Raw genomic sequence first — 144,179 nt, forward strand, 5'->3', positions numbered from 1 at the left:
CTTCATTTGAAGCTGGGTAGTCTTGTCCAAAAGGGATGACAATATTGCTTTTGTTTCTCCGATCCTAGAATCTCCCACAGATCCTTAAGTGGACATTCCAGCGCCTCTTCAACCCACTCCTAGCTACTTCAGCCCAGGCTCTCAGGAATCCAACACTGCCACCTTTAAGGCCTCGCTCACAGTTCTGACACCTGCATCCTGGCCCCTATAGAAACTCTTTCCCTCTTCTCAATGTATGTGATGTTGAGAAAACCGCAGGATGAATGGGGAAGGCATAATCATAATGTTAATGGGACTTTAGACATGCAAATGTATGTTCTGAGCATGGGTGCACTGAACAAAGTGGATGTGAGAGGCAGGAATGGACAAGTGCCATCAGAGCCCCAGATGTGCGACGCTGGGAAGAGAGGGCCGAGAAATGATGAAAGGAAACATAAAGGGTTATTTAGAAAAATGGGGCATTTGAAGGACTCAATGAGAGGTGTGTAAATGGACAGACAGCATGAGAAAGTAACAGAAAGAAGTCTGAGTGTCTGCAAGGAACACAGATCAGAGAATTCTTGAAAGCCAGAGAGCAGGAGAGGAGGAGTCTGGGTAGGAAACTGCCTGAGGCTGGGGGCTTTGTGCTTAAAGGGCTCCAGGACAGAGGAACATGGGAGCCTTTCTGATCAGGCTGCCAGGTAGATTTAGAGCCGTTTCAACCTGGGACCAAAGGACCCACCTTGGAATGAGCCTGAAAGGATCTTGCTTTCCCCTGATGAGTTAAGCTAGCCAGTAAATCTGGACTTTTCTTATCTTCGTATCCTTTGGGCCTTGCATTTCTTCCCACTGTAATAATGCATTTCCAACGGCTACCTAAAACTCCTGGCAAAGAGGATCGGAAGAGACTGAAAGAACACAGGGAGGGCCCGGTCTTGCGTCCAGCTGACATCTGTATCCGTGCCCCGGTAAACTGGTCTTCTCTAAACAGTGTTTTTCAGACTATCCTCTTAGAGAATACTGTGTCCTATGGAAAACAAAGAAGCAAACAAAACAGCATTCTGTCACTAAAAATGAAGTGAAGTGAAGTGAAGTGAAGTGAAGTGAAATGATGGTCCCTTCTCCCAAAGTTTTCAAAGAAATACAGTAAGTCAGTGGATAGAGTGTGATTGCATAAATTATGCTGACATCCTACTCCCATGTGCTTAAACTGGAATATAAAAGTTAACATCTGAGTTCTCATGGAATTACAGAGAGAGAAATTTTATGCTTTGCATATGAATATTGCATGATATTGCCCAACGAGCTCTGTGACTTCCAGTGCTGTGTCACTGAAGCAGGTTTAAAAGCTCTGGAATCCAAGATCGGGAGCGTAATCTTTGGCCTGCGTGATGATTTTCTCCCTTTCATTTTTGCTTGTTCCAATCCATTCCCCACTCAGTGGCAACAATGACCTATTTCACATTGTTAACCAGATCATGTCACTTCCCAGCTTTGACCCCTTTTCATGGCTTCGCATCGCCCTTAGACTAAAACACCAACCTCATCTTGCCCCACTGTCCCCCTTGCTTGCAGTGTCCCAGCTGCACTGGCCTTTTCCGTTCCTCAAATATGCCAAGCTGAAGCTCATCTCACTGCACTTGTTTACTCTGTTCCCTCTGCGTGGAACGTCCTTTCTGTCTGTGGTAGGCAGAATTTTGGCCTCCATGACCTTCACCCCCTGGTGTCACACCCATTGTTATGTAACATTACATGGCAAAAGGAGTTGTTCACGTGTGATTATGATTACTGATAAGCTGATCTTAAGGTTGAAAGGTTATCCTGGATAACCCACTGTGTTCATGTGAGCCCTTAAAGGCAGAGAGATGCAGAAAAGGAAGTCCGAGAGATTGGTAAAATGAGAAGGACTCAAGTGACCCTTGCTGGCCTGAAGATGGAGGGGGCCATGTGGAAAGCACGAAAAGGAGAAGAGCTCAAAAGTGGATTCTTTCCCAGAGTCACCGCTAAGGAACACAGTGCAGCCCACACCTTGATTTTGGCCTTGGAAGAGCCCGAGCAGAGAACCTAGCTGAGCCACACTGTGCCTGGAGTACTGACCCATGGAAACTGTGAAACAATAAATCACTGTTGCTTCCGTTACCTAAGTTTCTTATGACAGCGATAAAGTACTAATACATCATCCTTCCCTTTCCATGGTTGTCTCCTCTCCATCTCTTGGGTCCCAGCTTCAATGCCACCATGTCCAAGGGTCCTATGCTGACCGTCCTACTCAAAAGGAATCTCCTCTCCCCTTTCCCATTATTCTCCTTCTCGGCCCCTGTTGTTTCCTTCCTTCATGGTGCTTATCATCTTTTTAGCTATTTTACTTGTTTGACCTCTTGACATAAACCCCACGAGAACAAAGACTTTTGTTCAGTGCTATCGTTCTGGAACATAGAAGACGGAATGGCACGGAGCAAGCATTCAATAAATATTTGTGGAATGAATAAATAAATATCTAGTAAGCAGCTTCTTTGTGCCCAGCACTACGTTCTGTGCTCGACCTACCTTGTTTCACTGCAACCTCACAAGACCAACTCCAGTTAAGCACATTATTTTTCCTATTTTACGGAAAGATGATGCTCAGAGTGGTTACATGCATCGTTCAAGATCACACAGCTATTAAGTGGTATAGCCAGAATTCAAAGCCAGGTCCTTCTGGAGTCTAAAGCCTATTCCTTTCTCTGTGCCACACTGACTCTCAACTATTAACACAAAGGACTTACATTCTAGCCTAAAAAAGAGCTCCACAATGGGTAAATTAAAAACACGCACATATGCACAGGCACACTAAATTTTGCATACAATTGCAGGGAACCCAGGGGCGCCTGGGTGGCTCAGTCCATTGAGTGTCCGACTTCCACTCAGGTCATGATCTCACCGTTCATGGGTACGAGCTCCACCATTGCGCTCTCTGTTATTAGCACAGATCCTGCTTCGGATCCTTTGTCTCCCAATCTCTCTCCCGTCCCCTGCTCTCTCTCTCAAAAATAAACATTGAAAAATGTTTTCAGTAAAATACATAAGATAAAAATTAAAAAATAAAATAAGGTAAAATAAAATAAAATAAAAATTGCAGGGAGTTCAGAGAACCCATAAGCCTCAGCTTAATATATATACTACTTGCATCAAAGAGTATTCACACTTTAATAGAGATGAGCTGGGTTGGATCAGATGCACCTCAGACGCCCTTCTAGCTTTTAGATGGGCATTCCTGAAGATGGGGAAAGAACTCCAAGGCTCAAAAACTTTGTGCCAACAGTCACATGACCAGTATGGTGGCAGCTGGTATTTTAGGGACAAGGCTCTGTGTAACATTCCCTATGATTGAAAAACCATGTAAACGCCCTACCGGTAAGACCTAGAGGGACTATAGCCGTTCCTCTGGTGGAACCTAATGTTCCAAGGATTTGTGAAGTCACCAGAGATTTGAGAACAGCCTAAAGCAAAGCAAGTGACAAAAACTTAGAGCAGACTTACGAACGTTGAGGTAGGTCAGATCCCTAACCACCCTGCTCCTGTGGTTCAAGGTCTGGGAGCTGTAACAGTTTCCCTTTCTTCAAAAGCTCCCACCCGGCCCTGCCTCTGAGGAGTTTTCCAATCCCCCTCTGAGCACTATTTCATCGAACCCAAGTAGTATTTATGTTCCCTCTCAGCTTTGTGTAACACTCGAAATTCCTTCCAGATAAACACCAGGATCGTGGCCAAGAAGGAGCCAAGAAAGAAGTGAGAGATAAGACTTCGAGGCTTGATTTATGACGTTGAGTTTCTTGAAAGTGGCTCCTATCCCTCAGTGGCCAGAAGGCAGCTGACAGATTTGTCTCTTCCAGCTTCGTTGCCACTGTCCCAGTGCTCACTGAGGCTCTTCTTGTGCCCACCGCCTGGGAATGCTAGTCTCCCTCTCCCTTTTCTCCCATCTCCTTCCTCACAGTGAGTCATGACCGCCATAGACTCCCAGGCCGGGCTCCCTGCGTGCAGCTGAAAGTGTTCTGGGACGGACGGCAAGGAGAGCAGAAGTGCAACCAGTTGACATGCAGGAGCTGACTCATTCTCCACAGACACAGGCCACCCCAAAACTCGTGCTCTCTGAAGAGTCTGGACACTCTCCAGCTAACCCCCCCCCTTCACTTTTCTAAATGGCCTCCTCGCTCTCCATAGGCTTCCCTGGGGCTTCAGCTTCTAATTTGCAAGGGCATAACATAGTGGTTAAGACTCCAGGCTCTGGAGCCACAGTGTCTAGGTTCATATCCAGCTCTGCTACTGAATTGTGTGGCCTGTAGCCAGTTTCCCAACCTCTCTGGGCCTCTTTCCTCCTCAGTAGATGGGCGATCGTAATGATAGCCCTGAATGCTGGGTTTTATAAAGATTCGACAAGTTAGCACAAGTAAAACCCTTAGAACTTGGCCTGGTTCATAGTTAGCACTCAGTGAACACTAGCTATTATCCTTCACCTATTCTGGGAGGCAAGGGATTCTCTTGCGTATCCACAGCACAAGTGGATACCTGAACTGCTGCTTTCAATGCCATTACTATGCACCACATAGAGTGATGTATGGTGGTCTTAACTAGGGACTAGGTAATGCCCCACTATGATAATAATAACAGATATGACTTATTAAGCACTTACTATGTTTCAGGATCTTCCCTGTTAAACACTTATTTTTTTTAATGTTTATTTATTTATTTTGAGAGAGAGAGAGAGAGAGAGAGAGAGAGAGAGAGAGAATCCCAAGCATGCTCTACACTGTCAGTGCAAAGCTCGACGTAGGGCTTAAACTCATGAACTGCGAGATCCTGACCTGAGTCGAATCATGAGTCGGACGCCTAACCGACTGAGCCACCTGGGCGCCCCTAAATACTTTCAAAATGCTCTATTTTATTTAAGACTTATGAGAAACCTAAGAGGTGGATGCCGCTGTTTTCTTCACCCACGCCGTCAAGGCACAGAGAGATTAGCTATGTAATGAAAAATCAAAGTGAGCTTTGCATAAGGGGTAATTATCATGGGCTGGGGCAATAAAGAAATGCTCTATGGAGGAAATGGAAATTTGCTTTTTAATCACATACTGGAATTTGGCTAAGCAGAAGGGAAGGGGAGGGAGAAATGCAAGCAGAGGAAATCATGGAAATAGAAGGTGAAAAGGGACCCTAGTGTGTGTGGAGTAAAATAAAAACAGACAGACTGTCCTGACTGTTCCAGGAGTCAATGACAGAGAAAGGTAGGAGGAACTCAGGGTGATAGCATCCTTCTTCCCACATCATGGATTGAACAACTGAGCCTTGTCACTAGAAGAGCACCAGCTGGCACTCAGATCCAGCAGCAACCTTTTGCTCTGCTTCCCTATTCTGTCCACTTTGGATCATCATGTCTTCTAGACCACCCTCTGGGCTCCCCCACAAATGGCCATGTGATATACCCTCGGTTTCCAAGGCCACAATCTCTCCTTCTCAGAACTCCACTGAGATTTGGCAAGGTACGTAGGCTGGGTTATGAGAGTGAGGCTTGTGAGGTCTGAGCTGAAGTTGATCCGTTCCCTACCTTAGGATCCCAAAGCAATTCACATCCAAGCCAGAACCTTGCCAACCTCCCCCCAACCCCCCACCCAGATCTGTCCGTATTTAAATTTCTTGTTTCACTGCTGACCCTGACTGTTGGGTTTTGCTCCAGGTGGGGAGAGCCCTCTAGGAAAAAAAAAAACATTTATTTTTGCTACAAAAGTTTGTGAATCTCTCAGCCATGTCAGACCATTGGTGGCATCCTATTGCAGCACATGAAATCAGGAGAGAAGAGTTAAGGAGAGCTGGATCTGCAAGGAAAGACATATAACTAGAACAATTTTTTCCAGGCTAGAAAGGGTTACTGCCAGCAAAGCGTTTTGTTGCAAGCAAAATTCCAATGGAAAAAAAGCCTCTCCCCTCCCTCGCTTCCTTCTTCCCTCCCTCCCTCTCTCCCTCCCTTCTTCCCTTCCCCCCCTTCCCTTCCTCCCTTCCTTCTCCCCTCCCTCCTTTTTCCTTCCTTCTTTCCTTCCTTCCTTCCTTCTTCCTTCTTGCCTTCCTTCCTCCCCTCCCTCCCTTCACTTCCAAAAATGAGAACATTGCAAACAGTACAAAAAGAATGTCCACCTTACCATCACCCTCTTCCTGCACCCCACCACACACACACACACACACACACACACACACACACTTGAGAGTTGGAGGTCTAGGCTCTTTGCGTGATGAATCCCATCTTGACAGGAATGAGAGGCCAGGCAGTATGTGAGAATTCTATCTTCTCCCTTGAGCCTGAAATGCATGCCCAGATGTTGCCATGGCAACTCACTAGTAATCAGGCTCCAATCCACACAAGCATGATGCTTCTCTAGTGACCACCCAGTTCTATAGCTTTTATGTTTATTTCCCCTTTTCTGGACATCAATAACATGCTGGAGTCTTAGCAGATCACAGACTAGTCTGAGAAGCAATTATACCACCAGTAAATACAAAAGGAAGAAGAGTAGGCTAAAACTGGTCTGTAAGGTGGAAGACGGTTTATTTGTGGGTCTCCATCAGGGGGCTATCCAACTTAGATGCTTTAACTCTCATGACCTCATACTCCCTTTCTGGTATGTAAGAGGGGTGGACGCGCTGATTTCCAAAGGCTTTCTCTCCCCAAAATGATTCTGTGCGTATCTTTCACATGCACAGAAATGTCAGTGGTAATTGTTTCTAGAGCACCAACTGGGATCCTGAGAATTGAAAAAAGAAGCTATTTAATGAAAAGCCCATGAAGGGAGCGAGGAAAGGGGAAAAACTGGGATTTGGCGGTGGCTGGGAGTAGGAGACAAGCTGTAACTTCATACCCTCCAGTTTGGTGGAAAACCACTCAGGGTCAAATATAAGCGGGAAATGAAGCCACCTTTCACCCTCACGGCGTTTGTACCTTTTGGGCAGATTGGCATCCCTCACTGTACTCGGTCTCCTAAATTTCTAAATTGTAGGTGCTCATTCTCACCTTCTTGCCTCTATGAGACCACTTTCCCCATCTAATCCCTCTATCAGCTCTACCAACCAAATCCAACATGAGTGTAGGGTCTAGTGTAAGTCCCGTCACCCCCATGCAAGCTTTCGGTAGCTCTCCAGGCTACACGGATCACTCATGATACTGAACACATAGCTCTCGGGATGTGCACCTCCTAATTCTTATCATAGACTGTTCTCCTGTTTTATCTATTTTTTTGTTTTAAATGCATTTCTTTTCAAAACTTAGTTACTTTCATATCAATTTTAAATATGGAGATACAGAGGTGCCTGGGTGGCTCAGTTGGTTAAGCAACCTGACTTTTGATTTCAGCTCAGGTCATGATCCCATGGTTTATGAGTGCATTGACTCTGATTCTCTCTCTCCCTCTCTCTCTCTGCTCTTCCCATGTTCCCATGCTCTCCCTCTGTCAAAATAAATAAATAAACCCTAAAAAAATAAAAATAAATATGGAGAGATACAAAGAAGGAAACAAATGAGCAATAATTTTCCCCCTCCTAACTCTATTGGCACTATATATATATATATATATATATATATAGACACATATAAAGTTAGATAATTCAAACTGTGGAAAGGTACCAAATGAAAATCAAAAGTCTTTCCCTGCCATCCCTAGTCCCTTTCTCAAAGATCACTCTAAAATATTTCATGTAGTATCATCCAGAAAAGAAAAGAAGGTAACATATATTGGCATACATATGTGTATCTATACTACAGGGCATAATTCTTATCCTAAACCCTTGAGGGCAGAAATATGCTGGAATTCAACATTTTTAAGATTTTTACATGGTGATATAGTGCCTTTGACATTTAGTATGTCACTCCCTCAGCAGGGTTTGGGACAACAGAGACATAAACTAGATATGTTCAGTATTAATCAAGCACATTACAATTGATGGAGCAAAGTGAAAATTCACACTACTTGTTATAAATGGAGACCACACACATGTCAGTTACCATCACGTTTCCCCCACCAAATGAATCTAGGCCAAATTTGGGAGAAAAATGTTGTTTTCAGAGCTTTGGGGATTAAGGAAAAGTAGATAAGGGATTATTCTCTCTCTCTCTCTCTCTCTCTCTCTCTCACACACACACACACACACACACACACACACACATAAAGGGGATACTATACCTACTGCTCTACTCTTCCTCCCCTTTCCCCTGAAACACATAGAGATATTTTTGTTATCGGCCCCAAAAGTTCTACCTTATTCCTTCCAATGTTATCCCCCAACATTTCAATGTATGGCTGTACCAATATTTATTTGCTTATTTATTTACTGAGTCCCCTACTGGTGAGCCTTTGGGTAATTCCCAGGTTTTTTGTTGTGGAGTTTGTTAGCTGTGTGTGCGTGTGGCTTGGTTTGTTTTCCTGTTACAAAGTTGCACGAAATGTCTTCCTTCATACTTCCTGGTGAACTTTAGCAAGTCTACTCGTAGGTTAAGTTCTTACCAATAGAATTTGGTAACATCTCATGTGTTTGGGTCTTGTCTTTTTGGATAGACAGCAAGCTCCAAAGAACGTACTGTGTATCTTTAAATTCTTTGTATCCACCTCAGGGATTTGGCATACAGTAAGTGGTAGTGAATGTTTGTTAAATGACTACAAATAATGAAGATTATGAAAAATGTGAAGGTAATGAGTACGCTCGTGAAGATCCTCATAAAGAGCTTAAAATAAGTAGCACAAATTTCGTCAATTTTGTAGACACAAATAGGCAGCAAGAACTTAGAAATATCTTACCATTTGACCCTGTAGTTCCACTGCTAGAACTTCTGTAAATTAGGCCTACAGAAATCATTTTAAATGTAGAGATTTAGGAATAAAAATATCAGCTGGGCTCCGCCCAATTGCCGCGATGCCGCCATCATGGACACCAGCCGTATGCAGCCCATCAATCTGGCCAGGGTCACCAAGGTGCTGGTGGACAGTGGACAGAGTTCATGGACTACATGAGCCGCAATGTGAAACGCCCCGTGTGCGAGGGCAGCGTGCTCACCTTTTTGGAGTCACAGCGAGAAGCTCTGGGGATGCGTTGACCTTATGGCTGGGTCCTGGGTTTCTGGGTGGACCACTGGCCTCACAGGGATGATCTGAGATTATTAATAAAGCGTTTACACTGTATGCAAATATATACATAGATATAGATATATAGATATGTATATACATACGACAAATAGTAGTGCTTTTACACTAATAGCAAAACCTTTGAGAATGCCCAAATGCTCCACAATGCTGGGGTGTAGTGTGCATGTTTGCAAAACTTTTTCACGATATGGAGAAAAGTTTAAGATCAAGTGTGGTGGGGAGTAAGCTAAAAATAATGTATACAATTCTCAACTATGTAGAGGTGTTTTAAAGGCAGTGGAAGAAAAGTGGAACAAAACATGAGCAGAGGCTGCATCTAGGTGGAGGAAAAATAAGGAAGGGGGGTTACCCAGGCGGCTCAGTCGGTTAAACATCCGACTTCAGCTCAGGTCATGATCTCAAGGTTCGTGGGCTTAAGCCCCACATCAGGCTCTGTGCTGACAGCTCAGAGCCTGGAGCCTGCTTCGGACTCCGTGTCTTGCTCCCTTTCTGCCCCGCCCCCAGTCCCGCTCTGTCTCTCTTTTTCTCTCAAAAATAAATAAACATTAAAAAAAACAAGGAATGCTTTTATGGGCTTTTTTACACTTTACTATACTGTGCTTATTGCATTTCCACTCTAGCTTGTATTGTTTTGATAAATGGGACCAAGATTTTTTTTTAAGTTAGCTAGAAGGAAAGTGTCATAATCTATTTGAGCTGCTGTCACAAAATGCTGTAGTCTGGGTGGCTGATAAACAACAGAAATCTATTTCTCGCAGTTCCGGAGGCTGGGAAGTCCCAGACTAAGGCACCAGTGGATTCAATGTCTGCTGAGGGCCAACTTCCCAGTTCATAGACAGTGCCTTCTCTCTGTGTCCTCACATAATGGAAGGGACGAGGGGTCTCTCTGGGGCATCTTTTATAAGTCCCTAATCCTATTCATGAAGGCCCCACCCTCATGACCTCATCACCTCACAAAGGCTTCACCTCCTAATACCATCACATTGGGGGTTAGGATTTCAACATATGAATGGCGGGGAGGTTCAATCTATAGCAGAAAAGAGTCTTATTTCCATCTCCACATAGAGGTGAGGGGACATCTTTTGGTGCTTGCTCATACCTTCCCCCACCCGGTACCCTAGTGGATTCTGATAAGGTCCCCAGGATGCATTGCTGACCATAAGGTGTGTGTTCTGTCACGTACCCATTTCATAAACTCCAGTCCAGGTTCAACTACGCCTTCCTCTGAAAGCTTTTTTCTTCCCACCCCCAGCTCTACACACAACTACCCCTTGGACCCATTCTAATTCAGGTTGGCTGCTTGATCATTTTAACAACTTTTTCATTCTTGGTATTGTCTCCATAAGAGTTGGCTGGTTTCTCTTTCAGATGCTTGCCTACTTGGAGTCCCTAAGACCTGCAGAATAGTCAGACCATTTATCAGAAGGTGGCAATCCAAAGAGGTTAACAAGAGCGTCTGCCTGCTATGGGTCACTGTTTGCCACCGTGAATGGCGCATTTGTGACCATTCGTGGTGCAGGCTCAACTTTGTCATCTTTTCTTATTTTTCGAGAGAGGAGAGAAGTCCAGATTTTTTTATGTGAACTTTCCTGATTTTTTTTTATGGTGGCAAACACAGCTCAGGTCAAATAAATCATGCCTGCCAACTACCCGTTTACAACTCCTTCTCTGTGGCTTCTAACATGCAAGGAGTCAATTCAAGCTGTAATTCAGAGCCCCAGATCGCACCTTTCTTCTGCCTGATTGGTTTCCGATGGGTGTCTTTTTCTGAGTTCTTTATTCTTGCCTTGTTTTGGGGACGTCTGTAGAGGGTGGAGCTTGCTTATAAAGCCAGATCCATGTCGTATCCTACCTCTATCCAAGCAAAATCGTGTCAAGCCAGTCTTGTCTTTATCATAGCCATCATCATATTTTCCCAGCTCACATGCATGATCGCATGTCCTAACTGGGAGAATGGACCCTCTGATCCACCTGCCACCTACCATGTTAAACATATGGGTTCTCTAGGTCAAGAGTTGGCCAACCACAGCCTAGCAGTCAAATCTGCTCAAGCGGCCTATTTCTGCATGGCCCGTGAGCTAACGATGTTGGTGCTTTTTATACGTTTTAATGTTTAAAAAAATGAAAAAAACTAATATTTCATGACCATGAAAATTACACGAAATTCCAACTTTAGAATTCATATATCAAGTTTTACGCCAATCCCGTTAGTTTATAAATGTGTCTGTGTCCGCGTTTGCGCGACGATGGCAGAGTTGAGTCGTTGATACAGAGACTGCATGGCCCACAGAGCTCAAATTATTTACCATCTGTCCCTTTGCAGAAAATGTTTGCCAACTCCTGCTCTCGTGCATGCTCCTCTATGAATTGCTAGTGTGTTCCCAAAGTCCTGTGCTTGGAAAATGCCAGGCTATTGGCAGAAATGAGTGAAGCAGCCCAGATACAAATCAGTAGGGAAGGACGTGGCAAACTAAACAGGCAAGGAGTCACTTCAGGCTGTAAGTCAGAGCCCCACGTTGCACCTCCTCTGTAAACCAAGGGCGCAAAGAGCAGTTAAGCTCCCTATGAAAGTTTGTTCTACTGTAGGTGCCACAGTGCTGGGGGGTAAGGAAGGACTGGAAGCGAAAATGAGGAGAGAAGTCCGTCCATTTCTTCTGCCGCTTTATCTATGTGACTTCTCTGGCGGCTTTTCACTCTCTTGAAACTCTCCACATGCTGGGATTGTCTCTTCCCTCTCTAGACAGGTTTACTCTTTCTCTGGCACCTCTCCCGCTCTCATCTATTTTCTCTCTTTGATTACACTAGGGTTCTACACCTCCTATCGCCACTCTTTCAGGCACCGGCGTGGACAAGGGGTCACAGAATTTGCCCTTGGCTCTGTTGTTCTTGCAGCTCCCTCCAGATTTACCCAGAGAATGATAGGTTCTAGAAGGAGCTGGAAGCCCTACTTAGGCCCATGACCCAAGCTATGTATGCAAACCTAGCATTCCTGGAGAGCCATGCAATGAATTTTCAGATTTTCTATTAAGTGATACTTTGTCTCCCATTTGCCTACTGTTCTCTGCAAATCTTTCCCTGGGAAATCCCAAGAGGGGAAAACCCTGACTGGCTGTGAAGGATTTGAACGTGCCCAAGTACTATGGACAAATGCTATCTAAACACTACCAAATTTCACCCCAATTCCCAGCAAAAAAACTTTCCTCTTTGTTCTCTTCTTTCCTCTCTGGCTGTTCCATCCCAGGCTCTATTACTAACCCCTCTTTTTGTGCCCAACCCTTAAATGCTGCTTTGACCCAGGGTTATTTCCCTGCCCCTTTTCTTTTTGCGCTCTGTACACTCTTCCTACATAATCTCAACCGAGCCTGTGGTCTTAAACACAACACTGATGATTCTAAAATCTTTATCTTCAGTCTACATCTCTCTCAGATTCAGACACATTTATCCATCTGCCTACTGGTTATCTCATCCGGGCATCCCAAAGGCACCTCAAACTCAACACGTCCGCAACTAAATCAATTATCTCTACTCCCCCACCCTCGAACCTTCTCTTCCTGTGCACTTTTAGTGCATTGCCCCACTATTCCCCAAGACACTCAGGCCAGAAACCTGGGAGTCATCTTACACTCCTCTCTCTACCCTCCCCTAGCACATTCAATCACTCACTATGTCCTATGAATGCCACCTCTTAATTCTCTCTGACATCCATCCTTCCTCTCCATTCTCACTGCTGCTAGTTGCACTCATTCAGGCATTAATTATTACTTATTGGGGGAAAAAAAAAGAAACAACTACAGGAACTTCCTGTCTCAAGTGTGTCCCTTTCAATCCATCCACGAGGGTGCTGCCAGAGTGATGTTTTTCCAAAATGCAAAGTTGGTCATGCCCCTTTCCTCCTTGAAACCTTCTATAACTCTGCAAAAGGTCAAGTCTAAATCCTTGTGTGTGGCATGTAAGACTGTATGATGTGACTTCTGCTCTGAACACTCGTCTTCAAATATGGCTTGCCCGGTTGTCTTGAGAATGTTGCATTCCTCAACTCCAAACAACCCATGCTATTTCTGACCTTCATGCCTTTGCCCTGAATACCCTTCTCCATACCACCACCATCCTTTACAAATCCGATAGCACAGGCTATCAGAGCTCTGTTGGGTGACAAGCTGGCTAACATCTGATAGACACTCATCCTGAAATGGCTGGTGGCTACTTCTTGTCAAAGAATAACGCTGGTCATAGCCAATACTTATACAGTGCTCACCATGTGACAGGCAATTTTCCAAGTATTTTCTTCTATTAATCCCTTTAATCTTCATCACGGCTCTAGGAGATAGGTACCACTATCCTCCTCATTTGATAAATGAAAACAATGATTCCGAGTCACAACAGCTTGAACGTTGTCCAGCAAATTTAAACCCAGGCATTCTGACTCCAGAATGTATGCTTTAAACTCCAGATCTCTCGCTGTCATATTGCGTTGACTGCATCACCACTTCTTTGATTCTCAGCTTCTTCTTCCTAAAATGAAGATAGTTGTTATAAAGGTTAAATGATAAAGCAATATATGTGAAACGCTTGGTACAGTACCTGATGCTTATTAAGACTTTAATGACGTTACCATCATTGACTGTTAACAGTGAATGAAAACAATGACTCCCTAATGGTGGAGATTCAGATATCAAAGGGAAGGAAATATAGAAAAGTGGTTAAGAAAAGGACTTTGACCCTTAGCTCTGTTGCTTGATGACTGAGTGACCTTAGGCAAGTTACTTAAGCACTCTGTGTCTCAGTTTCTTCATCTATAAAATGGGATAATAATAGAACTAATTTCTTAGGATTATTGTGATGATGAAATGAATTCATAGATGTAAAACACTTAGAAAAGTGCCTGGTTCCTAGATAGTACCATGTAACTGTTGGGTTATGACAGCAAATATATTTCTCTGAGCCTCTTGCCTCTTTTGCCCGTGCGCATGGTCCACTCTACACACAACTTTGTGTTTGCGACATTTGTGCCAGACAGCTAACTACTTCTTTGCTTAATCACTAATGTCCTTAAAGGCAGATACGTGACTTCTTCACTATATCTCTAAAGCCAGCACAGCATCTAGACCATTGTTTGATGAACGAACGAACGAATGAACGAATGGGTAGGAATCAAAACATGAATAAATAAACAATAGAATTGAAACTCCCTTCCTGCCCACTTTGGGGACTTATTAAATAATTGATAAATGGCACTTAAATGGCAATATGCAAATGACATATTCCCATTCCCTTTGGCTCAATGGGCTACTCCATAGTTCTTCACTGGAAAGCAAGCACGACGGGTTATTCTTTTGCCTTACATATCAAACACCAGCATGAAATAATTGCCTTTTTCCAAACCATGGCAGCCTAAGGGTCTGGAACAGATCTAGCTGAGGAAAGCCGAGGTTGGCTCTTATCCAGTTATGTCCACCTCTTAATTGTGGAGACCCTCTAAAGGCAAGGGTTTTCAATCCTGACTGTGCATCGCGGTAACTCGGGAGTTTGTTAAATATGCAGATACCCAGGTCTCATAACCGCCTACCAAATTAGATCCTCTGGGAACGGACTCCAGGACCCTGTATTTTTAGAAATCTGCCCAAATGGCTCTAAAGTGGTGCCTTACAGATAGTCAAGATTGGCCAGTAGATGTCACTGAATCCTTCCCAGCCTACATCACCCACCTGTCCTTCGCTCTAACCTTTACACACTTACTGAGAGAACTGTCCACAGCAAGAAGCTCTGACCATATCCCAAAGGCATCCATAGCTCAGGTCACACAGACCATGAGAGAGAACAAGGGCCCTGTCATACATAGCATCTGGGAACCAAATATTTTCCTGGGCATCTTGGTGAAGGAAGCTTGGTGAGGCCTGTGCACGAAGCAGTCCTCAGCCTGTGGGTTTTCGTTCCATCTCGATGCATTCACTGCTAAGGTGACGCAGTCTGAAGGAGCGACTGCTCCTTTGGGGGCCTGGAAATAAATAGATATGCTAAATGGAGCGTCGAATCAGAAGCAGCAATACTTAAAAAAAAAAAAAGAAAGAAAGAAAAAGAAAACTATTTTGTTTAATTTCTAAATAGACTTCAATTTTTAATTTACTTCTAGTTCTAGAGAAACAGGAAAGAAACATTGCAGAAGAAGGCACAGAAATAATCCCATCTGCTACAGAATGCTGCTACAGAACCTGACCGCTAAAAAAAGAAACAGACTGTTCCTTGCTTCAGCAACTCAGCTTCTCATGATCCAATCAAGCCAGCCTTACTACAGAAGGTTTCAGCCATTTGCTGGGAAATGTGGCTTTAGTTTAAAACGCAAATGACCCCCTGCTGGCAAACAGTGGTTGATTGCACAAACCTAACACTGACTTTCAGTGATCCTTGTCTGAGAATACAGGCACCGCTCATTCACACCATACACCACTGCTCCCCATGTTTAGGGGCCTCAAATCAGGGTGGAGTTTCTGTTCCTCTTGATTTGTAGCCTCTTCCTCCACTGCTTCTGTGTGCAAGTCTGCGTGAGCCCCAAATGTGAAGAGAAGTGTCTTAGTCAGCTTGGGCTGCCATGACAAATACTGCAAACTGGCTGGCTTAAACAACAGATACTTATTTTCTCACGTTCTGGAGCCTGGGAAGTCCAAGATCAAGGTCTGGCAGGGTTTGGCTTCTGGTGAGAGCTCTCATCTTGGATTGCAGACAACCACCTTCTTGCTGCGTGTTCACATGGCCTTTCCTCCTTGCTCGTTCGAGGAGAGTGCGAGACATCTCTCTTCCTCTTCTTATAAATCCACAAGTCCCATCAGATTAGGACTCCTCCCTTATGAATTCACTCTGCTCTAATTGCTTCCTTTTAGCCCAGTCTCGAAATACAGTCACATTGGGGGTTAGGGCTTCAGCATATGAATTTGGGGAGGGGGTAGTCACGATTCAGTCAATAGAAAGAAGGCAGCTTAGGAAGACTGAAAGCAGATACATAGTCCAGCTTGCTAGCAGGTTCTGGAAAGACCCGAGCTTCTGGAAAGAGAAAGAAGCACACTGCAGACAAAGGAGCTAACCACCAAAAGGCCGGTGAGTCTGCCCTCCTTAACTCCCATCCTCCACCCCCACCCCCACCCTGTTGCCATCTCCTATAGTTGGATGCGTATGGTTTGCCAAGGAGTGTCTGCTTTAACTCACTTCTCAACAGGCACCCCAGATAGTAGACTTATGCTCCCAACGGCTCATTTTTGCCTCCCTCCAAGGAGAAAGAGTAGGGGAAGTTGGATAAATCGTGTATCAATTACCAACACGACAAGTCCTAAAAACAAATATTAGCGAAGGACGAAAAGAGCAGAGACATGAAATACTCGTACAGCAATGATTACAATTGCATTTGTAGAGCATGGCTTACTTTGGGTACATTCTAGTACATTACCCCATTTGGGCCTCAAAGTAAACCAGGAGTTATTGTTCCCATTCGACGAGTGAGGATGTAGATATAAAGGAGCTTCGGCAGTGCCCAAGATCACGAGCCAAATTACTGTTAGAGTCAATACTGGCGTCTTCAGGAATGTTAGCAGTCATCAATAAAGTAATGGGGACACACTGTTTTACATACCAGAGGTACTATTATGTAGAAAGCACCACACATTTAGTCTTGAAGTCCTTTCCTATTATTTCATATACATTTATTTGGTCTCCTTAGATTGTGAGTTTCTCAAAATCAGGGACCTAGGTTTTTTAGATTATCGAATTGCCCCTAACGTGTAGCATAGAGTTGGTCCAAGAGGATGAACTCACTAAAAATACTTAAATGTTGATCTAGTGCTTCACAGCTTGCAAAGCGCTTTCACATATATTATTTTATTCCATGTTTTTTTTTATGGCAACCACCGGGATATCATTTCAGGAAAGGTCATTTTGTTTTGTCATCCTCGTGATGCCTATTTTAATTCGACTATAACGCACTCGTTTTATGAAACAGTAACTGAGAACTTACCATTACTCTTTTCATTGAACACTGGCACTGATTGAGCACCTACTAGGTAGCAGGCATTGAAGCAGGGACTGCGCCAGATGCTGAGAAGCCAAAAATAAATCCTGTGCGTCCCTACCCTGAAGGAGTCTTGTGAATAACTGTGCAGTTTGATGAATGTCTGTTAAGCGATCATTTGGCCTCTGGACTGGACTGCTCCAATGATGAGTATCTAATCATCCTCTAAGCAGTCATTCCATTTTCAGATAGTTCTGATAGAAACTCTTCCTCACCTTGCATAAATCTTCCTCACTTCTGCTGCCACCACCCACTCCTAGCCCTAGCCCCAGCCCTAGCCCCGGGGGCACAGAATGTAAATCTTCCTTTTCACCTGACAACCCTTCAGAATATCCCGAGGCAACTATCATCATCGGCCACCCCCTCTTCAGCTCCCGTGTCTCTGCCTCTGCCTGCTTCAGCTCCCCACCCACAGTCTGGCCTGCTGACCTACCCCCAAGGACTGGGCCCAGCCCCAGTTTCCAGAGCAACTGAAGCTTGAGGTAGGAAGTCCTCAAGTGGCCGCCCTCAGCCTCTTCCATTCCAAATTGCAATCACTGTCCACCCTCTCCCCGCCGCATACATTAGGGCACTCTCCTTGTTTGGTTAGTTCCTGAAGCCCAGCTTCTTCCCCACCTGTGCCCTAGTTTGTACAACGAGAGCCACCTGCAACTTGAGTGCATTCATTAGATAGGGATGAGGAACAGGGAAGGAGAGGAGAAGTTGCAGATAAGAGAAAGAGGGGATTTCATGGGCGGATCAAAGTGCATGAGATTAGGGTGAAGTCCAGAGCAAAGGTGGAGATGATGGGGTTGATCTTGATCTGGAAGAAGCATGCTTTATCCACAGAGCCTGGAGGGGGAAAAAAGATGAGTGCAGGCTGTGTGAGAAGAGTGCTATCTGTGAGATACTTTCTGAAGAGAACAACAAACTGGCCAAGGGCAAATACCACTGAAATTGGAGCCTCTGAATATGTAGTGGCACCAATTTACTCACCTTTCTCCAGAAACCACAATAAGTCAGGTACAGGAGTGGAGAATGTTATTGGCTGGATTGAAAAAAAAAACAAGTTAGTGAGCACCTACTTTTTAATCAGCCACTCTATTCTAGGCTCTAAGGATATAATAATGAGCAAAAGTAGAGTCATTTACAATATCAAAGTGGTGCATAAAAGCCTTTTCTCTTTCGTTCCCTGGGAAATCATGCAAAATAGAGTGAAGAAGCCCGGAAGGCTACTCGGGCCCCTTTTCCATAGCTAGAATCTTCTGCAAATAACTGAGACCAGATAATCCAAATCATTCAAGGGTGGGTAATAAAGAAGGAACTGACACAGGATTGATGAAAGCATACTATCTTTGAAAAAGTGGAAAAGCATAACAAAAACAAAGCACCATAAAAAAATTATACCAAGTAGATGAAAATTGTATGCAAACGTTCCTCCATAAAATTAAAAAAACAGTGAGGTAACCAACCCTTTGACAAATACAAAGTAGACATGAAGAAACTCTGGAAGAGATGGTGATACAACAAAGGAAGGTTGAACTAGCAGAACTCAGTGGAATGATCAGATTCTGGATATAGTTCGAAGGTGGCGCCGATGAGATTTGCTGATGGATTGGACGCGGGAGATGAATGGCATGGGCCCGTTCCAATGTCATGGCAGGGGCTCTGCTGTGATCATTGTCTTTACGTGCCAACTTCACTACGCCATGGTGCCCAGTTGTGCGCTCAAATACTATGAAGATATTTTTAGATGTGATTAACATTTAAATCATTAGACTTCGTATAAAGCAGATCACCCTTCATAACAGGGCGGGCTCCATTAGTTGAATGCTTTAATAGCAAACACTAGGTTTCACAGAGTGAAAGCAGTTCTGCCTCAATGTTTGGGGCTTGACAGTTTCTCTCTGTCTCCCTCTCTACGTACACACATACATCTACATATACATATATACATACATATACATACATACACACATATGGATATACATACATACATGTACAGGTGTTGTTTCTCAGGAGAACCCTAATATACCTCTTTCCACTCTGATTTCCTTCCATTACATTCTCTCTCATCTTTGAGATCTAACAAAGGGGAAGTTCATTGGAGATATACTTAGTTTGTGTTTAGTGACATATATTTATGTGGTTTGCTGTCAGTCCTGTGTACAGATAGATTGTTGCAAAACCATCCTGGTAAAAGAATGGCTTCTAGAAATACCCCTATTGCTCACTCTGCTGACTTATCCAGCATGGTAATACAAAGGTGCAAAGCCAGTCTTATCACTATATGAATGTGTCTTATGGTACTCGACGCGGAAAGTATGTGGATTGAAGTAAGGTTTGAAATGTATGGGTCCAGAAGCGGATCTGTGGAAAATGCCTTTCATTACCTGACTTGCAAAGTGGATGCACAGTATCCAATTCTCACTAATGCATAAAGACAGAGGCAGTTTTCTTCTGTTAGGAATATACTAGGGGTGCCTGGGTGGCTCAGTCAGTTAAGTATCCGACTTTGGCTTAGGTCATGATCTCATGGTTTATGAGTTCAAGCCCCACATCAGGCTCTGTGCTGACAGCTCAGAGCCTGGAGCCTGCTTCGGATTCTGTGTCTCCCTCTCTCTCTGTCCCTCCCCACTCACGTTCTCTCTGTCTCTCAAAAATAAACATTAAGGGGCGCCTGGGTGGCGCAGTCGGTTAAGCGTCCGACTTCAGCCAGGTCACGATCTCGCGGTCCGGGAGTTCGAGCCCCGCGTCAGGCTCTGGGCTGATGGCTCAGAGCCTGGAGCCTGTTTCCGATTCTGTGTCTCCCTCTCTCTCTGCCCCTCCCCCGTTCATGCTCTGTCTCTCTCTGTCCCAAAAATAAATAAACGTTGAAAAAAAAAATTTAAAAAAAAAATAAATAAAATAAACATTAAAAAATTACGAAATATTAATGTGTTGCTATTAACTCACACCTGTTAGAATGACTAAAATCCACAACACAAGAAACAACAGGTGTTGGCAAGGATGTGGAGTAAGGGGAAACCCTCTTGTACCATTGGTGGGCATGCAAACTGGTGCAGCCACTCTGGAAAAGAGTATGGAGTTTCCTCAAATAGTTAAAAATAGAACTACCCTATGATCCAGGAATTGTACTACTAGGTATTTACCCAAGGAATACAAAATACTAACTCAGAGGGATACATGCACCCTGATGTTTATGGCAGCATTGTCTACAATAGCCAAATTATGGAAATAGCCCTAATGTCCAAATGGATAAAGAAGAAATAGTGTAAAATAGTACAGTGTAATATATATATAATATATATATCATATATATATTATATATATATATATAATGGAATATTACTCAACTGTAAAAAAGAATGAAATCTTGCCATTTGCAACGACATGGATGGAGCTGGAGACTATTACGCTAATCAAAGTAAGTCAGTCAGAGGAAGACAAATACCGTATGATTTCACTCATATATGGACTTTAAAACCAAAACAAATGGTCATAAGGGAAAAAAAGAGAGAGGGAAACCAAGAAACAGCCTCTTAACTATAGAGAACAAGCCGATAGTTACCAGAGGGGAGGTGGGTGGGGGGATGGGTGAAATAGGTGATGGGGATCAAGGAGGGCACTTGTGATAAGCACCGGGTATTGTACGGAAGTGTTGGATCACTAAGTCCTACACCTGAGACCAATATTACACTGTATGTGAAGTAGCTGGAATTTAAATAAAAACTTAAAAAATATTAATAATGTGTTGTCTTTCTTATTCATTATCATGCTTGTGACGTTTGTCAGCTTTTAAAAATTATAATGAGTTGTGATTTCTCATTCTAATTAAATACTTTAATATCTAGTGTATGCATAATTATTTAAGATCCTTTTTTATTAAGAGGACCCTCGGGGCGCCTGGGTGGCGCAGTCGGTTAAGCGTCCGACTTCAGCCGGGTCACGATCTCGCGGTCCGTGAGTTCGAGCCCCGCGTCAGGCTCTGGGCTGATGGCTCGGAGCCTGGAGCCTGTTTCCGATTCTGTGTCTCCCTCTCTCTCTGCCCCTCCCCTGTTCATGCTCTGTCTCTCTCTGTCCCAAAAATAAATAAACGTTGAAAAAAAAAAAATTAAAAAAAAAAAAAAAAAAAGAGGACCCTCCAAATTGTTTTAAGTTTCAAGAATCACAAGATGTGGATCTCCCTCTGGGCGTGAGAGAAAGAAAAGAGTTTCAAAAGACACACTCATTTTATGTTTTGGATCTTTTCACTTTGGTTGTCGGGAAGAATACATATTTTATGTATTTGTCCTACAACTAGTCTCTAACACCTAGCAGGTTACAAAAAAGTTATTTCCCTTTCCCTTTTCCTAGCTCCACTTATTAGTCCCATGGGTATCATGGCGGTTCAGCAACTGTCATCCTTCTCTTGGCCATCAACTGTGACATGACATATGCCTTGATTATTTCCCTTCTACCCTCCCTTTTTTGTGCCACTCAGGCCCCTACAACTGAATAAATGCAAATTATTAAAAGAAGTGTAAAACTATCCTGCTTTCTTTCTGTTTCGACCTCAGTTTTTCCTGGGAAATTTATTCTTGCGGATATGTCTTCTTTGGAAAATGACAGGCCTCGTTGGAGAATGGAGTAGGTCTAGTCAAGACAGAATAAAATGTCAAGCATGGGCACGGCCAGTGGGGGGGTAAAACTGAAGCCTGATGAATAAATCTTAGGCCGGTAGAATATTTTCAGTATAGGGGCGCCTGGGTGGCTCAGTCAGTTAAGCGGCCGACTTCAGCTCAGGTCATGATCTCGCGGTCTGTGAGTTCGAGCCCTGCGTCAGGCTCTGTGCTGACAGCTCAGAACCTGGAGCCTGTTTCGGATTCTGTGTCTCCCTCTCTCTCTGACCCTCCCCCGTTCATGCTCTGTCTCTCTCTGTCTCAAAAATAAATAAACGTTAAAAAAAGTTAAGAATATTTTCAGTATATTCAGATTTTAAAACGTCTTTTATCTGTGCCGCATGGCCAATTCTGGATCCATGTGAAAGAATTTATGACCTCAGAGGTAGTATTTAGTCTCATGGAATCAAGGAATGTAAGAGCCAGAAGGGACATTAGAGATCATAATCCTGTGACCTCATATTACAGAACGGTCACTGGGGCTAAATGAGCTGGCCAAGATCATAAATACGGTTGTGGTTGTTTCAAAGACTATAAACCATGTAAACCAATTACAAAAGTAACCAACAACGTGTCTTGTTTGATCAGAGCAGTAAATCCACCCACTTAAGAGTCGTATCTGGGGAAAAGAGACAGCCATTTCCCCATCAGTAGTAAGGGTGAATGAAGAAAATAAAATGGCTGCCTATTGAAGTAAGGGTGTGTGTGATAGCTGATGTCCAACCCGGACTTACTCATTTCACTATGTGCAGTTGGGAGTCTATTATGTAGCAGGGGGACTGAAGACGGGAAGGGAAGTAAGATAAATGCCAGGAAATTCTCGGCCAGTGTTTGTCCAGGTATGTAGTGTCGGGACAAGCTACATCAAAATCTCCCAGGAAGCTTGTTACAATGCACATTCTTGGGTCTAACCCTAGAACTAAAGGATAAACTTCTCTGGGGACAAGACCAGGGGGTGTGCACTGAATAAATGCTTGAGGTGATTCCAGTACACATGATTTGAAGATGACTTCAAGAAATACTGTTCTGGGGGCACCTGGGTAGCTCAGTTGGTTGAGCATCTGACTCCTAATTTCAGCTCAGGTCATGATCCCAAGGTCATGGGATCAAGCCCTACATTGGGCTCTGTGCTGAGTGTGGAGCCTGCTTAAGATTCTCTCTCTCTCTCTCTCTCTCTCTCTCTCTCTCTTTTCTTCCCTCCCTCCCCACCCCGCTCCCACCACATGCACTCTCTCTCCTTCTCTCTCTAAAATAACTAAATAAAAAGACCCTTCAAAAAAAGAAGCACCGTTCAAGGTTAACATCAGAGAAAATAATGACGCCACAGCAGTAGAGTCCTGTAAGCATTAAGAAAAGAAGATACTCAGAACAAAGCATGATGATGATAATGCAGCTGGAATAAGAGTCCAAGATATCTGGGTTTTAGTTTTGAATCCATCAACCGTAAAACTTTAGGTTTGTTGTTTTACCTCCTGCAATGGGTAGCTTTCAAAAGATTTTAAGTAGGGGAATGACATGATATGAAGTATATTTGTTGCTGAATCCATATAAATACAAATACAGGTATAAATATAAATATTTGTTGCTGAATCAATATAATAGCAGCAGCACTAGTGGGGTCGACATGGCAAATAAGTCAATATGCTACTGAAATAGTCTAGGTGAAAGATAATGGTAGATTAAAATGAGCTGTTGACTATAGATGGAAAGCAGTGAATGGATTTTGTTTGTTTTGTTAAGATCAATAACGGATTGGCTATCAGCTACGAGGAAGAGGGAGGTGTCAACTCTGACACATGAGGTTCTGGCTTGCAACGAATGGTTGAGATCTTAAGGAGTATGTATGAATTGAGGGTTCAGGTGATTGAGCACAAAGTCCAGACTAAGTAGGTCGGGGCTAAAAGCCTGGGAGGAAATGGGGGCATCAGGGGACTTCAGGTGTCTTGGAAGTCAAAGGGCAGATAGAGTCAGATTAGGAGAACCGGGGCGATGGGAGACTGTGGCCAGAGAGTGAGGTGCTGGTGTATGTGATTTCCACGGTGGGTCAGTTCTACGTGGTGACCAAGTCTGGGTTAGCGGTGAGCACAGCAGACTGAAGTGGAGTGGTCATGGAGGTCAGCGGAGTTGGAAAGGACAGTGAGCTGCTGATTGGGTCTTTTGGGCCCGGAGAGGACAACTGTGACTCAGGGGCCAAAATCATCAGTGAGCTTGGGAGTGTGGCCAATTCGGCGGACCATGATAAATAAGAAACAGGTGGATGACAGGGACTTTAAAGAAGCTGGACCTTTTTATATGAGTGGAGGAGAAATAATAGCTTAGAACATGCACTGGGGAGACTTTAAAGAAACTACATTCCTCTTTGATATTCAGATTGTGGGAGAATGAACCCTCCTATTTTTGAGAAAGCAGGTTTTGGGTTAAGGCGGGAGTTGTGAGATCAAAGAAGTTTTGTTTTTTTTTTTTTTTAAGTTTATTTATTTATTTTGAGGGAGAGTCAGTGAGCAAGCAGGGGAGGGTCAGAGAGCGAGGGAGAGAGAGGATCCCAAGTAGGCTCTGTAATGTCAGCGCAGAGCCCGACGCGGGGCTTGAACTCACAAATGGTGAGATCATGACCTCTGAGATCATAACCTGAGCTGAAACCAACAGTCAGATGCTTAACCAACTGAGCCACACCCGCACCCCTAACAAACAAAGAAGCTTTGTAAGTAGCAAAGCACAAATGTACTATCGTCTCGTTTGGTTATATATATCTTGGTTCCAGGAGTAGCACTTTATACTTTTCATCATTAAAAAGTTCATGTCTAGGCATACTGAAATATTTACGGATGAAATGCTATGATGTCTGGGATGCGCTTCAAAATAATACAGGGGTGATGGGCAGGGGTGATAAACGAAGCGAAATTTACCATGCAGTGACAATGCCGCAGCCCAGTAATGTACACAGAGAGGTGCCTTGTACTATTCTGTTTTGTGTAGGTCTGAGTTTTTCTTTAATAAAACGTTACAGAAACTTCATCTTTATAGATTCAGCCCATTATTTTTGACTGGCATCTGTTTAATATTCTCATTTTATGAAGCTCTCGCCCCCCTCTCCACAAGCCGCACAAGGATAGATACATACCTCCATTTTACTGACCTCTCTGATCCCGTTAAGGGACTTCTCCAAAGGTAAACATCTGTTTAGCTGCAGATTTAGGACTAGAATTCCCATGGTATTTTGACTTCTGGACCAGTACATTCGATCACCTAATTGAGCGAGTTTGTAAGTTTCCATTAAGAGGTGTTAAAATTCAGAGTAGCTCTCTAGGGCTTTGATCTTGGAAACAGTGGTCTTCATTTGATTGCAGTTCCAGCAAAGTGACATTGCCTTTGCACATGCTATTCCTTCTGCATGGAATGTTCATCCCCATCCCCTAGTTCACCCCGGTTAATACCTGTACATCCTTCAAAACTCAACTTCGTCTTCCCCAGCCCCCACACACATGCTCTGTGCCGTCTCAACAATCATTCCGTCCTTGGCATTAGTTCTGAATCTTGGTCAAACTTTTTTCATTTCATACGCCACAATGAATTGTGAATGTGTGTATGTGTAGTTTTCTGTAGTAAATTAGAACCATGGACTATTTTTATTTTAACTTTGGGGCCTTTAGATAATGGCAACATCTAATATGTAGTTACTCAGCAACTCATACATGCCTGAAACCATTAGTAGAGGCGATCAGCAAATGAAAATACATGGGAGCCTAAATAAATACCCTGGGTTTGGCCAGTTTGGACGTCTGAGGAAAGAGTACTTGTGACGTGTTGTTTTCGTTTTGGTAACCAAGTCCTATCACTCAGGGGGTCTTCACTCAAGTATCAGGGTGATTGCCACCCCGTGTAAAACATATTCGGAAACTAAATCGCTTACACTTTTTCCTCCAATAAAAACCTTCCTGCAAGATAAGATGGTGGTAGAGGTGGGAAGCAGAAGATGTTTTTTTTATTCTGCAAATGTGTAACTCATATAGACTGTGAATAGCTTATCACAGTAGGGGATGCCCACAGGAGGGGAGGTTAAGTACCACACGGATAATCGGATCAGTTATAATACTGGAGAATATCTACAGATGCTCCCACAAGGCAATCTTCGTCACTTTTGAGGGAACACTTGTTTTTTCTCCCCACGAATGACGGCTCACTAAGAACTGGGCACAACGTACTTCTGAAAGAAATGCCTCGCAAACCTTTGTACGAAGGTGCAGTTGACTGAATACCATATTCTTCGTCCCAAAAAAGAGGAGTGGATTTTCACGCACAGTTTTCAATGCACTTGTCATAAATATGGAGGGAATATGGGGCGCCTGGGTGGCTCAGTCGGTTGGGCGTCCGACTTGGGCTCAGGTCATGATCTCGCAGTCCATGAGTTCAAGCCCCGCGTCGTCGGGCTCTGTGCTGACAGCTCGGTCCCTGGAGCCTGCTTCGGATTCTGTGTCTCCCTCTCTCTCTGCCCCTCCCTCACTCATGCTCTCTCTCTCTCTCTCTCTCTCTCTCTGTCAAAAATAAGTAAACATTAAAAAAGTTTTTTTTTAAATATGGAAGGAATATGTCTCCCAACTTAATTAAAAAATATCAAATTTCGAGTTTAATGAATTCTATACCCTCCTCCCATCCATGTTGCAACACCCATCAAGCCAATTTCGCTGTAAAAAGTGTCAACTCAAAGCCCGTGTCCCCTCCCCAGTCAGGGTGGGACACAGTGGTAAACAGGAGGTGCAGGGAGGGCAGTGTAAAGGCAGCCTGAACATTTTCAGTCCAAAAAAGCCGGCTTGTTCGCGGTTTTGATTTGCTTTTAATAACAAGCTCCCTCAACCAAAACTGATGAATTGGCATAAGAACAAGGGTACAAAAGAAACATCAAGGGGCCTTCCAAATTGTTAACTAAAGGATGAATTCTCTGCTTTGGGTGGCCATCATTTTAGCCCTCAGAAACAGGGAGATAAAAAGATGCAAAGCTTTTAATATATGCTGCCTGAATATATAAAGGAAGCGATTAGAGCCTGTGGCCCGTAGTGTTGTCTTAATACTTTATAATCACATTCCGTACTTTAAGCAAATGCAAATTCTGTCCAATGCTGCCCTTGAAAGGCAATTTCAGTGCATAGTAAATTGAAACTAATCACTGATACAGGGTAAATACAGCCTCTGTTGGGTAAACACCAAAGCATTTTCCACACAGTACTGCATTTTAAAATAGCTAACTTTATTGTCAGTGAAAAGATAGGCACAAAGTGGATTCAAACCTGCTTAACTTTATTGGAACTAGCTCAGTCGATTACAGAATGGGGTCGCAATCAACAAGGGGCCACATACATTTTACACCGAAGGCGATTCTTCTCTAGCCATCTGCCAACCCCAGCTATCCATTTTATTAACACATGCCATTAATCACAAGGGAGGCCAGAAAGGAGGTTTGATGATTCCATGTAACCCACCGCTGCTACTGGAAAAAAATAAACAAGCTCTGACACTTGTCCTACTGATGATGAATGACACTCGGGAGATATATTTCCAAGGATCGTGGCGGGCTGAAATTGATGGCAATTAGCCCATCCTGATGCCTTCCTTTGAAAACATGTTCCGTAAGAATGCACACATTTTAAGTAACACATTCCATATGTGAAGGAGCAACTGAGATAACAGGAGATTGTACGGCTAACAGACATGAGAATATAATTTATAAAAGTTAGTCCATATGTATATACTTTAAGCTGCCGCGTTATGAGTGTTTAGGCTCTGCATAAAAAGTAGTTTGCACAATCAGTTTGCTCATTTTCCAATCGTTGTGCCCACCCAACCGCGTAACAAGAGAACACTTGGTATGTTTTCTGTGGCAGATGATGGCAGATATTTCAGGCTCTTGCTCTCCCTGTCACCCTGAAGCTCGAAAGCAACATCGAAAATAAATCCTTCATGAAAACAACAATCGAGATACATGATTTTAAGAGAATGTGCAAGCTACTTTTCGTTAATGAAAAATGGTTAATGGGAGTTTTCCATCAAGTACAATTCATTCTAATGAAGTTTTTCTGTGCATGGGGCATCAGGGTACAACTGACTTAAATAGGTCCCCAGAGATCACCAGGCAGTACGCGTTAAGACAAGGTCACCTTTCTGTCCTGAGGTGCCAGTAAAATGCATAGATAAGTGGGAGTCCAGAAAGATCCCCCAAGTGTTATACCCTGACAATTGTGAAAAAGGTGATTGACTTGACATTTCTCCCATAAACCTGAATCTTTAGAAGGACACCTATTAGAAATTTTCTGAAAAGGCTGAATCTACCTTCTTTGTAAACACAGTATATGCCATGGACTCCTTCCATCTCTTAGATGTACGATATTACTTGAGCAAATCACCTGGGATTAAAAAAAAAAAACTGAACCAAAAGGGACTGCCTCTGGTGTGAGGGGGCAGAGATGCTGTGGACAGTTCAAAGTAGTACTCAGCCAAGAACTTCCTCCTTTCCCCAAAGTACATGAGGCTAAAGAGACGGCTGCCACACAGCGTGGAACGTATGACATTTGTCACCTTCCATAATGTGATTAAAATCATGGCTCCCAGAGCTAGCAAAAAATCTGGCAATGTGTAATAACCATAAAAGGAGCAGATGAAAGGTTTCATCTTATTTGTATTTACTTATTTGGCTAGAAAGCAGCAGTCCTCAAGTTTGCTTTCTATTTGAGGACTTTTCCCCTTATGACTGAAGGGGCGGTATGAACGAGTATTAGCACAATGGCACTTATCATTTCTATTTGGGATTCATTTGATGACTGAAGACTAACGTGTAGGATGATCACTTCTTTATTGAAATGTCTAGACTGGCTGAAAATCACGTCACTCTCCCTCATCTCTCCCCCGGCCCCACAAAAAGAACTCCTTCGGCAGGTAATTAGGAATGACACAAAAATACCGTTCAATATGCCATTCCCGTGGTCACGGAGGGACCCTGTAAGATGACCTGAGACAGCCAATCCCATAGCAAGACAAGAAGTGAGGGGGACTGCTCAGGGGGGAGTTTCATGTGAGTCAATGTTGAAATGAGGACCAGTAAAGAGAAAACCTTGCAAAAAGGCACTGCAGGGGAAGCAAGGTAGGAGTCTAGAACCCTGGACAAAGCCACGAGGCCAGGGACATTTTACAAATTACGAATGCCCTGGTCCATGAAGATGCTTTTTCTTAAGATGAGGCTTTTGGTATATAAGGGTTTCCCAAAATAAGCATGGTAATTGGCAAAATGGAAAGCTGTGTTGTGTGATCTTGAAAAACTAACCTCTCCAGGTCTCAAATTCCTCACCACTAAAACGAGGGGGTAGGGCTCTATTGCTGAAGTTCCTTCCAGCCACTATGCTTCACAACGTAATATATCAGGCCTACTCTTCTATTAATCCGGTTTCTAACTAACACATCCCCAAACTTCTACCCCCCCCCACCCTTACCTAACACCCCCCACTTCCCTCACCCTCCCATACCCCTGAAAATTGATCTTAATGACATTGTCTGTGGATCTGTCACCTTAATTAAGGGCAGAGAGGTGACACAGAGCAGGGACCTGTGGCAAGAAGCAGCCCTTTTGTGTCCCTGGAGGCGGCCCTATGGCAAAGCTCCGGAGCCATGGCCTCCTTGGTCCCTGTCCACATACACATTTTCTGCTGCTCTCCAAAGGTATTCCAAGATGGAGTCACTGGCAGTGAGAAGGGACAGCTAAGGATACATCTGCATCCCACCTCTCCCCCGACTGCTATTCCCTTGGAGGTTACAGTCAACGATGCCTTTTAAGACGTTATGCTAAGAATTGGGGAAAACAAACGGAGTTATTTGAAAGTAGTCACCAGAAATTCAAAGCATTCAGCCCATCAACAAAAATGCTTCCTCGTTTTGCAAATGATTGGAAACCTGAAACTGGTGACACAGCCAGTGAACTTGTGCTGGAGAAACAATGAACACTAACCAGATTGGTCTCAGGAAAGCCAAGCGAGCTGTGCTCATGGCCACACGCAGCACCTCGCACAACTCTCCATCAAGGCCTCCGAAGGTCTCACTCCCTAAGAAGGAGGAAGTTGTACAGCACACAGCTAATTTACTCTCCTAGCATCTGAAAGCAATATATTAATTATCCAAATGCATAAATTACTCCAGAGTATATATATGAATGTATGAACCTCCGCGAGGGAACCAAAAGAATCCACTTCCAAAGCACCACTGAAATGAAGATAAACACAATCTCCTGGCACAGGGTAGCTGGGAAATTGGGAGGGAAAATTAGCTCCAGCACCCTTCCATACCCCAATATCCCCTGCCTTTTCTTCAGCTTACACAGCTCCTAAACCTATTCCCTTTCACGAGCCCGAGATGAGAGCTCCCTCTCTGGATGCTGCCTAGATGGTAAGTGTACAAAACAGCATAGGTGCAAATTCTCTCCGGCTTCTCACTTCTGAAATCTACATGTTACGCACTGTCTCCCAAACATACTGTGCTCTTCAATGAAAATGATCTGGAATATGGAAATGCTAAATAAAATCACGCACATTGCAAACATTCATGTATACCCAGCGATTGACAGTCCAAGTGTTTGTATAAACCCAAACAATAAACTTTAGAGCACATTCTGATTCATCTGTCTTTAGAGGTACTCTCTGAGTGTGTACCAGAATAGACTGGAGTTTGTACGGTATTACTTAAGTACTATATTGTTTCAATAAAAAGTCCCTTTAAAAAACATCCCCCCCCACCCCTTGTCCTCACCCTCAAAATAAGAACAATCAAAAAGGAAAAATGGTTAAAAGCACTCTTGCTGATAAACTGCAGCTCTTGAATAGGCCGTTTAGATGAGATATTCCACCATCTCTGCATCAGGCTCTTGTCCCAGGATCTGAATGGGAGCTTTTCTTTCCAGAGTATTGGAGTGGAAAACGGGGCCATCTGAATGGAAACAGGGGGTTAGAAACCACTTAGGGATCAAGTAAAGACTCAGATTGCTAGAAACAGCCAGCGTTCGAGCCACGAAGCCGGTGGCCAAGTGAGACTTGCCTGACTCCACCTCCCCTTGTTCACCTGAGCATTTACCGCAACTGGAAGAACCACCTTGACGCACTTCTGCTCCCATCCTCGTGTCCCAAAAAGTCATTTACGGGCTCTGCACCCATCGCTGGGGATCAATCCCCTTTAAAACCCGAACAACTCTGGCCCAACGACCGGCTGTGTCTACACCACAGGGTGCCAACAAGCAATCCGTAATAGTGGGCAGAACCCAAGGCTACCTGGGGTATGGAAGATCATTACCTGTCTTATCTGGATTGCAGGTCAGACTTGGTACAGACAAACGACGTGGTCCAGAGCCGGCAGCTGGACTTGCAGAAGCGTCAGCCTGAGCCACAGCTGGAGTTGGAGCTGGAGCCGGAGTAGCAGCCGCAGTCGGAGCTGGAGTTGGTGCCTGAGTCTGAGCCGCAGCAGAAGCCGGAGACGCTGCTGGAGCCGGAACCGCAGTCGGAGCCGGAGCTGGAACCGGAGCCGGAGCAGCTGGAGCAACCTGAACAGCAGCAGGAGGCGCGACAGCAGCGGCGGCGGCGGCGGCGGCGGAGGCAGCGGCCGGAACCTGAGCGGCAGCAGCTGGAGAAACGGCAGCCGCAAGAGCAGCAGCAGCAGCAGCAGCAGCGGTTGCTGGAGACGGGGCGGCGGCGGCGGCAGCCGGAGGAGCAACAGCAGCAGCGACAGCAAGTGGAGCAGCGGCTACCATGGTGGTGGTGTTGGTGGCAGCGTTGGCAGTGATGGCGGCAGCGGTGGCGGCGGCAGCGGCGGCTGGCGCGGGGACAGAGACGGGAGCAACAGCTGCGGTTTTGCTGGGTTCCGTGCCCCGTTCCGTCTGCGTGCTGCAATCGCGGCTGCCCGTCTTGGAGTGAGCGGAGAGCAGGGGAGTGGAGGGCGGCACCGGCGACGGTGTGGAGGGCACGGACTCGGCGCGGTAGTCCCCACCCAGGAGGATACCTACAAAGGGAAGACGGCAAGAGGTCAGAAAAGTACGGGTTCCTCAAATGCAGACATCGGGTTACGTCGTCTTCCTTGCAGGAGGTTCAGGAGAAGCACGAACAACGGGACGCGAGTCTCCACTTGCGCCTCCGAGGAACCCAGGAAATCGGTTCGGCAGGCCCGTCCCTTCTGGTCCTCGTTCTCCACCCCAGCACGGTGTATTAAGCCTTCAAGTCTCCCGCGGATCTGTTCTGATCTACTTTTCCAGCGGTGATTGATCTCCACTGAGCTTGCAGAAGGCTTCTACTTGGCTCCACTTACAACCCACGTCTTCCATGACCAGCCAGCCAGAAAGGAGTGGGGGAACGATCGGTGGTCACGGATGAGTGCTACGATAACTGTGTAACCTAACGTTCTCATGAAGACCGGGCGCCCCCGAAATGCCTACTCTATCCAAAGGACACTGCAAGCATCAGAGGACCAAGGAAGGTATCAGAAGCAACAAAAAGACCTACAATTAAAATACAAAGCTGGCTTTCTCGGGCTCTAAAAATGTGCCGCGTGGTATCCACAGTGCTTCTGGGGTTTTGATTAGAGGGGAAGGAATGGACAGAAATGGAATGAAAAAGTACATTCAGTTCTCATCTCAGAACATTCGGGTAACAAAAACCTGCCACCCAGCTCCATTTAGCTTAACTAGAACTCTGAATCCTTGTATTATGTGGGAGGAGAGAACAGAGAAAAGTCTGGAATTCTGAACTTTTGACTGACATGAAGGTCACATGGGCTTTGGACAAAGACAAAAGGTCTGGCATGGCAAAGGCCAAGTCTGAGAAGTTTTTAGAGGAAACTGGAGTTGTCTTCTTTCCCACCCAAACAGAACTCAGAATTCTTAGCTTTTAAGGCCTTGGCTTCCACCAGTGTTCTGTCAGTGAGACGTCACAGTGTGGAGGAGTTCCTGAATAGGCAGCTAGCCTCTCAGGAGGACAGATACCCAACCTGATATATCTTCTGCTCCAGAATCTGGACCATCACTCCCTTTCCTTGCCGAATGGGCACATTATCTAAACGCGTCACTTCAATCTTCTTTATCTACTGTCATTACCTAGGCTCCCCTTCCAGCTCTTGTCATCTCGCTTCTCTTCCATGATGGGGGTGCCGGTCAGCGTGGACGAATGTGAGAGCAGGCCTGACCCGGCATTGGAAATGGACATCAGAGACTTTGCTGGTCGCATGGATGACAGCTGCTCTGTCTTACTTGGCTCCTTCCGGGAACGCTGCTGCAGCACTTTGATCATGGCGTCCTTCTCAATAATTTGGGCATGGAGCGTCTTAATCCTAGGAGCCAAAGACAAAGAACATATAAAAAACCTCATTGCCACCTCCATGTTCTGGTCTCACTGCCTGCACGGACTTGAGTTTCCATGATCTTTTCAGCTGAGGAGTGGTTTAGTCCTTTCGGCATTGAAAAGCAAGGGGAGGTGTGCTGTGTTTTTAAAAACGCCTTTCTCCACACCCAGATGAATCTAGGAGAGCATCCAGGAGTCGCTGCTTACACCTCAGGAAGCCACAGCAAGATACCGGTGGGAAAAAGGCCTGTACGTAAGAGAGTAAACGGATGTAGTGGGTGCTATACGGAAGATTCTGAGTCAATGGAACAATGCGCTTAGTGAGAAGATGAGGACTTCTTTGAATGGGCCGCAACTTGAGTTGATAAGTAAATGATCCTGAGTTTATAAGAGATATCAGGTGCCCTACCTCCAAGTCTGAATGGATATTCTTTCACTGTGCATTCTGCTGTAACCCAGGGTTGAAGTCCAATGCTAGAAGGAATACCCAGAGTACAAATACCAACAATACGGTTCTGGCGGAGGGAAGATAGAAAGCAATTACCAAAGCCAATGGGGAAAGCAAGGTAAGGGTCATTGCATTTCAAACCCAAGTGAACAGGCTGGCAGGGGTGCAGGGGTCGGGGGAGGCTGCGTTATCAGGTTTCTCATTTGTGAATGAAGATGCCTACCCCTCCCTCCTGACCTATCTGGTCTCTATACTTTCTTCTCAGATCCACTGGGGTCCAGATTGATATTTTACCTGCCCTCCATGTCAAGGCAACGCTTGTTGGCCATCAAGATCTCTTCCTCCTCTTTCTGGATGCGAGCTTCCAGAGCCGTGTCGTAGCTGGTGTTAGGAGAGTGGCTGATGACTGTTGTATCCCTGGGAAGGAAAATGACAGTGATGAAGACAAGGCAGCAAAATCAACGAATCTTATCATCTCCCTCCCACGTCAAAGGTATTGCTGGAAAGCGGTAAGCTATAGTCAAACTCATTAGGAATGGTTGGTTTCTGGATGACTGACCGAAAAGAACCTCCAAGATGGGAAGGTTCAGCTTTCAGAGCTAGCTAGAAGAGGTTTTTGGCATGGATACAGCTGCAAAAGTCAGTGAGGGGATTCTATGAGAGGGACACAAACCTCCTGGCAAAGAATCCCTTCAAGTTTTTAGATCACGGCCAGGTTATATGAAGATCTTTATATTTTCACTTTATATTATTATTTATATGGTAGAGAAGATATTATAGACTTTCACTTTATTCTCATGATAGTTATGAAGGCAAAAAGGCTGGACTTTGATGAAAGTCCGAGAACGTACTAAACAGCCAGTGCTACAGATGTATACCAGCAACTATAGAGACGGCACCAGCAAAGGTCAGATTGGGCAAGTGAGCTGAGAGAAAAGCATGGCCTTTGAGTCAGTGCCACTTAATTCCTGTCTAACCTACGTTGGAAACATTCTAGTGCCAAATCAAGGAGTCTCTTCCCCCAGCTACATGACTGTTCTCTTGCCAGAGTCCGAACTGCATGAGGGACCATCATGTCTCCTTTCAAAGTGTCTCAGGCCATTAACTCTAATACTAATTAATAAGGAGTAAAGCGTGTGTGTGCGTGGGTGCGAGACGGAGAGAGAAAGAGAAGAACAAGGAGAGGAGGAAGGGGAGGGGGCGGGGCAAGGCTGATGTCTAAACAGCACGAGTCAAAGATACACGGGGATCCTGTATCGTCCTGATAAGTGAGGTCATGCACCTTTCTTTAGTTCATTTAGAACCAGTGGTAGAAAAAAAGAGGGAAAGGAATGAAAACGACCTGGATCCTCTTTGAGTAACTTGGAGGGAAAGAAAAAGGGATTAGGAAGAATATTGATGTAACTATATTGGTCTTAAAGGAAAAGCCGACAATAGACTGGGAAAACAATGAATTAGCACCGCTTCATCATACTTCCTATGAGGACGGGGATCTGTGGGAGAATTTTCTGCTGGCACCTGGCTATTATGTTCTGTCAGCTTACAGACTGTGACAGTACAGACGGGAGTGAAAGGGCAGGGAATGAAGACACAGACAGCGGGTATTAAAGTTAGGGAATTTTGGTGTGTTCCTCAAAACTCCTATTGCCCCAACATGCTTACACTTGATATGCCATTTAGTTGAATGGTGAAACAAACTGGGCCAAGAGAGAGAAGGCCTTGCAGTGGCTCACCTAAATTGAAAACATTTTAGCATCTCAGGATTCTACACTTGCTCCTAGTGCGACCAGCAATGGCCCTTGTGTTCCAAGGTGCTCAAGGGGAAATGGCGTTGTGTGATGTTGAGAGCACACGCTCTGATTAGAGACCACACGAGGGTCCAAGCCTCCTTTCCCAAGTACCCCGCCACGAACAAACTCTATGCTCAGGAAGTCAGTTCACTGCTCGAGACGTCCGTCTCCTCAGACAGAAGTCATAATTACACCTGCATCTCATGGCATTTTGGGGGGGGGGGTTCAAATAAAAGCACGCATGTAAAAGATACAGTGCACAGTAAAAACGCCCAACAAACATATCCGTAATTAGAGAGAAAAGTATGGGTAGGGGCGCCCGGGTGGCTCAGTGAGTGAAGCGTACGACTCGGTTTCCGCTCAGGTCATGATCTCACAATTCTGTGTGTTCAAGCCCCATCAGGCTCTGCGCTGATGGTGCAGAGCCTGCTTGGGATTCTCTCTCTCTCTCTCTCTCTCTCTGCCCCTCCCCTGCTCACGCTGTCTCTGTCTCTCTCAAGATAAATAAACAAACTTAAAATTTGTTTTTAAAAAAGAGAGAAGTGGGGCCCCCCGGGTGGCTCAGTCGGTTAAGCGTCCGACTTCAGCTCAGGTCACGATCTCGCGGTCCGCGAGTTCGAGCCCCGCGTCGGGCTCTGGGCTGATGGCTCAGAGCCTGGAGCCTGCTTCGGATTCTGTGTCTCCCTCTCTCTCTGCCCCTCCCCCGTTCATGCTCTGTCTCTCTGTGTCCCAAAAATAAATAAACATTAAAAAAAATTAAAAAAAAAAAAAGAGAGAGAGAGAAGTATGGGGAGAAGGAGAGTGACATGCAAGAGGGTGTGACTTTAACCAATTCCGGATCTAGGTGGACTCCTAGGGGCAGTTCCTGCAGTGCAGAGTTCCAACACGATGGCCGCTCCAGAGCCAGGCCGCTCTAAAGGCTGCGTGGTGACTATGGACACCGGGGCTATGAGCGTGCGGTTTGTCGCTGGGGGAGCCAGTGCTGGCCCATGGCCACTTTCATTGCATAAAAGACCATTTTGGGGACGCAGAGCCCTGCCAGCTCATTGATATGGACACTGCGAACTCCTCAGGAATGGAGCCTGAAAATGTGGGGCACTTAGTGAATTCCTCCAGAGCTGCCAGGACGGCCTTCAACATCAATCTTCCTTCTAGAAGACTGGGGCCACTGAGCCAGTGGCTCAGGCAAAAGCAAGCAAGCAGCATTTGAAGAAGCAACTTGACCTAACTTCCAGAACGCTGAGACTATCCGTAGGCAAGTCAGGAGAGAGATGCTGGGCTTGAAAACACAATCTGCAAACCCCAGACTGTACATCCCTGATTTCGACATCCTACATCTAAATTCTTTTTTTTTAATGTTTATTTGTATTGTTTTAAAGATTTTTAAAAATGTTTATCTACTTATTTTGAGAGAGACAGAGACAGCATGAGCAGGGGAGGGGCAGAGAGAGAGAGCGGGAGAGAGACAGCATCCCAAGCAGGCTTCACACTGTCAGCGCAGAGCCCAACATGGGGCTCAATCTCGCAAACCATGAGATCGTGACCCGAGCTGCAGTCAGACCGACTGAGCCACCCAGGTGCCCCCTACGTCTAAATTCTTAAGTAAACGATTTCTGGCAACTGTCCCTCCAGGCATCTCTCTCCTTCCAATGAGATTATCCCCATCACCTTGCTTACATCGCTTTCCAGAACGTCACTCAGGATTCCCTAATTAAAATAGCTAGACTTTTCAACTTTTCAACTTCGAATCCATCTTTTCCTGTCAGTAGCATCCTTTTGTTTATTTAACATGTGAACTTGACCATGACTGGAGCCCTGTGGTTGAAATTACTGCGATGCTAAAAAGTGGCTAGACATGCATCAGTCCCTGACTGCAGGAAACTTGCAAAGGGAGACAAAAAAATATAAGGGCAAGCAATTAATTGTTACAGAGGTGAGCGTGAACTTTATTCCAACAGGCACTGAAAATTATGAGAGCTGGAATGATCCAAGCTGTGTTTGAAAAAGATAACATTGTCTCTGGCTGAAATGTGATGGGGATTTCGGGGAGCAATACGCTGGATTTGGGCAAACCAGTCAGAACGGCTATTGTAATAATCCCAGCAAGAGATACTGACATCATGAACCGATGCAAACCAGGCCATAGGAGGCAGAATTGCTACACCTTGGAGACTATTTACATGTGGGTGTTGGAGAGAGGGAAGAACGAATGAGAACTTTTGGTGTTTCTAATTCAAAAGACTAGAAAAGATGGCATACAGCTCATTTTCTATGATAGGAATATAAGGAGGGGCGCCTGGGTGGCGCAGTCGGTTAAGCGTCCGACTTCAGCCAGGTCACGATCTCGCGGTCCGGGAGTTCGAGCCCCGCGTCAGGCTCTGGGCTGATGGCTCAGAGCCTGGAGCCTGTTTCCGATTCTGTGTCTCCCTCTCTCTCTGCCCCTCCCCCGTTCATGCTCTGTCTCTCTCTGTCCCAAAAATAAATAAACGTTGAAAAAAAAAATTAAAAAAAAAAAAAAAGGAATATAAGGAGAGATTGTTGGGGAAACATTATAATGGGTTTTGATTTTAGTTACATCAGAGTTAACACATCTTAGGAATAGCCATATGACAATATCCAACAAGTTGTTGACAATTCTAACTTTAACCTAAGGGATGTCAGAATGAGAAACAAACCTGCGGACGGAAACGGAGAAAAGCCTATAAGGAAGGAACAGGTAGGCACGTATAACGTGTGTGACCAGCTTCTACCTCCTGCTTTCCCTTCCTTTCCTTCTTTCCCAGATTGACATCATCCAATATAAAAACAAAACACTGCACGTTTGGGGAAGGTTAATGACTGGATTCAGGAAATGCAAACTAGTAAATTACGTGGCTGATCGGGTTTGTTATCTTTTTTTTTTTGAGAGAGAGAGAGAGAGTGTGTGTGTGTATGTGTGTGAGCACGCACGCACACATGGGGGAGGGGCAGAGGGAGAGGGAGAAAGAGAATCTTAAGCAGGCTCCATGCTGTCAGCACAGAGCCTGATGCAGGGCGTCAACTGTCAAATTGTGAGATCATGACCCATCAAAGCCCCATGCGGGACTCAATCTCAGGACTATGAGATCATGACCTGAGCAGAAATCAAGAATCAGACACTTAACCAACTGAGCCACGCAGGCGCCCCAATTATCTTTTCATCCTTTTGCTGCTATTCAGAAATAAATTCACCACTGGTGAGCCACAGTCTGCGTTGCCACATCTATTCTTCTAGGTCGAAGTACTCGGTAATAATTTCCCTTATGTAAATTAAGCATCTAAAGAATCTCTAGGAACACGATAATATGGAAGTCATAATATGGGCCATATTATTGTGATTACTTACCATACTTTTCAGTGACTAAACAATTAATAATAAGCCTCAAACAGTAACTCTTAAACAGTTAATAATCCCTAATCACCATCTTGAAATCTAATCACCATCCTGAAATCATCAAATCAGCAGAGTAGTGGTGAAGGTGTCAAAATGTCACTTTCAATCCCAGTTCTTCTTCTTAGTACCTGTGTGTGATCTTGGGCAAATTATTTAAACTGTTCCTCATACGTAGAATAGATAATAGTACTTATCACAAAGAGTTATTGTGAGCATAAGCAATAACGGTAAAGCACGTAGCAGAGTGCCTTATATAGAAAACAAACAGTACATGTGATTTCTTGCCTTGACAGCTGTCCCTTTGACAAGTGGTGCTTTGTACAATCAAAGTGCTAACAGGGGTATGAACAGATCACCTAATAGGTCTTCTCACCTGAGAAAAGGCAGTTGTCTATTATTATATGACAATCTGTACTTGAGGGGCACCTGGGTGGCTCAGTCAGTTAAGCGTCCAGCTTTGGCTCAGGTCATGATCTCACGGATCGTAGGTTCGAACCCCATGTCGGGCTCTGTGCTGACAGTTCAGAGCCTGGAGCCTGCTTCAGTTTCTGTGTCGCTCTCTCTCTCTCTCTCTTTCTCTCTCTCTCTCTGCCTCTCCCCCACTTGTGCCCTGCCTCTCTCTGTCTCTTAAAATTAAACAAACATTAATTTTTTTTAAATCTGTACTTTATTATTCACAACGGCCAAAGACCAGAAACAATCCAAATATCCATCAACAAGTGAATAGATAAACTGGGGTGGTGCACCCAGACTATGGAACACGAGTCAGCAATGAAAAGGAACCAACTATCGATACAGGCATCAACTTGTATGAATCTCAAAATAGTTATGCCCAGTGAAAGAAATCAAGCAGAAAGAGTACATACTACATGACTCCTTTCGTACAACATTCTGGAAAAGGCAAAATTGTAACGACAGAAAGCAGACCGATTGTTCTCTAGTGTCAGGTGGGGGAGGAAGGGATCAAGCTGAAGGGGCACAAGGGCACTTTAGAATGCACCCTCTATCTTGACTGTGGGGTGGCTACATTATCGTATATGCCTGCCAACATTCATCAAACCACATAAAATAGGTGCTTTTTAATAGGTAAATAATACCTTAATTGAAAAAATTCTATAACCACCATTGATACCACCCAAGCAACATTTCCCAAATGTGCATTTACCTATAAGATATTACATTGGGAACATATAAAGTCAGAGATACTAGCAGAATACACAGAAACCAAGCAGGTCATGAAAATGTGGCACTACATTTACGGATTGCAGTTAGAGAGTTAGAAACTGTTTCCTTCTCTGTCACTTCTTTCCTCCTTCCTTCCTTTTTGCTTCTTCCTCTCCTTCCTTACTCAAATACAGGTTGAGCACTTTCCATATGCAACCAATATCCTAGACATTTAAAACTTCTTAAGAAGGAAAAGTAGAATATAACGCCTTTACCACAGAAAGGGGCAAAGAGCAGAACCCTGGTCAAATTTGTAGGGTCGAATGAAACCACTGGACAGAAGAGAAAGGGCAAGAGATGTTGGAAAGGAAGGCAGAAGAACCCATAGGTTCTGAAATTAAGTTTCCTGGATGCCACCTTGTAAATTGGAAATCTCATTAAGAAAAGAGGAAAAGGAAACCAATCCCCGTGGCCGAGCATAAGAGGCACTATCTTTGGGAAAAAACAGCGTAATCCTAGAAATAGAAGCATCTGGAGGAATTATTACAAGGACCCCAGTCCTTGTCTACCTGGTCTACTTGTCTCATTTTGCGGGAATGTGAACACAGTCTCTCAATTTCTTCTGAGGGCTGGATTAATAGGCATGCCAAGAAGCATACAGTCCCGATACAGGATGTTTGCCCAAGGAACTAACGTAAAGTGTTTCTGGCCAGGTGGAAACTGGCTGCTTTTTATCATATTAGATGATAAGCATGCACTTTTACTGAAAACCGTGATTACATGGAAACTTTCTACCTGGTGATTTAAACGAATGTGGTTTAAATTAAATCTGCTTTATGGAAGGCAACAGATTCTGGGAAGAAGTCTCTCAGAAAGTGGGTTCCCCCAGTATCAAAACTTTCCAGGAAGGCAGGAAGGAAGGAAGGAAGGAAGGAAGGGAGGGAGGGAAGAAGGGAGGAAGGAAGGAAGGGAGGAAGGGAGGGAGGGAGGGAGGGAGGAAGGGAGGAAGGGAGGAAGGGAGGAAGGGAGGAAGGGAGGAAGGGGGTAGTTTCTTTATTACAAGGACCCCAGTGACAACCTCCTAGCTTTCTTGCATTTCCTGACCTGAAGTCTATTCTGAAGTTGATTTTAGCAGTGAACCTCCCAGCATCAAGAACACTGGCTTTCCCACATTTTCTCACACTGCACACCTTTACGAGCTAGATCTTTCTAAGTTTCTGCCCAAAGGTGACAAAATTCGCCCTTCGTCTCCTTTTCTGTGTTGGGGTTTCCTGAATAACCTTTGGATAAGCACTGGGCACAGGTGTTTTCTTGGGAGGGAGCAGCTAAAATTACACTTAATTCTGCTTCTAATCTGCCTACAAACTCCCCGACCATCTTCTAGCACAGCTGGGGCTTTCGTGCGCTCCGTTACTGCCCTCGCACGTACGGAGCGCCCTGTTCTCCGAAAACAAAGACAGGTATGCTTAAGCCCATGATGACCTCGAAATCCATGCACAGGTGATTTCAAGCCATATAAGATTTATCAGGTCTCCATGTACTTGGAGGAAGGCAGAGTGTGTTAGAGAAACAGTAAGACGTCCTCCTGGAGAATCAGGAATACGTGTGCAAATCACGAGCCCAGCTCTTAAGCACTGACCTCCTCCCGATTTGGCATGAGAAGGACTCGCAAATAAATGTATCTGCCACCCACTCGACACACACATCACAGCCTAAACTCTGGCAAGTGTTTCCAGATTCTGCCAGCTCACCACCTTTAGGAGAACGTTCGAAACAACACTGTGGTTTTTAATAACTTTCTGGGTAGAGCCTCTCTGGGTACCATATGCTCTGGCCTCCTTAGATACCCGACTGGAGACCAAGCCTCTGTCTGTCTCTCCAGCAACCAACGCCATCTCCTGATGCGAATTTAGTTTTTGTCGTTTCTCTCTTTCTTTTCCAATGGGTGATTATGAACAGCAGCGAGATGGACAAACCGGACAAGAGCACTGTTTCCTCCAAAGACCAATATTTAATGTTTTCACGTGCATAGGGGACATGGAAGAGGCAAAAAATTTAAGAAAAAAAAATCCTTCTGCCGCTTTCTCTCCCTTGCCAAATGGCATGTGACCGGTTACATGTGGTGAACTCATGGACACGGAGAATGTGGCTCAGCCACTCCTGAGTGACATTTAGTTTCTGAGTGGCCTTTCTCCGGAGTGGCTTTCACTCCTGTCCTGGGGCTAAACAAAGAAACCTACACATGTGGCCAAAAGAAGGCGTGGCTCTAGCGAAGGAGGCCTGCGAACCTTCAGTGGATCTCGTGAAGTTAACATTCATTTTCAAATTCCTGACCCCAATTCCTAAAAAGTCTCTTGTTTAACCAGGTGAAAGGAAACACACTTAGGCAGACACTGGGGAGGGGAACAAAGAGCACTATAGGAGACAAGGAAAGCAACACATGGAAAAATCTTTCAACAGGTCACCTTTCTGTTCTGCCCACCCACCCATGCCCTTCAAGCAAGGATCCCGGAAGCCAGCCACTTACCTCTGCGCAGCTACGGTCGCGGCGGCGTCTAGAGCGAAATGCCTCATCACATTCTCCTCTAAGTACTTCTGCTCCCACTTTGTCATATCGGCTTCCAGGGCCAGAATCCTCTCCTCCTTCTCGCGAAGCAACTCCATCAGCGCAGTGGCGCTGTGTTCTGAAACACTGGGGGGCTGAGGGTTGCCCTGGCGCTGGTTGGGGAGATGCCGAGACCCCTCGGGTTAGTGAGAGAACCATGCTGGCAGCCCCACTTGAAGAGCCCCTATTCTTGGAGAGCGTGACTGCCCGTGCCACTTCAGTTTGGATCCTGATTCAGAAGCAAGGGGAATTCAGATTTCCTCCCAAGGCAACGGCACTTTCTATCTTGGGGCCTGAACAGGAGACTCCTTTGATCAGGAAAGCAGCTTGCCACATCAAATAGTCATGCCGTTCAAAAAGTGGATCGTGGGTTGAAAAATCACTATCCCTGCCTGCCAGCACGGCACACACTAGAAATGGACATTAAACACCTAGGATTGGGCCCCTACCTTGCCCCCAACTTGTGTGGCCTTAAGTGAGTCACGCAACCTTTCCTGGGTCTTGATTTTCTCCCATCTGAAAATGAGGAGGGGTACGGCCAGATGATTCTAAAGACCGGAGCGTGGGGCACCTGGGTGGCTCAGTCAGCTGAGCGTCCGACTTCCGCTCAGGTCATGATCTCGCGGTTTGTGAGTTCGAGCCTGGCGTCGGGTTCTGTGCCGACAGCTCAGAGCCTGGAGCTGCTTTGGATTCTGTGTCTCCTTCTCTCTCTGCCCCTCCCCCACTTGTGCTCTGTCTCTCTCTCTCTCAAAAATAAATAAACGTAAAAAATAAATAAAGACCGGAGCCAATTCTAAAATGTCTGGAGTCTATTTGTACAGAATTTTCACTTCTTATAGGGTCTACTGTTCACATGAAAATAAAAGGTACAAGACAATAGGCATTAAGGATTTTGCCGGGCTACGAAAGCTAAGGAAGCCGACTTCACTGTCGCAATCAGGAGGTGGTCTGGAGGAAGATCAAGTGGGGCAAAAACACCTAAAGATGAGCAAAAGTGTGGCTCTTATCTTCATGTCCGACACCCAATGGAAAACCACCAATCAGGAGCGATCTCGTTTTAAGTTCTCCGTACCTGCTGAATTCTGAGCGATTCCAGTTCCCTCTCTAGCCGCGTCCGGAGACGATGCTCCAACTGCTCACGTTTTTCACACGCTGCCTGGAGCTGTACAAGGGCTTGCTGCATCTTCTCGACCTTATCTACATACACCTGCTTCTTTTTCAGCTGAAATTCCAGGTAGGGAGAGATGTGAGACGGCACAAAAGAGGACAGCAGAGTCAGTTATGCAGCCCCCAAATCCAGCCTTGTGTTTACATCTCTTTCTGCCCCGTTCCAAGTAAAGAATGAAATGGCAAGAAGGTCCTTCAGGATGAGGAGTACGCTGCCTTGTACTTATCGTGCAGAAAATGCGACGGGGAAGAGGAATTAGGAGCCCCCCTTGGACAGTTTCTGCTTCTCAAAAGTGAAGTTACCATGCAATGGATTATAAGAGTTTTTAAACCTCTTCATTGACTAGCACTGCCCCACTACACGTTTATGAAAAGAACACAGGTTATTTGCAATTTCTGCCTCACTCATGAGCCTGAGTTGATAACACTGGACTCTGAGAACCCAGGACTATAATTTCTCAACTTTATGCTAAGCCCTTTACAGATATCTAAAGACTCGAACTAATGAGTCAAATCCAAACCTAAGTGAGTCAAACGTGATTCTTCCTCTCTACAAGCCTATGAACCATAACTAAAAGCAAAGGTAGAAGCAGGTTGGGACAAAGAATTTGAAGTTTTTAATTTATTTTATAATGTTTATTTATTTTTGAGAGAGAGAGGGACAGAGTGTGGGCAGGGCAAGAGCAGACAGAGGGGGAGACACAGAATCCAAAGCAGGCTCCAGGCTCCGAGCTGTCGGCACAGAGCCCGACGCAGGGCTCGAACCCACAAACCATGAGATCATGACCTGAGCTGAAGTCGGATGCTAAACTGACTGAGCCACCCAGGCCCCCCTGAGACTAAGAGAATTTGAGTTCTTTGTCCCCTTGTAGTTTATAGGCCAAATCCTGGCTCCATTGGAATAGAGGAACGAGGATCTCAGGGCTCTTTTAAGAAGGCATATACCTCAACACTTAAGAAGACTGGGCTAAGTAAGTGCAGCTTCCCAGCTTGTTAGCAAATGAGGAGGTTATGCTTTTCATCATATTCGTGGGGTGCCTCTCTTGCTAACAGAATCAACCCACAAATTCTTTCTAATGAATACATTCTTCCAGGCTAGTCTCACATCTGTCATTATCATTAATCATGGAAGCTGAGGTTAGTTAAGGATACTTTCACTTTAAGATCTAAATTGAAATATTATTGATGACCCTGTGAAGAGGGAATTGAAGAATTCAGCTCAACTTGAACTTTTCAACACTGTTCCCCAGCCCTTGAGCTAGCTAGCTAGATAGTTGCAATGTTAGAAGTCACCCTTCCAGAACTGCCCAGACGCATTTAGCAGGGGGCAAGCCAGCAGGACCAACCCGGCTCCCCCATTGCAGAAACCAGGTAACTTAACAGTAATGAGTCCAAATCACTGCTGTCGAGAATGTCCAGTCAGACAGCAATGGCATGTGCCGAACTCTCCTTGTCTTAAATGCCTTGTCCCCAAATGAGGATAGCCAAACTTCATCTAGGTTGTAGAAAACCGATCTTATATTTTCCTATCAGACCTGTGGTATACTTTGCCTAAGTGACTCGGAAAAGAAAACTTAAAAAAATTCTTTTTCTATACTTTCTTGACATTTCCTTTCATTCTAAGATCTACTTCAATCTAGCCTTGTGGACCAGTTGAGGTGAGTTATAAGTCTAGATGTTTTGTTTTTTTTTTTTTATCCATTAGACTTTTTCCTAGAAAATAAAACAAACAAAAGCCATTCTCTTTCTTTCAGCAAGCTTACACTTTTCTTTCCTGGGATAAGTAACTATTTGTAACAACAATGACTAGGGCAATCAAGACCTTTAGGCCATGGATGTCTCTGCCTTCCTATTTGCTAAGCTTAGAATAATTGGAGAGCAGGGAATATCCTCTAACTTCACCTTTTGGGTTCCATAATCCTCACGAGCTATTTCAAGTTGAATGCATGTATTTGTGAATCACTCTGAAAATCCTAGGGGAGCAGTGCAATGTTAATGCAGAGAATGTTAACTATAATTACTGAGGCTTACAGCAGTTATACTTAAAGGCAATTAAAGTTAGCATGCAGTTCTTGCCTTGATGGTAAAGTACTCCGGTGCAAGCTCAGAGAACTGAAAAACAAGCAGTCCAGGGCCTGGTAGAGGTCTCCACACCCTGCCTTTCTTGAGAAAGAAAACCTTAATATCTTAGCAAAAGCATCTCCAGCAGTAGAAGTCACTGAACCAACCCTTCCGGAAGGGAAAAGCAATAAAGACCCAGGGAGTTTTCTGAGCTGGGTGAAGATAGGCATGCAGGTCAGACAGCTTTCACAAAGCAGGCCGAGAAAAATCCAATTATGCTTTGCCACTGAGATGATTACGCATAAGGTACCAACACCACGGTTACTGGCATAATTCACCTCCCACCTCCTTTAAAAGAAGAAAGAGTGTATGTAGTTCACCCATAAATACCATGGTCATTTAGCAAATGCTTAATCTGTAGATAACTTAAGACAGAAAAGGACAAGTGTTGGATGCTACCAATGCAAGACCCTAGAGATGAAATCCACAAGTCAGCTGTATTCTAAGTTACGTACTCTGTTTTCTAGATCTCATCTATATTTAGAAAGGAACAAAGGTCTATATGGTTTATTCATTCCTCTACTATCATCATATGGTTCACTTTTACCTTCATCGTGATAAATCCCCTTTTCTTTTCTGCCTCGCCCCTGTACACGTATCTCCTGTGCTAAGCTCCTCAAATGTTAGATTGTTAATTAGGACATTCTGGATCCCCAACTTCATCTTCCAATGTGATCAGAAATGCCAGTGGTTCCTTCTTAGGTAAAAAGAGAGGCCACATAGTAAAACGGTTATGGTCATGAGCTCTGGCCTCAAACAATCTGAGTTCTCCCACTCACTAGGTACGCAAACTTAGGTAGGCTATGTAATTCATCCACCAACAACATGGAGATGATGATAATGTGATATACCTCTATAAAGATCAAATGAGATAACACATGACGTGCTTAGTAGACCACCTCATAGAAAAAGTACTTAGAGTTGTTCTTTTTTTTTTTAAAAAAAAAGTTAATGTCAAATCACACATGCTCTGGTCCTTTCAACTCTGAACATTCATGCCAGATAGCCTTGATATGGTTCTCATTATTTCTGTAACTCTAATTATCACATTCATGTCAAATGAAGACAAACCAAACAAACAAATAATGACAAAGACAGAAACCGACTCGTAAATATGAGAACAAGCTGGCAGTTGCCAAAGGGGAGGGGAGTGGGGGATGGGCAAAGTGGGGGAAGGGGATTAAGAGGTACAAACTTCTGGTTCTAAAATATATAAAATATAAAATATATATGAAAAGCACAGCATACGAATGTAGCCAATAATACTGTAGCACACTTATCATGGTGAGCATTTTGTAATGCACATAATTGTTGAAACACTATGGTGTATACCTAAAATTAATATTGTATGTCAACTACACTCAAATGAAAAAAAAAAAAAAAACACTTAAAGACATTAAAAACACAGCAATTTTCCCCTAGGAAGACATATAAAACTAATCCTCAAATGCTTCATATGATAGAGCTTCAGATATCTTTATAAGACAAGGCCATTCACTGGAGATACAATTAGAAGCAAGGGCTAAGTAGCCACATGGACACCCTATTTTCTCCAAATGACACATTTCTCCAAATGAGAAATAAATACTTTACTTAGAGTCAAAGGTACTGCTTAAAAAAAAAAAAAAAAAAAGAGACTTAGGCAGACCTCATTCCCTACAATACCACACAGAGTCTCAGATATTTCTTTCTTTTTTTAATTTTTTTAATGTTTATTATTTTTGAGACAGAGAGACAGACAGACAGAGCGTGAGTGGGGGAGGGGCAGAGAGCAAGAGGGAGACACAGAATCTGAAACGGGCTCCAGGCTCCCAGCTGTCAGCACAGAGCCCCACGCGGGGCTCGAACTCACAGACCGCGAGATCATGACCTGAGCGGAAGTCGGACACTTAACTGACTGAGTCATCCAGGTGCCCCCAGCTATTTCTCTATTTGACAGCGAAATGAAAGCTAAAGGAACCAAGTGGCAATCAGGGAACTTGGATTCTAGTCCTAGCTCTGCCATTGATGGTAATTTGTTTCCGTGTTTTCGGCCTCAGCATCCCAATTTGTACAAAATGAGGAGGGTTTCAGGAGTCAGCAAAGGAAAATGGTCAGCGGCAGGCTAAATCCATCCATCTCCCTTCATTTATATATTGGCTATAGATGCCTTCCGGCTAGAATGGCAGAGTTGAGCAGGGGGCAGTTACAAAAGAAACTGTATGGTCTACAGAACTGAAACTGTTTACTATCCAGTCCTTCTGTAGATAAAATGCCAGACCCTGGAGTGATTTTCGAATTGTTCTGTGGAGTGCTTCAGAGGCCACGGTGGTGGGTAAGTTGTATCAAATGGCTTCTCTTTTACGTGTTGTATATATTAGGGTTCTACATAAAACTTAACTTCAACAAAGACTGCCACATCGTCGAAAATATATATGAATGTATACATGTTCTTGTGTGTTGTCTGTCTGCCCCAGCGATTGGGCCTGTCATCTGACCTCACTCCATCATCTTTTCACACGTGATACCTCAGCATGGCTAAATAATTTAAGGTTCCTGAGGACCCCATGGTATTTCACACCTCAGTGCCTTTGGATATGGAGATTTTAAGAAATTAAAAAAAAAATCACTAGGCTAGAGAGATGACCTCAGATGGTCTCTAATAGTCTTTCAATTCACAACTATTTTATGGATCTCAACTTCCCCTTTTCCCCTACAACGTTGACCAACAACTGAGGAAGGAGGCAAAATGAGATCCCAGAATTCTGTATGGGCGCATTCTTGGAGGCAAAAACAAAATAGAAGTTCTGCTTTAGTTTGTGTGTATGTGCATGCAAAAGACAGAACATGTAATGGGTGTACTCTCCATAGGATCTCAGATGATTCGTTTCTCCATGTCTTCAGCATTCAAGGAAGTGAAAGTTCACTTGAAAAGCTTCTAAAGCCAAGGTAGTGGCTCAGGTCTAGAGATGAGTACTCATGGGCCTCTAGAAAAAGCCAAGTAAATTCATCATTTAAACCAAATTTTCGGGGCACCTGGGCAGCTCAGTCTGTTAAGCTTCCAAGTTCGGCATAGATCATGATCTCGGGGCTCATGAGTTCGAGCCCCGTGTCAGGCTCTGTGCTAACAGCTCAGAGCCTGAAGCCTGCTACAGATTCTCTGTTTTCCTCTCTCTCTGCCACTCCCCCGCTTGTTTTCTCTCTCTCTGCCTCTCTCTCTCTCTCTCAAAAATAAATAAAACATTAAAAAAAAGTAAAACAAATGGTCTCTGGATATTCAGTGAATAGGAGAAATCATTCCACCCATTCAAGTTTTCTTTCCAAAAGCCAGTTTTCAAAAACTTGTCAGAGCTCCCTTTCCCTTGCTTTCTATAATTCTATATTCTCCTAATGGTGTTCCTTAAATCACTCTTAATTTGTGTCTTGATATTTTAGACTCCCCTTCCCTTCCAACTCCATCCCTACCTGCTACCACAAAGGTCTAATAATGTATGGGTGTTTATTCTTTTGCTTCTATACCAATGGTTTTTAACTGGGGGCTATTTTTCCCCTAAGGGGTCATTCAGCAATGCGTGGAGACATTTGTGGTTGTTACAGCTCGGACTGGGTTGCTCCTGGCTTCTTGTGGATAGAACGTCCTGCAATGCACAAGACAGCCTCCTCTACTCCTACCAATGAAGAATTATCTGGCCCCCAATGTCAATAATGTTGAGGAGATCTCATTCATGCCGCACCTTCAACAACTGCTTATATTCACACTTTAATATTATCATGCTCTCTTTAGTCACAGAATAATCTGTCATTCAAATCATCTGACCTGACCCTGATTGTTGCTTTTCTCGAAGTCTCTCATAATGTGCACTCTAGTAGTATCAGTCATTGTGTAAGATTTTATTCATGTGTGGATTTGTTCGTTTGTTCATTCGTTCATTCAACAGATACTTACTGAATGCTTATCATGTGTCGGGCCCTATTCTACATCTGAGAGGAGCAGTGACGCAACGAAAAGCAAGACAAAGTCCCTGCCCCATTAGAGAGCAACATCCCATAAGCCCCATTAGGGCAGGGCCTTTCTTTTTTCCTTTGCATCCCTCTGAGGTCCTAGTTCGAGTTCATGTTTTCACGGCCCTCTTGGTGACCAGCTCATATGAAATAGCTGTCGAACAGAAGAGTAAAAATGAGCATAGCATAGCTCAGCTGTAACACTACAAACCTATAAAAAATAAACACGTACATTCATTAATGTATCTACTCCGTTTGGCAAGTCCAGTTAAGGGTGTCACGTCATTCCGATTAAGAGAGAATTTTTTAAAGGGGAACCAAAGTGGGATGAATGGCAGAAAGGCAATCCAGCGAAGAATAGGGCAGATACTCTTGAGCTCAATCAATCATATTTTTCCATTGCACTTCTGCAATAATTTGAACCCATTCCCAAGCATTTGGCAGATCTCTTAACCTCCTTCTGACTCAGGAAAATCTGATCCCTGCAAATGAATACCACGTGATGGCATCTTTTCCCTCCTTCCAACAACTGTGGACGTCTTTCAAATGTATTTTTTTAAGGATGGCTATATACAAAACTACTCCTGGGGCCCCTAAAGCTACCCATTGATCTCGGCCATTTGCAAGGAAGTCATTTAATGATTAACCTTTTCCATGTATGCACTGGCGGACACAGCATAGGGTAGGATATTTTAGAATTAAGGGATCTGGATTTTGTCTTAGATTTATCACTAACTGTATAATCTGCCTGCACTTCAATGTCCTAATCTGTTGAAAGCAGACAAAACTTGCAAGGTTCATAGTGGGAGATATAATAATACGTTTGGAAATGTTTTCAAAAAGTTAAAAAAATACATAGGGGTAGGGATGAATAAGCAGAACACAGAATTTTTAGGAAGCGAAAATAATCTATATGATACCATAATGACAGACACCTGTCCTTATACATTTATCCAAACCCACAGAATGCACAACACCATGAGTGAACACTAATATAAACTACGGACTTTGGAGCAATGATGTGTGAATGTAAGGTTCATCTACTATAACGAATTTTGCCTCTCGGTGGGGGATGTTGATAATGGCGGAGGCTATGCGGGTGTGGGGGCGGGGAGTATATGGGAAATTTCTGTACCTTCCCCTTCTGTTTTGGGGGGAACCCAAAACCAGTCTTAACAAGTAAACTCTTGGGCCCCCGGGAGGCTCAGCTGGTTAAGCGTCCGACTTCGGCTCAGGTCATGATCTAGAGGTTCGTGGGTTCGAGCCCCACATCGGGCTCTGTGCTGACAGCTCGGAGCCTGGAGCCTGCTTCGGATTCTGTGTCTTCCTCTCTCTCTCTCTGCCCCTCCCCTGCTTGTGCTGTGTGTGTTTCTCTCTCTCTCAAAAATAAACACTTAAAAAAGCTTAAAAAGTAAGATCTTACTAAGTAATAAAAATATACAGATGGATAGGTAGAGGGGGTGGGATATTATTACTGGCTGGCTGAACATCATCATATACACACACTTCATTGGCTAAAAGACACTGAAACGAATAATACAGAACTAAGTCCAGTGCCATAGAAAACATCCTTCACTATGTCTCATTTTCATCTTCCCTTCCATTGCCCACAACTCCACTCACTGTGTCACAAATGTCACAATGGAAGGATACTTTCTGGGGCACCCGGGTGGCTCAGTCGGTGAAGCGTCTGACTCTAGATTTTGGCTCAGATCACGATCTCACAGTTCAAGGGTTCGAGCCCCACGTCGGGCTCTGTGCTGACAGTGCAAAGCCCGCCTGGGATTCTCTCTCCCTCTCTCTCTGCCCTTCCCCGGTTCGTGTGCATGCACTCTCAGTCTCTCTTAAAATAGACAGGTAAACTTAAAAAAAAAAAAAATAAGGGGGTGCCTGAGTGGCTCACTCGGTTGAGCGTCTGAGCCTTATTTCAGCTCAGGTCACGATCTCACAGCACAGAGCAGCCTGCTTGGGATTCTCTCTCCCTCCCTGGCTCTCCTTCTCAAAAGAAATAAGTGAACAAACATTTAAACAAACACAGAAATAAACTGTACTTTCTTTCCTCGTCTCCTCTCCACACAATTAGTTATCTGTTGCTCCGTGAGCCGTTAGTGATTTCTGTTTGATTTGATTCAGCCTTACTCAGGAGCCCCGGGCTCCAAGTAAGAGTTCCCTCTGAAGCAATCTGGTAACACTACCCTGGTATTAGCAAGCTGCCTCTGTCTGTTGAAACCACCTCTAGAAACTTGCTACCAAGAGAACGGAGTTCATTCTGTTAAGGAGACTGAAGGAATTACACAAGGCTTCTACTTTGGGAATTTAAAAAGGTAAAACCACAGGAAAAAAAAACTGAGAGAAAGCAAGCTCTGGGAGGTCACTCCGTCTCTATTTGGGGTGGGGACATAATTTCTTCACATACTGGGTGCAGCAACACCTACCTCAATAAAATATGCGGCCTTAAATCTAGGAAAGGCCATTCTTAGATGAAATGCCCTTCAAATGAGTCAATAATTCATCGGCAGAACACCCTGGAAGATTCCTGGCTAGATAACGTACTCAGATCTTCCATCCAGACTTTATAATCCAGCGTAACTATTACGTGAGTTTTACCTAGAGCAACAAAACCCTGTTTGTTTCACGATTATTTGGGATGGGACATAAATGTCGACGCCTAGCACGGCTTCCTCTAATCCCGGGAAAGGAGACCAGTCACGGTACTGTGAGGATGGCACAAAGCTGTCCATCTCTCCAACCAAAATGACAAATCAAACAAGTGGCAAGGTAGCCAGACATAAGAGAAACTATCAGCCATAGAGACTAATAGTGGAAATGGAGGGAAACAATATGAATTTCGTTCTGAAGAACCGAGCGCAGTGGCAAAAGGACACTGGAAAACGCGCTGCCACCAAGAGTTATCGCTGCGATGTCTAAGGCATCACCAGCCATCGTAGTTGAGCCAAGGTTAACACTTGGGCCCCCTTTCCCTGAATCTCTGTGGCCGTCATTCTAGCCTCGGGCCAAAAAACAAGGCTCACTGGTGGTGGTTGTTGTTGGGCTTTTTTTGTTGTTGTTTTTTTCTTTTGTTTTTTGTTTTTTGTTTTTTTGCCAGCCCTCCCACATTCCGCTCTGTCCCTTCCAGGGCACTCTTCTCAGTAAGCGGCCCACCCGCAGCATCTTCCCTCTTTGATCTCGCCGGGGCCTTTTTCCCACCATCCCTGAAACAATTACCCAAGCAGTGGCTCGGCTCTGGGTCATCATAAGACAGTAGCCAGCCAGAAGCCTGGGCTGCCTTGAGCCTTGTGAGTGGATATGCCAGGCATCTGTCGAAACTCTCCAGTGAGGTCGAATTGGTGGGGGTGGGGGAGATCTCTCTGAATGGGAGAATGCCATGGTTGCTGTGGGACACAGAGTTCTTTTGACTCGGGAGTTTAATGAGCCTTCACTTCAACAGGACCTACGTGTCCCGAAAGATAAGGGCAAGGATGGAAAGGCACCATTTACCTTGGCTGCTGCTTGCTGCATACATAGGCTGCAGATTGGTGGCAAGACCTGGATCATAGTGAATCACCAAACAAACAAACAAACAAACAAACAAAAAACCCCAGAAAACAAAAAACAAACAACAAAACCCCAAACAGGTCTGTTCTTTAGTAAAAGTGCTAGCCCCTTGCCAGCAAGATACTTTCCCTAACGTCAACAGAACGGGGTCCATCAGAGAATCTCTGCTGAGTGTGGAAGGGGACGGAAGTTGTGACGGCGGGAGAAAGTTCTCTGTACGCCTGAGGCACATTTCTGTATAGAGCTTAGAGAGCACAGTGGATGCACAGTATCACGGGCAAGAGTCTTCATGGGATTAGAAAAATGAAATGAATTTCGAGAAAAGCATCTACGTGAGGACTTTGTACCAAGAAAGACATTAAATGCATGCAAGGGTCCTTGGACCGTTAACGTAGCCATAATCTTTCCCTGGAAGTCTTTGTTTTAATTGAGATATATTTGACATATAACATTATATGAATTTCAGGTGTACAACATAACAACTTGATATATGTATTGACCTGCCCTGACACTTAGCAGGCTAAGAAAATACTCCTTAGACAAATGACTTAATTTGGGAAAATTTCCCTAATTCTCCTTTGCTAAGCAGACTACAAATATTTCCCCTGGAAGAACTTCTAGGAAAAATTTGGGGTGCCGTTTGTGAGCCATAACTTAATTCTCTGTTTATACAAGACATAGGCAAATGTCTGACATATTCCTCTGCCTTCCAAAAGGACTATACATAAGCCATCTCCAACAGATAGAGGAATACATTTTCTATTCGTGAATACCATTTCTTGATTCAGAGATGTTCACTGATTTTGTGAACAGTGAAGATTCCTTACTCGATTAGTTCCAGGGCCACCTTCCCTAATGTCCCGTACTTAAAAAATTTGAGGCCAGGTAGAACGAGCTTAGTGGGGGTTGAGTGCCAGCAGAAAAGCCAAACTTCAATGATCAATTCCTGTATTTGAGAATAAGGAAAAGGAATGTTTCCTTTGAATATTATAGAGGAGACAAGACAAACACCACCTAAGAGCAAAGCGAGCTCTGATAGGCTGCTAAAACAGAAAACACGAATCAGTGGATTTTTCTTGAGAAAAAGAGTCTGGAAGATATTACACGGCCTCTGCCCTGGTGATTCTACTGGGTAGAAGGCTCCCAGCCCGCTCTCCCCCATCAAATGTTCCACCTCCTGTAGCAAGAGCAACTCAGAATTTCCCAACCACTAGCCTCTGAGCGAAAGCACAAGTTGGATGAGGGCTAAAAAATTAACAATAATTGATGAGTTCATTTGACATATCTGGCCGCTAGATGCCATGATTCAACCCTAGCCTAAGTTTGCGAACTTCTTTTTTAAATTGTAAATCTATGTGTTTTGGGGGCAGGGCCCTGGAAAACGACTACAAATCTCTGGAACGAATGCCCAGAAAAGCCTCAGAAGTCTGAAGCCAGAAATATATTTCAGGCAACTGTTTCAGTGAGGGCTGCCCAGTGGGAACTACAAATTAACATCCTCTCCTTAGATGCATATTATTTTCATGATTAACAACCAGTTACCACTGAGCCCTAGGACACAGCAAACCGAGAGAGTTGCAGAGTCTTTGTCCCATTTACCTCCTACTGGATGGGCACCCTTCCTGGAGGGGCAGCAGGACTGTGTATATACCCCAATCTCGAAGCAGTCTGGACAAGCCTCTTGTTGAAAAAGAGGGGCCCAACGGGTGGAACGTTTTTTGTTTTTTTTTTTAATGAAAAGATGCAGGGGTTACTAAATCTGAACAAGAAGCGCCCACATTTTCTCCTTGGGAATGGAACCAAAGGATGATTCAGATCGGGAGACAAGCAGCAAGGGCTAGGGAATTCATGGGCTGGGGAGTCATGAGATTCCAGTTTTATTCCTGGCTCTACCCAACAAGCTACTTCTCGGCCAGTCTCTCGTCCCTTCTCTAAAATAATGCAGTCTTATCCTTGTCCTGTAATTGATTCTGCGATTTCTTCACAAAAGGGGGAAGGGAAAGAATGTATGAGAAGTAGCAAAAGGTTAAACAGTGTGCTCCTGAGGTCTGGACACCAGACATATACGAATATTCCTCATGTTCAGTAAAGCAACTCAGCAGTTGACACAGACCACGGATGAAGCAGGACGCTAGCCAGATTTTATACAACCTGTAGTTTAATGATTAAGTAAGTCAGGTCAAGGACATCATAGGTCAGGCAATATTACCTACTGGAAATGTATGAATCCACAACCCAATCCCAACAAGCACTTTAATCCCCATCCCCAAAAAGCAAAAGATATCTGTGAGTCAGGAGATCTCTGGGAACTAGAACCATTCTTTCCGAGGGAGAGGAGGCAGGTCATGAATGAAGGTAGGAAAGACACTTCACATACCAAAGCCACAAGGCTGAGGGCTTGGTCACGAAACACTTTTTTTTTTTTTTTTTTTTTTGGTCTCAGGTTTATAAAGTTTCCAATTTGTTACAATGGAGGCTATTTTTTGCCTTAAAAAAATTCAAATTTTAGGGGCGCCTGGGTGGCTCAGTCAGTTGAGCATCTGACTTCGGCCCAGGTCATGATCTCGCTGCTCCTGGGTTTGAGCCCCGCGTCGGGCTCTGTGCTGACAGCTCGGAGCCTGGAGCCTGCTTCAGATTCTGCATCTCCCCCCCCCGCCACCTCTCTCCCCCTCTCCCACTCACACTCTGTCTCTCTGTCTCAAAAATAAACATTAAAAAAAATTTTTTTTAAAAAACATTCAAGTTTTAGAATAGTGAGATGTGAAATTTTCTTCACCAAGTTACACTTTGGCATCCATTTTTGTTGGAACATACCCATTCCCTGAAGTACAAAACACTGAAGCGTCAATACAATGACAACGGACACCCACGATTAATTAATGACAGTCCAGCAGCAATATTCCCTCTATTTCACATGAACACAGTTCAGTGTTGCAATCGAGTAACATCCACATCAAGACTAATCAGATGCACATTTATCATATGCTTAGGATTTGGGGGGCCCTTGTATTTGTCAAGGAAAGACCCCATCCTTGCACACAAATAACTGACACTTTCTCCCTGTCACATAGCCAGTAAGGCCCAGGGCACAGTTCCTGGCCTGCCATAAACTGTAAATTTTCCCTGGGTCCCATCCTGTCTTAGACCCCTTCAAGATTGCTTCTATTTCAGAACCAATCTGCAAAATAAATCCTAGGACGAGAGCCATAGCCATCAAGGTTCTTCTTCTTTTTTCTTTTTAACCCGAGTGGACCAACTTCCCATTGAATATCAGGAGACAAGGACCATTTTGATTTTAAGATCCTTGGAGTACTTTAAGATATCTGGAGCCATTTTTTAGCCCTTCTAAGAGAAAGCTTTAAAGCCCTATAAGGGCAGAAATTTAAAAAAAAAAAATATGCATCTGTCACAAGCCTAAGGCAGGGCTAGGTCCATAGTAAGAACTTGGAAGGAGGTGGTCAGTTTACTATTTGAATGAGCAAATGGAAATTACTTCTTGACCTTGGTGATTTTCTCTTCTGGAGCCAAAGGAAAGGACTTGCAGGGAAGAAGAAAGAAATCAAAGTCCACTCACACCGGGACAGCTGTAAGGAGAAGTAGCAGATGGTACCTTCCGGTTGGGGGGGAGCATAGGTGCCAGTTCACAAAAATGGGGAGTCCCCAGTGCCCCTGATTTCCCAGCTCGCCCCCTCTTTGGGACTCATATGCTACCTTAAGGAAACCGCACATACCTCTTCCTCCAGCTTGACCACCTTGGCCTGGGCGTTGCTCAGGGCCTGGTCTCGGATTTCAATGTGTCGTCGTTGGTCCTCATTGGTAGAACGGGCAGTGGCCAGCTCGGCCTCCAGCTTCTCCTTCTCCCTCTGGCTTTCCTTATCTATCAAGACATGAATTATCAATACCGCCATTCTGGAGCTAGCTCAAAAGCTTACCTGAGCAAAACTGACAATCATACCCATTACTAGATATCCTCTAACACACGGCTAAATGCACCAGGATACCCAAGATTGAGACCCTATCATTGGCTCTACCGCTAACTTGTTATGTAAACTCAGAAAAGTCACCTAACAATGGTTGTGGTACACAAGCAAGGTGAATGCAGATGTAAAAAAAAAAAGTTTTATGAAAAGTATTATGCAAAGAATACACACACACAGAACAGGTAGGCTTGGGTCTTCAATTGTATTTCCTCAAGTGGTCTTGTATTGGCAAAAGAGCAACTGAGCCCCCCGAAATTTTCCCAGTTACCTCCTCCTGACAATATGTTAAATCGATCTAAAAATGGTATTCCGTAGAATGTAGAAAACCTGAAATCCCACCCTTTACTCACTGACGTGATTTTCCAACTGAAATAAGTCCAGGATTGCCTTGTAGGTACAGATGACCATGACACGTGTAGATACCCCCCTGCCTTTCTAGGTCCCTCCCGTTTTAACGGGGACAAACCTCATACCAGAAACGCAAAGGGACAGTTTTGATTCTCACTTGGGGGTTAAAGTGCCCTTCCTCTGCACACCGTGATACTTAAGTTTCTAAGAGAAACTTTAATAGGGCAGCCCCGGGTTCCCTCCCACACTCCCTTTACCTACCCATAGAGGGGTACCTCGGAAAGAAATGAACATTTGTTGAATACTCACTGCACACCAAAATATTGTACTAACTTAATCCTCAGGAGAGCCATACAAGGAAGGCGTTATTCTCTTTTCCATTTTGTATATGGAAAAAAAAAAAAAAAAAAACGAGACTCGGAGGGCTTGAATAACGTGTACCAGGTCTCACAATTAGTAATTGAGGACACACTGGAGCCCATACTTAAGGCCAGCCTGTTCTAAACTCTTTCTAATGAGACTGCCTTCTCCTAGGGTTGAGCTGGTTGGGTCTCTTTAGTGTAACTGGAGCACATTCCCCAGGGAGGCTTTTCAAGAGGACCTTCTTGGCTCTTGCCACAGCCCCAACCATGCAGCACCCCGTCGATGTCCAAAGGCAAAAAGAACTAAAGGGCCGTAAGTCATGCCCTCTTCCCCGCTTGCTGAGTGGAGTCCATTTTTCCCTTCTAGAACCATTCGACAGTCCCTCACCGCATTGTTAATACAATTTTTGTTTCTACTAAATTCCCACATTGTATAAACCAGTAGCAGAGCTCATGGCACACCTGAAATACCATCGCCACACACACACGGAGGAATATGAACTAGCAGATCTCAGGGCAAGAATCCATACATTTTTCTCTTTTGTTTTGTTTTGTCCTGGGAGGCCGCCATCTTCTCCACCAGCGAACTAACTTCCAGGGTAACGGTGACACCGCAAAAGCAACTTCACAACAATTTACACGAGGTACTGATGACACCAGAAAAACAACATTCTTCCCTCTAAGACATACTGACAAAGGAACGGGAGGCTCAGGGAAATGAGGAAGAAAAAAAAGCCCCACTTCTGAGGCCAGAGCACAACAGAGCAACCTGGGAAGGGAGGGGGGTATTGTAAGTGAAGATCAAACAAACTTGTAAAAGCTGACTAGAAGCCGCATGGAATGACTTGAAAGGGTCATGTGGAGGCCCAGCAGAGATGGGGCCTGACAAGTCCCCACCATGCACTACTCTAGCTGGGAGCCCCAGTGAGGGAGACTGGGAGTAGGGAACACCAATTATGGACATCTGCAGAAGCGAGGGTAGTTCATCTGTTTCCCCCTGTGGACTCAATCCACTGCATAGTTTTTATTGCTGGTTTTATTGTAGCAATTGGAAAGAATGAGGCATTGTCTAGCTGGGTGGAGTCTATTAGGGACCGATAAAGAACAGGATTAGTTCATTGTCACGGTCCTCCGGAGTATTTCCAGACAAAGGAAACAGTATTATGAGGAAAGACATAGTTCTGCCCTCCCCCACCCCTCCAACTCTCCAACCAGAGTCACTAGTTCAGGCCATAGCGGCGGGTCCTCCTGTAGCTGCCCTTGGAGTCTGCCAATATGTGACGATATGATTTAATACAGGGTGTTGAACCAAGGGAGCCGCAGGTGCACATCAGGTATCCCAAACACTAATCATCAGTCCTGCATGTTAATCCCATCTCTACCAGAGCCAGCACATGGAGCCCTCAACAATAAATCCCTTCAACATTAAGCGACCCCATGTTCACTGAGGTCCTTTGCAGCTAGCCTTGACAAAAGCAGGGATTTCAAAGGGGCTTCTCTGCTTTAATCCAGAAGGAGCCACGTCGATGTGACTAAATGTGGCAAGCAGCCTTCTTGGCCTAGAAGGAAAAGAACAACACTCCCAACTTTATGCCCCAACAGGAAAAAGAATCCCTAGATGGCATTCACTCTGTTCTGGCTGTTCTAGACGGATAACAGAACTGTGTGATCTTTTTACACATCTCGTTCCCAACCACACATTCATACCTGCTGCTGGAGCTTTCAGACTTACTTTTTGCAAAGAGCTGAGAGATGGTTTTTCTAGTATCCTCCGACCCCTCATATTCCTTCTCCGCAAGCTGCTTGTTGGCAGTCTCGAGACGCTCTGTGGAATTCAAAGACAATCAACAAACAGGTCCTCATATACGAACTTCCAAGCACATGGTGTCTGCCCTCTAACTACTGATCTTGAGGGGGGCGCCTGGGCGGTTCAGTCAGCTGAGCATCTGACTCTTGATCTCAGCTCAGGTTATGGTCTCGCGGTTCATGAGTTTGAGCCCTGCGTCGGGCTCTGCACTGAGAGGGTGGAGCCTGCTTGGAATTTTCTCTCCTTCTCTCGCTGCCCTGACACCACTCGTGCTCTTGCTCTCTCTCTCTCTCTCGAAATAAAAAAATATAATAAAAATAAAAAAATAAATACTGATCTTGGGCAAAACAAGCCTGCTTCTTCTTGTTACTCAGGAATAGGTGACACAGACACAGATTTGCAAATGTGGAACCCCAAACAGACCTAAGCCATGGTAGGGAAGGAGGAGGTGAGTACCGAACACTTTCACTCCTCACTGATAAAACCTAAGTGTGGAATTCTAGATGCGAATGAAGGAATCTACCCCTGAATATATGACATCTTTCATTCACCAGGAAAAAAGAGCACCAAAGTCGTCATAAAAAGTCTTTAAAATCGTGTGACATCAGAGCTAGAAGGGGACCATGGGCAGCATCCAGTTCAGTTGTCTCATTTGATCAATAAGGTCATCTAAATCCAAAGACGGAAGATAACTTCCCCCAGGCCATCAGTTTTGAAGGTGATGAAGGTTAAGGTAGAAACACAAGCAGGGAGCCCTAGAAACAGTGGAGGACGTCACTGTTTCAAGCTTGCACCGCCCCAAGACAGGCTTCTGCAAAACCCATAACGGAAGAGAAGCAGCACAGATTGTGGGGGCAGGGCCAGGAGGATCCGGGAGTCACGGGAGGGACACCGTCTGATTCAGACATCACCTCATCCCACTTCGATTAAGCAAACTTGGGACCAAGTTCTATTGCAGTTCCGGAACCCTAGCCTTATCTATGCCCTGCAACTTAGCGACCATGCTAGCGGGGTGGTCAAGCCCTGAGAGCCTGAAGGTACACTCCCCCGCCTTTCCCTTCACTACCTTGGCCAGCGCTTCAGAAGGAAGTCCCTCACCTCTCAGATCCCTGTTGAAGTCGTGCATTCTTCGAATTTCGCCCTCAAGCTTATTTCTCATGGCTTTCTCCAGGGCCTCTCTTTTGGAGGATGACTTTACAAGGTTCTCATATGCCTCCGAGACTCGCTGGATTTCTGTCTCCACCTGAAAAAAAAAAAAAAAAGAGGAAAGATAGTGGGGATGGTAGGAGCTTAATGGGAAAGATGGTCTGAAAACATATATGCAAATCCTTAATAACAGCTTCTCCCAGGGCTTTACAGATGGCCCGACGCCAGCACAACACAGTCAGATGAGAAAAGTTTCCCAGAAGAATTGCTAAAATCAACCTTCAGCTCAGCAACTAATTCACAGGGTCACGAGACTCCCTCAGGTTAGAAACAAATACCGTTTCTGCCGTCAGAGAAGGTGGTAGGAGAGAATAAATTTCATCAGTACAGTTATAAATGATTTTCATTTCTGCATAAGAATCTTCCTAATTTTGAAAATACTATTAATAATGTATATGGTACATAGATAACATTATTCCAGAGTTTCCAAAGGGCTTTCCCATGTTTGTTTCAATTTGCCCAGATATCTGCCTTCACAAGGACACCTCCTCCCATCTTAGCAGACAGAAAAGTAAAACTGCCCTTTCTGAGATCGAGTTAGTGGCAGAGGCGAAGCCCAAAAACTCTAAGCCTCAGCCTTATGCAGTAGTTCAGTTCAATCTAACAAACTTTTACCAAGGGCCAAATATTTACAGAACTCTTAAAACTATGGTGGGGAGGGGCACCTGGGTGGCTCAGTCGATTAAGCGTCCGACTTCGGCTCAGGTCATGATCTCGCTGTCTGTGGGTTCGAGCCCCGTGTCGGGCTCTGCGCTGACAGCTCAGAGCCTGGAGCCTGCTTTGGATTCTGTCTCCCTCTCTCTCACTGCCCCTCCCCCGCTCTTCTCTCCCTCTCCGTCTCTCTCTCTCTCTCTCTCTCTCACACACACACACACACACACACACACAAATAAATAAACGTTTAACAAATACGGTGGGGGTGGGGTGCCTGGGTGGCTCAGTCGGTTAAGCCTCCGACTTTGGCTCAGGGCATGAACTCATGGTTCGTGGGTTCGAACCCCGCATCAGGCTCTGTGCTGGCAGCTCAGAGCCTGGAGCCTGCTTCGGATTCTGTGTCTCCTTCTCTCTGCCCCTCCCCTGCTCGTGCTCTGTCTCTCTACAACAAATAAATGTTAAAAAAAATTTTTTTTAAATGCGGTAGGGTGTGTGAATATGAATGAGGACATTATTGTTTCCCTTCAAGGAGCTCTCAACCTAATCAAGAACAAGAATATAGAGAAGGACGCATTATTCACAACAGTAGAAGTAAGTGCCACAAAAGAGCAGGGGAGGAAAAGGTATTCCTGGTTGGGGTGAGGGGAGAGGCAAACAATTTCAGGCAGGAGGTGGCATTTCAGTCAGATCCTGAAAGCTGGGTCAGATTTCAATGAGCAGAGGTGAGGGGAAGGGTATTCTATTCTGAGTGAGCGAATGCATTCCCAGAATGACCAGTAGTCTCATTTGGCTGGACACTGTGGGGTACACGGACGGAAGCTGATGAGATCTGGCTGCAAAGATAGACTGGAGTCAGATCATAAAAGGGCTTTAATGCCAGGTATTTGGACTTTCTCCCGTAGTGGGAGACCAGGACAGATTTTTGAACAGAAATTCGTGATCGGAGTTGTGTTTTATGACACCAGTGCAAATCCTGTAAAATGCAACAACAACAACAACAACAACAACAACAACAACAACAAAAACCCAACAACACACAAAACCTCAAAGAGAAAGGGTCTTGCCCCAGATCAGCCCGAATCGGGAAGAAAACACGAAATAGACTCCAGAGTCTTTCCGTAACCAGTATAGCTTCATTGCACACAAAACAGCCACAGAGATATTTGCATATAATTTATGTAAGATAAATAAACCCCATGGCCTATTAAGCAATTTGCAAATTAAATCTGACTCCTACAACCATTCCGCATTCCTTCTCAGTTTTCCACGACCCTTCTTAACACAGCTCGGGGTACTTTATGGAGAGAAATATCAGGCCTCCAGCGGGAGACTGGGGGAAAGGCTGGGTTACCAAACAACTCAGATTCCACCTGCCCCAGCTCCAAAATGATGCCTGAGGCAGGACTGCCTGCAAACAAATGAGGCTTACACCAAAGAAAAGAGCGGACTCCAGAGTGTTTTTCTCCTTGCAGATGGCACCAAGATAACAGCACAGAAGGTGAAAACTGGTGAATGGCATTTTGAGACAAGATCTGCGAGGCCTGGGCCCGATAAAGCTCGTGCATGAAATTCAAGTGCTGGGTACAGAAAATAAACATTTCCATTTGAAAGATCAGGCTTGGTATTAGTTGGCTCTGGGCAGCGTTGAGAAGGCAAGGCTTTCCAGTCCCCTCACAGAATGCCACACCCGGAGGGCAGTCCCTTCACTCCCGTTGTTCGGAGTGCTATTTCAAGATCTGGTACCAAATTTTTCCCTACCCCCTGTGTAGACGCCGTACCCCCCCCCCCCAGATGGACCAGTGTTAACTTCTGTCCACAGGACTTTCCAGGAAAAGAAGTCACAGAAGGGCATATCCCCTGGTTTGGTCTAGGATGGTGGGGGCAGGGAAGAGGGATGTGGTGGTGGGTTTCTGTCTAATTATTCCCCTCATGAGCCTCGGACCTTCGTATTTTGTCTAGCACCAGCTGGTATCTACCATACTCTTCCCCCTTTCCTTTCCCTCTTCTGCCCCACTTATGCCTCTCATTCACTGTGGCATTGGGTCAACCTTCACTCCCCGCAACACTCACGCTGTGCCAATGACACTTGGTTGAGGCATCTTTCCCCCCACTGGGGAACAAGCAACAACAAACAACGACACAAATCCTATTCTGCTTCTCTCCCCTGTCACCCACCTTGCCGATCACTGCGTCAGAGACGGGGCTGGAGCCACCCTGAAATAGACAGTTTGGGGAGGGGTATTAACCGTTTAACCCAATCAGCCAAACAGGCCAGTCCGCTTTGAGAGTGAGAGTATGGTTAAATTTGTTGCACCAGTATGACTGGGGGAGGGATGTACAGTTAAACGAGAGGAGGGAGAAAATGTAAAAGTGGGGGTGGGGGGGGGGCAAAGCCAGACAGAAACGCTTCTCATTCAACCCCAAGAAATCCCGTCCAGATTTTGGCACACTTTGAGGGAGGTGGTTTTGCTACATTAAAAAAAAAAAAAAAAATCCTCAGCTGACAGTAAGCCCTCTTCGACTTTAGGGCCCAGATCTGGTGTTTACAAATTCTCAGTTTCATTCGGGCCCCTGAAATTTCCACTCCTGGGTGTCTCCTAAGGACAGAGCTGCTGAACAAAACCGGGCAATGTCCCCTCCCTCCCACACCTTCACCCTCACCTCCCCGGAACAGTTCACGTTGTCGGGAGATCAAAACCACATGAGCACCACAATGAGAAAAGCTGCAAAGAGGCTGCCAAAGGCATAACCTTATTCACCGACAGCCACTGGAGGCCAAGAGCTAAGATTCCTAGCTTAGGGCACTCAAGAGCTAAAGTCCCAGCTGGAGAAGACAGGACGGGCCCAGAGAAGCAAGTGAACTCTATGGGACATACACCCGTTTTTGTACTTCCTCAGCCTAGGGCTGGCACCTGTCACCCAGCTGTGGTGCTAAGCCCCTCCTGCCCCCCACACACACCAGAGAGAGACAGCAGATGCTGAATGTGAGCTGCAGGGGAAAACCAAAGCAAAAAGGAGGCAACAGAAGAGGTGCTGAAAAAAGTTGCTATGAGAACTCCAACTTGGAAAAGCGCTCTAAGACTTTTCCAGAACAAGGCAGGGCAGGATCTGGATCTAACTACAGTGGTGAGATTTTTGTAGGAACTGTGGTTTCACATTGAAGATCCCAATTCAGTACTGGGGAAAATATAACCGAGACAAAAGGCTGGCAGGATGTTCACCTATACAGGTATGGTCAGGGTTCTTGACCTTACGAAGAAGTTTCTCTGCCTTTTGGAATTTGAAACCAACCAGTCAAGTTTTCATTAGGGCTACGGTGTCTGGGAAAACAGTGTAATTATGTTTTGTTTTGTTTTGTTTTCTCCTCACACAGATGTCAAATGTGACTTCCCCTAGAAAGTTAGGCAGAAGGCTTTTCCCCAAGTCTGATCCACACCTAACCTTCAGAGAGAAGAATCCAGAAGACCTTCCCAGAAGTCGTGCAGGCACCAGTAAGTGGAGACTTACATCGATGTGAAACAAATAAGATTGAAAGACGACTCTGATACCCCCGAACGGGGGCCTCACCTTCTGCAGCCTGGCCACCTTCTCGTAGCATCCTTCCAACTCCTGCCTCAAGTTCCGGTTCTCGTCTGACAGGATCTCAACCATCTGCTGGGCTCTGGACACAATGGCAAAGGGGTCCGCTGGCATCGGCTGATAGGAAGCGGACGATGGCTGGGCCCGAGGCATAGCTGGATAGGCCTCTCCTGGCTGCTGCTGGTGATGATGGTGGTGCTGTTGCTGCTGCTGACCCAGGCCAGGCTGAGTGAGCCGGTAATGATCGCTCTGGTGAGCCGGGTTCGGAAGGAAATGCTGCTGTGGCCTAGGCAGGTGAGCCGAGTGGTCTCCTTGGTTTGGGACCAAGGGGTGTTGGGCAGGAGACAGTCTTGTGGCTGGTGGAGACTGCAGCAAGGGCAGGGAGCCCCCAGACGTGAGGGAAGAAGTAGGACTGTGAGGCCGTGAACTCCTGGCCGACAACGACAATGAGATGTCCTGCGCCGGCCTGTAAAAACATGGAGGGCGCACTCAGGTTAAGCTCTCTCCGAAGGCACTGGGGGACAAGGGCACAGGGAAGTGAGATGAGGAGGCTTCCGATGCCCCCCGGGGTCCCTGCAAAGTAAGGAGCAGGCAGGGTTAGACTAAGGAAATCTCTGCAAAGACCTCCACAGCTCTTTCCAGGCCTGACCTGTGAGTGCCTGACAGAGGTGTGATCCCGTGGACGACTGAGCCAGGTGATTTCCAGGGCTGTTTGGTGAAAATCTAAGTGACGTATGCCTGTACTCTGGTTGCTCAAATCTAAGCATCTTTTGTTAGAGAGAGACAGAGAGAGAGAGAGAGAGAGAGAGAGAGAGAGAGAGAGAGAATCTTAAGCAGGCTCCACACTCAGTGTGGAGAGCAAGGCAGGACTCGATCCCACGACGACCATGAGATCGTGACGTGAGCCGAAATCAAGAGGTGGATGCTTAACCAACTGAGCCACCCAGGCACCCCTCAAGTCTAAGCATTTACATTTTTTTTAAGTTTATTAATTTATTTTGATAGAGATAGAGACAGTGTAAGCGGGGGAGGGGCAGAGAGAGAGGAAGACAAGAGAATCCCAAGAAGGCTCCGTGCTGCCAGTGCAGAGCCCTTTGTGGGGCCTAAACCCACAAAACCGTGAGATCATGCATGACCTGAGCCGAAACCAAGAGTCCGATGCTTAACTGAAGGTCTAAGCATTTAAATGAGTCTTCCAGAAGGTGATTTTCACGTCATTATTTTAAACACTCTTCTGACGTTCTGTATGTGGTCAGCACGTGCAGAGTCAGATTTAGAAAATATGTTCCACTTGCCCACAAGCAAATGGCAAACTACAGTCAAAACCAGCCCTCTTCTTGCTATCAGCAGCTCTCTTTCATAATTCATACAGTCACAGAAAACTACTTGAGGATATGCAGACACTCAGACATTAGAGACACCACCACTACCACAATTCATTGATTTCCACACCACGATGTTCAGATCCCCAGCCTATTCCTTGTAGAAAGTTCTAGAAAGAGAGGTTTGGTACACTGCTTAATGTGGCTCTCCTACTTTTGTACCTAACACCGGACTATTAGTCATTAAGGGCAACAATCACAGTATGTGAACAGATCACTTTCACCATCACCACTACCAGCAAGAATATCTGTAAGTAAACGCTGAAGATGAGAAACTTGTTCATCCCCCAGCCCATGCCCAACTAACCTCATATACTCCCACATCCTGTGGATGCTTGTCCTACAGCTGATATTTCTCAATCCAGGGAAGACAGATGGCTAAGAGCATGGGATTTGGATCCCGACAGAATTTGGAGACCTTTTCTACTGCTTACTAGCCGTGTAACCTTGCTCAAGTTACTTAATCTGCATGAGCCCGTTTTGTTCCTGAGGTCACGAATGAATTGCAAAAATACTGGGCTCTTCTCATTTTTGAGCTCAGTAGGAATTACAAAGAGTCTCTTGTCTACCTCCTAGTGAGATAGGTTGACCTTGTTAGGGATTTTACGTATGGGATATCCATTTAATCTTGGCACTAAATTGCATCAAATTCATGGGGGACTTGGGGCAAATCACTAGGAGCAATTAACTTTTAAAACTGGCATTTCAGATGCTAAAGCACGTCCCTCCCACACACACTTCAGTTACTGTTATTGTTCATGTATCTATCCCTACACGAGATCCTCAATGCGGCGCCTGGGCGGCTCAGTCGGTGAAGCATCCAACTCTCGGTTTCGGCTCAGGTCATGATCCCACGGTTCATGGGTTCGAGCGCGGAGCCTGCTTGGGGTTCCCTGTCTCCCTCTCTCTCTACCCCTCCCCTGCTCGGTCTCTCTCTCGAAATAAATAAATAAACTTAAAAAAAAAAAAGAGTGAGAGAGAAAGAGAGATCCTCTCTGGAAGGGCTTTTGACAGCTGCAAAATCATTCTAGACACTTGCTAATGGATACCCAATAACCTAGATGCTGGCCAGAACCCAGGCTCAACACCTGGGCTCTGTATCTCAGCTCCATCAATGGTCCCTGTTTTCTGTACCGTGGATCTTCAGCTTCCGTAGGGGTAAAATGGACTACGTGCTCTCCTTCCGCTTGGAGTGAGAGCTTTCATTATTTTTATAGATCCCGAGAGTTAGAATATAATGGGATTTGTTGGGGCTTTTGGTTCTCCTGGGAGGAAAAGAGGGACTTTTAATTTCATGTTCTCCAATCCAGCTCTCAAAATTTAAGGGAAAAAATGACCAAATAAACCTTCATCCTTGTTGCCAAGATTTGGCAACCCCAGGCCTGGGAGGTGTTCTTTTTTAAAGACTGAATGCCCAGTTCTGAAATGGGTTTCCTCCTCCCGGCTCCTCTGGGCCCCATCAGTAGCCCAGGCCTCTCTCTCAAACAGACTGATCATTGGCCTCCCTCCTGCTTGGAGGCTGAAAGGCCCCTCCATGCCCTCAGTACGTGGCCTCCCGGGGGCCTGGGGAAGGAAGAGATCACAAGGTCTCTGGAAAGAAGTCTTTAGAGTCAGATAAGCCCGGGACAGCAGTGGCTCCGGTCCCGACTCTGAGCTCTACTTAGAAATCACAGAGACAAGGGGGCGCCTGGGTGGCTCAGTCAGTTAAGCGTCCAACGACTCTCAATCTCTCAGCTCAGGTCATGATCTCCAGGTCTGCGAGACGGAACCCTGCGTTGGGCTCCGGGCTGCCAGCCCGGAGCCTGCCTGGGATTCTCTCTCTGTCCTTCCCCAGCTCGCTCTTTCTTTCTCTTTCTCTCTCTCTCAAAATAAGTAAATAAACACTAAAAAAAAAAAAAAAAAAAAAACAGAAAGAATGGAGACAAGGTAGCTGCCCCTCGGGCTCCCCAGGCTGGAAAAGGAAGCAGATTTCACTTGCACCATGATGTTGGGAAAACCAGGCAGTCCATCCCTGGCAGGTTTGCAAACATGAAGCAAGGCTTGGGCAGTCACAAAAGGAGAGGAAGCCCTCCAGCCAACGAACTCCATCTGGGTTCCAGCATCCACCCACCACAAAAATAAAGCAGGACTGTATTAACACTCCTGTGGAGCTCCCCCTGAGAGGAGGGGACAGAGGCATGACGGGGTCGGGGAGAGCTGGGGGGAGGGGGATGTGAGAGGAAGCAAAACTACGCTCAAGATTAAATAATAAGAGTTAACAGTAATGATAATATTACAGGTGGCAGCTGGGTGAGTGGCACGGTCCCCAAGCGCTTCCACGGTAAGGCAGTGCAAATCACTTCCTGCTGACATATTAACCAGGAACAACAAGTTGCCTGCAGACAATAGAATCACATGATCCCATGGAAGCCCCGACCTGCCTCCCTGCCCCTTCCCTCCCTTCATCCTGCTCCTTCCCAAGACAACCTGGGCCCCTGGTGCTCGGAGGAAAAGGGGACTTGGCAGGCACGCGGGACAGAGACCAATGACCAGAATCAGCATCCTTCCCCCAAGCCAGGGGAACTCTCTCCCAAAGACGGCTTGCAAGGGCACAAAGGGAAAGCCAAAGCCTGTCATCGAGCTGACACAGCACCTTCCGCCCTCCCACCTCACCCCCCGCCCTCCTCAGTCACACACCCACCCCCCCACACACCCCCACACTACACACTCCTGGCCCACACGTGTGCAAACCCACACGTGCACACTCTCACCAGAGCGGGTGCCACCAACAGCCTGGATTGTTTCTCTTGCACAACCAGCCCTGCTCTGAACTACAGAGTTAGGTCACCCTCAGATTCCACTAAACAAGGATTTTAAGAAACCTCAGATCTGGGCATGATTTCAACAAATGAAAGGAGGTGGCTGCTTTACAAACAGAAAGGTTTTAATTTTTTAAAAGCAGTTGATAAACGTATAAACTCCAGATGCAGAAAGGGCTCAGCACTCAGAAAGACAAAGATTCAAAAATCTTTTAATTCTTCAGATGGCTTGGCCTTGTTCCCCATCTGGAGTTCTGGGCATTCAGGATATTTATTTTTCAAGCAGGGAGGAGGGCAGAGGGAAGATGAAGTAATAAAAAGATTGTTTATATCATTTTGTTCATTTTCACAGCAAATCTCTAGCATTTCACTGCACCTCTAAAAGCACACAAAGGCTTTCTGAACAGCAATTTGTTCAGAGACCTTGCTTTGTGCCTTGATCTGTAATTTATGGATTAAGAACTAAGAATTCCGTCTTCTAATTGGGGCTAGCAGCAGTTACTTGGAAAGGTACTCGCAAACTGTCTAGCAAGTTGGTTCAAGGAAATAAAGGAGGAAAAATGTGTCACCACCTAAAAGCAGCACATTTCTGGAAAGCAGTTCAACTGCCTCCCCTTGCCAGTAATTTGTCAATAGGTGCCACTCCCTCACCCCAGGCCCTGGAGACATTTTATTGCCAGAATTTGTCTGATGCAGACCCCAAACTCCACACAGAGCATCTTTCGATCAGGACTGGTTTAGGTTTGATTATTCACCAAGCGTATCAAGTACCGTGTTCCTCTCCCATAGAGGAAAAACAAAACAAAACAAAACAAAACTATTAGAGCAAACCTGCGTATTAAAATTCTGCTCAAAGGAGGGTAATCAGCATGGGCCCTACTGCTTTTGGGGATAGGTAGAGAGACCCACAGATAACATAGGAGGGAGGACATCTTCCTGTAAAATACATGCGGCTAAATTTCTCTGGTGGTTTCATCAGTACGGGAAGAAAAAAAAATCCCTCTTTGGGCTCCTTATTATTTATTTAGGCAGATCAAAGGGCTTTTCCATCTAGCTTCAAACACTGTGGGAGTCATTTCAGATCACAAACAAGACTGGTGAATGAGTTCTGAAAATAGCTTTCCTGGGAAGGCGGGCCTTGTGCTAAGCGGGGCTTTGGATTCTGCTCCACGCCCCAGCCGACACACTCCCCTCCCACAAGGCAACAGACGTCAGCCCATCCACAGAAGGGACAGAGTCCCACAGGCTCTTCCATGCTGATGGGAAGCGCCAAACAAAAATCCCCAGCCTCATTGACGTTTTGCTGGCTTGGATGGGTTTCCACTAAGCTAAGCAGTCCAACTGACCAACCCCTCCCTGGGTCTTCCGTTTCACTGGGCAGATGGGGGCTCTCATTTAAACCGGAAGGGCCCTGTCCGTTACCCCATTTCCTGTTCTAAGCCACTTATCAGAACTTAGGCTCCTGCCCTTTGAAAGCTGCACAGAGGAGGTTGAAAAAGGTTAGGAACTCAACCTGGGTTAAGGGAAAAAAAAAAAAAAAATCCTGTACTGGCCAAGTTATGGGTGGAGCCCAAAGTGAATTGCTTCTGGCTATAAAACAGGACCTGGAGGGGGAAAAATGAAATACCAGGAAATGCCAGGTGCATTCTCTTACCTTCACCCTACTCCACCCGACCGCCTTCTCTCCTGAGTCACCCAATGAACTTCGAGCCAAGCGGCTCTTTCCCAAATAAGTGAGGAGACAGGAGGCAAAGAGTTGGACCATAAAGAGATCACAGGCCTAATCTGGGAAGAGGCCTCTGCTAGGTCCAGGGACTTCAAACCTCACGGTTACCCATAATTACCCATGGTAACAGGACAGGGACGCCACACATAACTGCCATCATTGTTGCCCATGGTCGAAACCTTCCCTCTTCCCTGTATGCTGAACTGCTACTGATCGCAGACGTGGCCCCCACGGTAACAGTAAGAACAATGAACACAATCATGGAATCATGAGGTCTGGTGACAAAGCAATGGGACAACTGGCCTCTGAATAATTCAGAAGTCTATTTAGGAATAACTGAACATATGAAATAGTTCTCCTGAACTAATGACAAGTGGTAAAGAAGTCATGGGAACAGTATTCTTTCTGCATTTTAGCATCTGATCAAACTTCGCTGTGACATGATGTGAATTTAACTCAGACATTAAAAATGAGACGGGCAACTAACAGACTCTCTACAGAAGAAAGATGGAGCGGTCCAGACTTCATGAACTGCAACAGAAGTACGAGGCAAGTAACATTCTGAACCTGCACATATATAGTTCCCCACCCTGCAGTAATATCGAGGTGCCTGTTTAGTGTCCGAAAGAATCATAGTAATTCTGCGGAAAGATTCGGTCCTAAAAATAAGTGATGAGACTTTTGCGCAGGGGAGTAACCAAAAGTGACAGGATAGTCCAGACTAAACTACAAGATAATTTGCCTCCGCTCCTCAAGGAAAGGCTTAACAACTCCCGAGAAGAGGAACACTGACCCTTCCTTCAAAATCCCGGGAGACAGGACAGCGTATCGCTGGAGAAATCAAGACTCACGTTCCTGCTCGCCCACTAGGCAGTTGGGGCCGTGCTCAACCTATAAAGTCAAGGGAATGTTATACGGTACTAATTATGGCTGAAGAGGCTAGAAATTCAGATTGTCAGGAAATTGACTAAGCCAGGGGCCAGCCATGCATTGCAGAGTTGGTTATACCAAACACCTGCCCATTCCTTCCCTTAAGATTCCCAACACACAGCAGAAGCTGGTTGGGGACGAGGCCAGGAAATGACAGAAAGGGAACTCTCTTACCTGGCTGCTCCATACTCAGGGGGATGCTGATACCTCATCAGTTGCCCCTCTGTTCTCCCTGGCTGGTTCAGACGATGCTCACTATAGAAGTGCCCTGGCTCTTGGGGCTTGCACACTACAGATTGGGGTGGCATGCCCTTGAAGGGATACTCTGGTGGGGGGCCTCGGTGTTCCAGGCCCTTCAGGCTATGCTGGCTGGGAGGTGGCCCTTGGGCCTTGTAGAACTCACTGGAACTTGTGGGATTCTTGTAGAGGTCATTGGGTTGTGGTGGGGAGAGGGGAGCGCTGGTAACAGGTGGATGGGCCTTAACTCCACTGGTGGCCAGTGACATCTGCATTAGTCGTTCACTCAAGGAGCGGACATGTCCTTGCTTCAGGTCTCTGAGTCCTTCGTCCTGGTGCATCTTGCCAGGATTGAGCCGCTGAACTGATGGCCGTCCCTCGGTCCTCATCTTCTGGTTGGTGACTCCAGTCACATAGAAGGCAGCTCCAACACTGGCATGCTGTTGGCCCCGAAAGTACTGGGACTGGACCTTGGCTTCTTCATAGGTTGGGAGTTCTTCATTATTCTGCATTCGGGGGGAAAGCTGCTTCTCCATGATGATGTTTTCTGACTGGATTTCCTGTCCCTGGGGTTCCTGTCGAGCAGCATGAGCCACAAGCTGTTGGTGGTGGTCTTGGGGATTCAACACATCATTCTGAGGGCCTGGGTTCCCACTGCTACTGGGGAAAGGAGGGCCATTCCCTGTGGCTTGCTGGTGTATGGCAAGCAGGTTGCGATTCTCATTAGGATTGCCATAGCGGAGCTGCTCTTGTAGCAGACGCTGCAACACTGTGGTTCCTCCACTTGGCTGCTCTTCAGAATTTCTCATCTCTATTGCTGGTGGTGCCTTGTGAAGAGAGAGAGAAATTGGGCACCTGGGCTGCCCTTGACCTGGGAAGGGGAAACAGGAAGCTTAACACCCAGTTGATGGATAAGTCATTCCTCTAAAGGGGAAGAATATGGGTATTTGGGGGGTGAGGATTCCATTCCAGAGAGAATATAGAATTAATAGGTTAATTGTTGGTGACTCCTGGCTCTAGCACTGACGTGATGAGGAACTTGGGGGCATAAGAACTCACTGTTTCCTCTTTCACGTAGCATGGGTTAGATATCCAATCTTGACTTAATTCCTAAGAGAACTGGGGAAACCTGGAGCAGTCAGGTAGGGTGACCAGAGAGGGCAATTTTCCTAGGTCCTTACTCAGAAGATTCATCTCTCCGTATTCTACTTAAATGAAAACTCCAACTCTTATGGCTGTGGTACTGGGGGCAGGCCAACAGGGAGAATTTACCCCAAAGACAGGATCTGTAAAGCAGGCCAGCATGTGAAGGGAGCTACAAAGAGCCAAATAAATAACTAGGATAAATAAAAGGTGAAGACAGCTTGGCTCGCACCGGATAAGAATGATCCCACTTGATGCAAATCGTTTTCTCTGATCTCATAAAACTCTGAAACACAGTTTTTTTTTTTTAATCCTTTTTGTATTGTCCATTTTGGATTCTCCTTGGCTTAATAAGAGAAGGGCTTGAGATAACTGATATTGACAAAGTTTCTCTTTCAGCCATCCAGGAATAGTCATTGAGATTTTTTTTGTTGTTGTTGGCTAGGGAAGAGCTTAAATGGGAAGCCCTCTTTCATTTGAAGTGTGCCTCTGACAGTATTTAGAAATTGAAAAATAAAAAGGTCATCCTTCTAGAAAGGGTACGATTACCTTATCCCTCCCCTTCCACACCACGACTAATTCTTCCCAAGGAAGAAATATGGGTTGAGTGAAACAGATTATCAATAGTAAGACGACTCAAGATTCAAATTCTAATCCTGATATGGATTTACAGGGTAACCTAAGCAACTGATTCCTCTTTTCTTGTCTTGTATTTTCCCACCTGAAAAACTAGTAGTAGGGTGAACTCTCCCCAACCCTCTGTCTCTCCCCCTCTCTCTCTTTGCATGGCATAGTACACACAAACTCATTAGAGGCTCATACAATTTTTGGACAGAGTCTGTCATGTGAATACTGCAATTCAATATTTCAATAATCAAAGTTTTACTCTAAAGGTCTCGAGCAGTGTTGGAGAATGGGCATGATGTCGCACAAAAAGTCACCGTAAAGGTCAACCTAACCAGCCTCAGGTTCTTAGATGAGAACTCTGGAATCCTGGGCTTCCAGGCTCTGATTTCTATGATATTTAGACAGCCTCCAGTCTCTCTACAAACATGATCCCTTTCCTTCAGTCCTGCAGGGAATGACCAGAAGATGTGTATGGTAGATAGAAAAAAGGTCATCTTCTTTTTTGTACTTCTCGCGTGATTATTGCTGCCTGGTTTCCAGTTGTTCTAAGGAGCAGTTTGACCCCACAGTTAACCTCCCAAAGGCTCTTTTTTAAATCCTAATAATCATATTCTTTGGGGAAGTGTGCCCCAAAGGGCTGAGCAACCAGCCCTTTCCCTCCTTCCCCGTGGCCGTCTGTGACTCCTGTATTTAAACTGTCAGACTGGGATTTTCTGAGAGGCTGACAAGCATAACATGTAAATTTCTTTTGGTGCCTTTAAACTGAAAAGATGACTACCAAACTGCTTTTCCTCTCTCAAAAAAAAAAAAAAAAAAAGTGGAAATGGGAGCATGTATGGTTAAAACAAAATCACTTGCGAACCTACCCTACAAGGCAGGGAAATGCAGAAATTGAGCTGCCCCAGACCCTGAAAGCATACCACCCCCTCCCATTCCACACCCGCCCCACCCTGCACACACACAGGCTCGCACTCACACACAGGCGCGCGCGCGCGCGCACACACACACACACACACACACGGTCCATACCTATTTCTGCTTTCTTTTAGGCTTAAAGCCTTGATCAGGATAGGGAATTCTCGCTTATGAGCAGCTCCAGAAACCGCAACGGCAGATTCCCTCTCCCCTAACACTCAGGTTCAGGGTAAGCGCCGCCAAGAGTCCGACCACTGGTCACTCTGAAATGTTCAGGAGGGGGAGGGAGGGAGAAATAAAAACGTCGTTTCTATTTTGCCACCAATGGCCAACAGTTAACCAAACCAGTCCTTCCAAGGGAATGACTTCTCCTCCCAGGTGTTTGCCTTTTCTATGAGTGGCAGAGTCCGTTTCCATTAGGGGAGAAAGAAACCTCACTACCAGCACCTGTGTTCAGGAGGTCAGCCAGTCTCCAGAGGAATCCAAATGTTCAGGTCCCAGACTGGCAAAGATTGCTGCTGCTTCCATTCTGAGTTGGCATGGTGGGACATGACAAAAGACATAACCAATGTGACCTTTAGGGTGAGACCTTTAAACACATCCCAGAAGGGAAGGCAGTCATCAGATGGTAGATTTTTGGTCAAAAAAAAAAAAAAAAAAAAAGAAAGAAAGAAAAGAAAAGGAAAAAAAAAAGACACTCAGTTAAGCTCCAAATTAAAAGCCACAGCCTCAGAAGGGCAGAGGAAACCCAAAACTTCCTTTCAACCAAGTCATTAAGTATTTATTGCATACTGGCCATTCCACACATTTGCCAGCCTCCTGCTAGACACAAGGAAGGAGGTAAAAGATACACAACGTATAGGTCCTGCCCTCCCAGAGCTTACAATCTGATTGACGGCTCATGTGTTCTTCGCAGCACATGGTACCAACTGTTCTCCAAGGACAAGATGCCTCCACTTGCTTTCTCAGCATTTCCGCTGCCCAGGAGCTCCCCGAAAGGAAACTACTAGACTCACATTAGAAAGACTAGATGCAAACACCCACCAGAGGTGGATTTTGATAGTCCTTGTTCTGAATTACTGGGTTAACCCCCCGCAAAGCCCTGCAGGCCCAACCGAGCTGGTTATAAAACTGAGGAGTTTGTGTTTAGGTGAGACACACATCATCCACATTCCTATTTTCTGTCCCAGCCTCGCCATGACTCACTCCTGTCACTCAGAGGAAAGGCTTTCTTTAACCCACATCAGAGATGCCATTTGAGGAGCAAGGCAATGCAAAAAGGAAGCACACAAGCGTCTCTGTATTTTGGGAGCCTGTCCAAAACATCCAAGTTTAAAAAAAAAAAAAAGCCACAAAACCACACAGTGATTAATTTAACATTATTTCCTTGCGATGTTGCCAAAAATAAACTCAAGAGATACAGCGTGAGCAAACACGGATATTTGTCTTTCCATCTTGTTTTGGCCCAACATATAACCCCAATCATAACCAAAATCATCTCCGATCTGCGAGGTAATTATTTTAGGGTGTCTTCCCTAATTTCAAAGCAGAGGAACAACTTCTAATTGGAATCGAAGCTGGACTATTAACAGAGTGTAGTAAATAACACCGTGCTTCTATTGTGCGATTCTGAACAAAACAGTTGTCTTTTTTTTTCCCAACCGAAACATGCAGAAAACAGCCTGAGGCCTTTAAACTTGAGCCCCTGGCGAGAAACCACCATACAATTATTTTCCAGGACTATTTAGATTCTTCATGCCGATTTTGACTGGTTTGTTCCTCATCCCTAGCTTCTCACAAAGAAAACTTTACTTGTCCAAAATCTTACTCTCTTCCCTTAATTTTGTCCCCTCTCCTCCATATCCTTTTCAAAACCCAAATCACTTTATGTCAACCGGACACAGATTGGCCCTCCCCACTACCCCGCCCCCTGGCCTTTTTTGTTTCTGTCTAAAAGAGGAAAAGAAATCAGCCTAAGAAAAGAGCTTTGCTGATTCCTCTCCAATTTACAGATTTTTTTTTCTTCAGGAACTTATGTTCGTCTACATGTTAAGAGTCACATAAGAAGGAAAACACTAGTCCATTTATTTATTAGCGAAAGGAAACGAAAAGATTCCTTGTCTCGTGCGCAGGAACTAAAATAGTATGAACTCTGCAACCTTCAATCTGCCCACACCTTCAATCATGCCACTGCCAGGGTTGTGACATCATCTTCAATCAATAAAATAACCTTGTTTCTCCTGGACAAACAGGCTGTCCCTGAGAATATTTGATAGGGGAAGAGAGGATATCCATGGTTCTCTCTCTAAAAGTACGATTTGAATCTACATGTTCAGCTCTTATGTAATAACAACAGGGGAGCAGGGCCAAGCTAAATTCTTACTATATCTGCAGTCATTGGACCCTCCCAGTATACCTCAATCAAACACAGTTTTGGTTGAACCAAAACCCATTAGTGAGAGCCCAGATGCTTCCCAAGCCAAGTCCCAGAAAACCCACACTACAAGGTGGCCAGAGCAGACCAAATTCCTACCCTTCAAATAAGCTGTGAAATTATGGCTGCAAGATCTTTCTATCCCTCCTCCCTCCTGTTCCTAGTCTTCCCCCCACCCTCACTCTGCCAACCAAGATGAAGGTGTAAGTCTGGGATACCTGTTTCTCTGCTAAATCTCGGTCAATTTGCTCCATATGATTTTACTTCCAGCTAAATGGAAAGGAGCCAGTTCAAAGCTTCCCCTATGTGTACGCATCTACGTGCATATATCTGTGCACAACACACACACACACACACACACACACACACACACACACTCCCACACAAAGAGAGAGGTAAAACAGCCCCCTGAATTCTCTCGTGTCCTCTCAGGTTGGTTGATGTTGTGTCTTGAAGTGTCCTAGAGAACACCTTTCCCAACAGTCTTGCAATCCAGGATACTAATTCACTTCCTTTGGGATGTAAGAAATAATAGTGCCTTTGCCCTAACCTTTCAATGGGTGACACGCAGGCAGTATAAACACCATGGATAAGAGCCTGGACCTAGATTCACACTGCTGAAGTTCAAATCTCGGATCTATGGGTTATTAGCTGACCTCGTTCATTTCTCTTGACCTCTCCAAATCTTATTTCATCATCTTCAAGATAGGGATAACAGTGCTGCTACCTCCTAGGGCTGTTATAAACATCAAAGGAGGTAATCCATGTAAAATACGAAGCACAGAGCCTGGACATAGTAAAGGCTCAATAAAATATGTCTATTAATGTTATTTCAAAGTGGCCCTTTATCTAGAAGACCCCAGCAATTTTATGAATTAAAGTTTTTAGTTGTCTTTAAAACCTTTATTTGCCACGCAGTCTTTGTGCATGCAGGGGTTCTTAGATCAGCAGAGGCCAGAACTAGAAAGACTCTTAGGAGACCATCTAGTGGCCCAACTCCCTCTTTCTGTATAATGAAGGTGCTAGAGCTTGACAAGTGTTGGAGCCAGGGCAATGGTCCTTCCACTCTAATATATTATCTAGCATATTAGCTTCTGTGTAGAAGACGCTTAATAAATATTCATTAAATTGAATTGGCTCTGGTTTGAAGAGACTATAAACCTGGCTCACTACTACCACCAGTTTTCCATTTCCATCCTAAGTAAAATGTTAATGGCGGGAGGAAAAATTCAAAGAGGGAAGACAGAAAGATGTGTATAGTTAGAAGTATGGCAGAAGGACCTTGCAAAATCTTTCCTCTTTAGGCCAAGATCGGCAGGTGGGTCGGAGAGTAACATGAACCTCCACTGATCAACCATTTCCAGGCCTATGTTCTTGATCTGGTCAATGTCATAGCAACTTGGAATTTGCCCTTACTTTAGTCTAGCACGGACTTAAGAAACCGAGTTTGAGTTGGCCCCACCTCTTCGCTTCTAGCTCTACCTCTATTTAGATTATGTTGTAAGATTATTTTAAGAACCACAACAAGGCCTTCGCATTTCCAAATCTTACTGACAATCAGGGTCAGTTATCTGTTTTTGAGATGGTAACTCAAAGGTGTGGTCAACTGGGTCCCACTTTCGCTTTTCTGTACTCTAAAGCAATTAACTTGAACATGTTAATAGGCAACGGAGATGATTAACCCTGAAGTGTACATGAGCAGTGGCATATTTAGGAACAAGAACACTGTTGCCATCACCATGCCACCTCCCTCCACACACACCCATTCCGTGGGAAAAATAGAGCACATCATCACATCCCATTTCTCCTTGCCTCCGAAAAGGGATAAGTCGCCCATGAAATCAGACTGAGCATAAACTGAGAAAAGTTTAAGAATATACCTAGAAGCTGCCTACTTTACCAAATTCCTATCTTCGGTGGTATACTACTCACTTTTAGTTTTGTTTTTACTTTCTTTTACAAGTAATGTAAACACAGCAGGCAAATATTTGTAACGAAGAGGAAAACATCGCTCACAATCCCAGTACCTCGAACTAAACATTGTTACCAATATAGAACACTTCCTTTGGTGTTTTCTGTGTGTATTTGTGGTTTTACAAGGCCATGAGATATTAATGTACATAGGAGTTTGGATCCTACATTTATTTCACTTTGTCGTAAGCGCTTTCTCCATGGTGTAGACAGCAGTGTAGACTTCACAACATACATTGCCATGACTGTGTAACTGTCCCTTACATATGTGTATCAAGATTCACTTACCCATTCTCCAATTGTTAAGACATTTAAATTGCTCTCGATTTTGTGCTACTCTAACTAATGTTATAAAAACATCTTGGAGACTTGGCCTTTTGCAACATTTTGGATCTGCTCCTAATGATAGAATCCCAGAAGTGAAATTAATGGATCGAGGTACTTGAATGACTCTAGACAACCCACTACAAAAATAAAACTAGCAAAACACCAAAGCCCCGTGAAATCTCTCCGTCATTTAATGAAACTTTCTCCTCTCCCATTTTTCCACCAGGGCAGAGCAGGACTCCTGGGAGGGAAAGAAGCCAAGAGAAGCAGTGTAGTATCCCAGTGACTTGCGAAATGGCAGAGTGGAATGTGGGCTCCCCTGTGAAGCCAGCTTGCATGCACTTGCCCCAAATTGCCACCCGGCCAAGAAGCTAATTAGTAAAAGCATCAGGTGGGTGAGAACAGGTTCATGGCCTGTAATGGCTTATATCATGTTTCATTTTTGCCCTTGGAAAGATCTGACAGTCAGCTTGAAGACATTCAGTTCTAATGACCCAGCCTGCTACATTCTGAGAATTCAATTTGTTAGTTTTCGAATACCGATCTTCAATATATTGCAAAGGGTATGTTTCTGTGTAGACCTAAGTATACACGACCAAGGAGCCTATGTGTGGACCTCTATTTTCGGCCCCAGTTAAGGTGCCGCATTGAAGGTCAGCTCTGTTTAATATTATATGACTAAGTGGCACCTGTCTTAAATGGTCAATGTGTTATAGACAGATAAGCAGAGAAGGCAACAGGCCAGAGATGCCCTGGCTTAGCAAGAGCAGACACAACAGGCATTTCTTTCCTGGGCTGCTTAGTCAGAGCTCTCAGAAGAGGGTAGGTCCGCTTTCCACCTTCTCCTTGAAGGTTGTTCTCTAATCCTTCTCGATCTTCCCTCCGCTCCCAACTGTGCTCGATATGGAAAATTAATTCTCTCCCCTTGGTGTTGCCACCGGACTTTGCACACATCTCTATTGCAGCTCTACCACACCGTATTTTCCACATTTATTGAGCATTTACTACAGCCAGGCAATGGATAGCTCCTAGGGTGGATTAAAAAAGAAATAAACCAGAGTCCAGTCCTCCAGAAGCTACTGGTCGAGCAGAGGGGGCACAATCCAACGGGAAACACAGAGGACCGTGCAAAAAACTCTGGGCCACCTGAGCAAAGCTTCCCAGAGGAAAAGACCAATGAGCTGAAGATGAGACATCTGATAACCAATTTGATAACTGGGGAAGTTGGAAAGGGAGGAGCCAAAGATAGGCCCAGATATATCTTTGAGAGTCATTAGCATATGGATAACAGGTAAGGTCAAAGAGTGGGCTGGAACACGTAGGGCAAGGAGTAGAGCAGAACCAAGGATGAAACTAACGATGGACCCTTGAAACAATCATTCAAGGGTCAGGTACTCTGCAAATGTGGTAGTGAGAGAGAAATTTCTTGATTTACCTCACGGCTTCCCCCACCCACCCACCCATAGATCTAGATGTTGGAATACATGCTCCAGGTACAGAAGTCCCCAGTTGCAATGCAGAGAAAGAGAAAGAGAAACTGACGGAGAGAGACAGAGACAGAGAAGCTAATTTTGTCTTTTAAGCTTCTAAGTACCGAGGCAGAAATTGGAAGTTGCCAGACTGCAAGAGATTAGAGGTCACGGGCTGGGTGCATGGTTTTCCTCCGTACCCTTCCCAACACCTAAAACGTTGACTGGCACATAAAATATGCAGAAGGGTTGCATACTGCATACTGAGTAAATCGCAACTTCCCAAAGACTTTGCTAGAGGCAACAGAAGGAAGACAAGGAATGAAAGACAGAGAATAGCAAGAACCATAATTCTGTTACCTTTAGTTTCTTAGCCTTTCTTCCGAGGAGACAAAGTCTCTTTCCCTTCTGCTAGTTGTCCTCCTCAGCAGCTCTGTGAGGAAATAAAGGCAGATGTGATTAATTCCATTTTACAACTGGAGAAACTTAAGTCCAGTACAGATAGCTCATGAAACCAATTTGACCAAGGTTTCACTGTGGCTGACTGGTGGAGCCAGGCTCAGCACCCAGGTCTTGTGACTTTCCTGCTCTGTGCTGGGTTACTAGACACAGAACTCTATGGAACTGACTCTCCAGGGTTTTTTTTTTTTAATGTTTATTTATTTATTTTGAGAGCGAGAATGAGAGAGAGAGAGTGGGGGAGGGACAGAGAGAGAGAGAGAGAGAGAGAGGGAGGGAGAGAATCCCAAGCAGCCTCTGTGCTGTCAGCACAGAGCCCAAGGCAGGGCTTGAACTCACAAGCCGTGACATTAAGACCTGAGCAGAAATCAAGAGTCGGTCGCTCAACCAATGGAGCCACCCAGGTGCCCCGACTCTCCAGTTCACAAGAGAAATTCGCCACGAAAGCCAAATTCTCTCGGGACTCTAACAGTATCGTGAGCAAGCCAGTGCACTGCACCTCTAAGAAAATACCTAAGACGTTTCCCCATATCAACACCGGAGTGGTTAAATGTAATTTGCAGTGGTGCTGCCCTAACATCATTAGGGGTTCCCTGTTCTGCTGTAGCACTTTTGAAGGGAGCCCCATCTGCCTTCGGTCTGGTTTTTGTGTCTGAGTGGGGCTCAGGTGCTGACTGCAGGTGTGGCATCCAGCAGGTGCATGGACAGGAGCCAGAGTTTCATATCTTCATACCAAAGGGCCTGAGTCACTCCCCAAAGGCAGCCCCTCCTTCTCACGCTGACTTGCAGGCCCCCAGAAGCTGTCTTGACTGAGTGGCCACTGCAAAACTAAATCTAGACTCTGCCTTCCCAGGAAGGCCTAGGGTAAAATCAGTTAAAGGTGCAAATCACAGGACCCAGCCAACTGTCCCACTCTCTGAGACTAGCGTAGGCATATGCTGCGGGCACAGCATCATAGCATCAGGGAGTACACGTACAGAATGACTGCCCCCTACTAGTTTTGGAGAAAAGGAGGACCACAGCAGACCCATGTTACGTATTTAGCTACAGAATTCTTATTCTACTCCAAATGGCCCTGAAACTTCATAAGCAAGTATTCATTCCCCTAAAAAAGACAGAGTACAGTAGAAAGGACACAACAGGAACCTTGCCCTCCAGTGCCCATCGTGACCACGCTGTTTCAGGCTGCCAGGAGACGACCACTTAGCCTAGTCACAAAAAGTACCAGATCAGAATAGTCATTGCATTGCTCTCAAGGAAGCCTGAGAACCTGAGGCAGACAGAATGCTCTCGGGGGTAGGGGGGGGGTCATCCAAACTTTCTTAGCTCCAAAAATTGTTTACATTAAAAAAAATTACCTCCCTTCCTCACACACACACACACACACACACACACACACAGCAAAGAGAAACTAATTGCGGAAAAAAACCACAAATGTTACCTTAATAAAATGGTTTATTGTCATTCACCGTATTTCTCCAATTCATATGGGAAACTCAGATTCATAAGCTTTGGTTTATAGGCCGTGATCCAAAACGTAAAACTGGTTTCTAAACTAAAATGTGATCACTGTATATAAACAGAGTGAGACAAAAATCCGAACTGAAAACCTAAATGTAATAAAGTGGAAATTAGATTTCTTCAAAATAGGCTATCTAAATAATTTTCCCCATCTGTGATTTTTATCTTACTTTACCGTCACATGGAAAGAAGTGCCATTAATTCAATGCGAATCCTGCCCCTTGAAAACAACCAAAACGAGTAAGTGATGTACTAATTAGCTTCCTAATGGGGAAGGTTTTAATTGAACTCTTCTCTAACAACCTTCATCAAAGTTTCCAGGGCAACTTCGTAAAAGGATGTCAAACCTGGCCCATATTTTTATCTCCTTAAAAATAATTCTCGATGCACAGAAACACAGAAAGCTTATTTCTCTTCAATGCTGTTAACACTCAGGCCACTACATTTTCTGATGTCAGCAATCCCCTTCCCACAAATATTCCAAGTATGCACCACCGTCATTCTCCTTTCAATTATGTGGTTTCTCTGCTCCTTTACTGATTGAGTCCAGGCCTCTCGGATAATGAGAAGCATGTGCAGCGAAAATATGCTCTTAAAAAACACATACATCAGTTTCATCTGCATTATGAAGGGGGGAGATCATTTGTCCATATCAAAAGGATCAGAATGTGAAGTTTGCTATGGGACACATAAAGGAAAAATAGATCAGCACCAGCACCTAAAGTTGGGGGGCAGTTATGGTGATCTGAAGCAACACCAATAAGAATAAGGGAGACCCCCCCCCCAAATCCACCCTTTCTAGCTTGGCCACATTTATATTTAATGTTATCTTAATGTTGCTTTGGGGGGTATTTGAGTTCTGACATACACATGGAAATGAGCCACGAATTGTACAGCAAGCATAAATATTCCATCATTAATAAAAACCAGCTGTGTATAAAACACTACAATGGCTGGGTTTCAGTTACTGGCTATCATCAGTATGTGTCACAAGCAAATATTACTCAAAACTTTCTCCCTTAAGACACACACACATAGACACACTCACACACACAGACACACGCCGAAATTTGTTTTACCCTTTTTAATCTTTTGGAAGAGCTTTGAAGAACTCACTGATCTCTATGGCACATTTCAACTGATGTCTCTTTTTGAAGCTATTTTTCATCACCCTGGAAGATGCTGGAGTCCTCTTATTCGAACTTCAACTTACCCCATAGAAGGAAAATGTTTACTTAAAAAAAAAAAAAAAGCCAAGAGGGTCCATAACATAAATGTTGGGATGATCAATCATAGTCAAGTAAGGCACTGGGGCACCAAGGGGCACTGTAAGTTATAAGAGAGCAAAGCTCATTAAAAGTGAACACCTGCTCAGGACCTTATAATAAGCCTTCTCTGCCTTCATGCAAACACCTTTCATCCAATGACCTCAAAGCATGTGTCCAATATGAAGCATGCCTAAACACCTCTGTGAGGTATTAATATCCCTGCTTCCCAGAAGGGTAACTGAAGCCCAGAGCAGCTAATTCATTTACCCTTGGTCACGTGACAGGTCAGAGAGGGCTGGGCACAGAAACCCAGATCCTGGCTTCAAGTCACAGAGTCTAATGCTGTTTCATGGAGTTGGGGCAATAATGAAAGTGACTTTACAAACGTCAAGAGCAGCCTTACAGAGTTAAAAAAAAAAGATAATTTTCAAAAATTATCTTACGAGATATTAGCAAATACCTCCATCTGCATCTCCCCATGAATACATATCATAAAAAACGTACTTAACTTGGAACTTTCTAAGTACAAAAAATCCATACTTCACCTTCCTCTTCTGGTTAAAGGTATTTAATCTAATTTATGATGAGCCACTGGTTTCCAGGAATGAATTCATCCAAAATGGAGATCACATGTATATTATGCCTTCTCTATCAAAGGAAAATGAAGGGACCACGTACCTGAGCTTTCGCTATACAGTGAAGACCTCAAATGAAGAGCCCATCATCCTGCCGCACCTACATGTCTTCAATTGTCCCAAACCCTTAGTTTCCTTACGATTTTTTTAGTCTAATTTAAACATATTATTTTCAAAGCTATGAAACAAAACATTTGTGCCTTCCTGCTTTTCCTTTCTCCTTGGGGAAATTGTATAGTCTACCCAAATTTGTACTCTCTTGACGGGATATCATGATACAGTGATTTAAGAATTCATTCCTAATGATTTAGACAAAGTAAACAGTGAACCTTAGTTGTCTTTTCGCTTAAAAAAATGGGGAGGGGGGGTGCCTGGGTGGCTCAGTCGGTTGAGCGGCCGACTTCGGCTCAGGTCATGATCTCACGATCCGTGAGTTCGAGCCCCGCGTCGGGCTCTGTGCTGACAGCTCGGAACCTGGAGCCCGCTTCGGATTCTGTGTCTCCCTCTCTCTCTGCCCCTCCCCTGTTCATGCTCTGTCTCTCTCTGTCTCAAAAATAAATAAACGTTAAAAAAAATTAAAAAAAATAAAATAAAAAATGGGGAGGGGTAACAGGAGGTCAACGGAATAGACTTAACAGCCTAGGTAGATACACGAACACCCCTAAATTACAGAAACGTTGAGGAATTACTTATTAAATCTGTTAGTCTCTCCCGGCATTTCAAGGAACAAACATACGTGATTCTTCACGCGTACTCAGTCAGGTTCTGACTTCATTCTTCCACATGGGTTTACAAAACTAAGTCTTAGTTGGGCTCTTATTTGAAAGAAACTTTGTAGATTTCTATGACCCCTCCCCCCCCCACAACTATGTAAAATTCATGTTAAGTACAGAAACAAGGGCATGAGAGGAACTAGGAAAAATGTAGGCGAGTGATCTGTTAGGACAGGATTCGTGATGAAGTTCTGGGCAGGATCTTAGCTTTTTAATTTGATATGTTGTTAAGATACAAAACACAATGCATTTATATTGCTATATCCTTAGAGGCTTTTTTTTTTTTTTTACATCCAGATGACTACCTGATTGTATTTCTAATGACTGCTGCACCTCATTCTGGTACGAATCATTCACACTCACGTCCCAAGTGGAGGTCTAGGAAGGGAACCATAAACTTCTCAGAACTGGTTCTCAAAATCACCTTGTCCAGCTCCTCACAATGCACAGAGGACTTGCCAAGGACAGTAAACTGAGTTAGAGGTGGGCTTACAGCCCATGTCCCATGCACCAGCAGGCTCACTAGGAAAGCTTATTGTAGATTATCCGATGAAAAACGGCACCACGTGACGTCACTTACCAGAAGCAATTTTCTGGACCCTTGGGTTATTCAAATACAACAACCAGCATTAAATTTCTTTACCTCTATGGGGCAGAGTCCCACCGTCAGACTTAGCAGTGTCTGTGAAGTCTGATTTCTTTCCAGAAAGTCATACCACCTCCCATCTACAAGTGGTTGTCCGCTGGAGCTAAACGTGGCCAGCATTATTACAAGCCAGAACGATCTAGACAATTAACTCCATCCCATATAACAAAAAGATTTCAAAGGCCAAATAATGGCCTCACTTAACTCAAGCTATAATAATTACAACAAAATTCTAATGTCTTCCTTGATGCAATAAATAGTTTCTGAGAAGGCCCGATTATAGTGAAGCTTTATATTATCAAGTCATAGCTCAAAGGCACTAACTAAGAAAGCTACTTCTTTCTAAGAAACCTGTAGTGGGTTCTTTTATAAAGCAAATGGCCTCTTATTTTCCTTCTTTTTCCCCTTGTTTTTTTTTTTCAGTTCAGATTTTGTGTGTTGTGTGTAGAAAGGGAAACTTCCCTCTTTTCTCCGGGTTAAAAGGGGTCAGGAGCCCACCATGGAGGAGGGCAGTGCAGTATGGGCAGCGTGTTTAATGCCCCCTTAGTTCCTTCGACCAAATTCTAACCTTTGACTTGGGGGTGGGACCCTAGATTTTGGACCAAAGTCCACAAAAGGCAGCAAGGAACGAAAAAGTAAGCAAGACTAAAGGCAACACGTCATAGAAAACCACCAACAAAAATTCCTGGGGACAGGAAATCAATAGAGCACAATTCTGAACAAATTGGTTTAGTCCCAAGCTAATTAACTTGTCAAGCAGATCTCCAAACCCACTGAATCCATGGGGGAAAGAGGTGATGTAATAAGAGATTTGGGAACATTTACCCATTTACCATCCTAAAAGGCTCAGCCACGACCACACACACCTCTGTCCACCCTTTTCAGTGGGTTTTAGCTGCACTTAATGGGTGCAAAGGACAATTTCTTCCAGACAGTCCCTAAGAATAGACTGTTCTCATGCATTCCAAATGCTCAGTCTCCATGGAAGAGGCTACCTGGCCACAAGCATTTCCCAAGAGGGAATATATCCTCTACTTCTCCTCACTGGTAACATCCCCTTCACTCCAACAAAACAAAACAACTTATAACCACCCTGAGAACTTTGGGGGACTTTCTTTGGGGGTAAAGGGAAAGAAACCTTAAGAGGGGAGTAGGAGAGTGTGAGAAACTCCTCTTGTTTCCAAATGGAAAAAGGCCTTAAAAAGCTGGATCAAAGGAAGAAAGGGGGGTGGGAGAGACAGGCTGCTTAATTACAAAGACACCCTTTTAAAGAAGGCACAGGCCCTGGGAGAGGGCTCTTAGGAGAGGCACAGAAGCAGATGTACCCACTTAGAATTCTGGCACTCAATGGGACCTCAAGGTCATAGCATCCATCCTTCTGTGTTCTGAATAGACTGTTCTTAAGGCATTCTAGAAAGCATCTGATTCGCTCTTTACAAAATTTCAGAAAATGCAAGTCCACAAAGTGCCATGGCTATACATACATTAGTCTCATAATCCCTACTTCACCAACCAGAAATGAGCTTTCAATTTCCAAATCCAAAATGGTATCGAGTATGAATTTTTAAATTTCCTCCTGAAATCTTTTAAATAGGTAAACTGATCCCCAACTTTCACATAAAAGTAACTACGTACAAGCATGGGCAGAGGTTTACTTCATAGCAAGCCATGAAGTTAGAAAAAGCACTTTCAATTTTATGGAGCCACAGACTTTTCCAAAGAAAGAAGTGTCTTAAAATGAAGTATGATGTAGTGCCAGAAAGTGTCTGTAAATGACACCGGATAAACCCATACAGAATAACTGGAACCTGAGTTATCATCTGTAAATAGATGCAACTACTCTACAACAACCTGGCTATTAAAATGTCCCAGGCCACTTATAAAATGTAGTTTGGTCAGGCCAACTTTTCCCTCCCAGCTGATCTGAAAGACGATAGCCTTTAAAATTGTCGCCCCGTAACGTTCCTTCTCTCCCTTCCTGCTTTCCTTTCCCCCATTAAAATCAACCAACACAATCATTTAAAAATAGAGCCAAAGAATTGGTTCCCAAAGAAGCAATGGGTTGGTGACATCTTGGTAACAGGTCTTTGAAGACCACCATTCTTAGAAGTTTGCCATGCTTGCTCAACTGGAGATAGGTGGGAGACGGGTGAAAATTTATCCTGCCTCCAAAATGGTATTTCAAAGTATTCTTAGCTACTAAATGAGGGTGCTGAAAGGTCTAACTGAGAAGGCTTCACAAAGGCTGGCCCGGGGAAAGGACTTTTCACAAAACGTAGTTCAAGGAGACTTAAATCACCTTAGCCCTCCATTATTGAAGATTATGGTGACTAATTATCTTCCTGTCTGGATGGGAGATGAGGGTTATATTCAAAAGAGTTTTAAACACCTCCCAACTTCCACTCTTAACGTGGTGGTCCGGGAGAAGCGGGAGGAGGTAGGAGAACAAAATTAGACACTCCAAGGTGTTCTACAACTCTTTCTAAAATACATGCCAGAGATTGAAAATGCTATTTCCTCACAAACGTTTCCTTTCCTCTCATTTAACTGTATTTAGTTCTTTGCTGCAAATTATTATTATACTATCATTAGTGGCAATTTACCAGACTACAAAGACTGTCACTTTCCCTCTCACTTTTCCTTTCCTTTGTTTTCACATATCAATAAAGCCACCTTGCTGTCGAAGCTCCAATGTACAGTGGCCAAGGCTTGGGACCCTCAAGGCACCTGCATGACCCTGCAAAACTCGTTACTAACATCTATAAAGCAGATAATGGGCAATCCCCTCCTCACCACCAAACACATACACACACACATCTACCAAAAGGAGTGTAGCATTGTAGATTACTCCTAGACTTTAAGACTTCAAGAATTCACAGCCCCCGGGGGAGGGGAGTGTGAGCCCCCACCTCGACTCTAAACACTTAGGAGGAACGCATCTAGCAATCTGAGATAAGCGCCCATAGACATTCCTCCTGAGGTAAATGTTGACCTGCAGTTCCCTCATTCTTTTTGTGCTTAATTACTTAGATACCTACAAGCACCCAAGGAGGCAAGGAAGTAAAAGTACCGTCAAGTAGTGGTACCCACTAGCATCTCCGTAGGACGGGAAAGGAGCGCACACTCTTTAACCCATTTAACTTGCTGCTCATCCTGGAAAACTCAAGGCCGGCTGCAAAGAAAGTAGAACACCCGGGCATCCCCACATGCATCTAGATCAACTCACTCACGCCAAGGGCACGATCAAGTTCATGCCACCATGGATTCCTGCCCCAGTTCCCCGCGAAAAGTAACCATGCGTCTCCTACCCCTGAAGGCACCGAAGACAAGGTGACGACTCTCTGCTCGCTCAAGTGGCTTCGGTCCCGGGCCGGAGGCCAGGATGGGCAGGGGGAAGCCCCAACTCCCGGCTGCTCCCCTCCTCGCTGCTCCGTCCGGGCTCTCCTTGGTGGCAGTGGACAGGCAGGATACCGGGCCGGAGGGTGGAGCAGCGGATGGTCGGAGGCAAGACAGACTGGAGGTGGGGGGTGGAGGGAGCGGTGAGAACTAAGAGAAGATGAGGCGAAAGAGAGCGGAGATGGAAGAATAAATCAGGGGGTCTACCAGCTTGAGCAGCCAGAAAGCTCCTCGGAAGGAAGGGGCGTGACTGCGATGAAGGCAGCTCCTGGGCAAAGGATGGGAGGTAGGGGAGGGGGACGAATGGGTGGCTTTTCTTCTTGCGGTGAGCGGCTAGGACCGCCCAGGCGTGGGGGGTGGACTAGAGAGGGGGGCGGAGTAGAGGGCGGGGAAAGAAGGGAGGGAGCCGGCCTGGACCCTGGGGAGGGGGGGGGCGGGGGGCGGAAGAGAGGCGGGGCCAGGGGGCGGGGAAGTTTCAAACAATTGAACGGCGGGGTCCAGCCACTCAGGCTAAAGCGGGGGGTCCTAGCTCTAGTCCTCCCACTCGTGTGGCTTTACGCGCTTACTGTAGTCCTGAGAGGCTACGCAAGGACTGGCTGGGAGGAAGGAAAGGGTTCTGCAAAGACTACAGTAATAATCTACGACACCAGCGGAGCGGAGTCGCGTGGGAGAGCCAGCGCGGCTCCCCGCCCCACAGCGGGAGGAAGAAACACAAATAATAGAAATGCTGAAAAGCAGCTTCTCGCCGTCTGCTCAAAATAATGCAGGAAGGCACAGCGCTCCTTCGTTTTCCTTCCCCTCTTGCTTCCTATGACCAGCAGGCCCCCACCCAGGTCGCAGCTCTGTGCGACACCCTTCTTTCTTCCTCTGGTCCCCTTAGCCTCCCCCTTCCCGCCCCCCTCCCCTTTGGCGGGCCGCGCTGGCGGCGGGGTTGGCGGGGGCGGGGCTCCGCGGAGTCTCCGCCTCCTGGGCGGGCTGGGAGGGCCGGCCTGGGCGGAGCGGGCCGCGAAGAGTAAGTCCCACCCACCCTTCTTTCGCCGCTACCGGTTGGTGAATCCCGGCCTAGGATTCGCTCGCGATTGGTCACTTGCGTCGTCCATCCGATCTTTTTGTCCCACCCGCCCTCAAAATTAATAAAACTAAACAAGAGACCATTGTCTAGCTTTCCGTTCTCCCCCAGCTACTGCTGAGAAAAGAAAGAGACGCTTGGTTTCTCAGTCTCTTAAGAGAGTGCGACAGTGTGTCCGGTGGCTCCCGTACACCTTTGTGGCACTGTCCGGCCCTCTGGGAATAGGTAGCTTTTCTTCCCCCTTAATTCATTAAGCCAGGAAGGGTAAAAAGTACATGAAGTGTCCGTGTGATGTTCACAGTTCCAGGCTGCGAACAAATGATAGTGCCTGAGAACACAGAGAGTTGAGAACAGCATCCTGGGGACATTGAAAACCTACCATTTTACATCTGGGGAACAAAAGCACAAAGAAATAGCAGTGTAGGGGGTAGCAGAAATACATGGAATTTGGAACTAAAGAAAGAACTCCTTTTGGACTGTGGCACTTACCAGGTACTTGTGCGACTTTTAAGTCGCTTAACTTTTCTGAACCTTAATCTCTCCATCTGTAAAGAAAGGCTGTAAGACGGCCAATTAACCTAGTGACGATGGCATATGAAAATAAAATGAATTGTGTGTGTGAACTCTAAACCACAGAGCACCCCATACGTGTGTGTCTTCCTACTTTTGTGTATGTCACATGGTGGAGAGTCTCACCTGTGTCCCACAATCAACTATTCTGTTCATCTGTTTCAAGCATCTGCATCCAAGGTGTGTAGGTTTGGGGCTTTATTTTTAAAAGTCAGCTCTTTTCCTACAGTTTTTAGGGTGGATATGAAGTTAGATCCCTGCAGTTAGAATAATAAATTAATCCCTTTTCTAACCAGGGTGGGTGAGATTTCTCTTTTCAACAATTCTGCAGTGGCGCCACAACGTAAATCTATTGTGGTGCTGGGACTGCAAGAGGAAATCATGCTGTGTATCTCCAAAGCGAAGTTGAGAAAACAAACATGAGGGAACACTCACCGTGGAAGTCACCCTTCGCCACAGATCTGAATTTCCTAGAAAACCTTACAAGGAGGAAACGAGCCTAGGGGCGCCTGGGTGGCTCATTCAGTTAAGCGTCTGCCCCTTGATTTTGGTTCAGCTTCTCACCAGGTTTCATGAGTTCCAGCCCAGAGCGGGACACTGTGCACTAACCATGTGGGGCCTGCTTGGGATTCTCTCTCTCTCTCTCTCTCTCTCTCTCTCTCTCTCTCTCTCCCTCTGACTCTCTGTCCCTTTGCCCCTCATGCTCTCTCTGTCTCTCTCAAAATAAATGAATGAATGAATGAATGAATGAATAAATAAAAACACTTGTAAAAAAGGAGGAAACAAGACTAATTGTAAAGGCCTCGACAATCCAGGGTTTTTATTGTGAACTCACGCCACTGAAAAGGTGAAATCCAATTCAAGCCTGACAAAAGGGAGCCCTCTGAGAGGCCATGGGTGAAGGCATGCAAGAGAAAATGTACTCAAAGGAGACACGATCTCACCATGAATGGGGTCCCGGAATATAACGGGGTCCAGGAAAAGTAATCGGCTGGTGACATGTTGTGAGGTAACCTGGACATTCAGAATGGTCTGCTTGGGCTTCTCAGAGATTCAGAAGCAGGAACGTGGGCAAGATAGATAGATTCTTGGTGTAATTCAGGTTATGTGTGAGGTGAAGTTACTGGGGCGAGTTTTAAAAATTTTTTAATGTTCATTTATTTTTTAAAGAGACACAGACAGAGTGCAAGCAGGGGAGGAGCAGAGAGAGAGGGAGACACAGAATCCAAAGCAGGCTCCAGGCTCCGAGCTGTCAGCACAGAGCCCGACGCGGGGCTCGAACCCACAAACCGCAAGATTGGGACCTGAGCCGAAGTCGGTTCAGGCACTCAGGTGCCCTGGGTTATTTTTAATGGGGAAAGTGAGAGGATTTTGAGTGTTAAAGACATGGAGGCATCTAGTTCGTGAAGCAAGGGAAGATTATTCCAGCCTTGTTATTTGGAGGGGTGGCCAGCAGAGCTAGACGGGGTGAGTGTAGGCAGCAGGCTACTACTGATCACAATAGCAACAGGAGGATACTTGTTAAAATGAACAATGCTGATAAAATGGAAAAAGTAGTTTATGCCCCTGGTAAAATCAGTACTGAACCAAATAGAGTTCCTCTCTACCACTCGGTTCTCATAGTCCCTTTGTCCCTTTCTCTCTATGCCTGTGTGTAATCTTCAAAACATATTATTTACACACACACATACACACATTATACACACACACATACATATATATATATATATATATCTGTGTGTAATCTTCAAAACATACTATTTTCACACACACACACACACACACATACACACACACATGTTCCATTTTTGCGCCTTATAAGTGGGGTCATCAATCACAGCGCACCTTGCATTTCTTTACTCAATGATGTCTCTTAAATATCTTTCCATCTCACGACAACTTCCTTCAACTTTGTTCTTTTCGTTCTTTTCCGTGATAGCTCAGTGTCCCATTGCACAAGTGTGCCCAAATTCTTTTATGCATTCCCCTACTGAGAGTCCATTTAGGCTATTTCCCCTCTTTTGCCATTACAGAAAATACTGGGAAGCCAATCCTGGTGGCAAAGGCATGGCGGCTGTTTGTAGAATGTCGGTCCCCAGCTTTGAATTCTGATGGAGTAGAGTGAGGGAGCCCTGAATTTAATGGTGGATCAGGCCGTGTGTGAGTCACTACTGAGGCCTGTGGCAAACAACAGGTTTCTGGGTACCCGAGCTTGGCCCAGGTCTTCAAACGTCTTAGGTGTTCCTTCTCTCCCGCCACGCAAGACTTCCTTTTGTTTTCACCCTGAAAACCCTTCAGTTTGTTTAAACTGGGTTTGAATTTAAACCTACGCTTCTTTGCCAGTTCTACTTAAAAGGTAGGGGGAGGGGGAAGCCAACATCAACAAACATTGATCGAGCCCCTGTTACGGACCGGACTGAAAAAACAAAGAGGGATGAGGCTTGGCTTGTGCCTTCCAGGGTGTATAAAGAAAAAGGCAACTAACACGCATATGCTAAGCGCTAAATGAATGGGATTGACAGTAAAAGCTGTGGAAGTTGAGAGCGGGGAGCGAAAACTCGTTCCAGAGAGTGAGTTTATACAGCAAAGTATGCCACACGCATTTAACTAATCCCTAGAGCATCCCCCGTGTCTTCATATCCTGACTATAAAATATGGAGAGGCCTCGGGGGGATACCAGGAGAATTAACCACTCACCGAAAAACACCTGTGTAAAGACACTGAGTTGCCTAAGTGCATTAAGACCCTCCGTATATTAATAATGGGTATAATGATCATTTTAAGCTTATGAATAAAGAGCCTCTACGCCAAACCACCTGTCCTGTTTGGCCCTATCTTCCTCCAATAAAATGCAACACCTCATTTGACAAGGCAATAAAAATCAGTGTCTACGCTCTTTAAAAAAGGCAATTTAAAAAATCAAAAGTCTCCCTTAAAAACATGCCAAATGAAAGAGGCCCAACACAAAAGGACAAACATATGATTCCACTTAGGTCAGGTGCCTAGAATAGGCAAATTCAGAGAGACGGAACATCGCGTAGTGGCTATCAGGGCCCAAGGGGAGGAAGGAACGGGGAGTTGCTGTTTAATGACCACAGTTTCTGTTTGGGAGGATGGAAAAGTTCTGGAAATAGATTGTGGTGGTGGTTGTACAACATTTGGAATGTATTTATTGCCACTGGGTTGCATGCTTAAAAATGGCTAAAATGATAAATTGTACTTTATGTGCATTTTTACCACAATACAAAAAATTTTTAGGGGTGCCTGGGTGGCTCAGTCGGTTAAGTGTCCACCTTGGCTCAGGTCATGATCTCACAGTCTGTAGGCTCAGGCCCCGCATCGGGCTCTGTGCTGACAGCTCGGAGCCTGGAGCCTGCTTTGGATTCTGTGTCTCCCTCTCTGCCTGCCCCTCCCCTCTCTGTCTCTCGCTCTCTCTCGCTCTCTCTCCTTCTCAAAAAAAAAATTATAAAAATTCTTTAAAAAAAATTTTTTTAAGGTAACAACCCTCAGGCACGGTGTCAGATGACAAGACCAGTGACGGAGGCTGCCTTCTTCTTGGCAGCAAAGGGGGCAGGTTGGTCAACACCATCGGAAATGCAGGCCCAATGTGTCCAGGATTTCTGATTTTCCAAGAGAAACCAGAAGTGAAATGTTCTAATGTAAAATTTCTTGGTTTTTAATTTTGGCAATTAAGAAATTTTTCAATTTTAGGGGCGCCTGGGTGGCTCAGTCGGTTAAGCGTCCGACTTCGGCTCAGGTCATGATCTCGCGGTTCGTGAGTTCAAGCCCCGCGTCGGGCTCTGTGCTGACGGCTCAGAGCCTGGAGCCTGTTTCAGATTCTGTGTCTCCCTCTCTCTCTCTGACCCTCCCCCGTTCATACTCTGTCTCTCTCTGTCTCAAAAATAAATAAACGTTAAAAAAAATTTAAAAAAAAGAAATTTTTCAATTTTAAAAAATATGATCTTTGTGTTCAATGTTTTTGCCCAGGGCACAGGAAAAGTAGGAAGGAGAACGTAGCTTGTAATCTATTCCTCAGTCCCTGGCTAGGTTCTTCTAGAGGGAAAGACCACAAAACCATAGTGCTTTGTACTGAGTGGCATTCTCCTCCACCCACCAAATCAACTGGCAGTGTGAAACGAGCACATCTTCCCTCTAATTGCCTGGTGAACGACTAAATCATTTAAATGCATCTAGAAACAAAAGCGCGTACACCAGGGAAAAGAAATCTTAAGGGTTTATGGCTCCACGTAACTCTCAAAATATATCAGCCAAACCCTGAAAAGTAGCCTTCCTTCTTCAGGATCTCTCCTAAACTCTCCTATTTATTCACAAGGATACTAGCCCTGAACATGCAGAAGCCAGCTGATCAGAAAATAGCAGCTTTATCTGAACGGGAAAGGAACAAAGGGACACATATGCAATATGAGCATTGAGTTGAATGCTCTCCCTTTTGGATGCCTCCTCCCCCCTTCCCACCCTTTGCAAGCATATAAACATCGAGGCACGCAGACACACGCACACGCGCACACACACACACACACACACGCATGCACATGCACACAAACAGTCCAGACACAGGAAGTTTGAAGCCTGATCCATGTGTGGAAAACAGCAATGTGGGAATGCAGGAAACAACACCAGAACTGTGCTCCAAGGCCAAGACCTGCTCCAGCATCTGGGAGCCAAGTTACTCCTGGGGTACTTGTGGGCCCCAGCGTGTTGGAAGTAAATCGGCTGTAGAAAAATAAAGCTGCCTGCGAGATTATTCCCCAAGCACCTCCTAGGGTCCTGTTTGAGTAACCCGGGTTCGCCTCTTTATGATTTATGCAGGGCTTCACTTCAGCTTAACTAAATACCATATCTCCTTCAGCAGCTTGAGTTTCTGGAAAGGCCCAGACTGTCCACGCTCCTCAGTAGGGTTTGTTTGCAAAGTCCTAGGTTAGCTGGAGCAAGAGGGAGGTAGGAGGACCTCGGAACACACATCGAAGTCTGCACTCCAAAAGGTAGGTGGGGGGGATAACAGAAAAGAATATGACTTAGTCAATGATAAAACACAAATCTCTGAAAGCAAGTCAGAGAGAAATCAAATTCCTGAGCCAGTTAGCTCTTTAAGCGTACAAAGTTAGCAGGATTTAAAGGAAGTCCGTCCTCTGACATTACCCTTTGCAAATAAACTCTTGATTGATTCGGCTCTCTCTCTCTGCTTCTGTAGCTGCCAGAGTGTCTGAGAGTTGTTATCCCGGTCGGAGGAGGCGAGGCCTGGGACTGGAGTGGAGATTTATCTTCCCTGGCACATTGCCCCACTTCCGGAACTACAGGGAGAAGGTAGGTCAATGCCATTCCGGTGTGATTTAAGGCAGGCCCACCCTGCCGTCCCCCATCGGCCTTCCTTTCCAGTCTGCCATGGTCCTGTGAGATTCACACAGGAAAGACCCTTGTTAAAGTGCAAATGTGTAACCTGGGAAGGGTTAAATATTAAGCCATCTTTGGTGTGCTCTCATGGAAAGGGTATAGACTTTTGGAGTCACTAAAGCTTGGATTCCGGTCAGAGCCCCGGCACTTAGACCAGCGAGGTAAACAGCTTAACCACCCTGGGCCCTAGTTCCCTCATGTGTAAATGGGGGCTAATAATTTTTTCCACCACGAGGAGTTGCTGTGAGTATTAAATGAAAGAACGCTTTTAGAGTTATCAATCACGATACCTGGCATTTGCCAGTCACTTAACACAGGGTGGGTAGGACCACAGGTTTGCTCAGCGGCCTGCAGGGTTTAAGGCCCTCATAATCGCTCTTCCCTACTAACCATGCTCAGAAGCGCAGTGTGGTACTAAGCACATGAGCTTCGGCACCCAAAAGACCTGGTGTCGTAGTCTTTGCTCCCCTTCTCACTAGCTCTGTGACCTTGGGCACGTTCGGAGCCTGTTTCCTCGTTTGTAAAGTAAGAGTAACAGCAGCTCCTATTTCCAAGGGTGGCGGTGAGGATAAGATGATAGCAACATACGGATCTTAGCAGATACTGGTATTTTTCATAGTTTGTATGGTGAGCCGACTCGTTTCCTTTCACACCAAGCAGTTTCTAATCTAAAGGCACGGGCGGTTTCAGCAAGCGTGTTGACAATCCTTCAGCAATGATAGCTGTGTGTCCCTGGCTTTCTGGTCTCGGCTAAGGAATTTGGGGGGTGGTGCTGGAGCCGCTGTGGACATCTCAGCTCCAGGCTGTTGGACCTTCTACCCCAAGACGTTCATACCTCTCTTCTCTCCACTCTCTTCCCATCCTTCCCCTTGCTAACTGAATCTTACGTATCAGGCCTCAACTCAATTATCACTTCTTCAGGGAAATATTCCCTGAGCAGTAACGTCTACCCCAGTCTCCTGTTTATCTTTCAACAGTGGTGTGAATTGTGGATTCTGTGTGATAAACTATATCAGAAGTGGTTTAAATCTAAAAATAATATTTGGGGCGCGTGGGTGGCTCAGTCAGTGAAGCATCCGACTTTGGCTGAGGTCATCACCTCGCGGTTTGTGAGTTCAAGCCCCACGTCGGGCTCTGTGCCGACAGCTCAGAGCCTGGAGCCTGCTTCGGATTCTGTGTCTCTCTTCTCTGCCCCGCTCGAACTCACTCTCTCTGTTCCTCTCTCAAAAATCAATAAGCATTAAAAAAAATTTTTTAAGTATATATATAAATAATATTTAAATTATTCAATAGGTAAAGTATTTAACGTTGTCTCCCAACCTAGAAAATTATCGGTCCAGGAAGAAGCTGCAGGCTTATCCTGTAGCTTTGTGTACCCCCTGGTTCTCTCTTGCCTCCCCCACTTTAGGGATACCCATGGGCTGGTACAAGTTAGTAATTTTTTAGAATTCTTGCTGCATGAGGTGGGACATTGAACTAGATGATGTTTAGGGTTCCTTGCAACTCTTGACAGCTGGCAGTCGTCAAGAGTGCTGGCAAGTTTTCTGAGTGCATGTCCTCCTTCCTTCTGGTTGGTTCCTTGATCTGGGTGCATCATGGGGAGTTTTGAAAAGTGGTGTGTGCCAATGTGGGCATGCACTGTTCCAGTAGGAGGTGGTATGTTTATTTGGTGCCTCGCAAATGAATGCTGTGAGATCAGAAGAAAGGCAGTACAGGCACGAGTGCTAGAGAGTGGATGAATTAGAAAGGCAACAGTGCTTTTGATGGCTAGAAGATGGTTCCAGATGACTTAATAGATGGCGTCACTTCCTATACCCCCATCAGAACTGTAAACTTGGAATAGATTTACCAAAACGCAGCCCAGTAGAGTGGAAGAAACAAAGAGATCATCATTCAGATAGAACTGGGTTAAGATCCCCACATTCAATTGGTTACATGACCTTGGATAAATCACTTCACTTCTCAAGTCTCAATTTTATAATTTATTGGTTGAACACATATGTATTGAGTATCCACTATGTTTTCAACACTGTTCCAAGTACTTGGGTTGCACTGGTAAATAAAACAGACAAAACCCCTGCCCTTAGGGAGATTATATTTTTCAGGGCTGTGGGAATGGTGGGTAGACCTTTAAATCTGTGAGGATTCATGCTGTTGTCCACACAGTCCTGGGACATGGCAGGTACTCAATAAACAGTAGCTATTATTATTATTATTATATTTTTAATCAAGCAATAACCATCTGTGAAACCAGGTAATGTCTATACAAGCTTAAATTTCTATACGAAGGATTTGTTAAAAAGAAACAAAGAAGAAAACTCAGGTGAAGCCAGGTAATTTCTACACAAGAGACAAGAGATGGCTTGAGCAAAGTACTCGAGATTCTTACGGTTTGGTAATAGCAGGTGGTTCGTATGAGTTTTTCCATCCTAAGTGGCAATATTTTTTCTGCTATGGTTTCCTCAGTACCGGTTCCATCTGTGGCAAAATTTAGCCCATGGTGGCCCTTATCAGTAGGTTGAACCTCCATTTGGACAAACTTTCCTCTTTCATTATCTCCAGGAGTTCAAAGAACATAAATCTGGGATCCCGACATTACCCTATAACCACTCTAGTCACGCTCCTACCCCTGTGATGTCAACTGACCAAACTTTTAACGGAAGTTCCACGTTCCACCCTTCTAGTCCAGTAGCCTCCTTTCTAGAAGCAGAGGGTCAGAAAAGGGAAAAGAAGGGAATACTGCTTGTAGGTTTTCATGGTTCATAGTTTCTAGCTTGATAAAAAAGAAAAAAAAATTGTCGTTTCTACCTTGTCACAGAACAATAGAACCATGACTTACATTTCACAATTTATGTAGTTCATTTTACAAGGTATCCTGTTTCTGGGGCTATCGCATTTCCAGCATTACTGCTGCCCTCCCACGCGGGAGTGAGGCAGGCATTGGGTCAGGGAGTTAGGGAAGCCTGGTGCACTGTGGACTTCCTCCCCCTTTCCCTAGGCTTCGGTTCTCATCCTTGTTCCTCTCTCTATCAGATTACTTATCACATTGTTTTGCAGCTATTTATTCTCCGGATTCCCAGCTAGACTTAGGGTTCTCCTGAGGTCACGGGCAGTGTCTTATTCGCTGCTGTATCCCCGACACCTAGCTCATGCTGTATCTGGCACATAGTAGGTGCTCAGGAAATACTTGCTGGCTGAAGGAAACATGGAGTTCATGACACAGATTTTTGTATAAATGAGTCATTTTTCACCCTTTGCAATACCCCGATCCTACTTTGTGTTGAGATCCAAAATCAAAGCTATTTTTCTCAGCATCTGGGATCGACCGAGCAGGCAAAGTTACTGCTCTGGTGCCTCGTGCTGCCCCCGTGAAAGCCCCTCGAAGCCACCCCAACCCCATCTTTGTGGCTTTTCCAGGCTACCCCTCAACATTTTAAAAGCTCATCCCTCATTTCCTTGGAATGTGGACCCGGGCTTCAGAACTGTTTCCAGTTAGTGGGGCACCTGGGTGGCTCAGTCAGTTGAGCGTCCCACTTCGGCTCAGGTCATGATCTCACAGTTCGTGAGTTTGAGCCCCGCTTCGGGCTCTGTGCTGACAGCTTGGAGCCTGGAGCCTGCTTCGGATTCTGTGTCTCCCTCTCTCTCTGCCCCTCCCCCGCTTATTCTTGCATGCGCGTGCACAGACACTCTCTCTCTCTCAAAAATAAACACTAAAAAAAAAAAAAAAGAGAGAGAGAAGTGTGTCCATTTAAAAGCCTTTTCAGTTCCCAGCATTCTGCAAGCTTTAAATGTCTTCACAACTCCATCATCCTCACCTTCGAATTGTTCATGTCCCCCCTACCCTCTCCAGCTCCCAAATGGGTCACCTCTGCCAGGGATGTACTTCTTTGCCAGCCATTCCCCACCTTGGTGTTTCCTCCCTGAGAAGACCGGCAGTAGTGTGACAGTAAGCATCGCGTCTGGAATCTGGAGAGATTGGAGTGTGGCACCGATACCTGAAAGCTGTGTGAACTTGGGCAAGTAGCCCAACCCTTCTGAGCCTGTTTCCTTACCGCACACAATTTGCGAAAATAATCTCTGTCGTTGTCTTAGGATCACACTGGCTTGTTGTGAGCCTCGGATCAAACAACGGTTGTGAGAACACCTGGGAGACTGAAATATATGGTTACTTTTAGGACACCTGTGGTAAGTGTGGTTACCACCCACACTAACCCTCCACCTCCCAATTAGGCACTGAGCATTTATTCGGTCTCCAGCACTCTAGCCGTGGGCTAGAGCTGGGTGGGGGAAGCATTGTTCTTCCTATCTTCCTGACAAGTTGATCTCAGCTTAAGACATGTTGCCCTCAGGTCATTTCCGTCAGCATCTGGGGAGGGGGGAGCCCCTCCCTTGGTTTCTCAAAACCATGTTTGTCAGGGGTGCTGTAGATTCTCTGTAGTTTCTACCTTCAGGCCTGCTTTGTGCTCCCTAGTGAAAAGTGGTTCCTGTGGGGGAAGGGGAACGGGAACACCTCTAACCTCTTCCTCTCTCGCGCCAGAACTCCCAGTGTCCCCAGACTCCAATTTTTCAGGCATGATTTCTTTACATCCATCAGGGTGTACCCCAGAAGGTATTTCAGGCTGATCCCAGGCAGGTAGGTTACATTTCGCAGATACTTCACTTATTCCCAAAGTGCAGTCTCGGCTGCTTGGTAATTACAAAGCCCAGGACTTCCCCTGCCTTTGTGGTCAAAAAACACCCTCAGCGTTTGCCTCTCCTTGACCCCAGCTTCCAGACTGCCTTTGGGTCTGTTCTGAAAGCTCCTGGGGGAGTTCCCCAGCTTTAATTTGGCCAGATGCTCAGTGTCCTGCTCAAATCACACTCACTGTGATTTTTTTTTTTTTCACTTTGAATAGCTTTTGCAAAAACCCTTAGACTCACTCAAACCTGCTCCCCTCCTCTAGCTAGTACTCCGTGGTGGGAGTAGCCGCTCTCTTTGTGAGCTGAGGATCCCTGGTTAGTCAGTCTTGGGATTTAGAATTCTGCAGAGTTAATCTTACCACAATAAGAATTTTTCAAGTTGAAATCTAATTGAAATTTACACATACGCCATCTTTTAGAGCAAAGGTGCTAACACTTTTCGTAAATGCTTTTAAAGGGTCATTTAAAGAAACCAAGGAGAATGTGCCACCAAGACTGTATAGGTTTGTAGCTTGTAAAGCCTAAAATATTTACTATCTGGCCCTTTGTAGAAAACGTTTGCTGCCTCCCAGAGTTTCTCTTGATATCCAAAAACAGCGTGAAGCCGTTTGACCCTATCACCTTCTCTCCCAAGGTTACAGGAAATTTCTGACTTATTTATTGCCACATTTTACCATCTCATCTATCTCTTCCATTCAATTTCTTGTCTAGCCATGAAGAGTTGAAAAGGTTTCTGTTCTACCTCCTGAACTCACATTTCATTTCTTTCCCAGGGAATAAACTAACTTCCTTTGGTGAGACCAGCTCCTTGATCCCGCCCCTCCTGCCTCTAATTAATGTCCCCTTGGCTTTGGTGGACACTTTGGAAAGTGAGAGCTCCTTGCTCATTTTCACAGAGTCTTAGAAAAATGCCGAGGTAACTTGAAGACAGAGCAGATGGTAAATATGGGGAGATTTTTGTGGAGGACTGAACCACGGAGACACTTCAAATCCCCCTGCAAATGAGGACTAACTCTGTTTCACCCACAAGGTGATTTATTTCCGTAGCTCTTTGGAAGAAGGCAGGATCAGTTTACGAGGGCTCAGCTTACTCAGCAGAAGGGCTAATCTGCTCTGGTAAAAATGTATTTTCTGCCGAATGTTGCCAAACTCAAACAAAGAACATCAGAAGCCAGTCCAAACACAAACACTTACCATAAAACTGTTACATACCTACCGTATGATTGGTGCCATGTGGGGTGCAAAGAAGTCTAAACTTGGATTCAGCCTCCAACACCTCCAGTGTGGCTGGAAAGACAAAATGCGAAAATAACTATGGAAGGTGTTCTCTGATACAATTTAGATGAGTGAGTAGCCTCGGTTTTAAAGTCTCTCTGTGATTGTCCCACAGCTCGCATATATTTGCCACCTTGTCATTTTATCCCGAACATATGGTTGCTGGAACCGTGCTCACTGTATAGGCAAGAGAAGGGAGAGAGCTGGCTGAACTTTGGCAAAGAAGGTACATAGTGCGTGTTCAATGAAGATTTGTGGTAGATAGAGAAGTTCATGAAATAATAGCATTAGCAAGGGTTTGCCATCTGAAAAACTCTGGTTTGTTTTCAGCACAAGTGAGTAGACAGTTTGTGTAGAGGCTAGGAAAGGTGTAGTTCAGCTATGAAAGGTAGGACCGGAGTTTTGAGGAACCTGGATGCCAACTAGAACAATTGGAAATTGTTCTTTTGGAGGTTTGGGACACTGACAAAGGTGGTGTTTTATGAAAAATAACCTGGTGGTGTAGAGAATGGTTTAGAGGGTGTGTACCCACTGGAGGCCAGGAAGACTTTGCAAAGCATTAAGAACAAAGAAAACCAAAGCCAAGAGTGTCTAACCTCTTACTCATTCGGCCCAGTTCTCCTTGAGCATAAATGCTATTTAGTGAGGGAACAAGACTGACAGGAACCATGTTTGCCTTCCTGGCATCTCTTACCACTCTCCAAAGAATACCTTAACCACTGCATACGTCACACTTCACAACCAAGGTCCACACACCTATCCTGGGTCAAGAGCAGCTAGATTGAACCGGGAGCGCTAAGGTCAGCTAGTGGCCAAGACCATGAAAGTGTTTCAAGGATACCTGGAAGTTTCTACCTTTTTAAAAATGTCTCTTCCACCTGCTGTTGAGGATTTAGAAGGCACAGGTTTATTATGGCTTCACAGAACAACAAAGAAACATGTTGACTGATGATTCCAAAATCAATACCACCTGCCACATCTCTTACATGATCCATGTATCAAACTGCCTGCTAAAATCCCCTGAAAGCTACATAGGCATCTTGAAATGAACACATATAAAGCCAAATGTATCATCTGCCTCCATCCCTACCCATAATTCTCATCTGCCTCTTCCTATCTTTCATCTCCATAAATGACACCACTATCCACCTTATTGCCTAATTACTCAAGCCAGAATCACAGGAGACTTACAAAAATAAAAAATAAAAAAATATGACAGAGTACAGGACTCCTGCCCCAAAGGATTGACCTACTGCATGCCAGTCCATCATTAGAGCCATTTGCCTTTTGGTTTTGAGGACTTTTTGATCTCTAAGAAGGGCCCCCTTTAAGAATAATATACTTCTGTGAAGGGTCACCCCTCAAACTGACCCCTTGTTATTGGTTATTACCTTAGCAGGCAAAATCACCACAGCCAAAGCAAGACTGTGGCAATGGATACAAGTAAGGGCACCTTATTGGGAATACACAGAAGGGAGAAGGTGGAACATTATGGGAAATGGGGTCTCTAACTATGAATATGGGAGTAAAATAAACCAAAGGCTTACCATGGTGGCATCAGGATTCAAGTGATAAGGCCTGGGCTCTGTTACTGAGATTGACATTGAGTTGGCCCTAAATATGCACTCTCCCCTCCCCACACCTTAGACCCTGAGGTGAAGGCCTCATATTGTCACATAAAATGAACTGTATATTTTATTACATTTTAGGAATGAAACAGTGCCACATTGTGGTCCCTGCATAGTGTTTCATAAAATGTGTGAAGAGCTCCTCATTTTAGAGCAGGAGAAATGTCAGTGGGGATATGGATGTATTAGGAAAGATACAGGTAGGAAACAAAATGAAAGGTGCCTTAGAACCTTCCCCATTCTTCCTTCGTGGCCACCCCAGGGAGAGGGCGTTGTGTGAATAACTATGTCCCTCGGTAAATGGAATAGTCCAAAATGCCAGGAGAAATCTGGTCTTCAGAGGACCTAAATAGTCTACATACGTGAGCAAATAAAACAAAAGATATGTGTGTTAGGGAAAGGCATCTATGGGGCCCTGAAAACAGCCTAATCTATCATCGAAAACTGAAGTCTGCTTTTATTTATTTTGAAAGTTTACTTACTTATTTTGAGAGAGAGAGACGCACACACATGCACACACACACACAGAAAGGGAATGCCAAGCAGGCTCCGAGCTGTCAGCACAGAGCCCGATGCGGGGCTTAAACTCACGAACCATGAGATCATGACCTGAGCAGAAATCAAGAGGTGGGCATTTCACTGACTGAGCCACCCACGCGCCCCTGAAGTCTGCTTTTAAAGCAAGAATAAGACCCGTCTTATCTTTCTATATCCCTGGTGCCTGGTACAGTGCCCGGCCCATGGTAGCTATTAAGTAAATGTCTCATTGATAACCCAAATCAAGGTGTGTATTCGTTTCCTAGGGCTGCTGTAATAAAGTGCCATGAAAGGAATGGATTATAAGAACAGAAATGTATTCTTTCACAGTTCTGGAGGCCAGGAGTCCACACTCGGGGGTTAACAGGGCCATGCACCCTCTGAAGGTGTGAGGGAAAACCCAAGTGCCACTTGACTTCTGGCAGCCTAACTGCAATTTCTCCCTTTGTCTTCACACGACCATCTTTTTTCATGTGTCTCTGTACCTCCTCATAGTGCTCTCCTCTGTTTGGGTCTCTTTCCCTCTTATAAGAACACCCGTCATATCGGATGAGGGTGACCCAAATGACCTCATATCTTCTGGAGAACAGCGCGTACCGGCAACAGGGCCCAAACGAGCTCACATTCCTAGCAGCATTTCCTGGTTATTAAGTTTAGAGAACATAATCTTTCTCCAAAACTAGCTTTACGCTTGATCTGTACCGTGGTCAAGCTCTCACTCTCTCTCCCAAACATGCTTTTTCAGGGGAAAATATAGGTACAATCTTTTTTTAAAGGCCATGCTTTTAACATCTTAATTTACTGGACAAATGGTATGCCCATCCCCACTGTGTTAGGTTTGCTTACTTTCTGTTTTAAAGTGCTCTTTGTTCAAATTCCTTTGGTGTGACAAGATGTTTATTTTCTCTAGTTTGCAAATATTGGGGGTGGGGAAAGGAGGGCTCTTGAGGAAGCAGGAAGGACTGAGATACTGATGAAGTAAACAGAAAATGTTTCAGTCCTATCCCATGGTTTGCTAGGCCCAGCTAGTATGGCTGTGTTCCCTAAGGACTTATCTCCCATATCCTATCCCCACATCAGGGACTTTGGGTTGCCACAATGAGCCCCCCCCGCCTCCCACACACACACCAGTTCAATACGTAGCTTTAGGCCCTACTTGCATTCCTGGTTCCTGATCAGTAAGTGAGAAAGTAAGTTAAAAGCAGAGTTTCTCAGCCTGGCTGGCATGGTACCAGGGATGGGGGGGGGGGGGGTGGGAAGTGTCACAGGCTCACTGAAATCTGCAAGATTGTGAGTGAGTATGTATGTTTCTATTAGTTTCCTGAGACTAATATAAGAAATTACCACCGACTTGGTAACTTGTGCAAGGGAAGTTGTGGAGGCCAGAAGTCTGAAATGAAGACATCAGCAAGGTCATGTTCCCTCCAAAGGCTCTAGGGGAGGTTCCTTTCCTTGCCCCTTACTGCTGCTGGTGGCTGCCAGCATTCCTGGACTCTTGGTCACATTCTGCCTCCATTTTCACATTGCGTTGTCCCCTTCTGTCTTCTCTGTGTATTTCTTATAAGGACACCTGTCATTGGATTTAGGGCCCACAGGGATAGCTGGGGTGATCTCCTCATCTCAAAATCCTTCATTTAATTACATCTGCAAAGACTCGTTTTCAAAATAAAGTCACAGTCACAGGTTCTGGGGATTAGTTCATGAATGTATCTTTCCTGGAGTTGCTTTTTTTTTTTTTAATCCCCTGAGGGCAGTTCCATAGAGTTTATTTACCAGATTCTCCAAGGTCTGTGAAATAGGGACAAATTAAGAGCCAATGACTTTGAAGCCCTTTGGAAATCCAACATTCTATGACTCTGAAGCTGGTGAGATAAATGTGACTTGACCTTAGTAAAATACTTTGCACATAAGAGGTACTCAGTAAATTTGTGTACATTTGATTTGGCATTGGAATTATAGAAATGTTGATATCGATATCTGTCACATTATCGAGCACTTACTACGTACTATGTGCTTTTCTAAAGTGTTTTATGTACGTGGGTGGCTCATTCGGTTAAGCGTCTGACTCTTGATTTCAGCTCCGGTCATGATCTCACAGTTTGTGGGATCGAGCCCCGTGTCTGGCTCTGTGCTGACAATGCAGAACCTGCTTGGGATTCTCTCTTTCTCTCTCTCTCTCTTTCTCTCTCTCTGTCTCTCTTTCTGCCCCTCCCCTGCTCCTTTGCGTGCTCTCTCTCTCTCTCTCTCTCAAATAAATAAATAAACATTAAAAAAAATAAAGTGTTTTATGTGAATCAACTTATTTAATCCTTACGACAACTTTGTGAAGTACCATTTTCAAGCCTATTTTTCATATGAATAAGCTGAGACACAGAGACATGAAGTAACTTGCTTAAGGTTGCACAGCTAATTGGTGGCAGAGCTCAACTCTCACTCAGCCTGGCTTTAGAGCCTATGTTTTTCACCACGATGCTTTGTAAAAGAACCCTGTTTCAATGTTAAAATTTAAAATCCCATCTGAGACTGGGTTCTGTATGAGAGGGGGGCAATATGGTATACAGGACATTATTGGGCCAATGGACAAAGCTTGGAAAAAATATTGTACCGATGGTAATATGACTGAAGTTGTTAAGTGGATGGTGGTATGTAAGAGAATATCCTTATAACTAGGAAATATACACCAAAGCATTAGGGGCAGAAGGTCATGATGCCTGCAACTTACCCTCAAATCGTTCAGGAAAGTAGATAGAGAGATATAGGTAGAAAGATAGATAGATAGAAGAAAATGGAGCAAAATGCTAATAACAGGTGAATCTGGGTAAAGGGTGCGTGAGTGTTCTTTGTGTCATTTTATTCTTATAACTTTCCTAAGTTAGAATTTATTACCAAATAAAAAGCAATTTAACAAAATGTATGGAACATTAATTGGGGAACTGGATGGATCCTCCTTGTTAAAATATTTGCATTTTATGCTAAATAAGCAAATGACATAGTTTAGCATTATTGTTCAAATTTGCTGACATTTATTGAGTGCCTACTGTGTGTTAGGGATAGTTACACATATTGTCTTCTTTATGAATTCCCCCAAACGCTATGCTATTTATTACTAATCCTCTTTTACTGATGAAGAAACGGAGGTCCATAGAAGCCCAGTGTTTTGCTTAAAATCACAGGATAATTATGTGCCAGAGCTGGGGTAGGAACACAGCTCCTCTGGCCCCCAGTCTAATGCTTTTTACACTACACCACAAGTACCTCCAATTATAAATGGCCCATTTCAACCTTTCTCAACTTAGAAATCTTTAACTATTTTCAGCCTGACTTTCTAACCCAGTGGTCAGGGGATCAGTGGGAGGGTTTTCTCCCCTCTTCGGCTCCACAGGGATTACGGCCTTGGGCCCTGAGGAGCCAAAAAGGGAGGATCAGCCTAAAGAAACAATGTTTCTGTGCTTCTTTGATAAATGGAATTAGCATTCCTACACGAACAGGAAATGTTGAATTGTTAATAGCCTCCCTTGGGTTTATTATATACAGTATATCTACATGCCTTAGCTATACCCAGGAGGTATTCAAGATAAGCAGTCCCATCTGAAAGTGAGGCTGTCCTGTTTTTTGTCAGTCTGTCTACTGACAAGAGTACAGATGAAGCATATTGCTCAATTGTATACTATTACAACATGGCACAAACCTATAAAGTTAGCTGCATGTTGATTGAAACATTTTTTTATGATAGGATGAACATAAGCCAACCAGCATATCTATTGAATGTCTTATGTACATAGCACTGGACTGAGTATAGTGTCGGGGGTGGGGTGGGGGGGGGAGAGGGCTACAAGGTAGATATAGACTATGTGACCAGGACTTAGAAACTAATTAGGAAAATGAGATATACACACAGAAAATGTTACTACAATATAAGGTGATATAGGCCAGATGTGCGATAGGTGCCCAGAGGCTAGATAATCACTGTGGTCTGGATTCCTTAGGGAAAGCTTCTTCTTGGATGAACTGGACCTTGAAGGATGAGGAAAATTTGGATAGGCAGAGACGAGGTATTCATCAGATGGTCATTGAGATGGGAAGTCATGGGGTTCATGAGCCAGTGAGTTGCATGATGAAAGCAGTGTCTGTAGAAGCCCTGGAGGCATGAAGTAGAATGGAATAAACATTGATTCACACACAACCTTGGATGCACATTAAAGTCAACTGGCAGCTTTACAAAATACTGATTCCTCACTCTTAACCCCAGAGATTCTGACGTAATGGTGTGAGATGTAGCCTGGGCCTTACGATTTAAAAAAAAAAAAAAAATCCCCCGGTATTACTAATATGCAGCAAAGTTTGAGAGCCTCTGCCGTGGAGGAAGGAGAGATATACTAGCATGGAAACCAGCTCGAAGGCAATTATAATGCAAGCTTAAAATCATGAGTGTTGGGACTACTGGAGTGAGTGGCAAAGGCAATAAAGAGGAAGGTTTGGATGTGGGTGACTTTCATAAGAACTTCCTGAGCCTCTGGATAGGCTGAAGACAAAGAACCAAAGGGAAAATTTAGTGGGAAGATTTAAACATGCCAGCATGATTTCCAGGCTCAATGTCTTCTTCGTGGTAGGCACCCAACTGATCTTTGTTGAAATAAACTGAACTTGGCAGAATAATTTGGAGACTCATGCTCCATTAGTAGAAATCTGTATGTCATGGAGGAAAAGGCAGTTTGGGAGGAAGAGGGAGATTTTGTTCCTGGGCCAAGTATGAAAGTTATCCAGGTCATGAGTCCCTTTTGAGAGGTAGCACTGGGATTCTGAGGCAAAATCAAAGCTGGGGACCACCAGTAAGAAATCATCTTCATGAACTCATAGCTGACGTCCTGAGACTGGGTGATATCATCTAGGGAAGAGAATATACTAAGAAGAGAAGCCAGTTGAAGATAAAACCTTAGGGAAGGCAGACTTATATTTTTGTTATTTTTACCAATCAGAGGGTCCTGTGCATGTTGGTAAGCAAAGAAGATCCAGGTAAAATATCTAACAGGAGCAGGAAGAGAAGAGATGCCCAACACTGCATCACTATCCTATGAAGTAGAAGTCAAGGTCTTTTTTAAAGAAGTCTTTTTTAAAGAAGAAAGCCTCTCTCTTCAACTTTTCTGTGGAGTGTCAGTAAATGAACTGTTTCCTCTTCAGATAGATTATATAGTCCAGTTGTGTAGACAAGCCACAGTACTGGTGATAGTAGTTAGTAGAGCCGTCCATGCTAAATGTAACAAAAAGTACTAAAAGTGTTCACAGGAAAGCCAGGAAGGTTGAACTTGGACAATGATTGGGTGCACAACTTGTGTTGAGGTTGAGGGAAGGATGAAATGATGAATCCAGAGATAGAAGAAAGCAGAGGTAGAGAGGACAGGTTTACTCCTGTTAAAAAGTAGGTCTCAGCACAGGGTGGGGATTGGTTAAAAAAAAAAAAAAAAGCAGGGCCCAAAGTCAGGAGACAAGCAGATCAATCCCCTTCATCTGTCTTAGTCTAAGATGTCCCTGGATGAACATTTTAATTTTTTTTAATGTTTATTTATTTTTAAGAGACAGAGAGGCAGACTGTGAACAGGGGAGGGGCAGAGAGAGAGGGAGACACAGAATTCGAAGCAGGCTCCAGGCTCTGAGCTGTCAGCACAGAGCCCGACGCGGGGCTTGAACTCACGAACTGTGTGATCATGACCTGAGCCGAAGTCGGCTGCTTAACCGACTGAGCCACCCAGTCGCCCCCCTGGGTGAACATTTTAAAAAATATTGCACAGCTGAGTAGAGGATGCATTTAAATGAGTATGAATCAGATGGGCAAAATAGGACAAAATCAGGTTATTTTAGTACATCTCAGAAAGGTCCGAGAGTCTTACGCTTCAGTATTGAAGTCTCATTAAATGAATATTAAAGTATCTTAAGCTTCATGACGGTGTATCAAGATGAGATGTGCCAGGGTGGCCCAGACAATTCCTCAACTTCACAGGACAGGCTTGACTGTGCCCCTCAGAAGAATCTCAAGTTGCCAACCTAGGGTGTAGGCACAACCTGAGACACTCTACAAGTTACTGAATCAGCTCATTATTTGTTTAGTGCCCTGCCATTTGTTTGACATTATGTAGACACAAGGCTCTATTGAATGAGGAGAGTGTGTTCCCTGATAGGGTCATAACTGGGGCCTTGGAATTGCAATCCAAACAGCCTGTCACACATTTCAGTCACACATAGCAGCAATATAATTCTGCTGCTTTGGAAATAGTTAAAAGCTAGTTTTACAATAAGAAGACAAGCTCTTGAAAACAGGGAGGGGTGGGGTTGGGGTGTGATCGACAGACTGTCGTTAGTATTTGACAGATATCCATGATTGTTTTTTCTAACAGGAAAATGGTGATTCTTAAAAGCAGTTTTAGATTCCTGCTCCTATTTTTTTTTTTAAAGAAGAAAGCCTCTTTCTTCAACTTTTCTGTGGAGTGTCAGTAAATGAACTGTTTCCTCTCAAATCATGCGTATTGCCTTGCAGTCTTCAACTGCATAGTAATATATCACAAACATTTGGATGTGGGAAGGAGAATAGCCAGAAATAACCATTTAGGTCATATGGGCTTTTCAAATGCATCTGTTTACGCACAGAGGGTCCCTACAGAAGACTGTTTTATTTCAGGGAATATTTTACCCTGATGACAAACTGTAAGTCAGTGAGTCATTTTCATGGCCTGACATTTTTCTGTAAAAGTGCTTGAAAGAGGGCGCGTCACTTTTACAGGCTGCTTGGGTCCTGAAGCAAAGTTGCAGGCATCTTGTATGACACTCATAGGTTATATTGGATGCTGGACCTTTATGAGATCAGGTTAAAATGGAAACTTGCATTTTCCAACTTTATTTCGATTGCCTTGTTATAGAATGTGATACTAGTTGCAATAATGTGTAGTTCAAGAACCACAGAGTAGGACTGGTATAATCTAGTCGTGATATCTGTAATGGGACCGTTAAATATAGCCATCATGGCTTTCCCCTGATTAAAACCCTTCATTTTCATATATCCCTGGATTTCCATTGATACACTCGTGGTGCTTTCTAAAAGAATTCCGGAAGTCACCAAATTCAGTTCCGAAGGTTTGTTTTTTTTGAACTCAGAAACAATTTTCCCATATAAACAATGTTATAAATTATGGGTACACTCCCAAACCCGTCCATCCAAGGCTTCTTAACCCGTAACACGCTTGAAGTAAAGTAGTGTGTACATCATATATAATAGCATTTCTACGAAAATCAGAGTTCAGTTCCAAAATGGGAAAACCAGAATAAATTTCCCTTTCCTTCAGCGAGTCCCCTTCAGTGCTGCTCCCTGCCCCAGCTCTGAGTCCTTTTATTAGTAAGACAGCGTGAAAGTGAAACATTCTTGGTTCCAAGACGGATGTGGTTTCCTTAGGGGCAGAAAAGCAAAAAGAAGGCAGAGACTTTAGGCATTTGAGGTTGGCCACTCTTTCTCTTTTCCGTCACCAGGTTTGGTCTACCTGCGGTCCTGACAACGCAGCCTCTGAGGATTTTCTTTCAGGATTTTATTGATAGCAGTGGTGGAAACCGGAATAAAAATGAACAGATCTGTGCTTCTACTTCTCTGTATTTATTCACTCACTCAACAATGCATTAATCAATTCCTATGTAGCAAGCCCTGAGCTCTAAACCCTGGGGATACAAACATGAATGAGCCCTTGAGGTCCTCCCAATCCAGTGACTGGGCACAGACGTATAAACAAACCATTGCAATGCCCCATGCTACCTGCAGTGATAGAGTGCCATATTAGGTAGAGTGGTGATACAAAAGAGGCAGTGTTCTCCTTGGCTTGAGGGGTTGGGGGTGTCAGAGAAGGCTCCACAGAGCAGACACGAAAACCTAGGCTTGAAGGATGAGGTGTTTGTCAGGCAGATAAGGGAGTCTGAGGAGGCATTTTAGGCAAAGTCGAGGAGTCATGAAATACCGTGTTTGGAAACATAAGAGCAGTTTGGTATGGTTTGAGCACAGGTACACAATTGGGCAGTATTACGAGGTGGGGTTAGGCAGGGGCTTTAGGTGAAGAGCCTTGCATGTCAGGCTGAAGGCTGCATTTTATCTCATAGTGGTTAATAGGGAGTGTTGTGGTCAGACTCACCGCTCTGGTGGTTGTATGGAAAACTGGTTGAGGGGCGCCTGGGTGGCGCAGTCGGTTGAGCGTCCGACTTCAGCCAGGTCACGATCTCGCGGTCCGTGAGTTCGAGCCCCGCGTCAGGCTCCGGGCTGATGGCTCGGAGCCTGGAGCCTGTTTCCGATTCTGTGTCTCCCTCTCACTCTGCCCCTCCCCCGTTCATGCTCTGTCTCTCTCTGTCCCAAAAATAAATAAACATTGAAAAAAAAAATTAAAAAAAAAAAAACTGGTTGAATGGGAGAGTAGAGGGAGGCAGGGATCTTTTAAGAAGGACAAGCAAGGAAGGAGAGAAACATTTTTGTTTAGTTATATTTTTAATTTTCATTTAAAAATTAAATTGTGGTAAAACACACCTAACACAAGATTTACTGTCTTAACCATCTTTTAAGAATACAGTTGAGTGATGTTAAGTGCATCAACGTTGTGGTCCACCTGTCAACACCATTGACCTCCAGACATTTTTCAGCTTCCCAAACGGAAACTCTCTACCCTTTAGTAACTCCCCATTCCTTGCCCCCAGCTTCTGGCCACCACCATTCTACTTTCTGTCTCTGTGAATCTGACTATTCTAGATACCTCATAGAAGTTGGAATCATACAGTACTTGTATTTTTATGACTGGCTTATTTAGTTATTTCAATGCTTAGTTTTTTTATTTTTGTATTTTGAGAGAGACAGAGAGTGCGAGCAGGGGAGGGGCAGAGAGACAGTAGGAGAGAGAATCCCAAGCAGGCTCCTCACCGTGAGTGCAAACCCCATGTGGGGCTTGAACTCATGAACCTTGAGATCATGGCCTGAACCAAAACCAAGAGGTGGACGCTTAACTCACTGAGCCCCCTAGGCACCCCAGTTATTTTAATTTTTAAAGTAAAGGTGACTCCTGTTTGTGCTTAAAATAAGTCTGAATAATATTAAAATGTGCGCAAGGAAAAGTAAAAGCTTGGAATGGAAGGTATAGATTTTGTTAACGAGATTTTCAATACCCATTTGGGAACTGACAGTTGCTGAGTGAATGTCATATGACATGCATATGGCATATGTGTGTTGAATGCTTTACATGTGTAATTTGGTTTACCTCTTAAGACGTATGCGATTTTATTTACTTGTCATACTTAATTGCGTAATCATCTATAGTCCCCATGGAGAGGAGTATGACACTAATGGGGCAGTCAGGGTTTATGCCGTAAAGACCGAAATGGAGAAAAGACCTTCTATGCCAGTGAGAAAATTGGAATATAACTCCTGGAGCCAAGAAAGGCCAACCTTCGACATTGAACACAGCAGAGCAAGGCAGGGGGAGGGTATATAGATCATGGGGGGCTGGAGCTCACGGGACCCTCCTCAGACACACTGGCTTCTAAATTTGAAAGACTTGTCAGACATGCTGCCTGCTGGGGATAGCGGTCTTAATGAGCTTCCTCTGGGTTGACTTGAGAACTTTTAGACTGGCTGCCAGAAACTTCTGACACCACCATGATCCTCCGGTGTAGATACAGTTGATACAGGTCATTCCTGCGGCTACATTAGCCTAGACTAACATTCCTTAAACTGTATTTCGTGGAACCATACTAGTTTTCTATACGATGTTAGTATGTAGTCATCAAAAAGAAACAAGCAAGCAAAACCCTGCTCAAATACATTGGGAAAACTGTTCATACTAGATGCTTCTCCTAAAGATTGATGGCATATGCAAGCTTATTAAAAACCTCCGAGATGTCCCATAATGAATACTATACCTGTTGAACATTTAACCACTCTTTCCCAAACATTTTGACCCCATAGTTTAATTTAATTTAATTAATTTTTACTCTTCTCCCTAGAAACAATAATATATATGTGGTAGGACCCTAGTGTTCTATGGAGCCCAGAAGCACAGTGAGTAGATAGCCACCATCCAGGAATTGACAAAGGCTGCCCTGAGGAAGCATCCCAGATATGTAGGATTTAGAACTGGGCTTAATAAGCAAGAAGCCAAGGAGATATCTTCAACTTCAAGTGCGATTAGACTATCGCCAGAATGTCTAGTGTGATGGTTTCTGCCAAGAGGATTAGCTAAATTATAAATCCCTAAGTTCAAAGTTTTTAAAAACTGCTTACAAAGAGCTAGCCTACCCTGTCCTATTTCCCACTCCAGTTTAATAACTATTTTCTTTTTAAAATTTTTTCGATGTTTATTTATTTTTGAGAGACAGAGAGAGACAGAGCTTGAGAAAGGAAGGGGCAGAGAGAGAGGGAGACACAGAATTCAAGCAGGCTCCAGGCTCTGAGCTGTCAGCACAGAGACCGCTGTGGGGTTCAAACCCATGAACCGTGAGATCATGACCTGTGATAAAGTCGGATGCTTAACCAACTGAGCCACCCAGGTGCCCCGAGTTTTATAACTATTATGGAGGCTTCAGTGCCTTCAGTGTCCAGAGTTGAGGACTGAAACCTCTTATCCATGACTTCCTAGGCTACATTTTCTTTTGCCTAGGTTCCGGGAAGACGTACAAATCTGATATGAATTTGGACGGAGGGTGAGAAAACCACCTTCCAACTAAATATAGACAATGTGAATACCGGTTCACTTTCTTCTGTGTAACAACCCTCAAGTTTCCCAGAGACTTATGAACGTTATGTTTCATTACGCCCTAGAACAGCGTGGGATTTCAGTCTACTGTAGCAGTAATGTTATGTACAGACATAATATGATGTACTCCAATATTCTTGCTTGAGTGAATAGAACACCTCATTCTGGACAGATCTAGTGGCATCATTAATTTTATGAAACGTTCCAGAAATGTCAATCCAACCTTTTAAACGTCGGATTTCTCATCCTATAAGGGATAGAAATACTAACTACCAAAGTCCACACCATGCTCTAAACATCAAAAATACACCATAAATTGCCTGATCTTTGTAGGTTTCATGGGATATCGTCAGCATTCCATGGGATGTAGCATGACGGTCAAAACACAAACCTTGGAGTCAGATCGACTAGATTTAAATTCCAGCTCTGCAAATGGACTTTTCTGTTACCTTTGCACATTATTTAAAATAGAGTAACAGTACCTATTAAACAGAGTTATTGTCACATAGTATATGTAATACCGGCATAATGCCATGCCCATAGTGATAATAGTAATAGAACCATTGACTGAATACCTAATATGTGCTTATTGTGCTGAATACTTTATATGCATCATGTATTTTGGTATATCCGACACTATTTTGTGCCTGGACCTTCATACTTGGATCGTGGGTATGTCACAGCTTTGGAGTTCTCTTGCCATCCACTGTTTTGAAACTGAATTCTCTCAAAAAATGCACAAATACATGCACCCTTGGGCAAACATCCTACTCCCTATCTTTCCTTGACCATTACGTCTCCAATTATGGCTCAGATTCATCTCCTGGATCTGCAGGGTTCATCTCTGAGAGGTTTTTCATTACATTACACTTCTCTTCCATACATCATGCCCAGATTTTTGAACAATGACTCCTATCGCTTCTCGGCCTTTTGGCTAAGATCAAGTGTGAACAATGACTCCGTTTTAGTACCCATTATAGCAAGTTATACAGGTTGGTGTACCACCTCACTGGACTTCTTATAAGATTTCATGTCTTACAGATTATATACCATATGGGGCTTCGCCTGTGTATCTTTCAACTCCAACCATGCCCACTGCTATCTTGATTACACACATCTGCCTGACAAAGATTCCAACGGCACAAATATTCTTGAGCTAGCAACATCCTAGAACAAATGTAGTTCTAATCTGCGTCAAACCCCTGGATAATATCTGAGCAGAGGCCCAAGTCTGGATTTTTCTCAGAAAATTAGATTACAAGTTCTTGGATTCCGTCGTGGTTCTATCTTGGTTTTTCTGTCTCGCATCCCTACTTCCTCTGGGGAAATGTTCCTCCTGTCCAATCATGTGATGCTGGTGATTCTGCTAATCATAGTGCCTACCTCATTGGTCACAGGCGTGGGTTTCTAACCCAGACGCCTCCAAACATAACACTCCATTCCTCTAACCACACTGATTGGTCTGGGCTGAGCACGTAACCAAACTCAGCTCATTCGAGTCCTTCCTTGAGGTTTTCAATTTTGAGCTAGAGAAAAATGGCTTTGCTTTCTCTGTCATAAATCTAGGAGAAGAAAGAGAGGTATAAGCAGTCATCATCCCTGCCATACGGAAAAGCCTAGCTCATTAGAAGAGAATGAAGGCCAACAGACAAAGGAAAGCAAAGGCAAAATATGGACAGAGGTATTCCTGATGGCATCACTTGAGTGTCTGTTCTAGATATTTCAGATGCACCTTAGATTTCCCGGTTATACAAGCCAATGATTTTATTTTTCTTTTCAAGCGACTTGATTTGGCATTATGTCATTTGCAAATACGCTTCACCATAACTGCCATTGTCTACCTGGTTGCCTGGCTCCCTTCAGATTTCAGATATATCCTGCGTTCCAGCACCTCCTTCTCCTTTTGTGTAAACAGGACCTCACTCCGTATCTGGCTCTTTGTGGCCCATGACCACTGAGCACCATCCAGTGGTATTAGACTCTACTTGGTAATGGAGCAGACATTTTGGAAGTAGCCGGTAGCCATCCAGTCAAGAAATTGGTCCTCAGCATCAGGGTAGGGTGAAGTAGAAGCAGACAGGGTTTACAACGAAACAGTGAGGCATCTCTCTTAATAGGGGACATATTACAATAATGAAGAAATCCAGAGGCAAACAATTCTCAGAACATGAAATAAGTTAAAGTTGAGAGGAATGAGATTTTCAGTTTTTGGTAACGGCTGGTTATTCTAGTTATCTCTAGTTAACTATTTACCCAGTCTCTGCCAGCAGTCTCTAGTAACCCATCGTTATTCAAATAAGAAATGCGACATTGGGGCGCCTGGGTGGCTCAGTCGGTTAAGCATCTGACTGGATCAGGTCATGATCTCATGGGTTCGTGAGTTCGAGCCCTATATCGGGGGAGTTTGAGCCCCGCTTCAGGCTCGCAAAGCCTGCATGGGATTCTCTCTCTCTCCCTCTCTCTCTCTGCCCCTTGCTCGCTCGTGTTCTCTATCTCTCAAACATAAATAAGTAGACTTAAAAAAAAAAAGAAATGCGACATTAGTATTCAGTGGAGTGTGTGTTTCTGATTCTCTTGGCTCATTCCAATTATTCTAGTAGTCTGTAGTATGTAGCTGTGAGTTATCTTCTTACTGGGTAACTAATTACATGATTTTTCTATTTTTCTCTAGTTTCCTATTCTTCTCACTTGCTATTCTAACAAAAAATAAGAAGTTAGATTTGGAAGGAATGAGGTTTTTAGCTTCTTAGTTTCCTCTGGCTATTCTAGTGATCTTCACATAAGTGGTAGTGCAGTCAACACTTCTGACATCTAGTTATCAATAGTTATCCAAGCAAGAAATGAGAATTTAGAGTTGAAAGTATCATTCTAAGCTTCTTGGCTTACTCAAGCTATTCATTATCTAGTCATTAGTTAGCTAGTTACTAGTTAACTATTTTTTTCCCCAGTTTTCTATAGTTCTTAATTATTCTAACAAGAAATAAGAAGTTAGAGAGGATTTTTTTTTTTTTTTTTTTTTTTAGTTTCTTGGCTTCCTCTAGTTGCCATTAGTTACATCTCCACATCAATAGTTGTTTGCTGAGGTTGTTTCCTTTTCTTAGGGACACAGCTGGATGACCTTGCCCAGTCCTCCTTTGTCTCTAAGTGGGACCACCTGTCTAAGTTCTTCCCTGTGCAGTGTGAGCGGAGGTGATGCGTCTTCTGGGCAGAGGTGGGTAAGAGTCAATGTGCTTTCTCCACACTCTCTTTCTTTCCTCTCCCTAATGATCTTAGAGATCATGTGTATTCATATGGTATTATTATATTATTCTTATTATATTGATATGCTATTATTATAAGACTGAAGGGCTCTGGGTCGCTAAATGACTGGCCGGAATAGAGGCCCCTCTGCCTTCTTCTAATTACATTGGACTTTGACTTGAATAAGGAAAAAAAAAAAAAAAGAAAGAAAAAGAAAAAAGAAGAAAAACCTCTACAGAATTAAGCCACTGATATCTTGAGATTTGTTACGGCGTTTAGCCTAGCCTGAGAAATATATCCTATCATAGTATTTATCATACTCTATTGTAAATTGCCTGTTTTATTTATCTGTCTCCTCCATTAGACTGTGAGTTCCTTAAGGGTAGGGCCAGACTCTAATCATGCACCATCATATCCAAAGTGTTTAGTGCAATGTTCAGCACCTAGTGATTACACAATGGATATTATTATCACCATACAGTAAACAGATGTTTACGCACTGACAGGCTCTCCCTTATTATCTCACTAGTAAGGACCACTCTTCATTAAAGAGGAGATATTAATACTTTACTAATGGAGCCTCAGTCCTCTTCCTTAAGTTTTGATTGTAGGTGGGTAGAAGAACTTTGTGATGTTTTTGCTCTGAATGATAAGGTTCAAAGATTAGCCAGTGGCTTACTCACTGGAGATTTAGAGATTCTTCATCTACATAGTTAGGTTATATTTTAAGTTGCCTATAAGCAGCCAACAGAATTTTTCTAAAAAAGCTGAATTTCTCTTATGGAGTCCATAGATGTCAGTATAACATAAAACAAATGTATTGAAAACTGGCTTCGTGGGATATACATAGCAAGGATATTTTGAAATTCATATACAAGGGGGTCTATGAGATGGCAATTTGCGTATTCATTCTGGGTAAAAATCCAACCAAACAAAACACAATCAGCTAAACTAGTATTTGGCAATAGACAACGAAAAAGAAATCTGGTTTTTTGAGTTTTTCACTTTCCCAGGTTGAGCAATCATATATAGGAATGAGCCTAGTGTTTTTTAAATGAGTGTTTATAACCATCAAGCAAATTTGACTAAAATCTCATCAATCTCTAGCACATGTTTTGAAATGTGACAGTCATTTTCTAAGCTGGTAGGAAAAAGAAACTTGCAGTGTTAGGCGGAAACATTTTTCGAGTCTTAGAAAAGGTCACTGAAAAGATTTCTGAGAAAATTCTAGAACATTCAGGCTATGCCACTTCCTGAATCGGTTTGTCCAGTTGAAAAGGAAACTGAATCCAAATAAAAAAAGAAAGAAAGAAAAGAAAGAAACTGGGGGTTATCTCAAGGTCTACTTCATGTCAAATAACCATTTTGCTTTTATTTTTCAACTATCCTTTTGGCTTTGTTTGATGCAACCTGAGTATGTGCGATATTACAGAGTGCTGTAATTGACACTGATTGACTCTGTTATAATTCAATACGCTGGGTATACTTGTCTTTACTGCGCTACACATATCCTTGTAACAAATCGTCTAAGGAAAGTGCAGGGTGACAGGGAGCTATTGTGTCACTACTAAATGACAATGAAGATAAGGTTGCAATTTTCCAAATGAAAGTTTTTATTTATAATTGTATATGTGGCACATTCCTTAACCCACTTACATAGAAGACATTGCCAATTCCTTCTGAGAGTCAAGAAGGGACAATTAGGTCCATATTCATATGCTAATAAGCATTGCATTACTTAAATCTGTTTTACTTTTTAAATGATGAAAATGAGAATTGAGCAGTGGCAATGGAAGCATATAAAAGTCGCGATTATCTTCTTCAAAGTGCGGCTTTCTACATTGACACGTTTCAGCTAGCAGGCTTAGTAGCTATTTTTCAACAATAAAATTTGGTGAATGAACCTCATTTTCCCCCATAGCCTTTAAAATAAGAGTATATCAAGCTACCTTAAAAACATCTCTAAGGAAAGCAATGTTTGCTACAAATGCTACAAACTTCCCATTTTTTGTTTATTTTTGGAAGCCTGCCTTCATAGAATATGCTAGAGACTCCATCTAATTTTTTTTTTCCCGTTTTAGAAAAAAAAAAATCAGCAGGAATCAGAGCAGAAGGTATTCCTGTGTTCTCATTAATTGGTATTTGTTGTTAAACTCCAGAGAGTTTGGGGAGCATGGCTATTTTAGGTCTTGGAGATTAATCCCGATAGATCTCACAGAATCCCTCAGTCTTGAGATGCGTCGTCGATCACAGCGAATATTCAACAACAAGCTGATGTTCCACATTTGTTAGGTGGGCTGCCTGATGGTTAATAAATAAGATCAAGGCGTGAGGAAATTACCCCCTGACTTACTCGAGGGGTAGATTTGAATTTACCAAGATTATCAGGAAATAACCCATCATGAAATCCAAACGGATTCACACCTTAATCAGGGTGTTTTGCAGTGCTTGGGTTGCAGCGGGCATTGATTTTTTGGCGCATAATGTTGAGCATTAGCTCATTATTGAACATTAGCTATATCACATCACTGAGCGACCTGCTTGTCTGCTGCTTCTCACGTTTAATATCCTGAACACAGTAGTGGAAATAGAGATGAGAATGCCACACGCCGCGGTGGTGAAAGTTTCCTCTCAATCAGGACTCTTAGGGGACAGAATCGCGGGTTCTTCAGGTTCCTCCATTCCTCATTTATCTAGCACAAAAGGCAACTGATTCTTATGCATACCAACTCGCAGTGCAACCTTGGGTAAGTCACTTAACCTTTTGGTGCCTGAATTTCTTCATCTGTCAAATGCCTATATCCACGATCACGGGTCCCCCAGGCGGCTGGTGTAAGGATAAATAAAATAAGATAATGGTTGGAAAAGGGCTTTGTAAATTATGAAGTGCTGTGCAAGTGCCCTGTTTTAATAATAATAATGTGTTAAACAAATGGATGTGGCTTTTGTTTCTGCTGCTGCCTTTTTGCCTTAGAGAAGCTAGCCGTTTGCACTCTTGCCCTTTTAAAAAAAAGTCAGAAATTCGGAATCCATCTATCTGGCTACTTCGTGTTCGTGAGGTTGTTCCGGGGCGAATCGCCCTTTAGTAAATTGCACAAGCTCCGACTCTGGTTCAAACCAGCAATAAGCAGGAAGGTATAGTCTGCAGCATTTGAAGTCTTGTAAAAGTTATGTTTCTATAGGACGGGATAAAATGATCTGAGTCGAACTACACATGCAGATTCTCCTCCACAGTGCCTTAGAATCAGGACAACCGAACAAAGAAACAATCACGTTTTGAACCTAATAAGTAGTGTGAGTGAATGAAACAGGGTGAGTTGTCATTTTTGCTTTTCCCCATGAAATCATCCTGAGACATTGATCGATTCCACCGTGAAATCCAGACATTGTATGGACATTCTTTCAATCAATAGGAGAATGAAAAATATATGTCAAAAATTTTTTTTAATGTTTATTCATTTTTTGAGAGGCAGAGAGAGAGAGAGAGAGCGCGCGCGCGCGTGCACGCGCGCGAGTGGAGGAGGGGCAGAGAGAGAGGGAGACACAGAATCTGAGGCAGGTTCCAGGCTCTGAGCCATTAGCACAGAGCCCGATGTGGGGCTCGAACCCAAAGATTGTGAGATCATTACCTGAGCTGAAGTCAGATGCTTAACCGACTGAGCCACCCAGGCGCCCCCCAAAATATATACGTTATATGAAAAGAATAAAAAGGTTGGTAAGCCATGAAATCTCAACGTGCAATATATTGTTAGGTCTGCATGAAAATATTCCTTTGGAAAGCTGACATCGCTGCTGATCCAAATGTGGGCTCACTGTCACCTGGGAAATCATAATTTTTCTTATCAAGGCATTGCAAGTTCTTGGGTGTAATTTAAAATTTTAGAAAACGGGATCTGAGATTTAAACTGAAACTAAAACAAAATTAGGCAACCTCTTGACCGACTAAGAGAAGGATCCTCAAATCCTTTTGTGAGAGCAGAGGTGGATCATGAAAAAGCATTTGGGGAGTGAGAGCCTGAGGCTATTGAGTGCTCCGATGGAAGGATAAAACTTGGAGGCTGAAGAGGCCTCACTTTACTTAAACATTCCCCCCTTGTAGACACAGCCAAAAGAGACGTTTTATGACTGCGGTGACCTTGGAAAGACAGGATTGCACAATTTCACACACCTGTTACAGTGGCGCTCTTTAGAAGTTGCCTTCCATCAGGCATCTGGCCAGCCTAAAGAGAATTTTAATTAAGAAGAGGTTTATGAGGTAACATTGCTTGGTCTCTCTCTTCTCCAAAGCCCTTTTTGATACGAAGCAGAAGGTTGTTCAGTCAATCAGTTGCTTATCAGGCCTATCTTAATGATACCTTGGGAATCAGTACGCGAGGTAAATTGTCCTTAAGCTGTTACTATACTGTCTTAGGAAGCGTGCGCTCTGTCTGTTCATTTCCGAAAGGAGATTTTCTTCATCTTGAGACTCACAGCTGGAGCATGACTAAAACCTAAAACCAGCCAGGAAACCTCCTGCTGGGTGCAGTTTCCCTAGCTTTCAGCATAATTATGCAAATCCATCTTTGACATTAGAGAAAGGCCAGTGACAACGTCAGGCAAATGTTATCCAACTTTCACTTAGCCCCATTTTAGGTATTCACCGAGCTGATATTCAAGCGCTGAAATATGAACGCCATTTAAATGTCTGTGGGGGTTGCATTTTGGTTCCTGCTACTTGAGCGGTTCAATTAAAGGAAGCGACTCATCCACACACAGGCCTCAGAGGCCTCTCCACTTCTGTCTCCTCAACCAGCTATGCTGCTTTCAGTTTCCTGGTGGTTCTTGTAACACTCCCAGGCGGCGGTGGTTTCCATGACACTGGCCACTGTGAACTCTGCTATTCTGGAATTTGGTTATGTCTGAATGTCAAACAGAAGCACCTGCAGCCAGCGTTTTGTCCGGACTCTTCTGTTTTGTTTTGTTGATTTGTTTTTATGTAGCTCTACCCAGCACAGCCACTGTGGACTAGGAGCCCTAAACATGTGGCTTTTCACATAGAAGAAAGTGGTTACAGAAATCGATCTTATTGGTTGGTCCTAGAGGCTACAGAGAAATATGTTTGTGGACATCATGAGCTGGAAACAATCAGAGTATGACTTAGCATGGCCTCTCCATTCTGTACGTGAGTTAGACAACCCAGATTTTCTGATATCCAGTCTAGTATGCATTCTACTGCATGGCATTGTTTCTAAGGAATGTTTGAAGTCTAGGTCTAGCCTTTCACTGAGGCAATATGGACATCTTCTTCTGCCATAGAATTTGGGAGGTGTCCAGAACCTCTGGAGAGGACCAGAATCCAAAGCCTTACCTCTACCAAAGCAGGGAGCTTGGATATTTGCCCAACAACGATTATGACCATGAAGAGCAAATGACCCGGAGGATGATGTTTTGAGGAAGGTTGAATTACTGAAGGAGTTCACATATTCCAGAAAAGATCAGTTGGCTTTGAGAGACTCTGGTGGCTTCACTGAAGTAGATTTCTTTGGGCAAGCTGGATTCCATGACAGTTAAGTCAGGTATCCAGAAGTCTGGAAAATATGCACAGTCCATTAAGAAATGTGTTATGGGTTTTCAGGCTTTACCAAAGAGTGACTTGGGAGATTACCAGTGTAGATTACCAGGGCTTTAAGGGGTATAGACCAGAAGACAAAAAGGGGGAAGCAAGAAGGGTGGAAGGGGAAAATAAGACCCATACAGATGAAAGGATAATTGAACAACAGAGAGGTATATGAGCAGGAATTCAAAGAAAGGAGGCAGGGATCTTAGTATCCATAATGGGCTTACAGACCAATTGAGCTCTTAACTGTTGAGGTAGAAATAGCAAAGCCAGATTGACAGACCCTGTAAATAGTATAGACAGGACATAGGGTGCCAAAGACAGGATATAGTCTAAGAGTAGAGCTGCTCATGAACCAAACTCTGATACCCGAGTTAAGAAACTATCTCCAAGTCTGAGTAAGAGCAAACAAAAACCAGAGATGGAAGGGACAAATCTGATATAAGAACCAATAAAGTGAAGCCAGGACATAAAGAAGGCACTCCATGTTTCTGCAGTTTTATTCCCAATATCTAGCATAGTGCCTGGCACATAGTAGGAGTTCAATAAATGTTTGTCAAATGAATGAATTATTGATGTATGTTCTCTCTGAAAGACCTATTCTTCCGAGTTGGGTGACTGGTGATAGGGACAGAAAAATGGAACGAAAAGAACATGGCAGAAAGGTGGGGGGGGGTAGATTTGAAGGTAACACTTGGGGGGCATGGATGGATGCCTAAAAGATAGACTTAGTATAGTTTATTAATCTGCTGAAAGCAAACTTTTTGTTTCCTTTTATATAAAATGAGATGATATCTCTTTGTGAGCATACTCTTAAGTTTGGAGTGTCAATGTAAATATGAATTATTATCATTATTGTGCACCGTAGCTAAGTCAAGATATGTTTGTTTTCCCTTGTCTGTTTCCTTGGAGCCTTTGTGACTTACAGAATGGGTTTGGGATATACATGGATTTGGTAAATCTCAATGTATTTCTTCCCCTCCCCATGTGAAAAGGACTAATGTGAGGATATTTCTTGTTAGGCTCATATGTCACTACTTGTATCGACTTTAAAAGAGAATCTTTAATGCCCTTATGATCAAAGGGTACAAGGAAAGTCACTAAGTTACCATGCCAAAATATTTATTGGTCATGAAAATTCAAAAGCACCATGTTTATAAGAGTCTCCCACCCCCTCAATTTTTTGTTTCTTTTGTTTTTTGCAATGGAACATTGCAGATTGACCTCAAATTCCAGTTCAGTTTAGACCCATAGGAGATACTTAGCAAATGCATAGTAAACAGGGGCGCCTGGGTGGCTCAGTCGGTTGAGAGTCCGACTTCGGCTCAGGTCATGGTCTCACGATTCATGGGTTCAAGTCCTACGTCGGGATCTGTGCTGACGGCTTGGAGCCTGCAGCGTGCTTTGGATCCTGTGTCTCCCTCTCTCTGCCCCTCCCCTGCTAGTGCTCTCTCTCTCTCAAAAATAAGCAAACATTAAAAAATTTTTAAAAATGCATAGTAAACAAATGAATCAATGAACTCAGAGGCATGATATATGTTGTGCAGTAAAGGAGATACTCAGATGTCTCACTGGTACTCATCAATGAAAGAAAATAGTATTGTAATCTTCCTTTCTGTAGTCAACTTCTTATAACCCCAGCTGCTGGGTCATGATGTCCTTGACATTCAGCAAAATTGACTGTGTGAAAATGAATCATTACAGAATGTTAACTTTTTAAAAAGTCCAAATTCTAGATGCTTGAATTTTTGCTTACTGGTCCATAGTAGTTTAGCCTAGCGTCTTTGGGTTTGAATTTTGCCTTTCTTCCTTTCCACAAAGTTTGTGTAAGGGCGTCTCACTTTCCTGTTCCATGAAATTATGATGATGACAATATCTGTTCTGTAAGGTTATTGTGAGGTTTGTATATTGCTATGTAACAGTGCTTGGCTCGTACGAAGTCCTCAATAAGTGTTTTCTGTTAGTATTATTTTTTCATTATTATTTTAAAAGATTTTTATCAGCAGATAGATGGAAGTCTGGGAGAACTGCTGGTAAACCGAGCTTAACGTGCTGGTAAAAGTATTCTGTAGTGCTTTGCAACAATTTGCTTTAAATGTACAATGATGTTTTAGGATAGTAATTGAATTGTGAAGAAAGTGCCATATCGGGAAAGGAATACAGAGATGAGACTTAAAAGAAGAAAAAGAGTAGCTTAAGGAGAGAGTGTAGAAAGAGAAAAGGACCTCAGACCTGAACCTTAGAGCAAACCCACCAACTGGAGTTAGCAAAGTTAGATGGAGCTAGTAAAGCCAAAAGAGGAGAGTTCGAGAAGTAGAACTAGAGTATCTACACAAAACACAAGGGAGGAGACACATTTTACAAGGGATAGGTCAGCAGTTTCAAATACATCTGCAGAGGAAGCAAGGATGATTAGGTTGAGAAGTCTATTCATTTTTGTTAGATTGTTTCTTGATAGCAAGGATCGAGTTTTACCAATATTTGTATTCATTTTGCCGGCATGGTGCCTGGCTCATGGTAGGTAGTCAATGTACACTTGTTAAATGAATGAATGAGAGGGACGTGGGAAAGGGGATTTTCCATGGAGTTTCACGACAGAAATCAGATTTCAAAAGGTAAAAAGTAATTGGATGCTGAGAAGATGGGAGGCACCAGTTGAGGAAATGGTTATATCACAGGTGGGAGAATTAGGAACATAACTGAAAGAAGTCACGAGTAAATAAAAGGTCTTTTTGAAAACACTGTTGGCGGGGGGGGGGGGGGGGGGGGGGGACCTGGGTGTATTTTTTATCTAGAGAGAAGAGAGCAGTAAAGAGGAAGCGACTGAAGATGTCCCCAAAAGAAGAGGTGAATGATGGAAAAAGAAATAGGATGGGAAGGAGAACGTACAAGTGGAACACCTTATCCTCTGTGATTTAGGAAAGGAAGGTCTACGGCCATACCACCGTGAACGCGTCCGATCTCATCTGATCTAAGAAAGGAAGGTCTGACCAAGGTGATGTTTGGGGATGGAAGGGAGGGACCATTAGAGATAATGTGTCGGGTGGTCTAAGTGTCCTTGGTATTGGAGAGTATAGGTGGGGCTAGGGAATTGAACCAGAAAGATCAGAAACAACTCTACAGGATGCTTTATCTCTGATCTGTGGGGTGGAAGATTGGGCCCACTGGCCTTAGCCAAAGGCTAAGGGTTTCACGTATTCCTCGGGTTCTGAAATTATTTACTAAGAATATTTTGTATATTTGGAATTAATTTAAGTCATTCATACTAAAGCTGGAGGAAATAGATAGGTAGATAAATCTTTTAAGCACCAAGCAGCACTTTTATAAAATGGTGTAAATTCATGTCGAGTCCTAAGAATGTTCATTATTATCAATAGTCACTTTGGCAGAGCATAATTAATTTTATTTCGTTTGCTCTCTCAACGCTAAGGCAATAACATTTTTGAATCTCGGAAAAGAGATGCTTTAGTGTTTTCATGACAATAATTCAAATGTGTCACCGTCACATTTGTAGCTCTGTGGATTCCAGGATTTGAATTTAATCAGCCTCTGTTAAATAGTTTTTGGTGAGTTCTTTTGTTTTTGTGTTTTAATGTTTTTGCCTCATCATTTAAAAAAATTTTTAAAGGTTTTATTTAAATTCCAATTAGTTAATACACAGTATAATGTTAGTTTCAGGTGTATAATATAGCGATTTAACATTTTGGTTTTTAAATTTTTTTATGTTTAGCTTTGAGAAAAAGAGAGAGAGAGAGAAAGCGCACAGGGAAGAGGCAGAGAGAGAGAGAGGGAGAGACAGAATCCCAAGCTAACAGCACAGAGCCCAATCCGGGGCTCAAACTCATGAACCATGAAGTCATGACCTGAGCCAAAGCCAAGACTCCCACGCTTAACTGACTGAGCCACCCACGTGCCCCATGATTCAACATTTCCATACAACACCTGGTGCCTCATGACAACAGGTGCCTCAATACTTTTTTTCAAAAGAGAAGGATTGATGTATGTCTGAATGAGAGCAACTGGACTGAATCTGAGCCAAAAATTTCAAGTTGATTTGGTCCATTTTCCTTAGAGTTTTGGATGTTTCTGTTACAGGAAGTTGCTTAAAATCTCTAGGTTTTTCCACGTCCACAGCTTTTAACATCTAGATTTCACCCTCAATGTCTCTTTCCGTTTGCTTCAGTGGAGAGAGCAAGAGAGAGTGAGCTGATGAGAGGCAGAGAGAGGGGGACAGAGGATCCAAAGTGGGCTCTGTGCTGACAGCAGAGAGCCCGATGTGGGGCTCCAACTCATGAACCATGAGATCATGACCTGAGCAGAAGTCAGATGTTCAACTGACAGAGCCACCCAGGTGCCTCAGATCTGGATCAAATTTAATACTTGGTGCTTCCTTGAATTTTGGGGGCAGCCTACAGCTTTTATATTGGCCAGTTTATAACAAAAGCTGATTTTCCCCTCTTGCAGTTCTTCGTGATTTTCCCTGTTCATTCTGCTCTTTGACAGCAAAATTACTCTCTAAAAACTTCAATGTGTGGTTTAAAATCTGAATTCCGATTGCTGAGAGTTTCAGGGTTTTACGCTTTTTGTTTTTGTTAAGGCAGGATGTTTTGATTTTTGAGAACTTGTTCATCAACTATCCAGCTTATTTTGCATGGATTTTAAGTTACCTTTTAACATCTCTGTCTTTCGTGTTTAGTATATTTAAGGTGGACACCATTATTGTAACCCATTGGCCACGAGTTCCTGAGGCTCAGTTCTACCACATTTTATTAAATTGTAAAGATATAGTTTTAACTCTCAAGCATGTAGATGAAAAGGCTGCATTCAGATATTTTCTGCCCACAGTAAGTTCCATAACTGAGCGAGTTTCCATCTTCACTTTGGCCAGTAGATATCTTAAAACCAAATTTGAAGTCTACTTTCAGTAACTTCATACGACCACACGTATACATTTCTAGCGGCTGATCTCCCCCGCCCACTAGTTTTATGATTTTCCATTTGTCCTGTTTCTTTAAACTTTTTGTTTGAGGCTCCTGGCTGGCTCAGTCGGTTAAGTATCTGACTTTTAATTTTGGCTCAGGTCATGATCTCATGGTTCATGAGTTTGAACCCCCTGGCAAATATCTCTCTGCCCCTCCCTTGCTCGCACGCTCTCTCAAAATAAATAAATAAACTTAAAAAGTAAAATACACTGTTTTTTTTTTCTTATTTTATACATGCTTATGACTTCAAGCCCTTGGCAGAAGGAGGTAGATGATAAGTAAATACAGATAAATGGGGTCTATAGCACAGACTTCCTATAACCTCCTGGTTTTCTGGAAGACACTTTAAGAAATTTGTTATCACCTCCTAAACCAGCACTACCATGGACAGAAATGTTTACCTAGTCACTTCCTAAGAGGTTTCTGCGGAGGAGCCACACGACATAAATCTGGAGAAACTTCCAGCCACATCGACTGCCATTATCTTATCCCTGAAGGGTCAATAACCTTGCAGAGTAGGCGTTTGCAACAGAGCTGGGGAAAGTGCCTTAGCAAGTTAGGGCCATGCCATCTTCTACTCAGGGCCACTGCTTAGAACTGCTGCAAGTATTATAATCTTAAAAAAATGCCTGGCCATGAACTCTCTGAATATGGTACAACTTCTGTCTTCTGTTACCTTGAAACAGAAATGCTTACCTGAAGTAAGGCGATGTGACATTATGTGATACCGCTAGGATGTTTAAAAAATGCATATCGGAAGACAAAGTCTAAGAATGGCCCTTCCTTTTTGAGAATCTGCATGGTATAACCTTGAGTCAGTGAGCGCAACTTCAATCATCCAAAGCCTGAGCATAGGTTTGTATATTTGCAGGGACCTGTAGATTTGGGGCACGCGTGCGGTCTGTGCTCTGTTGACTCAGTTGGTCCGAATTCTGAGTGTTTTGAGCAGGCTTAATATTGGTAACTGCTCTTTTGATCTAGGAGACATTTAGCAATACTGTTTTACCACCTAGGAGCTTTTTCTGGGCCATTAAAAATGTCAAATTGAATCCAGTCAAGAGTTTTACCATGTTCTCCATATACAGGGTGATTCTGCTGAATCTTATTGAAGAAATCATCAAGCAGTATTGAGTTTGATGGTGCAACTCAGGGTCGTAAGCCCTCAGAGCTGTTGCTGAGGATTTTGTTATTTACGTTTCTGACCTCAGGGTGGAAACGTGCCCCTTTTGACAATTTCACGCAATACGTGGATCTCAGGTGAAGGTAGAAAGATGAGCGATCTTAAAATGGCATATGTTTGTGACCCGCAGATGGTCAAGAACACCTTATGAGTCTGCTTCGCATTTTCAAAGTCTATATCAAGGTAAAATGGAATCTCTTGGCACGTTTGGCTTCACAACACTCACCTAGCATCAGAGTACCATTCCTTCCACACAACACACAAGTATTATACGAAAACATTGCCTTGCTTCCTGGAAGAAGAACACATAGTAGTTCATGAAGGAACAAGCTGAAAGTTTCTACTTAGCTGGCAGTTGAGATTTGAGATGTTATTTAGGTCCCAGTGGGGGAGTAGGCGGATGGGGCAACAGGTGGTTAACCTGACCTAGGCTGATAAAGACTGGGTGCTGGGTGTCAGCATGGCAGAACTTCCTGCTGGAGACAGGGTGGGCCTCTTGTGATCTATCCTGGTTTGCCTGTGCTTCTGAACTACCTTATTCTTTTTTTTTATTGAACAAATTTTGCATACAACAGTTGTGTAAATTGAAGGCGTACAACCTGTTAACTTTGATAAATTTATATATTGTAATATGTTGCCATTATAGTGATATTTATCACATTATATAAGTATAGTGCAGCATTGTTGTCTATAATCGTTAAACTGTACATTAGAGCACTGTGGCTTGTTTAGGAGTCATTGCGAGTTTGTACCCTTAAACAGCACCCACCCCCTCTTCCTGCTCCCTCTCCCCTGGTAACCAACATTTTACTGTTTTTTTAAACAGATTTGATTTTTTGTAATTTTTTAATGTTTATTTTTGAGAGACAGAGAGCGCGCGCGCGCACGAGTGGGGGAGGGGCAGAGAGAGAGGGAGACACAGAATCCGAAGCAGGCTCCAGGCTGTGAGCTGTCAGCACAGAGCCCGATGCAGGACTCAAACCCACGAACCCTGAGATCATGATCTGAGCTGAAGTCCGGCACTTAACCAACTGAGCCACCCAAGCACCCCCGATTTTTTTTTTTAATTCCACATATAAGTGATATTGTACAATACTTGTCTTTCTCTGTCTTACTTATATCACTTAGCGTAATGTGCTTAAGGTCCATCCATGTTGTCACAAATGGCAGGATATCCTCCTTTCTGATGGATGAATAATATTCCATTGTGTATATTTACAACTGTTTTACACATTCATCCATTGGTGGGCATGGAACAAACTGATCAAAAATGGCAGAAGAACTAAATAGACATTTTTTCCCAAAAAGGACATGAAAATGGCCAACAGGTACATGAAAAGATGATCAACATCACTCCTCATCAGGGAAATGCAAATCAAAATTACAGTGAGCTATCCCCTCACACCTGTTAGAATCATCAAGAAGACAAGAGACAACAGGTGCCGAAGACGATGTGGTGAAAAGGGAACCCTTATACACTGTTGGGGGGAATGTAAATGGGTCAACCACTATGGAAAACAATATGAAGTTTCCTCATGGGGCGCCCGGGTGGCGCAGTCGGTTAAGCGTCCGACTTCAGCCAGGTCACGATTTCGGGGTCCGTGAGTTTGAGCCCCACGTCAGGCTCTGGGCTGATGGCTCAGAGCCTGGAGCCTGTTTCCGATTCTGTGTCTCCCTCTCTCTCTGCCCCTCCCCCGTTCATGCTCTGTCTCTCTCTGTCCCAAAAATAAATAAACGTTGAAAAAAAAATTAAAAAAAAAATGAAGTTTCCTCAAAAAATTTAAAATACAAATGCCATACAATCCAGAAATTCCACTTCTGGGTATACACCCAAAGGAAATGAAAACAGGATTTTGAAGAGATATCTGACCTCCCTTGTACTTAACCTATAAATGGCAGTCTAACTCTGACTTCCTGTGTCCCTGACACTTTCACCTCTGGAAAACCATAATTTAACGTCCTAGTCTCCATGTTTAAAACCAAGCATGATACAATGGTTCCATCACCACCCCCAATGCCTGCCCTTTTTCCTGGTAGTTTTACTTCTCTATTTGATCCTTGATCACTTCCAAACTCAGACAAACCTAGTCATTGTTATCCAAAAGGAAGGGCCTGGGTCCTAAACACTCTATGAAAACAGGTTCAAATAAAATATGTGTGTGTATATGTATATGTATATGTATATGTATGCACACACATATATGTTTTTTTCTCTTGTGCTATGGCATTGTGTTGCTAAGAGAGATATTCAAAATATTTAACAATCAGAACACAATGCCAACAGTCAAGGTGACTCTGCAAGTCTTGGAAACTTTTAAGGCTGTAATTGGGCATATCAGCTGAATATCAGCCTTGGCCATAACATTTCCACCAGATGAATCCTAAAGCATTTTACAAGCATAAAGTCAGTCTTTAATCAATCAATCAATGAATCAATCAATCAATTAAATGTTTATTGCAAACCTACTATGTGCCACACACTGTAAAGTACTGGTTATAATAAGACCTATGAGCTAAAAAAAATTTATAAGCTATTCCTATAATTATACGAGGGTTGGGAACTGTGTTAGATTTCCTCCGAAATCTAGAAGAATAAACACTCTGTGCTGATGGGAAACTACGTTCCTAATGATTTGGACAATCTAAAAGTGATAAGCATTGGGTTTTCTTATTTATAATATCAGTAGGGGAAGGATTTAGGATGTTTTTTTCTCCGTTCTGGGGCCCCAAAGAACTGTACAGGGAGAGGTGAGTTAACTAAACCCTTAAGCGTAATGCCTAGGAAGGAGAGGGAAAAGAAACTTTCATATTACTTCTGGATTCTCATATTTTTATTAAATTAAAGAGAACTTATTTCCAACAACATTATTCTTAATTTCTTCAGGTGCTTTGATAGTTGGTGAGGACCTGAAACTACAGACTGTAGACCAAACAGAAGGGAGAAAAGACATTCAAGGTGAGCACTCAGGAGAGTTTGCGTGCCTAATGATCAAGAATTATCCAGAAATCCTGGGTGTGGGGGGGTGTCTCCCACCAGGCTGGGGCCAATTATCCAGATGTTGTGGCTGGAGTGAATGATGTGGGAGGGTTTGCTCTGCAGGTAATGAACTTGATGAATGTTCCTTTACTTCAACATGCGGCACAACTGAGCACATGTATTCCTCTCAGGATTATATTTTTATAGCAAAACCAAAAAGAGGTATGAATCCAATGCTTCATTTCTTTTCAAATTAGCATTTATTTTGGATGTCTTCTGAATAAGGGGAACATGAGCTATAATATCAGGCCTTAGGAAACTCCTGTGAAAGAAATTCCTCTAAGAACCTTCTGGATGCCATGAGAGTTTTGAATATCTTAGAGAGCCTGAAATCTTCTGGACACTGATTGATGCTTAAACCATCTCAAAATCCGAGTTTAAGCTGGCAGGTAAATAGTAAGATGCTCAGTAAATGATGCTGGTTGCACAAGTGGATGTGTAGATGGAAATGTAACTGTTTTTGTTTGAAGAATCATTTTTGCGTTGTTTTGCTTGTTTTTCTTGAGGAATGAGGAAATTTAAGAACTTTTACTTTTCTAAGTTTATTCATTTATTTTGAGAGAGAGAGAGAGAGTGCGAGCATGGGAAGGACAGAGACAGAAGGGCTCGAACTCATGAACTGTGAGATCGTGACATGAGCCGAAATCGAGTCGGACACCCAACCCACTGAGCCACCCAGGCCCCCTGAGAACTGTTACTTTTAACAGAACTTTCTGGCATAGACAACAACTTCCCAGAATACATTTAGTGAAGGGAGTCATCAATTGTTGATTGAAGGCTGAAGCAATTGTGATCCTTACTTCCTTTCCTCATAACATTCTCTTCCGTCATAATGTCTCTTGCCCAATGATGAGGAAAAATGAATGAATTATTTTGTCTGATATCCCTCCTGGGCAGGGAACGTGTTTACTAGGAGTGATCCCACTGAAGGCGTTGTCAGAGGAGTTGAGAAGGTAGAAACAATTCTGCTGAATTTAAAAGGAAGATAACTTAATAATTGTTTAGGCCTCTGTAGTTGCCTTGATTATGACTTTAAAAACTTATCCATGGAGGAAATTACACCTCTATAAGTAGCACTGGTTTCAGAATTCATCTTCATTAGTGTCCTTTATCATGAGTAAAATGCCTCCTCAGAGGGGGAAATTTGTTTTAATTTTTTTAATGTTTATTTTTTTTTGAGAGAGGGAGAGACAGAGTGTGAGTGGGGGCGGTGGAGAGAGAGAGGGAGGGAGACACAGAATCCGAAGCAGGCTCCAGGCTCCGACCTGTCAGCACAAAACCCAAAGTGAGGCTCGAACCCATGAACCGTGAGATCATGACCTGAGCTGAGGGAAATTTTTAAGTAATCATGGTAATCATGAATCTTTGTTCCAAGTCTGCAAAAAAAAAAAAAAAAAAAGCCCTTTCAGACACTTTTCCAAGAATAGTTAAATAAATTTAAACACATTTCATTTTTAAAAACACATTAATACACTTGTTGTACTTTATGCACAATACTAAATAGTTTGCTTTAGTGATAGTGCATCTAAATGCTGTTTTTTAAATTTTTTTTTAATTTTTATTTTTCAAGTTTATTTATTTATTTTGAGAGAGACAGAGACAGTATGAGCACGGGAGGGGCAGAAAGGGAGGGAGGGAGAGAGAGAGAGAGAGAGAGAGAGAGAGAGAGAGAGAGAGAGAAAGAATCCCAAGCAGACTCCACACTGTCAGCGTAGAGTCAGATGCTGGTCTCGAACTCACAAAAACTGCGAGATCATGACCTGAGCCGAAACCAAGAGTCAGACCCTTAACCGACTGAGCCACCCGGGCACCCCTAAATACCGTGTATTTTTTTAAAAAGAAGACTATTCAGAAAAGGTAGAAAGAAGTTATAACCCTTTGGTTTTGTTCCAATTCAGATCATGTCTACATAATGTTAATCTTAACAAATTACCTGCTTTGGTCTTTGATGAATCTATCTGTGGAAACTAAAGACTATCTTCATCTGCATACTCAAATTGTCATATTGTCTAGGAATCACTGATTCTGTCCTTAAACATTGTAGCATCTACAAAGTCCTTACAATGACTGTACCTTGAGAGAGAGCCTAGCTGTTGTTTGTCGAACAAGTTACTTGTTTTTCAAGCTTCACAAATCAAAGGGGCTAAACTTTCTTGATTGTGAATCTTCAGGGAAAGGGCTCAAATTAATTTAATCATTTTGAAAGCACCAGCTAAATTGTCAGTACTATGCCAGGTACTGCATCTGGAAAGGGAGATAAATGGAGCAAAATGCTACTCTGTTTATTTAGAGCTCAGATATTTGGCACCTGCAAATGCCTAGAATATTTGCAAACTGAAGTAAATAAAGAAGCCTCCAAGCGCAACCATTCTTTTGCAAAATAGCTGAGAAGATGCAATGTGTTTGGCTAATTTTCCAAGCGGAATAAAAGACTGTTCTGTTTGACTAGTGATGATGTCTGTATGAGTCAAACCTTGATAGTGACAGCATTCCAGTTTTCATAAAATGGAAACAAAAAGATGGAAAAAAAAGTTTATTTTCACCAAAATGTACCAAAACCTGGGCACGCCTTGTAGTTTTGCATGATTTTTTTTGCAACAAAATGCTTAAAAGGCTGAAGTAGTCAAGGACTTCCATTTTCCACGGACTTCTCTGAAACTTTTGGTATTCAAATCATTTTCTTCAATGTATCTATCTTGGTATCATCCTTGCTAGTTTCCTTTTCTTCATTCTTCTTTTTTTTTTTTTTTTTTTTAATTTTTTTTCAATGTTTTTATTTTATTTTTGGGACAGAGAGAGACAGAGCATGAACGGGGGAGGGGCAGAGAGAGAGGGAGACACAGAATCGGAAACAGGCTCCAGGCTCCGAGCCATCAGCCCAGAGCCTGACGCGGGGCTCGAACTCACGGACCGCGAGATCGTGACCTGGCTGAAGTCGGACGCTTAACCGACTGCGCCACCCAGGCGCCCCTCTTCATTCTTCTTTTGATAGCTGGACTTACTGTACCAGATCGGAGTAGTTCCTCAGCATCAGTTTCATCAACTGTATGAAATCCTAAATGTGTTGCAGGATTTGTAGTTTCACTTTGAAATCGGTTTGCCTTGTATCGTCTGACAATATCAGGAAACCTGCCAATGATCAACATAGGTTCCTACTAGGCAGGAAGAGATGTTTGGGTAGAGACTAATTTTATAGGTGGTCAGTTCATTTTTGAATAATTTGTATTATAATAACTCTTGTTTCTCCCTTCATACCCTCTTAATTCTGGGGACACAGGTAATGGATACTCGGCTATGAAGAGGAGAAATTCAGAGGCTTTGAATGAGATTATTTAGTTACAGTGTTCTAAATGCAAGATTTTGCTGTACTATCATTATCAAAAAGAATGTACTTATTTCTTACACTGAAGCCTTGAGCACATATTTTTATTGTTCTAAATGTTAAATGTGAATGGATTCTGTCTCCTCTAAATGATAAGGAACTTCCCAAGGGCAGGACGTCTGGTAGCAAAACAGAATATATCTAACATGATGGAAGAATACTTTTTGAGGTAGCACTCAGCCCAGAAGTTGTTCATTTTCTTGTTAAAATTCAGAGTGCCTTATAATAATGTCTCCCAAACGTGTCCTTTGGAATTTTTACTTTCTATGAGAAATTAACAGATGTTCCAAGAGAAAACATGTCCATGTTCAAAATTAACTTGGGAAGGGAATGCAAAAAGGTGCAGGTGCCATGGAAAACAACATTGTGGTTCCTCAAAAAATTTAAAAATGGAACTACCATATGATCCAGCAATCCCACTATTGGGTGTTTATCCCAAATCAGGATCTCAAAGAGCTACCAGCACTCCTGTGTTCATAGCAGAACTGTTCACAATAGTCAAGATACAAAAACAATCTAAATGTCCATCAGTGGATGGATGGATGAAAATGTGGTATACACATAAAATAAAGTACTATGCAGCATTTAAAAAAGAAAGAGGTCTTGTCATATGCTACAACATGGATGAAACTTGAGGGCATTCTGCTAAGTGAAATAAGCCAGTCATGAAAAGACAAATACTGCGTGATTCCACTTAAATGAGGCATCTAAAGAAGTCAATTTCTTTTTTTGTGTAAGATTTTATTTTTAAGTAATCTCTACACCCAGCGTTGACCTCAAACTCACAACCCCAAGACCAAGAGTCATATGCTCTGCAGACTGAACCAGCCAGGTGCCCTAAAATAGTCAACTTTATAGAAACAGGAAATAGAATGGTAGTTGCCAGCGGCTGTGGGGAGGAGGGAAAGGGGAATTGTTGTTCAGTGGGTATAGAGTTTTAGTTTTGCAAGATGAAATAGTTCTAGAGATCCGTTGCACAACCATGTACATATAGTTAACAGCGCCATACTCTCCACTTAAAAGTAGTTAGATAGTAAATTTTATTATGCGTTTTTTTTTGCCACAATAAAAAAAAAAGCTTGTGGCAAATATCATACGTTGAATCTTCCTTTAGGTATTTGCCTTGAATATTAGCATAGTATTAGTGTTGAGAATCACTCCAATAAGGAAACTTGTTGAACTTTCTTTAACCCACTCCTTCCCAAGCTCATTTTTTTTCATTGTTAGTGAGGAATATTTATTAACCTTCTAGAGGACATTACCCAGCACAGCACAGAGAGAAAAAAAAAATTATTTCCAGGCAGCTGTAATAGATTCAGTTTTGGAGATAAAATATTTAACAGAGCCCATAGTTCTTCGAACATCTATAAAAGTCATTGCAGTAGTAAATAAAAAAAAAAAACCAAGAGCTATAGAAATATGTTTGATGAAAACTGTATTTAGTTCAGTGATTCCCGAACCTGGCTACATCTGCTGGGTCACTTTAAAAGACATAGTTTAGGCTTTCTGATTTAATAGATTTCAAGAGCAGCCAGGTTTGGGAATCATGACTTTCGAAGTCTGAGTTTTGAATAATTGCATACAGAGAGATTGAGAATCATTTGAGATTTTCATATTTGCCATGATATAAGGAAATGAGGGCACAGATCATGGATGAAGACAGGATAACAAATTTTTTTCACGAATTCCTAAGAAAGGACTGGAAGTCAATACCCAAATCCTTATTAGTGATGCTTGAAATTATTTGCATATCGGTTTATACATATTCATGCTAAAGTGAACTGCTTAATAAATTACACACATAGTCCATTACATACGGTAGGTTTTTCAACCTGTAGGTCATGTCTTAAGCATTTTGTCTGCTATTATTGATGTATTAGAACTGGTCATCTCATTTGCTGATTATAATCAGGATTTCTTGGCTGGAGAGTGGGCAGACAAGCAAAAAGTTCTTCTTCTTTTTTTTAATGTTTATTTATTTTTGAGACAGAGAGAGACAGAGCATGAATGGGGGAGGAGCAGAGAGAGAGCGGGAGACACAGAATCCGAAGCACGCTCCAGGCTCTGAGCCATCAGCCCAGAGCCCGACACGGGGCTCGACCCCACGGACCGTGAGATCGTGACCTGAGCCGAAGTCGGACGCTTAACCTACTGAGCCGCCCAGGCGCCCCAAAAAAGTTCTTCTTGTACATTGGTACTATACCAAGACCTATTTCTGTCTGGGTTATACTCTCTACATGGTAGACAAACACTGGGAAAGAGAGTCAAGGAATCAAGTTGTTGAAAAAGAACTTTAAGAAGAAGAAAAGTAAGCACGAAAATATGAGGATGTAGCATAAAAATAACATTAGGCTGCAAACCGTTCTTGTTAAATCATCATGAACTCAAACCCAATCAACACATAAGCAATTTGATAGGTCGTAGGAGGATATGGATCACAGCAACACAAATCAAATTAATAGGGTTGATTTCAGGAGCTAAATGATCTTTTTGAAAAAAAAAAAAAAAAAGAACTCAAAACTGAAATGGTTGGGGGCCTGGCTGGCTTAGTCAGTAGAGCATGAGACTCTTAATCTCAGGGCTGTGAGTTCAAGCCCCACAATGGGCATGGAGCCTACTTAAAAAAATTTTTTTTTTTTAATTTAAAAACTGTAATGGTGGCCTCAATCTGGGGATTTTGCGTTAATTCATACTCAACATGGACCGAAAGTGCCAGAATGCCAAACCAATGATACCTGCCCCCATACCTGATACTTGCAATTCAACCTGAGGGGTTTTATTTCTCTATTCTAATGTTTTATCTCTGATGTTAAGAAAAGCAAAATAAATGTGGGATGGAGGTAGCCAATAGGCGCGCCCGCTGGAATGCCTGGGTTCAAACACAAGCCCTGCCACTCACTGAATGACACTGGGGAAGTTGCTTTGCCTCTCTCAGCCTCTCTCCTCAACTGTAAAATGTGGGAATATAATCACACCTATCTCATAAGGTTGTGAGTGTTAAATAAGATAATGTATGTAAAGCACCCAGAATACTACCTAGTCTGTGAAAAGCACTCAATAAATGGTAGCTATTATCATTGTCAGTCATTGATTTCTTGCCATGAGCAAGTTTCAAACTCTTTCCTGAGTCAGGATTCTAGAAAGAGTAGACAGTGCAGCATGGAGAGTAGAGCGGGGGGCTAGAAAATGATGAGGGACAAAATGTACTCACTAAGGATTAGACCTATCTCACGGCATTCCAGTTCAATCTTAACATTCCCCCCCCCCCCACAGTTTGGATAAATCTTATTCCACATGATGTTTATTGTACTACATCTATATGTCATTTTATATTATAAAACTTGTTCTCCTGACTGCATAGGGGAAGGAAATTTCTTTGATATGCCAATTCTAATTTTTATGGAAGTAATGACTCCAGGTAAATTATTTTCGTCTCTTAGACCAGAGCACTTAATATGGCAACTGCACAAGAATACTGTTAAGGGTGTCAGAGCTCATTTTCTAAGAAATTGCTATCAGAAGAGAAGCAATCACTTAGCAAAAAGAAAGCCTTTCTCAAGATTGGCATATTTCATATCTCCAGGAAAAGTTGTTGGGGTGAGGGCTTAGTATCTAGGCTGACAGGCAGAATTGAGTACTTTCCAGGTACTGAACTCTTTCTTTTCCTTTTTCTTTTTTCAAGTTTATTATTTATTTCGTGAGAGAGAACAAGTGGGAGAGGGACAGAGAGAGGGAGAGAGAGAATCCCAAGCAGGCTCCACGTTGCCAGCGCAGAGCCCGACGCAGGGCTCGAACCCACAAAGCACGAGATCGTGACCTGAGCCAAAGTCAAACACTTAACTGACTGCACTACCCAGATGCCCCTAAACTCTTTATTTTAATATTGTCTGTGATATTTAGATTTCTCAGTCCACCTAGAAATGCTCCTGACCCATGACTTTTAATTTGTTTTGTCACTCAGATATACACTTGATATACTATAGGTCACCATATCAAATGCCCCGGTAGATTTTGTTACGATTGTAGGATGGGGGGGGGGGGTTAGGAATGGTGAAAGAGGCAAATCTCTCAAGACAACAGACTAAACTGTTCATCCTCTGCCTGCCACCTCCGTTAACTCCCACCACTCTCCATCCCGTACATTCTTTTCCTTGTCCATTATCTGTCTAAAATGCTCCGTGCTTTCTTGCTCCCCCCCATCTGTTCTCATTTATTAATTCATTTCACAAACGTGTTTTGAGCGCCTGCTATGTGGTATGAACTGTGCCAGAAATTGGAATTATGGCAATAAATAGGACAGATGTGGTCTTGGCTTAACATCCTTTTTTTCTTTCTATCTTTATTTTATTTTTTTTAAGTTGATTTATTTTGAGACAGAGAGAGAAAGAGCGCAAACGCACGTGAGCCAGGGCGAAGAGAGAGGGAGAGAGAGCATACCAAGTAGGCCCCACACTGTCAGTGTGGATGCCGATGCGGGGCTCGATCTAATGAACAGCGAGATCATGACCTGAGCCAAAAGCAAGAGTCAGATGCTTAACCAACTGAGCCACCGAGGCACCCCTTTCTAACTTTAAATGTATCTACTATCCTTCAAGACCCGACTCAGGTCATCCTATTGTATGTAACTCTTTCTGATGAACTCAACCTACAGGACCTCTTCTCGCTCTCAACTAGCACTTAATTGGTATACCGCTCATTTGCCTCTATCATATACTCTATTTTATAACAGTTGTTAAAAATGCTTCTGGCTGCAAACAATAGCATGCCTAATTCATAGCAGCCGAACCACAGGGCCATCAAAAAGGATGTGGCCCCAGAATTGATTTGGTGTCTTAACAATGTCATTAAGGAGACAAGCTGCTTTGATCCTTCCACTGCCTTCCTCGGGGAGTCAGCGGTGTCTTCCCTCACAGTTTGAAAGTGGCTGCTGTGGTTCCAAGTACCACGTTGTCACATTACAGGGTCCAAAGCAGGATGCACCAGCAATGCCAAAAGGGCTTCCTTTTTCTGTGCCTTTTTCAGAAGCCACAGACAATTTTTAGTCACGGGCAAAGCGGTATGGGGCTGCCATTGCTGGCTTAAATCATTATGATTCCCCTCGTAGGTCTGCACATATTGCTGCCAGAACCATATTGGGGATCCGTTAGGAGAGAAAGAGTGAGAAATTACTGTTGGCCAGGAAACACCACATATACCAATGCCTTTATGATTTTGATTTGTACATTTATTAGCTATGCTACCTTGGATAAATTAGCTACTTTTTCTAATTCTCAGGTAATGCATCTGCCAAATTAGGCATAATAACACATATCTCATAGGACATCCAATGAAATATTTCTTTTAAAAATGCCTCACACACAGTAGATCCTCAAATGTTTCCTGTATACATAGATTAGGCATAGCTCTAAAATAGCAGATCTGTAACCATGTTCCTAGAGTCTCATCTCTAGTCTCTGTCTAAGCTTATACAGATAATTATATGACGCTTTGCAATGTTGGTTCCCCGTGTATATGCTGAGTAAGCGATTGCCCATGATTGTAATCCAGAGTATTTTTTTTTAATTTTTTTACATTTATTTATTTTTGAGAGACAGAGTGAGACAAAGTGAGAATGGGGGAGAGGCAGAGAGAGAGGGAGACACAGGATCCGAAGCAGGCTCCAGGCTCTGGGCTGTCAGCACAGAGCCTGACGTGGGGCTCAAACCCACAGACCGTGAGATCATGACCTGAGTCAAAGTCAGACGCTCAACCGACTGAGCCACCCAGGCGCCCCTGTAATCCAGAGTATTAAAAGAGACACTCAAATCTAAAAATGCCTTTTTCACAATTCCTGTGGCTCGTGTCTCCTGGTATAGCTCGATGATCCTTAGAAGGGTAACACAGAGTAGCATTTATCAGGTAGTAGGATCTTAGTGTGAATTGTGTGATCAAATCTGTTTCAGCGATAACTTAAAGTTGCAGGATGAGGCGTAGGTTTAGAAATCACATCCAGTAGGATTAGCTCAGTTTGTTTCATTTGGGTTCCAGAGCTCAGGATATAATAAATTAGTTCATACTAAGGTATAATATCTAACTCTAATCTAATATGTTAAATGGCCTAGTCACCTCTAGGTCACACTCTTGAATCACACAGATCTGAGCTTGGATTCCAACTTATCTATCCTCTTCGAGCTGTGTTCTCTACCTGTAAACTAACTGAAAATAGTAGCAATAACGTTGTAGAGTTGAGAGCGTTAAATCAGACTATACAAAAGGGCCTAGAACACTAAGGGTGTCCACATGTTCACTAATATTATTGTTCTTTATTAATATAAATCTTATAATCAAAATCATGTTATAGTACAGAAATATCAGGGAAGATGATTCTTACCTTGCCTTTGAAGAAATGGATACATAAAGCTTGACTGATTTGCTTTCCATCTTACAGGAAGATAATGATAGAGCCATAGAATATAGAATATAGAAGGCAAGAATATAGAACGACCTTCTACCTGGGTGACTCAGTCGGTTGAGCAACTGACTTCAGCTCAGGTCCTGATCTCACCGTTCATGAGGTCGGGCTCTGTGCAGACAGCTCAGAGCCTGGATCCCGCTTCGGATTCTGTGTCTCCCTCTCTCTCTGTCCCTCCCCCCCCGCCCCCACCCATGCTCTGTCTCTTTCTCTCTCTCAAAAATAAATAAACATTAAAAAATATTTTTAAAAAGGAGTCTCTCAAAGACCTCTATCTTCTTGACCAAAACTGATTCCTAATGACACAGCTAGTTTGTGGCAGCTGTTTTGATAACAGGAACAGGGTTAAAAAGACTGTTTTATTTT

The 144,179-nt window shown here is 43.9% G+C and overlaps 1 protein-coding gene across 1 annotated transcript; it reads right to left on the minus strand.

Moving 5' to 3' along the window:
* Positions 1–27,048: 27,048 nt before the first annotated feature.
* On the minus strand, positions 27,049–90,331 carry AMOT (angiomotin). The gene is made up of 14 exons (XM_030305914.1): positions 89,927–90,331; positions 81,677–81,749; positions 75,230–75,378; positions 72,368–73,301; positions 65,346–65,823; positions 61,017–61,161; positions 59,844–59,936; positions 57,153–57,298; positions 43,670–43,819; positions 42,520–42,710; positions 33,921–34,043; positions 32,935–33,167; positions 31,146–31,847; positions 27,049–30,785 (listed from the first exon to the last, which is right to left on the minus strand). The coding sequence occupies exons 4-14, from the start codon at positions 73,237–73,239 to the stop codon at positions 30,688–30,690; spliced, it is 3,231 nt and encodes a 1,076-aa protein (XP_030161774.1). The 5' UTR covers positions 73,240–73,301; positions 75,230–75,378; positions 81,677–81,749; positions 89,927–90,331; the 3' UTR covers positions 27,049–30,687.
* Between the last annotated feature and the right edge of the window lie 53,848 nt (positions 90,332–144,179).

This window comes from Lynx canadensis, chromosome X, assembly GCF_007474595.2.
Source record: "Lynx canadensis isolate LIC74 chromosome X, mLynCan4.pri.v2, whole genome shotgun sequence".
NCBI lineage: Eukaryota > Metazoa > Chordata > Mammalia > Carnivora > Felidae > Lynx > Lynx canadensis.

Bases quoted from the DNA above. Each gene is read 5' to 3' on its own strand.
- AMOT (XM_030305914.1), bottom strand. From the start codon at position 73,239: ATGAGAAATTCTGAAGAGCAGCCAAGTGGAGGAACCACAGTGTTGCAG. The intron at 61,162-65,345 runs GTGAGGCCCCCG...TTTTTTTTTCAG, and splicing joins AGGTGGCCAGGCTGCAGAAG to GTGGAGACAGAAATCCAGCG. The intron at 43,820-57,152 runs GTATGTGCGGTT...CTGGAATTTCAG, and splicing joins TGGTCAAGCTGGAGGAAGAG to CTGAAAAAGAAGCAGGTGTA.